This window comes from Hibiscus syriacus, unplaced genomic scaffold (assembly GCF_006381635.1).
Source record: "Hibiscus syriacus cultivar Baekdansim isolate YM2019G1 unplaced genomic scaffold, ASM638163v2 tig00110160_pilon, whole genome shotgun sequence".
Classification (NCBI taxonomy): domain Eukaryota; kingdom Viridiplantae; phylum Streptophyta; class Magnoliopsida; order Malvales; family Malvaceae; genus Hibiscus; species Hibiscus syriacus.
In genome coordinates this window covers 5,170,791-5,314,969 of record NW_024062608.1, presented here as the reverse complement: position 1 = coordinate 5,314,969, position 144,179 = coordinate 5,170,791, and the positions used below count along the sequence as shown (strand labels likewise).

General features: G+C 33.9%; 2 protein-coding genes and 3 pseudogenes across 3 annotated transcripts; 2 read left to right on the top strand and 3 right to left on the bottom strand.

Moving 5' to 3' along the window:
- The window catches only part of LOC120216302, a 4,064-nt pseudogene extending 3,792 nt beyond the window's left edge, over window positions 1–272 (bottom strand).
- Window positions 273–58,052: 57,780 nt separating this feature from the next.
- LOC120216434 (ubiquitin carboxyl-terminal hydrolase 17-like) lies at window positions 58,053–79,373 on the bottom strand. Of its 2 annotated transcripts, XM_039213868.1 has the most exons (12): window positions 79,360–79,373; window positions 63,018–63,405; window positions 60,935–61,874; window positions 60,753–60,841; window positions 60,366–60,451; window positions 60,119–60,281; window positions 59,913–60,027; window positions 59,641–59,798; window positions 59,217–59,301; window positions 58,915–59,127; window positions 58,749–58,810; window positions 58,053–58,651 (listed from the first exon to the last, which is right to left on the bottom strand). In XM_039213868.1, exons 2-12 carry the CDS (start codon window positions 63,278–63,280, stop codon window positions 58,090–58,092), a joined length of 2,736 nt encoding a protein of 911 aa, XP_039069799.1. In that variant the 5' UTR covers window positions 63,281–63,405; window positions 79,360–79,373; the 3' UTR covers window positions 58,053–58,089. The 2 variants fall into 2 exon arrangements, with proteins under 2 accessions (XP_039069799.1, XP_039069798.1); XM_039213867.1 differs by lacking the exon at window positions 79,360–79,373 and having other exon boundaries at window positions 58,054–58,651; window positions 63,018–63,484.
- On the top strand, window positions 78,528–79,486 carry LOC120216300 (annotated as a pseudogene).
- A 19,910-nt stretch (window positions 79,487–99,396) lies between these two features.
- LOC120216299 (ATP-dependent 6-phosphofructokinase 5, chloroplastic-like) lies at window positions 99,397–107,169 on the bottom strand. Its single transcript, XM_039213771.1, has 7 exons — window positions 107,163–107,169; window positions 103,503–103,624; window positions 103,045–103,118; window positions 100,957–101,068; window positions 100,336–100,435; window positions 100,149–100,248; window positions 99,397–100,012 (listed from the first exon to the last, which is right to left on the bottom strand). The coding sequence occupies exons 1-6, from the start codon at window positions 107,167–107,169 to the stop codon at window positions 100,208–100,210; spliced, it is 456 nt and encodes a 151-aa protein (XP_039069702.1). The 3' UTR covers window positions 99,397–100,012; window positions 100,149–100,207.
- A 2,231-nt stretch (window positions 107,170–109,400) lies between these two features.
- LOC120216541 lies at window positions 109,401–109,518 on the top strand (annotated as a pseudogene).
- The last annotated feature ends 34,661 nt before the right edge of the window (window positions 109,519–144,179 follow it).

The following is a 144,179-nucleotide window of genomic DNA, read 5'->3' as shown; positions in this document are numbered from 1 at the left end:
CCGATTCGCCTTGTTCGAGAACTATGGGCAAGAGTTCCTCGAGGGCAGGCAGAGCATTCTTGTCGAACTTAACCTTCTCTTTCCACCACTTGCGAAGGCTATCGGATGAGCCGATAACAAGCTTCCCTTTCTCCGGAACTATCCCGTAAACGAAGCCTTGTGTTGCAAACTTCCATGATTTTCACCATGTACTTGATGATGGAATCTTGAGCTCAAGACATCTTGCGGCGAGACGCTTCTTGCTTGGCGTTAGACTGATGATGAAGCTCCATGGCTATGAGGTTCAACCTCACCAAGAAAATCAACCATATCTAATCAAATTCCCCTAAATTTTAAAGTCAAAACACCCTTTTCTTCTTTTCTTTTTTTTTCTCTAAGAGAACTGTAAGTCAATACTGTATTTGTGAATCAATGATCAAATGCAGAGTTACACACACACAAACACACACATATGTCAATGGCGGTGTAAAAGAAAAGGCAAACCATGTGCGATTTAAAGTATGGCATGCTTGAAGACAAGTAAAATATAGAAGGTGTGTATACACTCGTCTTTGTTCGGGTTATCATTTATTATTAATTTATTATTATTATCATCATCATCATCATCATCATCATTATTATTACTAATACTATTTATTTTTATATTACAGTTGGCCTAAACCTAAATTACAAGAGCCCAAATGCACCAACTCAACTCATACCCTTTTACAATTAACTGACCTGAAGCCCATTAACAAACCCGATTCAAGCCCAACACAAAGCCCAACATGAGACCCAACCCAATTACATCAAAACCCGAAACCCATTAAGGTTTCCAGCGTCGCCTTCAACAACATCCCTTGGATATGAAGATATCCAATGGTTCGGATGTGTCCTCAAATTGGGGTTTACCCTAACTGCTCCCCATGGTCGCCGCTCCAGTGAGCCATACCCAGCTCCCGTCGCCGCCACCGACCGCCTCAGACACTACCCTTTCAATGAACAGTGACGGAAAATACATCACATCCACTCAATCACCAAGCAAATCAGCCAGAGAAGAGAAAATAAATAAAAAAACATATTTGTACCAAATGAAATCCCGAAAATCTAGGACTATCAATCACCAAAAATAGAGTAATTATACTCTATCCTGTTGGCAGCACAAGGAGAGTGTCAAATCATCCACATGCAAGATAAATGGGTAGAGTTTCAATGGGAGACAAAAGAAGAAAAGTTTTTTTTTCGATGGAGAACAAAAAAGAAAAAGAGAGAGAAAGAACCACTATTCTAAAAAAAACAGAGAGCAAGAAAAAACACAAAGAGAAAAGCAAATCAACAAAGAAAAATAACAAAGAGAGAAACATACTTCGGTTCGAAGTGCTGAAAGCCCAAAAGTTGTCGGTTTTCGAAGTGTTCGAAAGGTAAAGCCTAGATCTAGGTTTCTAGGGTCGGTTTTAGGCTAGAAGGTGCTAAGAATTGGGTTGAGGAAGATGAGAGGGGCATTTTGGGATTTTTTGCTTCCTTCGGCCACCGTGAGCAATCGTGAGTGCCACAGTGAGTGTCGCAGGTGAAAGGCGACTCCCTCTCTCCCGACGAGGGGAAGTTGAGAGAGTTTGGGAACTCTCTCTCTCCATTTTCCGAAGCAAAGAGAAAATGAGGGGAAGATGAGAAAAAGAGCCTAAAACCATGCTTAAATACTCAGAGTAAAATGACGTAGTTTCACTTTTGGTCATTGTTTGCTTACTGCTAGCTTTCGGTTAAATATCCGTTCAGAGTGGTTGATTTATGAATTATTTCATTTTAGTCCCTATGTGTAAATTAACTGTAAATGATCATATTTAGACTCTAGGTTCTTAGTTTTAGTCTTGTTTCCATTATGGTCACTATTTCAGTTTGATTTTTTACAAAATTTTATGGAGTAATATCCTACACGCCCCTGTGATTTGCTGTTCGATTTAATGTAACCCCGATTTAATTATTAGGTTATTCTTTAATTGTTGCTTATTTTTTTAAGTGTTGCCCTGGCTTACGTGATTTTTAATTTATTTGTTTATAGAATAATTCTATTGTTTCATCATTTATTATTTATGTAATCTGTTCAATACTGTTTAACTACATATATTTATATGCTAATTTTCTTGTATCTTATTCTAGCATACTTACTTGGTTTTGACTCATGAATTTTTTTTATTAATCTTTTGTGTATCTCATTAGGTATTAAATTTTTTAGTTTATAATAAATATTTTCAAGAACTTTATTTGTAGAATGAGTGTGGAAAGCACTGCTTGGTCGAAGTAATGCGATCTGATACATCATTCGAACAAAGTGGAAACTTGAAATAAAACTAATTTATTTTACTAATTAAATCATTTTTTATTCAAGTGATTCAATGCTTTTTTTTATATAGTAATTTATTTTATGCAAATGTCGATGTTCAACTTATATTCGATTTGCGTTTTTTAAATGATGAGGGAATATTCTTTTTAGGCAAGAAATAGAAGAGATAGCATTCCGTTGGAGGATGGGCAAATCTCGATATTTCTTTTCGAATAAAAGGATTGTCCTTAATAATTAATTCGAAGCAAATTAATTAAACTTTAATAAATGGAGCATATTCTAACTATATATTCGATTCACAATTTCTACCACTAATGACAATGTATAAGCGACTAAGTACCAATTTTGGGCGATGTGGTGTGCTTATCCTTCCCCACGCGTAACCGACTCATGGACTCGTTACGTCGAGTTTTTTGGTAAACGCATACCAACTTTATCTTAAAATACGATTTTTCCTTAAAATTATTTTAAATTATTTTTTTAGGTGTTCGACCTACCTAACTCAAAGGTCGATGACGACTCCTATTCAATTTAATCAAATTAATTCAAAATCGCTAATTTTTCAAATAAAGTCATAATTATTTTTTTAAACTTAATTATTTAAAAAAACGGTTATGACAAAGTTACTATGGAGATAATAGGAAATTGAGGAAACATATACAGGTGTTACAAAGTTGATGCAAAGTTATGATATCAGTACCATGCAAGTGCATGCGTCGCTGCTTCTATTATTGAATGCAAGCCAGACAACCTACATAATACTTTCTACTTCCGTGTTGTATATTTTAGGGAATATTTGTATTTTAGATTATCTTTAAAAAATATTATAAACACCAATAAAATCATACTCACATTATCTATTTTTTAAGATATAAAAAATACTATTATACATTCATCTATTTTCTATTCTCTTTGGCTTGATTCAACTTTAATTAAATTATTTAAAAATAAAAGTTATTCATTGAAGTTATAAATTAATTATTTTAATTAAATAATTAAAGTGATATAACATAACAACTAATAACATTAACATATGGAATGGCCTCTCATGTGACTTGAAACTAAGGAGTGGATCGCAGTTAACTTGCAAGGTGATACTCGCCTTGCTAAGAATCATATCGAATAGCCTCTCATGTTCGCTGCAATACAAAAATCTTTGAGCTGCTAATTTTTGAAGATGGTTCAATTATTGAACGCAGTGTGAGAAGCGTAGAAATAACCCTTCAGGCTCGCAGGTAGACGAAACAGTCGGTGTCCAAACCTGCTGCTATTCCTCGCGGGCCTTCAACATGGGTGCTGCCTTCGTCGCCATGGATTAAAGTTAATACTGATACTACTTAGAGAGAAGCTGACAGTCATGCTCGGTGTGGTGGTGTTGCGAGAGATAATTCTGGCGCCTAGTTGTTTGCGTTTTCTAAATTTATTGGAGTATGCTCGGTGATTGATGTCAAATTGTAGGGTGCCTTATTGGTCTCAATTTTGCTTGGAATGCGGGCTTCCGTCAGATTATCCTTGAGGAAGCATTACATATTCATAAATCGGATTATAATGGAGTTCACTCGCTAAGTTGTTATCTTAATGATTTGAGGAGACGTAACTGGTGTGTTCAAATTCAACATGTTCTTCGTCAAGGTAATAAAGTTGCTGATGATCCGGCAAAAGGTGCTTTTTTTTGAAAGTTTGGATCCTATTTTTATTGCTTCTCCGCCGACCTCTATCGTTCGACTATTGGAGGAAGATATGACCGTGTCCGATGGTAATAGTGGTTAATTTCTGGTTTTGCTTGTTACTGCAGTTTGTTTTATGCTGCTTTTTGTTGATTAGTGCATGTACTCTTGATAATTGTCGTTTTGCTATCAAAATAATTTCTGACTTTTTAATAAATAAAAAGGAAAATGTAGTATAGAGAAACATGGTCGATCCATAGGGACTATGGTTTTTGTGATTTAATAAACATATTTCTTGATTTTTAAGAAAAGATAGAATTCCAAGTAAAGTTGAAAAGGTATATTAAAATAAAATAAATAATAAAAAATGAAAAACAATAAAACAATAAATATTAATAGTAATAAATATAAAATGGGAATTTTTAAAAGTTGTTTTTAAAATAAAAAAAAAGAATTACATAAAAGAAAAATAATTAAATAAACAAATTAAAGAGATTGAGATAAAAAGAAACTTATTGTGAAAGCAGTTTCAGATTTCAGCTTCGCCTCAAATTCCTCGGATCATCGAAACAGATTTTTACTTCAAGTTTCACGTCACGTTACAAGGACAATTCTTAGCTACCAACTCGGATTGTGTCGTTTCAACAATAACTGATTTCGATCTCAGTTTCCTCTTAGCAAACAATTTTGCTAAGTGTGTTATCTGGAAGTTGAATATGCTTCAATAAGAAAATCCTTCTTCAAACGTTAATCATAACAATATCTGAACCAATGTCGAAATCGTTTTGCTTTGAAAAGTAAGCTCAGAAAACAAAGAGAGAAATCTGAAGCGATTTAAGTACCTTACAATTCTCACGTTTAGAATTGAGTCTCCGCTTTAGCCTTCGGCTTGAAAGAAAATTAGCTAGGCATGACCAAAGTCATACTTAGCATAATTGAAAAGCAAAAAGTAAGCTCAGAAAACAAAGAGAGAAAATCTGAAGCGATTTAAGTACCTTACAATTCTCACGTTTAGAATTGAGTCTCCGCTTTAGCCTTCGGCTTGAAAGAAAATTAGCTAGGCATGACCAAAGTCATACTTAGCATAATTGAAAAGCATGAGAAAAATAGAGAGAAAGCTAGAGGGAAAAAAGAAGATTTTATTCTCAGATGAGATATATATGTTTCTAGGCTCACCCTTAGAGGGTATTTATAGCCTTCAAATTCCTAAAAACAAGCTAAAACATCTTAAATCCTAATTAAAACACTTAAAACTATCTAAACTAAAATACCTAAAAAAATAATATAATATTCCAAATCCTAATTAAAACACTAAAACCTATTTCAACTAAAAATACCTAAAAAAATAGAAAATATAAAAATAATATCCTAAAGCTTAATTAAAATACAAAACCCTATTTGAACTAAAATTCAAAGATAAACTATAATGTTTAAAAAATTGTCCTAAACTTGAGTTTAATCCAAATCCAAATTCCAACCAGCTTTGATTCCGAAAATAAAAAATCTGTAGAATTGTGTCCTTTTTGTGCAATTTACAGAATCTTACGTCCTGTACAGAAAATTAATTAAAATGAACAAATAAGCCACAAAAATCAATGATTAAAGAGTAATTTAAAAGTAAAATATTAACTAAAATTAGGCCTATAAATGAACTGAACGTTCAACGAACCGTTCATGAACCGTACGGCGGGACGTTCGTTTATGTGCGTTTATTTATTAAATGAACGAACATGAACAAGATTTTGTGTTCGTTTAATTAAATGAACGAACATGAACATAGGTCTCGTTCGTTCATTTACGTTCGTGAACGTTCGGTTATGTTCGTTTATGTTCGTTCGGTTATGTTCGTTTATGTTCATTCATTTATGTTTAACCCAATCTTCTTAAATCAATTTTGGTGACCAATTTGTAAGTATCTTAAAAATATTAATTAATCTGATATTCTGATGATCAACTCCATAATTAACCCAATTTTATTTGGAGATTAAATCCAATATGTTAACCCGTGAGGCACCTCGCACCTATAATCATTTCCCCCTTTTTCCCAAACCCTAGTGTTCACTGGAGAGTGAAGACGATCGCTGAAAGCTTCAAAACAAGTTATATTATAGTGCAATATGAAGTTTGACAGGTCTGTTTTCATCTCTTTCTCTATTTTATTTGACTTAATAGTTTATATGTAAAGTTATTGCGGTATCTTCACATCTAAAACTCAAGAAAACATTATACTTCTTTCTAGAAATAGATGGGAAGATAAAGGTAACAATCAGAAATATATGAGCATCAGTAAAGAGAAAAATATATAGAATTTGCCAGAAAACAAAACAAAGGTTTCTATGCAATTTCTGAAAAAGAGTGTAATAGCGGAAGTAATGGGTTTTCCAGGAAGAACCCATTAATAAGTAGAAAATACACTTTGACAATGAACTTTTGTTTTCATAGTTCTTGACCTTTAGTTGTGGAATAGACTTTAGGTACGTTAAAATTTTGAATGGTGGTTTAGCAATAATATCAGTTACAATATGTAGCATCAAAGGGATTTCAGATCTATGTTATTGCCTTGTATTCCAATTTGTACCGTTCGAAATCTTCATGCTGTTAAATTTTCTACTATGCCAATGGAAAGGACCATTATTAACAAACTTCACTAAAGTCTGACATTGATGTCACAAAACTTTTAGTCGGCGAATTTATTAGAATAATGTAGTGAAAAATGATTGTTCATATGTAATCATGTACCATTAAGATAAATGTTATAGCGTTAAATTAAAAGTCGTGTGAATCATTTAATATCTTTAAAAGATCGATCGAAATATTTGATATCTTCAAACATTTCATCACTGTTAATCAACTCTTTCGCTATTTATCACTGTAGATTTGGTTGATTTGCATTGTCGACTATTTTTCATGAAAGAACAATGGAAGGTAGGGTCTTCAATATTTATGTTCGTTTATTTTCGTGTTCATTTATGTTCGTGTTCGTTTATGTTCGTTTATTTATTAAATGAACGAACATGAACAAGTTATATTCCTTAATAAACGAACATGAACAAATATAATTTTGTTCGTTTATGATCGTGTTCGTTTAAGTTCGTTTATTTATTAAATGAACAAACATGAACATACCTCCATTCGTGTTTGTTCGGTTCGTTTACAGGCCTAACTAAAATAAACGCTTATCAAATTCCCGCTCACTTATTCAATGCTTGTCCTCAAGCATTCCTAAATTAACATATCAAAACCATAAGTTGTCATCTTTAATTTCAATTTATTCTTCAAACTTCAAATCGAATTAGGTACATGATATTTGTCGAATTCAAGTTACAATCAAGTAAAGACATAACCAAGAAAATTTAAAGTAATCAAGGTATCCCAATTAATTGTCAATTTCAATGAAACATGACTCAATACCTCACAAAGATTCACACGTATCCGCTCAAAGCGTTTGGGGTAAATGAAATAGCTCAAACCGAAACTAACCAAAATATTACCATAGGCTTGGAATCCAATCAAGTCTCCACTACGAAAAATGAACATAATGCAATAATCAAGTGGTCTTTAAACAAGGTGTAACGAGGCTTAGGTTAGGGCAGGGAAAAAGCCAAAAAGAAAGGTTTAAAATACCGAAAAAAAGATCAAAATAATTAAGAACAATCCACGAATTAACATGAAGCACAATGAAGAAAAAAACAAGGAAAAAGAATAGATGAAAGACAATTGAAGCGATCGATTTTTCCTTTATTTTTTGTTTTTTTCGAACAAAGGGTCTTATTTTTTCTTATTTTTTTTGCTGTTCGAAATAATGAACAACTTGTTTTTTTCGTGGAACAACATTGATACAAGATCTGAAGTCTCGGCAAGGGTGTGAAAAGAGAGGAAAAATAAAAAGAAAGGCTTCGGGTTTAATTATGAGGTGTAAAACAAAGAAAGGGATATATGCTCAAATGTGGTTCACTAATGGATATATAAATGGGTAGGCTTTTTGGGAAGAGGAAGAGTGGGTTTATCCTAGATGCCCCCATCACATTAAAACATTGCGTTCAACATGTAGTCTCGATATGCATTGTGATTACAAGTTCTAGAATATCCTAATTAGTTCAGCACACACAAGTCAAACAACGAGCAAAAAAGAAAATGTATGCTCGTTAGGCTCAAATCTCACAAGAAAAGTTTATATGTATTGACTCAAGTTCATCTCTATCGACAAAAGCATGAAATATCAATACTCAACAAAAATTCACTAGCTATATCAATCACCAATCATGAAAATTAAATTCGATAAAAAAACATGGTCATAATCCAAAAAGAAGCAAGAGTATAAAGCGAAATTCAAGACTAGAAACCAATGACCCCAACATATCAACATCAGAATAACTCAATTTGAAACAATTAAACAAGTCAAGAAAAATTTGACACACGCTTATCCTTCCCCCCTCACTTATTTCGTTTTGTCCCAAAACGTATATCAAATTTAAAATCAAAAAGAGGGAAAAGGAATACTCCCCAATCTAGTGGCGACCGCGGCCATGGTCATGTTGAAATGAGCCCGAGCGAGGGTAAGAAATATTCGATTGGAATTCGAATCTGTTCAGAGAAAAATAAAATAAAATTAAGTATATGATAAAATAAAATAAAATAAATGGAATGAAATAAATAAAATGAAAATAAAATGAAATGGGTTGCCTCCCATCAAGTACTTTTGTTTAACATTGTTAGCTCAACGACCTGATTCAGACTATAGGTTTCAAGAGAAATACTTCCTCCACTTCATATGCTTTTTCCAACTAAATACTTCCTTATGAGAAATTCTACGATTGTATAATTCTTTTATTTTCACTTTGTGGAATTTGACATTCTCATAGGTTATTTTTCGAATCTTTTTTAGCTTTGACACCTTATCCGAAATAATTGGTGAAGTTGCATTTTCTCATAAAAAAGCATTCTTTAAGTTTTTCGACATTTGTTTCAGTTTTATCTCAGGTGCCTGCAAAACAGAAGGTAAAATTTTAGTTTTAGAGGAAGGTGAAAATAAATCAAAATTGATTGCATGAATATTTTCAAACTCTCTTTCTTCCTCTTCGTGGCAAAGTTCATGATCCATGGAAAGATTAGATTCAATATATTCATCAACTGAAGGATCTATAACATCAACAGAATTAATTCTTTCAACATGATCAGGGCATTTCATTGTTTTGTGAACATCAAATTCAATGATCTTACCATCAAATTCCATTGTCAATATGCCACTTCTAACATCGATCTTTGTATGTGTGGTTCTTAGGAAAGGTCGGCCTAAGAGTACTTCAGAATAAGTATCCGACCTATCATGTTCCATGTTAATGACATAGAAATCTCCAGGAAAAAATCTTCACCAAGACATTTTCCATCATTCCCACTGGATAGATCACAGACCGATCAACCAACTGTATGGTTACTCCCGTTTACTTCAAAGGCTCGTTAGTAATCATTTTATAAATTGATAATGGCATAACGTTGATTGAAGCTCCTAAGTCACACATTGCACGTTTAATTTTAAAATCACCTATTTTGCAAGGTATAACGAACATACCTTGGTCTTTCAGTTTCGGTGGGAGCTTTTGTTGAAAAATTACAGAGACATGTTCTCCCAAATTTACCTTTTTGTGCCCCATTAATTTCTTTTTTGTAGTGCAAAGTTATTTTAAGAATCAAGCATACCTTGGTACTTGTCGAATTACTTTAAGAAGAGGTATATTAACTTGAACTTTTTGGAACACCTCTAAGATCTCATTTTCTTCATCTCTTTTATCATGCTTCATGAACCTTGATGGGAAGAGTGGTGGTGTGATTTTATAAGAAGAAAGAGAATAATGTGAGTCAGATGTACCTTGTATTTCTGGAGGTGGTGTTTCCTCTTGTTCTTCCTGATGTGCGTCTTTTTCTGCTGGAACTTCGAGTGAGATAACTCTTTCACTTCTGAGTATGATGGCACTAACATTCTCTCTCGGATATAACTCCGTTTGAGAAGGTAGTATTCCTTGTGATTCCAATTTTCCCATAATTTGAGTTAGTCAGCTTACTTGGTTATTTAACTCTTGAAGATGTGTTTCGGTTCGGCTGTGGAATTTTTCTTGGGATGCAATCAGCTTTTCTTGTGAAATTGCTAACTTTCCTATGAGTTCCTCAAATGATGATTTTTGCATTTTCTGTTGAGGAGGAGGCATTGGTTGATAAGTTGGTCTTTGATTTGCCGCATAGCTGAAGTTTGGGTGGTCTCGCCATCCTGGATTGTAAGCATTACTGTATGGGTTGTATTGTCTTTGTGGTGGACCTGGAAAGTTTCCTATGGCATGATTTATGTATTTTCTCCTTCTTGTATTAGTGGGCAGCAATCCTTCAGATGGTCTAGCTTTGTGCATATCCCACATGCTCTTGTTGCTCCAGATTTTCCTGCAACAAGTGAAATAACTTTTTCAGTTAATTTGTCTAACTTATTCTCAAGGGAAAAAGTACTTATCTCGTGAACCCGTCGGTTGGGTTCACTTGAAAACTGTTGAGAGTTGGCTGCCATGGTTGAAATCAATTCCCTTACTGTTGTTGGGGTGCTCCTCCACTGGCGGCATCCACCATTTTCATCTCCATTGGTAAAAGGACTTTATAAAATTATTGAAGTAACGTTTTCTCACTTAATATGTTTTGTGGATAACATGCGCAAAGCTTTTTAAATCGCTCCCAATAGTCATAAAGACTTTCTTCTCTCTTTTGTTGAATGGAAAGAATGCTCATTCGTAACTCGCTTGCTTTAGCCGCTAGAAAAAACCTGTCAAGAAAAATTCGATTCATGTCAGCCCATGAATTAATTGAATTTGGAAGTAAATAAAATAACCAATCTTTAGCCAAGTCTGCTAAAGAGAAAGGGAAAATTCTCAATTTAATTTGATATTCGATAACTCCCTGTGGTTTCATGCTGGTGCAAATCATGTGGAATTCTAACAAGTGTTTGTATGGATCTTCAACGGGAAAGCCGTGAAAAGTGGGAAGAAGATGAATCAGTCCCGTATTTAATTGAAACGGAGTCCCGCAACTAGGAAAATTGATGCATAATAGCGTCTGAGTGACAGGAGCTGTGCCTAGCTCTCGGACCGTTTGTTCTGCCATCAGAATGTTATATGTGTCTTCTTCAGAGTCCGGATTTGATTTTATTTCTGATTTATACTCTTGTTCTTCTTGTTTTTTCTCTTCTCGAAGCGTTTGTGTGTGGATTCTTCGTGCTTGTGCTTCGATATCCGGATCTAGATCTACTAATTCACCTGGGTTTCTTCTGGTCATAAATCAAAAACTAGAAAAATAAATCAGTACTTGTTAGTCACCGGCAACGACGCCAATTTGAAAACCGTCGTTTTTCTATCAAAATAATTCCTGGCTTCTTAATAAATATAAAGGTAGTATAGAGAAGCAGGGTTGATCCACATGGACTATAGTTTTTGTGATTTAATAAAACTATTTCTTGATTTTTAGGAAAAGATAAAATTCCAGGTAAAGTTGAAAAGGTATATTAAAATAAAATGAAAAATGAAAAACAATAAAATAATAAATATTAATAGTAATAAATATAAAAGGGGAATTTTTAAAAGTTGTTTTTAAAATAAAAAATAAGAATTAAATAAAAGAAAATTAATTAAATAAACAAATTAAAGAGATTGAGATAAAGAGAAGCTTATTGTGAAAGCATCTTCAGACTTTAGCTTTGCCTCAAATTCCTCGGATCATCGAAACAGATTTTTACTTCAAGATTCACGTTAGCTTACAAGGACAATTCTTCGCTGCCAACTCAGATTGTGTCGTTTCAACAATAACTGATTTCGATCTCAATTTCCTCTTAGTAAACAATTTTGCTAAGTGTGTTCTCGAGAAGTTGAATATGCTTCAATAAGAAAATCCTTCTTCAAAAGTTAATCATAACAATATCCGAACCAATGTCGAAATCGTTTTGATTTGAAAAATAAGCTCAGAAAACAGAGAGAGAAATCCGAAGCGATTTAAGTACCTTACAATTCTCACGTTTGGAATTGAGTCTCCGCTTTAGCCTTCGGCTTGAAAGAAAATTAGCTAGGCATGACCAAAGTCATACTTAGCATAATTGAAAAGCATGCAAAAAATAGAGAGAAAGCTAGAGGGAAAAAAAGATTTTATTCTCAGATGAGAGAGATATATTTCTAGGCTCACCCTTAGAGGGTATTTATAGCCTTCAAATTCCTAAAAAAAAGCTAAAACATCTTAAATCCTAATTAAAACACTTAAAACTATCTAAACTAAAATACCTAAAAAATAATATAATATTCTAAATCCTAATTAAAGCACTAAAACTTATTTCAACTAAAATACCTAAAACAAAGATAAAATATAAAAATAATATCCTAAAACTTAATTAAAATACAAAAACCTATTTGAACTAAAATTCAAAGATAAAATATAATGTTTAAAATATTGTCCTAAACTTGAGTTTAATCCAAATCTGAATTCCAACCAACTTTGATTCCGAAAATAAAAAATTTGTAAAATTGTGTCCTTTTTGTGCAATTTCTAGAATCTTATGTCATGTACAGAAAATGAATTAAAAGGAATAAATAAGCCACAAAAATCAATGATTAAAGAGTAATTTAAAAGTAAAATATTAACTAAAATAAGCACTTATGAACTCTTTTACTTCATCTAGGTTAGGGAAGTTTTTAATGAGGTATGCCTTAATCCTTCCTTGTATAGTTTCCATGTTAATGAAATCATAATTTTCAATGGAAAAAAACAATATTAACATAATAATAAATTTTCAATGTCAAAGATCTCCTGAAGTATACTCTTTCTCCTAGGGCTACTCAAGATTTATGTAGGGGAGTGTCTGATATGGAGATAAAGGAGGCCATTTGGGGACAAGGGAATGAAAAGGCTCCTGGTCCTGATGGGTATAACCCTTTCTTTTTTAAATCAGCTTGGCCTGTAATTGCTGAAGATTTCAAAGCTGACATTAGGTACTGTTTTGAAAACTCGTTCATCCTCCCTGCTTTCAATACTACTGCTGATGTTCTTGTGCCTAAGATCCCTAATCCCAATATGGTCAAAGACTATAGGCCTATTTCTTGCTACTCTGTGATTTATAAGACATTTACTAGGATTCTAGTTAAGCGTCTCTTTGTTGTGTTCCCTAGTATGATTTCAAAAAACCAAACTGCTTTTGTTAAAGGAAGAAGCATTGTAGACAACACTTTGCTTGCTCAAGAGCTTGTTAGGGGCTATAATAGAAAGAACATTTCCCCTAGGTGTGCCATGAAAATAGATTTGCAAAATGCATTTGACTCCTTGAATTGGGATTTTATTATTGTTGTATTGTATGCTTTAGGTTTGCCTGAGAAGTTTGTTGGTTGGATTTGGGCTTGCTTCACTAAACCTAGTTGCTCTATTGTACTTAATGGCAACTTAGTTGGGTACTTTAGAGGTGCTAGAGGGGTAAGGTAAGGAGACCCCCTATCTCCTTACCTTTTTGTCCTTGTCATTAATGTCTTGTCTAGCTTATTAAATATGGCTGTCCAACAAGGGATTTTCAGATTTCACCCTAAGTGTAGCAAAATTGGCCTCACTCACCTCTGTTTTGTTGTTGACTTACTCATCTTCTGTAAAGGATCTATTGAATCCATCATGGGTGTTCAATCTGTTTTAGACATGTTTTACTCTTTCTCGGGTTTGAAACTTAATGCCAGTAAATACGAGTTGTATGTTGCTGGAATGTCTAACGCATTATGTGATGATATACGAGAGGTCACTGGATTCAAGATTGGGAAGCTGCTTGTGAGATATTTGGGTATTCTCTTGGTGACTAAGAAACTGACAGAAAATGATTGTTACTCTCTCATTGAGAATATAAAGGACAAGCTGAATTTGTGGGTTAACAGGCATCTGAGCTTTGCTGGTAGGTTGTAGTTGATTCGCGCTGTATTATTCAGCATTGCAAATTATTGGTGTAGGTAGGTCATGCTGCCTCAAATGGTGATAAAGAAAATAGAGCAACTTTGTTCTCGATTCTTCTGGAAAGGAGCTGATGTGTCTCCAAAGGGAGCTCGAGTCAGTTGGAGGCAGATCTTTTTATTAAAATATGAAGGTGGCCTGGGTGTTTTTGATCTAGGTGGCTGGAACAAGGCTTGCTTTGTGAAGTTGATCAGAAATTTACTGGCTGAGGATGGATCCTTACGGGTGGCTTGGACCCATTCCTAAGTGATCAAGGGGCTGACTTCTGGCAGATGAGCACCCCTACGAATGCTAGTTGGAGTCTTAAATGCTTATTAAAAATGAGACCAACCATTTCTCACTTGTTTGTTAATCCATGCAGAGAGCTTAGCACGAGGCAAGTTTGGGAAGATATGCGCATTATGGTTTCGAGAGTCTTATGGCACCGTCTGGTGTGGTTCCCTGGTCGCATTCCATAACACAACCTTATCCTATGGATGGCTGTCTTGAATAGGCTCCCTACTCGAGCTAAACTCATGCGAATGGGATTAGCTATTGAAAGCGATAAGTGTTTGCTCTGTGACATAGAGCCTAAAACTAGAAATCATATTTTCTTCGAGTGTGGCCAGGCTAAAGCTTTATGGGAGGCTATTCTCTCCTTATGTGGTATCAACCGTGGTGCGAGCAGCTGGAATGGGGAGCTGGATTGGGCTATTCACTGCTTAAAAGGTAAGTCGCTCATCGTGCGAGTGTTGAAGCTAGTGTTGGATAGGCATGTGTACAACGTTTGGAAGGAAAGGAATAATAGGTTGTTTAGAGGCACGACTAGATTAAAGGACGATATGTTGGAGGACGTTCGAGATACCATCTGAATTCGTTTGGCTGGCTGGTCCTTCAGCATATTGGACTCGAGGAATGCATCCCTTTGTGTAAGTTGGGGCATATAGTGAGCATTGGTGTATCTTGCTTTCTATTTTCTATGGACTGAGTATAGCTAGAGGTTACTTTGTAGTTAATGTATTAACTGATTTTTTGTAGCAGGCTTCCTGCTTTCTTGGGAAATGAAATGGATTATCCAAAAAAAATTAATCTTTAATCTAGATATATTATTATATTTTAATCATAATTTTAAAAATATTAATCTTCAATATTTTAATATTTTACCAAATTTATTCTCTAATAACCCAACCATTATCACTTCTATTTCTTTCATTCTAATTCAAACTTCCAACTTGTATTACCATTTTAAATTTTCAAAATACAAGTAAAACAAAAACTCCTTCAAAACAACAATATATATGATATAATCTAATTACACTATATAAAATTAATATGTTATACATTGATTTATAGCTATTAAATTTAAATAAATAAATGCTTAGATTTAATTAAAATTTATAACCCATAAATAAATATATTTTAACTCACAGTAAAATAATCTCTCCTTTTACCACAATCTCAAATCTCAAACTCTAAACCTCAAAATCTAAAACCCTAAACCCTCTCTCTCAAACTCAAACTCAAACCTTAAATTTTAAACCCTAAACCTCAAACTCCAAATAATAAATTCTAAACCTTAAGTCATAAACCCTAAATCCTTGAACTTAAATATTAAACCCTAAACCCTAACCTTAACCCTAAAAAGAAAAATATTATTATATTATGAGTTAAATAAATATTTATTTATGAGTTATATATATATATATATATATATATATGGCATAATTCAATTACATTATGAAAACTTTTTTAGTTTTAACAACTTCTTAAGATCATTAGATGAGAGAAATTAAAGGCTAAGATTAACAATAGAAAATGAGAATATATTTACTGAAAAAATAAGGAGTTAATTTCAGCTTTTGATTTCACTTAATCTAATGGTTCTAAAAATGTGTAAAACTAAAAGAGTTTTAGTTAAAGTATATCCTAACCCTATATATATATACTTTTCAGAAGACATTTTTAGTAGGAAGTATCTTCTACTAACGTAACAGTGGTCGATATGAACTTTTAAAGGACGAGTTAAAGTAAAATAAAAGAAAAATATGAAAAAGTATACAACTTTTTTTTCAAAAAAAAACGTGTAGTGTGCATCGATGACACATATTGCATTAGTTCGAGTCGTATCAGATGACGACGTCGACATGCATGTATAAATATTATCTTCAATCACTCAATTAGTACATATTTAAAAGACTGTATTTAAACACTTGAAAATCATTAATATCAAATGTTATTTTTTAGAATTAGAACTAAATCATAGAAGGTCCCAGGCGGGGCGGGTGGGGGCATCACTCTCATGAAATTTCAAAATTATCATATATTTTAGATTTTTCTATATATTTTTATTGAAAATTTATTTTCATCCCCTAGAATTTTATAAGTTCATGTTCGCCACCTCTAATAAAAAATCTTGCGTCCGTCCCTGAACTAAATTCTAATAATATAAAATTAAAGACTAAATTTATTATAATACTAATCATCATATCATCTCTTATTATCTAACGAAAATGATTGTTTTATAACTTTTGATAAACTAAAAAACTCACGAATATAGACGAAGGATTATCTTAGTAGTTAACCCTTAGAAGAATAACTAAAAATTATTCTAGTAATTAATTATGCACAAATTATCATTAGAGTTATAATTGACACCAAGATGAGGTCTGCAACCTGAAATCTAGGAGGGGTGACACATTTTTCATTCCAGTGTTTATGGGAAGGGGAAATGAAATTAATAAACAATTATTTTAGCATAAATAAATTCAAATACCATGGATGGTTCAGCACCACCGCACACTGCATTTTAAATGTAGACTTGCTGACGGTTTACGAGTTTGTATTTATAACATTATCTCTACTAATATTGTTGATTGAAGAAACTTAATTAATAAGATAAATAAATAAAGAATTAATTTGATATAAGTTAGTTAATAAGAGATATTATAATGAATGTTACCGACACTAATAAGATATTGAAATCGATTTTTAATTAAAAAACTAGTCATAAATTGATTATCCATTCAAGAAAATTTTTACTTCTTTCACATATATTTTAGCATTTTATTAATTTTAAAAATATAAATTTCAAAAATATAAAAAATACTTATATTTCAAAGTATTTGAAAGTTATTTGAAATTTAGGTCTCTTTTATAATGTTAATCCAATTCTTAATATCTTAGAAGAATGTCGATTTGTTAATAAATTTTGACAAGTTGTGTCAATAAGGAAATTATATAAAAATCTACAGGGTTCACAATGTCATAACTAACAAGTTCTAAAAGAAACGAAAATAAAAATAATAACAATAACAATTTTTTAAAAGAAAAATAGATGGGGATCCATCATATGCGTAAGATGAAGTGATGAGTGGATTGGGATTTGAGTGACAAAGGTTGACCCGAAAAGGCATACTTCATTCTGCCAATGTATTTATATACTAAAAATATATACTTGATTCATTCGTTTTGATCTCAAAATACATACAAACAAAATATAAAATAAGAAAATTGGCGAAAGAAACATATCTATGAAAACTTTTGTACATGATCATCTCTCTATCTTACTTTTCCATAAATTATTATCTCCTTTTAATGCTCATGATCCATGCTTTTCTACACATATAGCACTTTCCCTAAATAATGTATTTGACACCCTTCATGATTATTTATGAAAATTATACTTTTTCCTTAATCTAGAAATATATTAAAGAGTCACATGTTCAACTTAAACATGAAAACTTAAGAGCCAAGAAATAAAGACTTGAGTATCAAGTAAGAGTGATACTGATACCTAACTTGGGTTATCGATACTAATTTAGAACAAGAAGTTTATAAAAAAAAAAGTGAAAATCATAGGATTGATGTCACCCTTGAGGTGTCGATACCAACTTTTTTAACATTAAATCAAATCAATAATTTTAATTCTTTTAAATCGAGTCGAATTTTATTCATCCCTAAATGTGATCAGGATGGTCGTGCCGATTAACTCTGGAAGGAGAAGCTTTTTAGTAAAAGAAAAAAAACCATGGAGGCAGGTGGTGGAGCGGGGCAGTTTTGATTAATTCTCGCTTTGCACCGCCTTGCCACACCTTTCAAAATTAATATTTTAGCCCTTAAACTATTTTATAAATCTTTTGTAATTTTTTAATGTATATGCTACGTATACATACTTAGTCTAGAGGCCTACCTTTAACATAAGACCATTAGAAACCCAACACTTAACAGATTTGGGGTGTAACTTACTTCTGTCCTTCACTAGTAACATAACTAGTGCATATGGTTGGGTATATTTAGATATATTTATTGTTGCCTTTGTGAATTATATTGAATCATCTGATATTTTTTACTGGTGTATCTTCATTTTATTTCACATGTAGATTATAGTCATGGTATGATAGAAAATAGTAATCATGGGGGTTCTACATATCCTTAGCTCTTTTCATTGGTCTGAGGAATCATGTACTCTTTGACTATGCATCAGCCATTAACCAAATGGAACTTCACAACATTATGTTGTTGCTATTAATGGTTTCTAGTTGTGGAGCTGTATAGGTGCTTTAATAGCGTGCAGCTAAAAAGAACTAAAAGTGTAACTATGTTTGTATTTGGGGACCAAATTGTTATCCCCTAGTCTTAAGTGATATGTGGGGAGGAATTAAAGGATGTTTCAATGTAGAAAATAAATCTCTTCCATTTTAGGCCTATGTCTGTGCTTATCTTATTCCATTCCTTCATCAGAGGAACAACATCTGGATTTGAATTCTTGGCCGTTACTCAGATTGGTACATCAACATGCTCAGCTTAGCTATCAGGATTACCATGCATCTGTGGTGCATTTTATGATTCTCGGTTTCTCCTTTTTCCTCACACACTTGGGGATTTTGTCTGCTACTGATTAAACCACGTCATCTTTATTTAACGATAACGACAATGAAATAAAATAATAAATCGAATAATTATATGAGAGGCAAACTGGAAATTTTGGATAATGTACAAGTGAGACATATATTAAAGCTAAAAAGAAGTTCAAGAAAATTTGTCTTTGGCGGGTGGAATTGTCATGGCCAAGACAGTGTTGACTGCTTTACCTTCCTATGTCATGGGCAGGCTTATGAATCTATGATCTGGGAAGAAGTGGCTAGGAGTATTGTGTGGACTTTGGGTAATGGTCAAAAGATAGAGTTTTGGAAGGACTCGTGGCTCGGTAATCTCGGATTGTTGGACAAGATTCGAGTTGGTGTGCCACACAGTCCTCCACCTACGGTGATGATTTCTGATATGGTCTCTCAATATGGTGATTGGAAGTGGGAGGAGTTACGTGATTGCCTCCCCTTGCTGCTGTGAAGCCGCCTTTGCCACAAGGAGGAGATGACCGACCTGGGTGGATATGGGAAAGGAATAGAAAGTTTACTGTTTCAAATGCTTACAGGTGCCGAGTAGAAATGCTTGAAACTACCTACAACCATCTTTGGAAATTCCAGGGGCTTCTGAGAGTGCGTCTCCTCAAAGGTCGTCTTATGACCAATGAGCAGCGGATGAGACGGTATATGACGGATGATACCAGATGTTCCTATTGTGGCACGGCGCATGTTTTTCGAGAGTGTACGATGACTCGGACTACTTGGAATGATCTTATTGAACCAGAACTGCTTGATGCTTTTTTGGGACTGAATATAGTCCATTGGGTTCAGCTTGTAACCCCTAGACCCGGCCTAGTCATTACGATCAAATCTAGGCGATCATAAATCAAATACAAATTTTCTTTTTCCAATTTAAAATTCACTTCGATAAATAAAATCCATAATTTAGTATGGCACGGAGTAACCATCAGAAATATCTATACGATAAACATAATAAGTTACCATCATCGGAAAATAAAATATGATAATATAGTATACCAAGACATTAGTAAAACATGTGTCACCAAAATATATCAAAAGAGACATGTAGAAATATACAAAAATGAAAGGGGAGAATGGTCGATCCTCCAGATACCTAGCCTGCTAACCTACTGTCAGATAGTATCTAAAAATTTTAAAAGAGTGAGCTAAAAAGCTCAGTGTGTTCCTTATAATGTATAAAAGCATTCAGATAAATATTTTGACAAAAGTTTATTTATAAAACATGTTTTATAAATCATGATTCACTACCCCCATCCGAACACCGAAATGTGTAGGTTCCCTTGAACCATACACCCACATGTACGCCCAAAAGGACCTTATATTGATAGCATAAGGACCTGCGGTAAGGTCTTAGCCTGTGCACAAAGTAGAGGTGCCTGCAGTAAGGTCTTAGTAGTCATAGACTATGCTTGAAACACTTCCTCCAATCATACCCACCCAATGATAGTGAAAAACAATAGTTTAGTTTACAAAACATTAAATCATGCCAAAATCCAAAATCAAATACATAAATCCTGTAACCAAAGATCTGTCAAAAATATACAAAAACCAGATATCATAAGTCAAAACATGTAGTAAACAGATGTCATGTAGTCTGAATATTAAATATCATCAAAATTTTAAAACAGTTCAGGTAAATAGTTTAAAACGATAGTTTAAAACCAATAGGAACACACCTGAACCGGTCTGAGAAGTCTGGTATGGTAGTCTACTAATGTGTCTGCCTATCATGGTCAGTGGCAACGCTAGATCCTACGAATCAAAAAACTAGGTCACAAGTCTAGAAATAAATAACAAACCCTAAATAGGTTATTTACAAAAATCTACGGGTTGCCCTCGAAGAACGTGTATCATGATTATTAGTCAGACGGAAGCACCTGATCTAGTCGACCCTCTGTCAGGGGAAACATGAGTACCTTCACGAAAATATAATCCCAAGTCAAATTCATAATCAAATTCTAAATAAAACGTAAAAATTCTAAAAAATACTAAGCATTTTCAAATTAACGGGCTCGATTTAGGGCTTTCAGATCATAATTTGACAAAATATACCGCAAAATCAGACTCATGACGTCGAAAAATATCAAGAGAGAGGTTTTTAAAAAAGTCAACGTCAGTCAAAGTCAACAGCAGCAGTCAAACGCTACGCGATCAACCCTGTCAGCTAGGCACGACTCAACTCGGCTTGGGCCGGTTTAGGAATTGGGCCAGTTCAGGAGTTGGGTTTGGCCAGACGGGTCCGATACGGGTACGATCAGATAGGTCAACAGGTCAGGTTGACCCGCTCCTAGAAGACTTCCGAAGCATGAACAAGCCCCACGCCCAATGACTGCACGTGGGGGCATATACGAGGCTTGTGACGGTAGAAAAATTTGTAAAATTAATTAAAAAACAATTTGAAGTTAATGAGGTCACTTACCAAGCTCGGTTCACAACGATGTACGGTGGAGAGCTCGATTATGCTTCGTCAAAATCTTAAACACTCTCACCCCCTCACACACAGATGACGTAGGCCACGAAATAGATATCGACGGACTCAATATGACAAGGAGAACACAGTGGCATGGGCAATGTCAAAAACAAAGCAACGAACGACTATAAAATAGAGCTTGAATGTGGCTTGGAGAAGAATGATAAAAGAGGAAAGAGAGAGAAAAGAAAAAGGGGTGAGATTTCCGAAAATGGTTTGGTCCAGATTCTATGGGACTTAATTTTGGAAAAATCATACCATAGGTCCTTGAGCTTTCAATATTTTTGGATTCGGGTCCGAAACTAACAAAACTTTTGCTTTGGCCCTGATTGAACCGAAATTCGAGCTTAATCTGAAAAGTAACTTTAAAAAATTCTAGCCCTTACTTTGGGGTTGTGACAACTCTCCCCCTTAAAAAGAAATTTCGTCCTCGAAATTTACCTGATCTGAACATATGTGAAAACTGATCTTTCATCGACTCTAATGTCTCCCAAGTAGCCTCTGCAGGACTACGGTTGCTCCACTTAACTTTGACCATCGAAATCTTCCTATTTCGAATGAATCTCTTATCTCGATCTAAAATTTGAAAAGGTTCTTCCTCATAAGATAGATCTGGTCTTAATTCTACATCCTCAATCTGAATGACATGACTCAGATCTGGATAGTATCACCTCAACATAGATACATGGAAAACATCATGAATCCAACTAAGCTGGGGAGGTAACTCGAGCTGATAAGAAACAAGTCCAACTTTCTTCAGAATACGGTATAATCCAATAAATCTCGGACTTAACTTACCCTTGAGTCCAATTCTCAGCACCTTCTTCCACGAAGACACCCTCAGAAAAACTTGATCTCTGACCTCAAATTTGATATCATTCCTTCTCTGACCAGCATATGACTTCTGTCTATCAAAGGCCTCTCTCAGGCAATCACGGGTCAATCTTACAGTATCCTCAGTCTCTTAGACTAACTCTAGACCCAAAATCATCCTATCATGCAACTCAGTCCAATATATAGGTGTATGACATTTGCATCCATACAGAGCCTTGTACAGTGTCATGCGGATACTAGCCTGGTAGTTGTTATTGTAAGCGAACTCAGCAAACGGTAGGAAATCTTCCCAAATACCATGGAAGTCGATCGCACAGCCTCATAACATATCCTCCAGAACCTGAATCACTCTCTCAGACTGATCGTCAATCTGTGGATGAAAAGTTGTATTGAAGTTCAGGCGAGTACGTAGAGCCTCGTGCAGAGACTCCAAAAATCTAGAAGTGAACCTGAGATCTCTATAAGAAAGAATAGCCAACGGAACACCATTAAGTTATATAATCTCAAAGATATACAACCTAGCCAGCTTGTTCAGGGAATAATTAATTTGTATGGGAACAAAATGAGCTGACTTAGTGAGTCTATCAACAATCACCCATACAAAATCATTTTTAGAAGTGGTCGAAGGCAATCCAATCATAAAGTCCATCATAATCCAGTCCGAATTCTACTATGGAATCTTAATAGGCTGTAACAACATAGAAAGGTGTTGATGCTCTGCCTTGACCTGCTGACAAGTCAGACACCTCGCCACATAATAACCCAATATTAACGCTCTTTGAGGTTCTTGTACATCTTGTCTACACCAGAGTGTATAGCGTAAGGGCTACTATAGGCCTCATGAAGAATAATATGTCTTAATTCACCATTCTTAGGAATACAGTAATGACCATGAAAGCACAAAATACCATCCTGATTGAATGAATAATCCAAACTCGAACCTTGCTCAACTTGCTCAATAATGGAAAACAATGAGCTATCCTGAAGTTGCTTAGCCCTAATCTCATCGACTAAGGTCAGCTTAAACTGTAATTCTGCCAACAAACTGACATCATCATACAAGCTCAATTTTGAAAACAAGGCTCCCAAATCAGATATTATTTTACGACTCAAAGCATCGGCCACCACATTAACCTTCCCCGGATGATACTCTATCTCGCAATCATAATCCTTCAGAATCTCTAACCAGCAATGTTGCCTCAGGTTCAACTCCTTCTAAGTAAGGAGATACTTTGTTGAAAACATTTTGATGTTTTGATATAACAAATTAAGTGTTATTAAATTTTAAGTTTTTATTTGATTAAATTATTTGAATATAAAAAATATTACTCCAAGTTTTTCAAAGGTCAATTTCAATCCTTACTAAAGTGTAAAATTGTGTTTGAAACTTAAAATATTTTTGAAACAATTTTTACAAAGTATTTCGAACCATAATCGAGCCAAAAATCAATTTTACAAAGTGTTGAGTTAATCGATCGACGGAATCGGCTAAGAGAGGGTGAATTGGCAATTAAAAAGTTGGTGGAAGCTTTTGCAGAAAATTGAAAGTAATTGCACATCGATTTAGAATGGTTCAACTTTCTCAACCAAAGTCTACGTCCACTACCTTAGCTATCCACACTAAGGATTTTCCAACAAATTCACTAATTTATTCTTTATTTTAAGGACGAAGAGTAACCTTATAACTCCCACAAGAATTATACCCCAATTCTTGAGCACACTTTTTTTCAAAGAGAAATACACAAATTTGCAAACTTACAAGGAAAACCTCACAAGGCAATATGTTTGCACAATTCTAGAACAAGATAAGAACACTCAAAGATAATTACAAATGAGCACAAATTGTGTTCTTGAAAGGAAAATGAATATTGAAAGGAAATTTGGCTTAAATTGCATAAACATGATGTTTGATGCTTTCTCTCTTGTTTCTCTATGATTTCTTCTTTATTGTTATTGATCAATGGCTTCAGAACTTGTTTAAATACTCCTTCAAATGATTATGAACGTTGGGGATGGTTAGTGGAGTTAATATAGTCGTTTAAGTGTGAAAACAATTAATAAAATCAGTTGGGAGCGTCAGTGCATCGATGCATACACTAGGTGCATCGATGCATCAAGTGTGAAATTCATATATTTTGACCGTTGGACCCTTAGTGCATCGGTGCGCTAAGAGTGCATCGATGCATGAAATACATTCGATGTTTCAAAATAGCTTAAGTGCATCGATGCATGGCTGGTGCATCGATGCATCATATGCATTTGATGTTTTCATAAAACTCTGAGTGCATCGATGCATAGTATGTGCATCGGTGCATGAAATGCATTCGATGTTCAATTTATTCCATGGTGCAACGATGCATGGATTGATGCATCGGTGCATCACTCTGAAAAATTGATTTTAGGCTTGATTTTGGTTCAAAATACTTTGTGAAAATTGTTTCAAAAATATATTAAGTATAAAACACAATTTTACACATTTAGTAAGGTTTGAAATTGATCTTGAAGACTTGGAGTAATAATTTGATATTCGAGTAATTAAATCGAATATACTTAGAAAATAATTTTTAAAATCTTAAAATTCATTTAACTTAATTTGTTATATCGAAACATCAAAATGTTTTCAACAATCTCCCCCTTTTTGATATAACAAAACATGTGTGTAATTTTAAGATTTTCTTTGAAAATAAATTTTGAAAAATTAAGTTTGAAATTACTCCCCCTTACTTTAACACTTCTCCCCTTTAAAACATTTTAACACTTAACATTTCTCCCCCTTTTTGTTAAATCAAAAAGACTTAAAAATCGATTTAAACAAGGTTTTGAAAAAACATAGCCAATTGATTAAATATATATATATATATAGCTTCAGCTGCTAATATCAAAGATCAAAAGAGAGATTAGCCATTAGTTTCATAATTAATATTCATAATCAAATGTGAAATGGCATAATTGGTCATATATGTCTAATGATGCAAAAATAAGAAAATTTAACCAAACCAAATATATATATTAAGTTCAAAAATCCATAAAACAACAAATAAGTTCAAACATCCAACAACCATCAAATTTAAACATCCAGAAACATCAAAATCAATCCAAGTTTGAAAATCCGAGAAAACATAACAAGAAAACAAATTCACTCCATCGGAGGATCGGGAAGAGGAGGATAATGAGCTCGAACTTCAAGAGTGAGAGCGTCCATACGTTCACGCATCTCCCGCTGAAACTCAGTAATCTGAGACTTCATGGAGGCAAACCTCGGATCAAACAACTCTAAGAAATATCGAAAATAGGGTGGCGTTTGATCTTCTTGTCGTACTGGTTCCGGTTCAGGCTCATCGTCTGGTACATGATCGTCGATATCTTGCATAAGTTATTGAAACTCGGGATCATCATCAGCAGCCGGTGCCAGAGTAGGAGAAGCACGGAAAGAGCTAGGAGCAGCTCGTGAAGAACTAGCTCTCGGAGTTTTCTTACCGGGTGGAAATACCCAAAGACCGGTTTCCTCGTATTGTTTCTAATCTGATTTCTTCAATGAGGTGAGATTGATTTGATTTTAGAGAGTGATATGATTGTCGAGAGAGACGTTTAGACCGAGTTTGATAAAAAGGTTACTAAGAAGACATCCATAAATCAATGTTTCGGCATGTTTTGAAGGAACAATGTTTATGATGTCCACTAGTTGACTAAATATAATGTAGGGCAGATTTATTTTGATCTTATTCTTAATACAGTGCATCCACTAAAAATCCGTAGTACGGAGAGTGGAGTACCTACCTCCGGATGGTCTAAACCACCAAGAGATCATCAAATGAAGAAAATGATCGTGATGAGATCATAGAGTACTAACACTAGAGTTTGGAACATAGAGATATTCCACATTTTCATTCTCATTATATAACCCATCATCATCTAACCCAAAACGGAAAGTTATAGTCTCGGGGTCAATATTAATATATTGGCCTAAAAGATAGGATCTAATAGCTATAGTCCCACATTGAGTTTGGTTTTGAATGCATACCGCATTGGAGTAGAAGATGCGGACTAACCGTTGATAGACGATAGGTTTGAGGTGAAACAATTTATCAAACTTCCAAGTTTTAAGAATCGAAAGGTATTCGAAGTCAATATCAATCATGGCTTGAAGAGAAGGAATACGCTCTTCCCGGATTCTATAGGACTAGAAAGAATTTCTGTACCTAGAGTACAATTTATCTCTACGACGTTCAGGCATATTAAAACAAGATCCTATAAGAGATGTAGGTGGAGGAGGAACGGGATTAGGAGGTTGGTTTGAACGAGAACGACTCGATGACGTTCTAGGGCGTTTGGGATTAGACATGGTTTAGGAATCAGAAAAAGGAATATAACCTGCAAATTGAAACACATGTATGCAATTTAATCAATCCCAAAACTCAATTGAGTCCTCAATAATTCAAGGTTCTCTAAATCAAATCCTAAATGGCATAGTTTTGAAAAAATATTTAGAAAACAATGTTTGAAAATTTATAATATGCATAGTTTTTCATGAAAACAACATAATTAAATAAAAAAACATCATATTTTAAAATTAAATTTAGATTTCTGATTTTTTTTAATTTCGAAAATACAAAAATTTATTGAAAATTTTTGAGTTTTTGATTAAATTAGTTGTGAAATCTAGTTTCTAATCATCAAACAATCAATGCCCGATATAATGTTCATCCTATAACTAATCTAAACTAGTTCTAAAATCAAAATATGATAAAATAGAGGTTTATAGAAAATTACCTTGAAAATTTCGGATTGATGAGAATGAGAAGTTGTTTTGCACGATTTAATGATAGTAGTAGGATGAAGAGATGAAAAGCTTGAAGATTCCGATAGAATTTCGTTGATTTTGAGCAAGAGGAGAATTTTAGAGAGTGAGAGAGGCGTGCGACTGAAGAGGGTGTATTTTTAGGGTTTGAGACAAATGAGAAAATAAGCCTTTTAAACCCCAAAACCCAACGGATGCATCGATGCATGACCTTGTGCATCGATGCACATTCAAGGAGTGCATCGATGCACATTCAAGGAGTGAATCGGTGCACCTTCATGGAGTATCAATGCACATTCAAGGATACATCGATGCACTGTTAGGTGTATCGATGCATTAAGCACAAAAATGTCAAAAATCCATTTTAAACACTTAAAATGCTAAATTAATTAGCTCTAGTGGTACTGGCAACTCATTTATTGAAAAGTAATCATGTTCAATCAATCAATTTTAATCCTTAAACTACATTTGAACATAAAATTAATTTTTACCAAATAACATAAACTCCCCCTAACTAATAGCAAAGAATGCAATCAAATATTACTATTATGAGCATTTTTCATTTATTCTTAAAATTTCTAAAATTATTTTAAACACTAAGTGAAAATAGGTCAGTTAAACCTAATTCTCTCCTAAGTGTCCAAAATCTTTCTTTGTCTAAAGGTTTTGTAAAAATGTCCGCTAATTGGTGCAAAGTATCAACAAATTCTAGAACTACATCTTCCTTAGTGACATGGTCTCTAATAAATTCTAGAACAAGATAAGAACACTCAAAGATAATTACAAATGAGCACAAATTGTGTTCTTGAAAGCAAAATCAATATTGAAAGGAAATTTGGCTTGAATTGCACAAACTTGATGTTTGATGCTTTCTCTCTTGTTTCTCTATGATTTCTTCTTTATTGTTATTGATCAATGGCTTCAGAACTCGTTTAAATACTCCTTCAAATGATTATGAACGTTGGGGATGGTTAGTGGAGTCAATATAGTCGTTTAAGTGTGAAAAAAATTAATAAAATCAGTTGGGAGCGTCAGTGCATCTATGCATACACTAGGTGCATCGGTGCATCAAGTGTAAAATTCATATATTTTTACCGTTGGACCCTTAGTGCATCGGTGCGCTAAGAGTGCATCGATGCATGAAATGCATTTGATGTTTCAAAATAGACTGAGTGCATCGATGCATGGCTGGTGCATCGATGCATCAAATGCATTCGATGTTTTCATAAAACTTTGAGTGCATCGATGCGTAGTATGTGCATCGGTGCATGAAATGCATTTGATGTTCAATTTATTCCATGGTGCATCGATGCATGGATTGGCGCATCGGTGCATCACTCTGAAAAATTGATTTTAGGCTTGATTTTGGTTCAAAATACTTTGTGAAAATTGTTTCAAAAATATATTAAGTATAAAACACAATTTTACACATTTAGTAAGGTTTGAAATTGATCTTGAAGACTTGGAGTAATAATTTGATATTCGAGTAATTAAATCGAATATACTTAGAAAATAATTTTTAAAATCTTAAAATTCATTTAACTTAATTTGTTATATCGAAACATCAAAATGTTTTCAACAATCTCCCCCTTTTTGATATAACAAAACATGTGTGTAATTTTAAGATTTTCTTTGAAAATAAATTTTGAAAAATTAAGTTTGAAATTACTCCCCCTTACTTTAACACTTCTCCCCTTTAAAACATTTTAACACTTAACATTTCTCCCCCTTTTTGTTAAATCAAAAAGACTTAAAAATCGATTTAAACAAGGTTTTGAAAAAACATAGTCAATTGATTAAATATATATATATAGCTTCAGCTGCTAAGATCAAAGATCAAAAGAGAGTTTAGCCATTAGTTTCATAATTAATATTCATAATCAAATGTGAAATGGCATAATTGGTCATATATGTCTAATGATACAAAAATAAGAAAATTTAACCAAACCAAATATATATATATTAAGTTCAAAAATCCATAAAACAACAAATAAGTTCAATCATCCAACAACCATCAAATTTAAACATCCAGAAACATCAAAATCAATCCAAGTTTGAAAATCCAAGAAAACATAACAAGAAAACAAATTCACTCCATCGGAGGATCGGGAAGACGAGGATAATGAGCTCGAACTTCAAGAGTGAGAGCTTCCATACATTCATGCATCTCCCGCTGAAACTCAGTAATCTGAGACTTCATGGAGGCAAACCTCGGATCAAACAACTCTAAGAAAGATCGAAAATAGGGTGGCGTTTGATCTTCTTGTCGTACTGGTTCCGGTGTGGGCTCATCTTCTGGTACATGATCGTCGATATCTTGCATAAGTTGTTGAAACTCGGGATCATCGTCAGAAGCCGGTGCCGGAGGAGGAGAATCACGAAAAGAGCTAGGAGCAGCTCGTGAAGAACTAGCTCCCGGAGTTTTCTTACCGGGTCAAAATACCCAAAGACTAGTTTCCTCGTCTTGTTTCCAATCTGCTTTCTTCAATGAGGTGAGATTGATTTGATTTTGGAGAGGGATAGGATTGTCGAGAGAGACGTTTAGACCGAGTTTGATAAAAAGGTTACTAAGAAGACATCCATAAATCAATGTTTCGACATGTTTTGAAGGAACAATGTTTATGATGTCCACTAGTTGACTAAATATAATGTGGGGCAGATTTATTTTGATCTTATTATTAATACAGTGCATCCACCATAAATCCCTAGTACGGAGAGTGGAGTACCTACCTCCAGATGGTCTAAACCACCAAGAAATCATCAAATGAAGAAAACGGTCGTGATGAGATCGTAGAGTACTAACACTAGAGTTTGGAACATAGGGATATTCCACATTTTCATCTCATTATATAACCCATCATTATCTAACCCAAAACGGAAAGCTATAGTCTCAGGGTCAATATTAATATATTGGCCTAAAAGATAGGATCTATTGACTATAGTCCCACATTGAGTTTGGTTTTGAATGCATACCGTATTGGAGTAAAAGATGCGGACTAACTGTTGATAGACGATAGGTTTGAGGTGAAACAATTTATCAAACTTCCAAGTTTTAAGAATCAGAAGGTATTCGAAGTCAATATCAATCATAGCTTGAAGAGAAAGAATACGCTCTTCCCGGATTCTATAGGATTGGAAAGAATTTCTGTACCTAGAGTACAATTCGTCTCTACGACGTTCAGGCATATTAAAACAAGATCCTATAAGAGATGTAGGTGGAGGAGGAATGGGATTAGGAGGTTGGTTTGAACGAGAACGACTTGATGACGTTCTAGAGCGTTTGGGATTAGACATGGTTTAGGAATCAGAAAAATGAATATAACCTGCAAATTGAAACACATGTATGCAATTTAATCAATCCCAAAACTCAATTGAGTCCTCAATAATTCAAGGTTCTCTAAATCAAATCCTAATGGGCATAGTTTTGAAAAACTATTTAGAAAACAATGTTTGAAAATTTATAATATATATAGTTTTTCATGAAAACAACATAATTAAATAAAAAACAACATATTTTAAAATTAAATTCAGATTTCTAATTTTTTTTAATTTCGAAAATTCAAAAAATTATTGAAAATTTTTGAGTTTTTGATGAAATTAGTTGTGAAATCTAGTTTCTAATCATCAAACAATCAATTCTCGATATAATGTTCATCCTAGAACTAATATAAACTAGTTCTAAAATCAAAATATGATAAAATAGAGGTTTTTAGAAAATTACCTTGAAAATTTCGGATTGACGAGAATGAGAAGTTTTGCACAATTTAATGATAGTAGCAGGATATAGAGATGAAAAACTTGAAGATTCCGACAGAATTTTGTTGATTTTGAGCAAGAGGAGAATTTTAGAGAGTGAGAGAGGCGTGTGGCTGAAGAGGGTGTAGTTTTAGGGTTTGAGACAAATGAGAAAATTAGTCTTTTAAACCCTTAAACCCAACAGATGCATCGATGCATGACCTTGTGCATCGATGCACATTCAAGGAGTGCATCGGTGTACCTTCATGGTGTATCGATGCATATTCAAGGATACATCGATGCACTGTTAGGTGTATCGATGAATTAAGCACAAAAATGACAAAAATCCATTTTAAACACTTAAAATGCTAAATTAATTAGCTCTAGTGGTACTGGTAACTCATATATTGAAAATTAATCATGTTCAATCAATCAATTTTAATCCTTAAACTACATTTGAACATAAAATTAATTTTCACCAAAGAACATAAACTCCCCCTAACTAATAGCAAAGAATGCAATCAAACATTACTATTATAAGCATTTTTCATTTATTCTTAAAAGTGCTAAAATTATTTTAAACACTAAGTGAAGATAGGCCAGTTAAACCTAATTCTCTCCTAAGTGTCCAAAATCTTTCTTTGTCTAAAGGTTTTGTAAAAATGTCCGCTAATTGGTGCAAAGTATCAACAAATTCTAGAACTACATCTTCTTTAGTGACATGGTCTCTAATGAAGTGATGTATAATTTCAATATGCTTAGTTCTAGAGTGTTGGATGGGATTTTTAGTGAGACAAATAGCACTAGTATTGTCACACTTGATAGGAATGGTACCTACTTCAATTCCATAGTAAAAAAGTTGTTGTTTCATCCATAAAACTTGTGCACAACAACTACCGGCTGAATTATATTTCACTTCAGTGGTAGATAATGCAACACAATTTTGTTTCTTTGAAAACCAAGAAATCAACATATTTCGAAGGAATTGGCAAGTACCGGAGGTTCTTTTCCTATCTAATTTGCATCCTCCATAATCCACATCAGAGAAGGCATGCATGCTAAAGCTAGAGTCTCCAGGATACCAAAGTCCTAAACTAGGAGTGTCCTTAAGGTATCTAAAGATTCTCTTAACAGCTAGTAAATGTGATTCCTTAGGGCATGATTAAAATCTATCACATAAGCAAACACTTAAAATAATATCCGGTCTACTTGCAGTTAGATAAAGTAAAGAGCCAATCATTGACCTATATAATTTAACATCCACACATTTACCTCCTTCATCAATGTCAAGATTTGTTGATGAGCTTATTAGAGTGTCATGAGGTTTCCCATTTTCCAGTCCAAACTTCTTGAGCATATATTTGACGGACTTAGCCTGATTGATGAAGATGCCATCTTTTTTTTGCTTGATTTGGAGTCCCAATAAAAATGAGAGCTCCCCCATCATGCTCATCTCAAATTCACTTTGCATTAGCTTTGAAAATTCTTGGCAAAGAACATCATTAGTAGAACCAAATATTATATCATCAACATAAATTTGAACTACTAATAAATCTTTACCTTTATGCTTTAAAAACAATGTAGTGTCAACATTCCCTTTTGAAAACCCTTTTTCAATTAAAAAATTTGACAATCTTTCATACCAAGCTCTAGGAGCTTGTTTTAAGCCATAAAACTATTTTGTCAATTTAAGAACATGATTTCGAAATTTTAAATCTTCAAAACCAGGAGGTTGTTCCACATACACTTCTTCCTTTATAAAACCATTTAAAAATGCACTTTTAACATCCATTTGATATAATTTAAATTCATGAAAACATGCAAATGCTAATAACATTCTAATTGCTTTCATCCTAGCTACAGGAGCGTATGTTTCATCATAGTCTATACCTTCTTCTTGAGTATACCCTTGAGAAACTAGTCTAGCCTTGTTTCTCACTATATTACCACTTTCATCAAGTTTATTTCTAAATACCCATCTAGTACCTACAATAGATTTATTACTAGGCCTTTCAACTAATGTCCATACTTTACTTCTCTCAAATTGATTTAACTCTTCTTGCATAACCATAATCCAATGTTCATCATTTAATGCTTCTTTGATATTCTTAGGCTCTATGCATGAGATAAATGCAACATAATTACAAATATTTCTAAGAGAAGATCGAGTTGTTACCCCTTTGGATGGTTCACCTATAATCTCACCATCCTTAACATATTTATACTCTCTTGGGTAAGATACTTCCCTTTCTTCAATGGTTGGATTCTCGAGAGGATCTTGAGTTTTCTCATCTTTCGTTTCTTCCTTTGATGATGGTTTTCCAACGTCATGTTCAATGTCATTTATATTTATAATACCTATATCATCATTCAAACAAGAATCCTTCCTCGAAAGGGGATTATCATCGAAAACAACATGTATAGACTCTTTTACAACTAAAGTTCTTTTATTAAATACTCGATAAGCTTTAGAATTTAAGGAATAACCCAGAAAAATTCCTTCATCACTTTTTGCATCAAATTTGCCAAGGTTTTCTTTAATGTTGTTTAAAACAAAACATCTACATCCAAAAGGATGAAAATAGCTACTGTTAGGCTTTTTAGTTTTAAAAAGTTCATATGGAGTTTTCTTTAAAATAGGCTTAATCATTACTCGATTAATAATATAACAATTGGTATTTGTGGTTTTCACCCAAAAATATATTGGCAAATTATTTTCACAAAGCATGGTTCTAGCCATTTCTTCTAAAGTTAGATTTTTCCTCTCAACAACTCCATTTTGTTGAGGGGTTCTAGGTGCTGAAAAATTATGACTAATACCATTTGAATTACAAAATTCAGTAAATCCAAGATTTTCAAATTCAGTTCCATGATCACTCCTAACACTAGTTATAGAGTAACATTTTTTCGTTTTGGATTACTTTTGAAAATGTGATTGTAATACCCCCAACCCGTATTCGACCCGGATCCGAGTCTGAGGTGTCACATCAACTTTTAAACCTTTACTTGTTCAAAATAATGAAAACTCCCCATTAAATAAAACTTCATATTATTTCAAAATAAAAGGTTTCACAGTTATCAGAGCATATACAATTCAAATCGTTTATATTACATACCAACTACATCTAAAAGAATAAAATACATATCAAACATTTCTTTTCTGATCTGAACTTTGTAAGGAAGATGTTGACCTGTCTTGCTCCTCTTAACTTCTCTTCGCGCTTTTCGAAACCTACGTGTGAGACACTCACACGCTAAGTCGAAGACTTAGTGAGGCATATAAAACTCATAATTGAAACTCTAATTCCTAAACATGCATGAACATATCATACAACAATATCATATAAGTCAATATAACATTCCATATAATCACATGCATACAAATAGATAAATCTTATCTTAATTATCAATAGCCTCATTTCATAATCAATATTCCATCCATTTATATCTTTTAGTTATCTATTCTTATACTTAAACTTCTTAACAATCATATCATTCATTTAACAATTAATATATTCGACATTACATATAACATTTATTACATTTCAAATAGCAAAACAGGTGCATTACATATCATGTATTTGTTTGTATTTCTTTATTATCCCATGTACACCTATGAAAACTATAGATATGTGAGTCTATAGAGGTTGTTCACTAATGCTGTCACAACAGCTCGTATAAATGCACCAAAATGCCACGTAGAATTTCAATGTAGTGCCACGTAGAAATGCACCGAAGTGCCATATAATATGTCCCTAAGGACCACATAGAAATTCCTTAAGAATCATATACATATGGCAAGGATCAAGTATGTGTCTCAAAAGACCTCACACATGTTCCAAAGAATATATATATGTCCCGAAGGATCGCGTAGACCCTCGACTCTTGGCATGCCAACTATTCCTCTAGCTCTCAATTTACATAACATGGGCATTATCTTTTATCTTATTTCACATAATCACATCACTTAACGACATATTCTCATAGTTTCTTATCACATAATGTGATCATATCACTTATAAGCGCATAGCTCATATTCACATATATTATCTACATGTATACACATGAATCAAATGGCATATACCAAATCATATGAATATATATATATATATATATATATCTTATGCAATCATATTACTTATACTCACATGGATCAATATCATAGAACTTAGTTCACTTTTTCATGTTATCACACCGATATATAATCTTATATAAATCCTATAGGTAAAAGCTATTTATCTTTATCTCATTTTCCCTTTGTACTGGCTTACATGATTTATTATACTAATCTATACAATAACATATAACCCTTATCACTTATCTCACCTTACTTAATTAGAGTTACTCTATCCATTTAATTTAGTTCTACATAACTCCTATAACCTCGTCATAGAGTTTTATAGTTCTTCATGTTATAACTCCTATAACATAGTTTACTTTTAAAATATATTAATCTTTCTTATAATGCTTAGCATATAGGTTCGTATCATCGTTATGTTCGTGTCCCTTAATTTATATACCATTTTCAAAGAGTCTCTTAACTTATTATCTTCTGATTTATATTTTATTCTCTTAAATATTCTCATAGTCGCATATAGCTTCATGACTTATCACTTATGTAATTTACATTGCATTCTTATATATATATGTTTCACAATAAACCTTAGCTTAATTTTTCTATCAATAACCTATACTTACATGGCTTGTCTCTTACAATAATATCTTTACACATCTTATTTTATTATCTCCCGTTATCTTATAATAATGTTTTACTTACATCCTGTATCATATACAAAACATATCAATATACAACACATATACTCCTATCAAAAGATGCTTATATTCATTAATTTATGCATTCTAATATTGAAAATAAAATCGTCGCAAGTCACATTTCCATTACACATCATATAACTAGCATGCACTCACCTGGCCTCACTAGTCAAAACCGATCTCTAAACTTTCCCCTTGATCGATCTTACTTGTCAATGATTCCGGAACTTGTTTAGGCTCTGTATCTACATAATTATACATTTTAAGGCAATTATCAGATACCTACACCTTGTAATCTGATACTAACAACTTAAATGAACTTAATAAACCAATATTCACTTTTTCCTTTCGGGGTGTACTGATGCACTATAGGTGCATCGGTACCCAAAATAGCTTCGAAATATTCATGCATCGATGCACCCCTTAATGCATCGATGCACCTTCAAAATTTGTCTTGGTGCATCGGTGCATACTCATAGTGCATCAATGCATTCCTGGCATTCGATGTTTCTTCTTTTAAGAATGTATCGGTGCATATTGAATGTGTACCGATGCATCTTGCCCAGAAATTGCTCTTTTAGGCACGAAAATCCATTTAATTCAACTCAAAAGCTTCATATTTCATCCCCTTTCAAATTCCTAACTTATATATACATGTTTAAACTCATTTATATTCATTTACCTCTTCTTGAACCTTAATATCCTCTCATCTTTATTAACTTCAAGAATCATACCAGATTTTCAACATGTTTTAAAACTCATTTTATCACTTCATATCTCTTAATTTAACCATTGACAAGTCAAATTCAACTTCAAAATCTATTAGCTCCTTCTATTTCACTAATTCACTTAAAAACTCTTTATATTTAATCCTTCATAACTCATCCATTTTGAAGTTTCAACATACTTTAATCTCTAAATAATCTTTCTTAGCACCCCAAGAATTAAAACTAAGCTTAAAACTTAAGAATTAACCAACTGAAATTAAGCTTACCTTTGCCATGGAGCTTACGGGAAGAGAAGAGGAAGGAGACAACCCAAGCTCTAGACTTTTCTTTTCATTTCTCACTCTTTCCACGTGTTTTATAAGCTCAAAAGAAAGATAAAAAAATCTTTCTAGTCAAATGACCATTCTACCCTTTATTTCCTTTAATAATTACCAATAAATATCCACTAAGTATTCCAATTTAGTCACTAAACTTTTAAATCTTTCAAAATCGGACTTCAAATTTTCAAATTTTCTATTTTAGTCACTAACCCTGATTTTGGGATATTACAGTGATGAATTTTTCTAATGCTTCATCTTTAGTACTTAAAAATAGAACTCAAGTATATCTAGAATAGTCATCTACCAAGACAAATGCATATTGTTTTCCACCCAAGCTAGTAGTTCTAGATGGCCCAAAAAGATCTAAGTGGATCAATTGTAATACTCTACTAGTTGATACATCGTTAATGGATTTAAAAGAAACTCACTTCTGTTTTCCTTTAGCACAAGCATCACAGATTTTATCATTATCAAATTTTAGTTTAGGCAACCCTCGAACTAAATCACCTTGAATTAGCAATTGCAAAACGCTCATACTAGCACGTCCTAGTCTCCTATGCCATAACCAACTATCATGCTCATCCTTAGCAACTAGGCATAAATTAGTCATATCAATAGAATCTAAATGCATCAGGTAAATGTTTCCTATTCTATGACCAACAAGCATAATCCGATTAGATGCAATGTCAATGACTTTACAACCATTAGTTTCAAACATGACATTGAATCCCTTATCACATAATTGACTAATACTCAAAAGATTATGCTTTAACCCATTCACATATAAAACATTTTTAATTTGTATGGAAGAGGTATTACCTATTGTACCTATACCTTCAATGTGACCTTTTGAATTATCACCAAAAGTCACTTCTCTTCCATTTTTGGAGTTAAGCTCTATGAACCAGATTTTGTCCCCGGTCATGTGTCTTGATCATCTACTATCAAGGTATCATGAGTTTGAATTTGTTTCTCGTGCCTTGTAGCAATGCCCCTTTTCCTACAAACATAGATTAATTTCTAATTTTTGGTACCCAAATTCTTTTGGGTCAATATTCATTAGTTTCCAAAATCCTATTCCCCTTAGGTATCCATTTGTGTAGGATATCCTTATCTTTAGTAGTAATGAATCCTTTAGGAACCCATATACTTCTAAGGATTTTTCCATTAGAGGTTCTTCAGGGACCTCTATGATTGTAGTTTTTAAAACTTTTTCTAACAAAGTTGGATTTTGAATTTTCTCCATTTTCAAAACGTTTTGTTCCAACTTTATCAAAAGAAGCTTTAAGATCGTCAATTTTCTTTTGATGATCATCATTGACCTTTGAAAGTAAATTTTAAAAATCCGAATTTTTCTTTTCAAACTCTTCTAGTTTGATTTGCAAATCTTTGATTTTACTTTCAAAATCATTGTTGGTCTTGGATATGAGCTTATTTTTATTTTTAAATTTTGAGACATCATTTTTATATTTTAAAAACAATTTCTCATAATCCGAAGCCAACCCATTATATTCCTCTAATAACCAATTATAAATCATCTAATTCAGATGAGTTAGAGGTAACCTTAGAATCTTCCCCGAATGCCATCAAGCACAAGTTTGCTACTTCTTGTTCCTCTTCATCGGAACCTTCTTCATCGCTCTATGTAGCCACATGAGAGCCTTGTGCTTATTCTTTGATTGACCCTTTCTCTTCAATTATGGGCAATCATATTTGACATGCCCCGGCTTTTTGCATTCATAGTAAATGATAGGGTCCTTCTCTTTTGGTTCATTTTTGAGGCCTTTATTTCTTTTGAATTTTCTTCCTCGGTAAGGTCTCATCATTTTTCTGAACCGTTTGGCAAACAATGTTATTTCCTTCTCATCTTCATCTTCATACGAATCATTCTCATCTTTTATGGATTTGAGAGCAACTCCAATGTTTTTCTTCTTCTCCTTCTCCTTTGGTGTCTCGTCAATCTTATCGAGGTACACCTCATCTTCAAGCATCATTTCATGAGTGAGGAGGGAACCAATTAGCTCTTCAATAATTAAGGACTTTAGGTTCTTAGCCTCGATGATTGTCGTCTTCTTGGATTACCACGATTTTGGAAGTGAGTAAACTAACTTCCTCATAAGCTTTTTGATTGGAATGATCTCTCCATATGATTTGATACCATTCACAATCGTTGAGAATCTATCCGTCATAGCTTTGATATCTTCATTTGGTTTCATCCTGAAATTTTCATAGCTATGTGTTAGAAGACTAATTTTAGATTCATTTACCTCGTCGGTGCCTTCATGAGTGACTTGTAGTTTATCCCATATTTCTTTGGTGGTTGTACAAGATGAAACTCTTCCATATTCATCTGGTCCAAGAGCACAAAATATGATATGGATGGCTTTGGAGTTGAGATGGAACATTTTTGTCTCTCCTTCACTCCACAATCTTGGATGAGTAAGAGGCTTGATATATCCATCTTCTACAACATTTCATCCTCCCATGTCAGTTGCTTGAATGAAATACATCATCCTATTCTTCCAATAGGCATAGTTAGCTCCATTAAAGAAAAGATGCTTGTTGACAGACATCGAATCGAGACTGGAGTCGACATTTGAAGTAGAGGCCATTGATGACTTGATAATCAATGTAACTCTTTCCTGAATCGACTCAAGAGGCGATTAAACCTTAAAATGAGTGAAGATCTTATACCAATTGTTGAGTTAATCGATCGACAGAATCGACTAAGAGGGGGTGAATTGGCAATTAAAAAGTTGGTGGAAGCTTTTGCAAAAAATTGAAAGTAATTGCACATCGATTTAGAGTGGTTCGACTTTCTCAACCAAAGTCTACGTCCACTACCTTAGCTATCCACAATAAGGATTTTCCAACAAATTCACTAATTTGTTCTTTCTTTTGAGGACAAAGAGTAACCTTACAACTCCCTCAAGAATTATACCCCAATTCTTGAGCACACTCTTTTTCAAAGAGAAATACACAAATTTGCAAACTGACAAGGAAAACCTCACAAGACAATATGTTTGTACAATTCTAGAACAAGATAAGAACACTCAAAGATAACTACAAATGAGCACAAATTGTGTTCTTGAAAGCAAAATGAATATTGAAAGGAAATTTGGCTTGAATTGCACAAACTTGATGTTTGATGATTTCTCTCTTGTTTCTCTATGATTTATTCTTTATTTTTATTGATCAATGGATTTAGAACTTGTTTAAATACTCCTTCAAATGATTCTGAACGTTGGGGATGGTTAGTGGAGTCAATATAGCCGTTTAAGTGTGAACACAATTAATAAAATCAGTTGGGAGCGTCAGTGTATCGATGCATACACTAGGTGCATCGGTGTATCAAGTGTAAAATTCAAATATTTTGACCGTTGGACCCTTAGTACATCGGTGCACTAAGAGTGCATCGATGCATGAAATTCATTCGATGTTACAAAATAGCCTGAATGCATCGATGCATGGCTGGTGCATCGATGCATCAAATGCATTCGATGTTTTCATAAAACTCTGAGTGCATCGATGCATAGTATGTGCATCGGTGCATGAAATGCATTCGATGTTCAATTTATTCCATGGTGCATCGATGCATGGATTGGTGCATCGGTGCATCACTCTGAAAAATTGATTTTAGGCTTGATTTTGGTTCAAAATACTTTGTGAAAATTGTTTCAAAAATAATTAAGTATAAAACACAATTTTACACATTTAGTAAGGTTTGAAATTGATCTTGAAGACTTGGAGTAATAATTTTATATTCGAGTAATTAAATTGAATATACTTAGAAAATCATTTGTAAAATCTTAAAATTTATTTAACTTAATTTGTTATATCGAAACATCAAAATGTTTTCAACACAAAGGGATGTACCGATACACTCTTGGATGTATCGATGCACACCCAACATCGAAGCCATTTTATGTACCGATGCACAGCCATGCATCGATACACTCCTATTTTTTATTGAAACATCGAATGCATTTTGTGTACCGATACACATCCTATGCATCGATGCACTCTGACTTTATTAAAACATCGAATGCAATTAGTGTACCGAAACACCCCAATTGTACTGATACACTAGGTCATATAACGGTCGAAATATTTGAATTTTACACACAGTGTACCGATACACCTTAAGAGTGTATCGATACACACACGCTCCCAACTATTTTATTTAATTGTTTTCACACCATAACGGCTCTATTGACTTCACCAATGATCCCTAATGTTCAGAAGTGATCCAAGGTGTATTTAAACAAGCTCAGGAGCCATTGATCAATATATGAAACAAGAATTGAGAGAGAATCAAAGAAAAAGAATCAAACCTTATTGTTTGAGCATTTCAAGCCTATTTTCATTCAATATTCATTTTTCTTTCAAGAACACTATTTGTGCTCAATTGTATTATTCATGAGTGTTCTTTCTTTGTTCTAGAATTGTGCAAACATCTTGCCTAGTGAGGTTTTTCTGTAAGTTTGCAAGATTTGTATTTTTCTCTTTGGGAGAGAGTGTTCTCAAGAATTTCGGGTATAATTCTTGAGGGATTTGTAAGGTTACTCTTTGTCCTAAAAAGAAAGACAAATTAGTGAATTTATGGAAAATCCTTAGTGTGCATAGCTAAGGTAGTGGACGTAGACTTTGGTTGAGAAATTTGAACCACTCTAAATTGCTGTGCAATTATTTTCTATTTTCTGCAAAAGGTTCCACCAAAATTTTTATTGCCAATTCACCCCTCTTGGCTATTTCGTCGATCAATTAACTCAAAAATCGGTATCAAAACTACACTCATTTGAAGGTTTAACCACCTCTTAAGTCGATTCGGGAAGAGTTATATCGATATTCAATTCATCAATGATCTCTACTTAAAACATCAACTTCGGTCTTAATTCAATGCCCATCAACAAGCCTCATTTCATCAATGGAGCAAATTATGCTTATTGGAAGAATAGAATAAGGTACTTCATTTAAGCAAGTGACATTTGAGCATGGAATATCATAGAAAACGGATACATCATACTTCCCACTCATTCAAGATTGTGGAGTGAATGAGAGACAAGAATGTTCCAGCTCAACTCAAAGGCTATCCATATTATTTTTTGTGCTCTTGGACCAGATGAATACGGGAGAGTTTCATCTTGTATAACCGCCAAGGAGATATGGGATAAACTACAAGTCACACATGAAGGCAAAAACGAGGTAAAAGAATCTAAAATTAGTCTTCTAACTCATAGCTATGAAAATTTCACGATGAAACCGGATGAAGACATCAAAGCCATGACGGATAGATTTTTCGTGATTGTCAATGGTCTCAAATCATATGGAGAGATCATTCCAAACGATAAGCTTGTGAGGAAGTTAGTTTACTCTCTTCCAAAAACTTGCCAATCAAAGAAGACGACTATTATCGAGGCTAAAAATTTAAAATCTTTAACCCTTGATGAGCTTATTGGTTCTCTCCCCACGCATGAAATGATGTTTCAAGATGAGGAAGACCTCGAGAAAAGGGATGAGACAAAGAAGGAGATGGAAAAGAATAAGAACGTTGGAATTGCTCTCAAATCCACAAAAGACGAGAGTGATTCTGATGAAGATGATGACGACGATGACGAGGAAATGAAATTATTTGCCAAAAGGTTCAGAAAACTAATGAAGCCCAATAGAGGAAGAAAAATCAAACGTAATGAAGGCTTCAAGAATGAACCAAAAGAGAAGGACCCGATCATTTGCTACGAATGCAAAAAGCCCGGGCATGTCAAATACGATTACCCACAATTAAAGAAAAATGGTCAATCCAAGAAGAAGCATAAGGCACACGTGGCTACATGGAGCGATGATGAAGCTTCCGATGAAGAGGAACAAGAAGTAGCAAACTTGTGCTTGATGGCTTTAGGGGAGGATTCTCAGGTAACCTCTAGCTCATTTAATTTTGAAGATTATTCTTTTGATGAGTTGTTAGAGGAATATATTGGGTTGACTTCGGATTATGAGAAATTATTTTTAAAATACAAAAATGATATTGCAAAATTGAAAATTGAAAAATAATATCATATCAAGACCAACTTTGATCTTGAAGGTAAGATTAAAAATTTGCAAATCAAACTAGATGAGTTTGAAAAGTAAAAACACTGATTTGCATAAATTACTTTCAAGAGTTAATGATGATCATCAAAAAGAAATTAATGATCTTAAAGCTTCTTTTGATAAAGTTGGAACAAAACGTTTTGAAAATGGAGAAAGTTCAAAATCTAACTTTGTTAGAAAAAGTTTTAAAAACTACAATCATAGAGGTCCCCAAAGAACCTCTAATGGAAAGATCGTCAGAAGTGTATGGTTTCCTAAAAAACTCATTACTACTAAAGATAAGGATATCCTACACAAATGGATACCCAAGGGGACTATAATTTTAGAAACTAATGAATATGGACCCAAAAGAAATTGGTTACCAAAAATAAAAAAATTAATCTATGTTTGTAGGGAAAGGAGAATTGCTACAAGGCACGAGAAACAAGTTCAAACTCATGGTACCTTGATAGTGGATGCTCATGACATATGATCGGAGACAAGAGCCAGTTCATAGAGCTTAACGACAAAAATGGAGGAGAGGTGACTTTTGGTGATAATTCAAAAGGTCACATTGAAGGTATAGGTACTATAGGTAATAAATCTTCCATACAAATTAAAAATGTTTTATATGTGAATGGGTTGAAGCATAATCTATTGAGTATTAGTCAATTATACGATAAAGGATACAATATTTTATTTGAAATATATGGTGAAAATCATTGATATTGCATCTAATCGAATTATGTTTGTTGGTCATATAATAGGAAACATTTACATGGTGCATTTAGATACAATAAATATGACTAATTTATGCCTAGTTGCTAAGGATGAACATGATAGTTGGTTATGGAATAGGAGACTAGAACACACTAGCATGAGTGTTTTATAAAAACTAATTCAAGGAGATTTAGTAAGAGGATTGCCAAAGCTAAAATTTGACAAAGATAAAATCTGTGATGCATGTGCTAAAGGAAAACATCAAAGAGCTTCCTTTAAATCCATTAATAATGTATCAACTAGTAGAGTATTACAATTGATCTATAAAAATCTTTTTGGGCCAATTAGGACGATTAGTTTGGGTGGAAAACAATATTTCTTTGTATTGGTAGATGATTATTCTAGATATACTTGAGTTCTATTTTTAAGTACTAAAGATGAAGCATTAGAAAAATTCATCACGTTTTCAAATGTAATCCAAAACGAAAAAGGTTACTCCATAACTAGTGTTAGGAGTGATCATGGTACTGAATATGAAAATCTTGGATTTACTGATTTTTGTAATTCTAATGGTATTAACCATAATTTTTCAGCACCAAGAACCCCTCAACAAAATAGATTTATTGAGAGAAAAATTAAGCTTTAGAATAAATGGTTAGAACCATGCTTTGTGAAAACAATTTGCCAAAATATTTTTGGGTTGAAACCACAAATACCGCTTGTTATGTTATAAACCGAGTAATGATTAGGCAAATTTTAAAGAAAACTCCATATGAACTTTTCAAAGATAAAAATCTTAACATTAGTTATTTCCATTCTTTTGGATGTAAATGTTTTGTATTAAACAACAGCTAAGAAAATATTGGCAAATTTTATGCTAAAAGTGATGAAGGAATTTTTCTGGGTTATTCCTTAAATTCTAAAGCTTATTGTGTATTTAATAAAAGAACTTTAGTGGTAGAAGAGTCTATACATGTTGTTTTCGATGATAATCCCTTCCGAGGAAGGATTCTTGTGTTGATGATGACGTAGGTTTTGTAAAAGCAAATGACGTTGGACATGTCGTTGGAGAACCATCATCAAAGGAAGAAACGAAAAATGAGGAAACTCACTATGCTCTCGAGAATCTAACCATTGAAGAAAGGGAAGTCTCTTACCCTAGAGAATACAACTATGTCAAGGATGGTGAGATAATAGGTGATCCATCCAAAGGAGTAACAACTCGATCTTCTCTTAGAAATGTAATTATGTTGCATTTATTTCATGCATAGAGACTAAGAATATCAAAGAAACATTAGATGATGCAAATTGGATTATGGCTATGCAAGAAGAATTAAATCAATTTGAGAGAAGTAAAGTATAAACATTAGTTGAAAGGCCTAGTAATAAATATGTTGTAGGCACTAGATGGGTATTTAAGAATAAGCTTGATGAAAGTGCTAATATAGTAAGGAACAAGGCTAGACTTGTTGCTCAAGGCTATACTCAAGAAGAGGGCATAGACTATGGTGAAACATACGCTCCCGTAGCTAGGATGGAAACAATTAGAATGTTATTAGCATTTGCATGTTTCAATGAATTTAAATTATATCAAATGGATGTTAAAAGTGTATTTTTTTTAAATGGTTTTATAAAAGAATAAGTGTATGTGGAACAACCTCTTGGTTTTGAAGACTCAAAATTTCCAGATCATGTTTTTAAATTGACAAAAGCGTTATATGGTTTAAAACAAGATCCTAGAGCTTGGTATGAAAGATTGTCAAATTTTTTAATTGAAAAAGGTTTTTCGAAAAGGAAGGTTGACACTACATTGTTTTTAAAATGAAAAGGTAAAGATATATTAGTAGTTCAAATTTATGTTGATGATATAATATTTGGTTCGAAAAATGATGCTCTTTGCCAAGAATTTTCTAAGCTATTGCAGAGTGAATTTGAGATGAGCATGATGGGGGAGCTTTCATTTTTCTTGGGACTCCAAATCAAGCAAAGAAAAGATGGCATCTTCATCAATCAAGCAAAGTACGTCAAAGATATGCTCAAAAAGTTTGGATTGGAAAATGGAAAACCCCAAGCTACTCCAATGAGCTCATCTACAAATCTTGACAAAGATGGAGGTAAATGTATGGATGTTAAATTGTATAGGTCAATGATTGGCTATTTGCTTTATCTAATCGCAAGTAGACCGGACATTATGTTTAGTGTTTGCTTATGTGCTAGATTTCAATCTTGTCCTAAAGAACAACATCTAAAAGCCATTAAGAGAATCTTTAGATAACTTAAGGACACTCTTAGTTTAGGACTTTGGTATCCTAGAGACTCTAGCTTTAGCTTGCATGCATTCTCTGATGCAGATTATGGAGGATGTAAAATAGATAGGAAAAGCACCTCTGATACTTGCCAATTCCTAGGAAATATGCTAATTTCATGGTTTTCAAAGAAACAAAATTATGTTGCATTATCTACCACTGAAGCGGAATATATTTCAGCTGGTAGTTGTTGTGCACAAGTTTTATAGATTAAACAATAACTTTTAGATTATGGAATTAAAGTTAGTACCATACCTATCAAGTGTGACAATACTAGTGCTATTTGTCTCACTAAAAATCCCATCCAACACTCTAGAACTAAGCATAATGAAATTAGACATCATTTCATTAGAGATCATTTCACAAAAGGAGATATAGTTCTAGAATATGTTGATACTTTGCATCAATTAGCAAATATTTTTACAAAACCCTTAGATAAAGAGAGATTTTGGACACTTATGAGAGAATTAGGTTTAACTAACCTACTTTGTCTTTGTGTTTAAAATAATTTTTAGCACTTTTAATTAGTTTTGAAAAATGATTATAAAAATAATATTTTTTGATTGCATTTTTTGTTATTAGTTAGGGGGAATTTATGATCTGTAGAGAAAATTAATATTATGTTCAAATAAAATTTAATGATAGATTTGATTGATTGAACATTGTTAATTTTCGATATATGAGTTGCTAATACCACTAGAGCTAATTAATTTAGCATTCTAATTGTTTAAAATAGATTTTTGACATTTTTGTGCAAAGTGCATCGATACACTGTGAAAGTGTACCGATGCATTCCTTGAACGTGCTTCGATACACTATGAAAGTGCACTGAGTCATTCCTTGAATGTGTATCGATACACTCAAGAGTGTATCTATACACTCGTCAGGTTTTTGGCTTTAAATCCTTAAATATCACATATTTACCAAAACCACAAAAACCTAAACACTCCCACCGTATTATCCTCTCTCAACCCCTAATCTCTACTTTGCTCAAAACCTTCAATACAAGTTGGAATCCAACTGTTTTTCAACATAAAATCCTGCAACGATCATTAAAATCGTGCAAACGACATCACATTCTCACACAATCCGAATTTTCAAGGTAATATTTCAAAAACCCATGTTTTATTGATTTTTGAACTTAGGACTAGTTTTGATTAGTTCTAGGTTGAACTATATATCAGGAATTGATTATATGATGTTTCTAAACTAGATTCTACAACTAATTTTATAAAAAATACACAATTTTTCAAAAAGTTTCAAAAATTTTGAAATAATAAAAAAATGTTTTTTGATTTAATTGTTGTTTTTGATTTAATTATATTGTTTTCATGAAAACTATGCATATTATAATTTTTCAAACATTGTTTTTCAAAAATAGTTTTCAAAAATTGCCCATTAGGATTTATTTAGAGAACCTTGAATATTGCGGACTCATATTGAGTTTTGGGATTGATTATATTGCATACATGTGTTTCAAATTTGCATGTAACGTTACCCATTCTGATTTTTAATCATGTCTAATCCAAAACGCCCTAGGTCGTCATCTAGTCGTTCAAACCAAAACCGACCTCCTATTCCACCTCCACCTCAAATCCAAACTCAAACGCTCCTGAAATGATCATTTTTAATTCTTGCTTTAACCGACCTGGTCATCGTCGAGAAGATCTCTAACATAGGTTCGTTAATTCTTTCGAGTCATATAAAATCTAGGAAAAACGTATCCCCTCTATCCAAGCAATGGTCGATATGAATTTCAAATATCTTCCTACCCTCTGTTCTTGGAAATTTGATAAACTATTTGAGCTCTAGCCCATTGTTTATCACCAATTGGTCCACATTTTCTATTCTAATGAGGTTTGTGTTCAAAACGAGCGTCGAACTGAAACCATAGGAATTCGATCATATCTCTTAGGTGAATTCGTTTATATCGACTCCGACACAATCGCTAATACTTTTGAGTTAGATAACAGGGATCTAGATAATGAAAGAGAAATGATGGTTACTCCTTATAAATTCAAAGCTAGTGCTAGTACCTTATGGACTTTCCACGAGCGGTTCCTTTACTTGATCATCTCTTGGTGATTTAGACCATCCAGAGGTGGATTTTCTACGCTTAGAGTACTAGACATTTGGTGGATACATTGTATCCAAAAGAAAAAGAAAATAAATCTGCCACAAATTATCTTTGGTGAGCTTGTAGAAATCGTGAACAATGTCCCATCCAAACATGTCAAAACCTTAGTTTACGGTTATCTCCTTAGTAATCCGTTTATCAAAACCGGGCTTCGGGTCTCGCTTGACGTAGGCATCTCGCTTAAGAATCAAATTAATTTCACATCTTTAAAGAAATCGGGATGGACAGGGGACAAGGATCAATGGGTTCAATCCATCGAGAAAACACTAGGAGCTAGCTCTTCACGAGCTCCTCCAGCAACGGCTGGGGATGATGATCCAAAGCTTGAAGCACTTATGCGCGATATTGATGATCACGTACCCGACGACGAGCCGGTACAGCAAGATAGTCAGATGCCTCCATACTTTCGATTATGGAGAATCTTGACATGAGGTTTTCCTCCATCGAGCTACATTTAACTGCTAACAACAAAGAGATGAATCATCGTTTTAATGCTATGGACGAGAGGTTCGACGCACTTACACGTGATGTAGCCAATATATGGGCACATTTATCACCTCTTGCTCCACCGATGGACGATTAGACCTACTCTTGCTTTGTTAAAACATTTTGATGTTTTTGGATTGATTTATGTTTTGGATGTTATGGATGTTTAAACTTGAATATTTATTTATATTTTTTTTGGTTGTTTGAATTTGGTTTGATTAATTTGAGCTTAATGTCTATATTGTTTATTGATTTTTGCATCTTAGTTATATTATGATCAATTTATCATTTCACATTATTTATGAATATTGATTTATGAAACTAATGGTTAACCTTTCTCTTGATCTAATGGGAGAATAAATCTTGTTTAAAAACGTTTTATAGAGTCTTTTTTATTTAAGAAAAAGGGGGAGAATAAAGTAAGGGGGAGTAATTTCAAAAATGATTTTCAAAGAAAATCTTAAAATTACTTTAATGTTTTGTTATATCAAAAAGAGGGAGATTGTTGAAAAGATTTTGATGTTTCGATATAACAAATTAAGTGTTATTGAATTTTAAGATTTTATTCGATTAAATTATTCGAATATCAAAAATATTACTCCAAACTTTTCAAAGGTCAATTTCAATTTTTACTAAAGTGTACATTTGTGTTTGAAACTTAAAATATTTTTGAAACAAATTTTACAAAGTATTTCGAACCATAATCGAGCCAAAAATAAATTTTACAAAGGGATGTACCGATACCCTCTTGGATGTATCGATACACACCCAACATCGAAGACATTTTATATACCGATGCACAACCATGCATCGATACACTACTATTTTTTATTGAAACATCGAATGCATTTTGTGTACCGATACACATCCTATGCACAGATGCAGTCTGGCTTTATTAAAACATCAAATGCAATTAGTGTACCGATACACCCCAAGTGTACCGATACACTAGGTCATATAACGGTCGAAATATTTGAATTTTGCACACAGTGTACCGATACACCTTAAGAGTGTATCGATACACACACACTCCCAACTGTTTTATTTAATTGTTTTCACACCATAACGGCTCTATTGACTTCACTAATGATCCCCAAAATTCAAAAGTGATCCAAGGTGTATTTAAACAAGCTCAGGAGCCATTGATCAATATAAGAAACAAGAATTAAGAGACAATCAAAGAGAAATCATCAAGCCTTATTGTTTGAGCATTTCAAGCCTATTTTCATTCAGTATTCATGTTGCTTTCAAGAACACTATTTGTGCTCAATTGTATTATTCCTAAGTGTTCTTTCTTTATTATAGAATTGTTCAAATATCTTGCCTAGTGAGGTTTTTCTGTAAGTTTGCAAGATTTGTATTTTCTCTTTGGGAGAGAGTGTTATCAAGAATTTGGGGTATAATTCTTGAGGGATTTGTAAGGTTACTATTTGTCCTAAAAAGAAAGAAAAATTAGTGAATTTGTGGAAAATTCTGAGTGTGGATAGCTAAGGTAGTAGATGTACACTTTGGTTGAGAAAGTCGAATCACTCTAAATCGTTATGCAATTATTTTCTATTTTTTGCAAAAGCTTCCACCAAAATTTTTATTACCAATTCACCCCTTCTTGGCTATTTCGTCGATCGATTAACTCAACATACTTCAAACTCTTATTGTCGGTATAGATGTAACTTCTCTCCATAGAGATAGTGTCTTCAGATCTTCATAACAAAGACTACTGAAACTAATTCCAGATCATGGGTAGGATATTTGCGCTCATGCAACTTTAACTGACGAAAAACATAAACTACAACCTTCTCATCCTATATCAGAACACATCCCAATCTAGAATGAGATACATCACTGTAAACTGAAAAATCCTTCCCAAACTCAGGCTGAATCAACACTGGGTGTTGATCAAAATAATCTTCAGTTTCTCAAATCTAGACTACTAAGCTTCAAACTAAACAAAAGGAATGTAATTCCTCAACAAATTCGTCAGAGAAGCTGCAATAATAGAGAATCCCTCCACAAAGTGACAGTAATACACAACTAAGCCCAAGAAGCTACAGATCTATGAGACATTCTTGGGTTGCTTCAAATTCAGAATCGCCTCCTCTTTACTTGGGTCCACTTGAATACTCTCAGCCGAAATAATGTCCCAAAAAAGTTACCTCGTTGAGCCATAACTTATACTTTCTTAACTTAGCATATAACTTATGCTCCCTCAAAGTATGCAGAACGATTCTCAAATTCTCATTGTGTTCTGCTTCAGTCCGAGAATACATCAATATGACATCAATAAACACGATAATAAATTGGTCCAGATAGGGTCGGAACACCCTATTCATCATATCCATAAATGTAGAAGGGGCATTAGTTAACTCAAATGGCATCACTAGAAACTCGTAATGTCCATATCGAGTACAGAAGGTGATCTTTTGGAAGTCAGATTCATTCACCTTGAGTTGGTAATAACCAAGCTCAAGTCTATCTTTGAAAAAATGGCAGTCACTCGAAATCGGTCAAACATATCATCGATACTAGGTAGGGGATATTTATTTTTGACCATGAGCTTGTTCAGCTTCCGATAATCAATATAGAGTCTCAATGTCCCATCTTTCTTCTTGACAAAGAAAACTGGAGCTCCCCAAAGTGAAACTCTTGGATGAATAAATCCCCTATCCAACAACTCCTAGAGTTGTACTTTCAGTTCCTTATGCTCCTTAGGGGCCATACGATAAGGAGTCATAGAAACTGGTATCAAACTAGAATAAACTTCAATCTTAAACTTGACATATCTATCCGGTGGCAAACCAGACAACTTGTCGGGGAAAATATCATGAAATTTATTAATGGTTTGGATTCCCTTTAAGGTAGATCGATAACCCTTGGTATCTATAATATAACCGAAGAATACTTCAGAACCCTTTCTAATCATCCTTTCAACTACCAAAGCAGATACAACATTCTTTAGGAATCCATGACATTCCCCAAGTATCACTGTCTTATGACCATCAGGAGTCTTCACGCGAACTCTCTTGGTCTCACAATCGAGATTACCTCGATGCTTGTCCAGTCAATCCATTCTAAGAATCAAGTCAAACTTATCTAAAGGCAACTCCATCAAGTCAACTAAGAAAATCTCCCCACAAATCTTTATAGGAAACCCTTGAAAACTTTGATCTAAGTCATAGATAGGCCTACAGGACTCTAAACTGACATAAGACTCTCGGTATTCTTAATCGGGATATTCAAAGTCCCATAAACAGAACGCGATATATAGGAATAAGTAGAACCATAATCAAATAAAGAAAAGTATGAAACTGAATAAATAGTAACAGTATCTGCAATCACATCAGGCTCATCTCAATCCAGTTGACGTCTAGCAGCATAAACTAACCCAGGATGTCTGGCCTCAGTACGACCTGTAACGCTACTATAAAAATATCGGTCACTACTAGCACACCCTGATGCTCTCTGCTGACTATGACCCCAGTTGGAGTCTAAACTGTACTATGAGTACGATCAGGTGTCTAAACTGATGTCTGAGAAGTAAGAGTTATTTTGTGCAATCCCTTAAGAAATGGTTGCCAGACCCACACCTGAAAAAACTACCCATCTTCCTTCTGCATTCTCCAAATTGATATTTTCCATAGTGCTCAGAAGCGACCGTCGATGGTGCTCTGGAAGAACCATCCAGACTAGAAACTGGAATTGTCAGTGTAGTAGACACTGCAGGCCTAGTACTCAAATTGCCTCTCTGAGAAGACTCATCTCTACCTTTCTTGCTGGGATACGTAGAAGTGTCAACTAAACAAGAAGGGATCTAGAATTGGTCTCGGTCTTTATCCCTAATACGCTCCAAACCCAGACGCTCCAACTCCTTAGCAATCTTTCCTAACTAAACCATGTTATCAAAGTTCTTCTCTCACTGAGTAGCAATCCAATCACTTATCTCATATCTCAATCCATTTTCAAACCTCAAGCACCGATCCAACTCGGTGTCTACTAACCCATGAGCATAACGACTCAGTTTGATGAACTCAATCTCATAATCCATAATAGACATGTCACCTTACACCAGATTCTGAAGCTTCTGGCATCACTCATGTAAGTAGCTTTCTCTGATGTAGCGACTCTTAAAACGTTCCTTGAAAATATCCCAAGTTAACTGATCCGCCAGAATACTCCTAGAAATTGAGTGCTATTATCTCATCCCTTTCTTCTTAAGCAAGGCTAATGTTCCCTTCAACTTCTACTTAGGCCTCCAACTCTATCTCATACATGGTCCTCTCGGTATCCTCCAACCATTACTCGGCATCAGTCGAAATTCCCCCAGTAATGTCGTAAAACAGAGCAACTCCAGCAGCCACTATCGACTTAGATATATCCATAACGGATATATTAACAGGGGCTCTAGATGCTCTTTGAAATATGCGAAAAATAGCTCTATTAAAGGCACTTTGTTCCATCTCAAAAAAATCATGCTCGGAGATTATAATATCTCTTGCAGGCATAGTCGGATCCTCACGAGGAGCAGACGAATGAACGTGCGAAGCAGAAGGATCTCAGGCTAATGACAGGTCCTCTATAGAAATAGAAGGTTGAGTCGATCAACCACGGCCTTCCCTACGGCTTTGAGCACTCATCAGAATGATCCGCTAGGCTCCATAGAAAGAATTTAATCCTAGGTTACACAGGCATTGGAGATCTCATATATATTTGAAAGTTTTTACAAAAATATGGTGACATATTGTTTGAAAACGTCAGAAAATGTTGCTTAAAAATAAGGTAAGGCTTATCCACAGTCTGAGTTTTTAAAACCGAAAGCTTTGATACCACTAAATGTAACTCTTAGACCCGACCTTGTCGTTACGACCAAAACTAGGCGATCATAAATTAAATACATATTTTCTTTTCAAATTTAAAATTTACTTCAACAAATAAAATCCATGATTCAATATAGCGCGGAGTAACCATAAAAAATATTCATACGATAAACACAATAAGTTACCATCATAAAAAAACAAAATACTGGTAATACAATATACCAAGACAGTAGTAAAACACGTGTCACCAAAATATATCAAAAGAGGCATGTAGAAATATAAAGAAATCAAAAGGGAGAACTGTCGATCCTCCAAATACCCAGTCTGCTAACCTACTGTCATATAGTATATGAAAATTAAAATTTAAAAGAGTGAGCTAAAAAGCTTAGTGTGTTCCTAACAGTGTATACAAATATTCAGATAAATATTTTGGCAAAATTTTATTTATGAACCATGCTTTATAAATCATGATTCACTACCCCCATCCGAACACCGAAATATGTAGGTTCACCTAAACCATACACTCACATGTACGCCCATAAGGACCTTATATTGATAGCATAAGGACCTACGGTAAGGTCTTAGTCTGTGCACAAAGTAGAGGTGTCTACGGTAAGGTCTTAGTAGTCATAGACTATGCCTGAAACACTTCCTCCAATCATACCCACCCAAAGATAGTGAAAAACAATAGTTTAGTTTACAAAACATTAAATCATGTCAAAATCCATAATCATATACCAAAATACTGTAACCAGAGATCATGTCAGAAATATACAAAAACCAGATATCAAAAGTCAAAGCATGTAGTAAACATATGTCATGTTGTCCGCTCTTGTGAGTACTACAAAATGAGTGTGGATATGTGTGCAAGTATACACAATCGAACAAGTAATACAGTGATAAGTGAGTATCATCTCCACAGGGATTGGAGGAAGTCGAATAAGTTCTATCAAAGCGATTTACTTTGTCACCTAAGTAAAGTTAGTGATGATATGTACAAATGATAATGTTGTGGCAAATTGAGATGGATGTTGTGGAAATGGAATGGTGGTACGGTGGTAGCAAATGGATATGTCGTGGCAAAATAGATTATGTTTAATGCAAACAAATGAAAATGTCAAGGCAAAATAAAATGTAAATATATGATTTGATTAATAGGACTTTGGCTTTCTCACACGACAAGCAACTATGGAAGTGAGTGATTGGAGTCACTAAGGAAAATCTAAGTCTACTTCTCCGAATGGTCTTTCTTCTATACCTAGTCTGCCCGACAGAGTCTACTAATGTTCCCTATGCTATCTCTAGTAAGGGACTCGACAGATTAAAGATGCCCTGACAAAACCAATTCGCGTAAACCCCTGCAGTGATCCTATTGGTCCAGATAACAGGATATGTCTCGGCAATACCTTTTTTGCGGCAGCATTAACATCTAACCTATCTTTCATGCGTAACTCCTTTTAGTCGAATGAAATCCTAGCCTTATCTCTAAGGTGGATTAGGCCTAGTTACTACCTAGAACCCCTTGTTTATGTAGTTCCTCCCTAGTTTCTCTCGAGCACTAAGGATATGTTACCTAGGTATTCTCTCGAACCCTAAGAATCTCCTAAGGAATGGCTACTCTCGTAGCTCCTACAACCTTAAGGCATTAAACTCCATAATCAAAACAGATTATAGCATAGAAAAATCAACTATTCATTGAAATAAAACTTAAACATCCAAAATGAACTCCCACCAAATAGGATTAGTTCATGGTGGGGTTCGGAATAAGCAAGCACAAAGCAAGATTATCCGTTCCTTACAACCCAAATAACAAAATATGAAAGCAAAGAACTAAGGGAAGGAGAAAAATCCTTCGACGTACACTGTCGGAGCTTCCCTCGGCCACCACGAACTACCCCCAACAAACTAGCTCCTCTCGGATGCCTAGAACGCCACTCCCGCAGGCTTGTCACGGAGAAAGATGAGACCTTCTCTCTCTAACTTTTAAGCTCAAATCTGGGTGGAACCAAAGTATTCAACAATGTGGCTTTATCATCTATTTATAGGGGAAAACTAATCATAGGATTTGGTGTTAACTTTACTAGAAAACCCCAAAACCATGGTTAAGTTGCTTGGGAGTCGGGCAGGACAGGCTATGTTACAGCCTAGGTAGCTGGTTGAGTACCCAGCATAATCCCACTGCAGACGCCCAAGGACAGACATGATCTACAGAACAGGCGGCGTGGTCAGCAGGATCAGCTGTAGCAGCGCCGAACCCTCCAGGCGGATCTTCGAGGTAGATTTCTTGGGCAGAGATCACGGAAAGTCGGATACAGCTGGCTTCAAAAATATCTTCTCGCAATATAAGCACTTTCGAAATGCCGGTTGAACTTGGCAAATTCATTTTGCTCAGCAATCTCCTTATGTCACGGCATTTTCTTTCCTCTTTACCTTGCTCTCAATACCTACACATCGTCAGACAAATACCTTTCCCATAAAGCAGCACCGCTGTAAAAGTAAAATGCCACGGCAAACCGAAATCCAGCACATGCAACTAAATGCTTCTAAATGCATCTATATGGTCCTAAATGAGCCTTTAGACATTCAATAACTTAAGTTAAAAGGTCCCAAAATGTGGCCTTTTACGGAGTTATCACATGCAGTCTGAATATTAAATATCATTAGAATTTTAAAACAATTCAGACAGATATTTTAAAACGGTACTATAAAACCAATAGGAACACACCTGAACCAGTTTGAGAAGTCTGGTACATTAGTTGACTAACGGATCTTCCTATTACAATCAGCGATAACGCTACATCCTATGAATCAAAAAACTAGGTCATAAGTATAGAAATAAATAACAACCCCTAAATAGGTAATTTAGAAAAACCTACAGGTAGCCCTCGAAGAATGTGCGTCAGGCTAGTCAGTCGGACGGGAAGCACCTGATCTAGTCGGCCCTCTGTTAGGGAAACACGAGTACCTTCACGATAATATAATCCTAGATCAAATTCTAAATAAAACGCAAAAATGTTAAAAATACTAAGCATTCTTTTTATTAATGGGCTCGATTTGGGGCTTTTGGATCAAAATTTGATGAAACGGACCACGAAATCGAACTCAAGACATCTTACAAAGTCAAAATGGAGGGGTTTTTTTTTTAAAGTCAACACCAGTCAAAGTCAACGACAGCGGTCAAACAACACGATCAAATGACGGTGGTCAAATACGGTGTGATTAACCCTGGCAGCTAGGTACAACGCGACACGACACGACTCAGCTCGGGCCGGTTCAGGAATTGGGTTCGGGCAGACAGGTCAAACACGGGTTTGGGAATTGGGTTCGGGCATACGGGTCAAACACGGGTTTAGATCGGGTGGATCAACGGGTCGGGTTGACCCACTTCTAGAAGACTTTCAGAGAAAGAATAAGCCCCACGCGCGAAAACGGCACGTGGGGGCTCGTGTGGGGCTTACGAATGCCGAGAAAATTTGTAAAATTAATTAAACATATTTTAAAGCTAACGAGGTCACTTATCAAGTTTGGTTCAAAACACTGAATAACAGAGAGGTCGATTACGCTTTGTCGGAATTTAAACACTCTCACCCCCTGACACGTCGAGGACGTAAGCAAAGAAACTAGTACCGACAGACTCAGGACGACGATATGAACACAATGGCAGGGGCGATATTGAAAACAGAGTGACGGACGTGACAAAACGGAGCTTGAACGTGGCTTGGAGAAGAAAGATAAAAGAGGAAAGAGAGAAAAATGAAAAATGAAAAAGAGAGTGGGGTTTCCAAAAAGGGTTTGGTATAGATTTTGTGGGACCTAATTTTAGAAAATGGAAAAATCATGCAATAGGTCATTGAGCTTTTAAGATTTCTAGATACGGGTCTGGAACTAACATAAATTTTGCTTTGGTCCCAGACTTAACTGAAATTCAAGCTTGGGATTTATTTATTTTTTTAAATCTAGCCCCCTATTTTGGGGTGTGACAACTAAATCTTTATTTTTAATTTTCTAACTGTCGGAGGTCTCCCACGGAAGCTGCTCTCAACCTGGCATTGGGGGCAGCCTACTACCCTACCTCCCCCTTACCCCATTGCATATGGGAATAGGGTTTTGTTGTTGTTGCTATACTCTATTCTAAGGAGCATTTGGATTAGAAGGAACCAAAGGATTTTTGCACCTGAAACTTCGGATACAAAAAGCATTATTCAACATAGTCGTTGATTACTAATGGAGGCTGGCAAAGCTCGGAAATTAGCTCTTTCGGTAAAAAAAATGGACTTGGGAGAATATGTCGTGAGATCCATTGGAAGCTCTCGGGTCGGGATAGTGCACATAGAACTACTTCATGTCTTACAGCCTGTTGTAAGGTTATTCGTGATGCAGCGGGCATGTGGATTGGTGGCTTCACAAAAGTCATAGGGGTGTGTTTGGTACTTGATGCACAGCTCTGGGGTGTGCTAGAAAGTCTTTCTTTGGCATGGCATTTGAATAAGAGATTTATTGTTCTCGAAATGGATGGCAAGGATGCTTGGACGTTACTAAAGCAAGGAACGAACATGGAGTTGGCTTCCCCTTTCGTTCCACACATTGTAGATCTTATTCGACGAGATCGAATGCTGTAATTTGTGCATATGGCTCGTGAAGGAATCATGGCTGCAAATAGCATGGCAAAACTTGCATGGACTTCACCTTATGGTCTTCAATTTTACAATTTTTCACCAATGAAAGTTTTGACGTTGTTACACGCTGAAGATGGAATACTGAATTAGCGTTCTTTTGTTACTCTCTTGTTCATTCAAAAAAAATGCTCAAGAAATTTAATACGCCAATTGTTATTATTTTAACGTTCAACGTTCAGGCAACTGGGCACCGGGTGGCTCCATACTGATGTTTACTTCATCTTTATTCGATAGTTCAATGCAACACGGCAAGCTTCAGAGTTTAGAAGGTAAATTTATGGGGCAATGCCAAAGAATGATGATTACTGGTTTTGTGAATCATAAATGATAAGAATTAAAAGTTACATCTTATTATACCTCAACTCAAATCTCAATAAAACGTTTGAGTCCTCCGTCTATGCTTGCTCTCCTATATGCAACACCCGATGATCTTACATCAAATGGGTTAGAACAGCTTCCTTGCTCGAAGTCGGAGGCTCTACCGTTGCTATTCCAATGCTGTCTAATTGAGTCGGTGTACAAAAATGTTGATGAGTTCCCATCCCCCTTCAGCCACCAATCATGGTTTTTCATCTCCGTCCCCAAATCTGTGTCAAAACCATGATAGGAGGACGAGGCAGCTGTATCCGATGAAATCCCATATCGGCTATACCATTCAGGTCCCGTTTCACCGAATAAATAATCTGAGAAGTCTTCGCTCCTGGAAGAGTCCTTGGTGCTTCTTGTGCTGCATGAGCTTGCATCAGAACTGCTGAAAATGGAAGAACTCTCGCTCGAGGAATCAGCGGAAGGAATTCTTTGCATGTAAGGATGCTTGTGTTTCCGTTGAGCTATAGATGGATCCGACTTTGAAAATTTAGAGCTAGTCTTGGAACCATGAGACTCAAGAAATTTTCTTACCAAAGCCGGGGCCATTGGAGAGTGCCTAAAGTTTTGAAGAACTAAAGTTTAATTGTGCTGAACAAATATAAAACATAAAAACCTAAGTTTCATCTAACCAAGCTTTTAAAGTCGAATTTTACCTCGCATAGAGGAGCATGTATGCCCCTTCAAGTAAGACCCTCTCCAATGAAACTGGTATTACCTACAAAACACATTGCACGTCATCAGGTGTATGTATAGTAAGTAGTGCATATCATGATTAGAGATAGATTGATCTCCATATATATTAATCGGAAAAGAGTTTACCATGCTGTCATCAATCCTGAACCACTCCCCTCGGAAGCTCTTCACGTAACAAACATAATGACCAGAGAAGGCAGCATTATTTACATCCAAGTGAACAACCACGCCATAGAGATTGTAAATGACAACCTTATCACTTTCTCCACTCATATATGGGGCCAAATCAAGGATCTCAGGAAATTGAACCGACTTATTTAACTTCCCAAAATTTCCAGACTGCAAAGGTACAGATGGTAAAGCTAGAGTTTACATTCAAATACGCACATGGAAGCACAAACAATAGAAACTCGCCATCATGGAATTACCTGGAACCGCTTTAAAACAATGGTAAGAATATTAGGTGCCTCCAATACCATCAGCTTCTTTCTCGCTTTTACATAAGATATGCACCTGATTGGAATAGGGAGAATTTAACATGAGAAGGTCAAACTTCTATAACTCCTGGATGTTGCTTTTAACATACAACAGTAATTACAGCCAACCCAAGTAACAATGCTACAGTTAGAACAAATATGCCACAAAAGTATGAATTGAGCAGTCACTGTAATAATATCAGAGTAAAACATCCAAAGTCAGAGTTCATTCATCATTGAGCAATAATACTCATTAAGATCAACTGAGATTTCAAAATTACACGGCTAGAACAAAAGATAAGACACAACAGCCAAGCAGGCATGGTAATAAGAGGGACCTTAACATCAATGACATGGCAGGTATAAAGCAACAAACCTAGTGCAATGATATTTGTTCTCTCCATCCAAAATTTCTGTAGCTGTAAACTGTGCAAGTGCCTCCTTCAAACTTCCAATGTCTCCATCAATCTCAACAGTTAGATCCATCATCCTCTCATACTTCTCAGATTTACCAAGGCACTTCATGCACTTTATCTGACAACCCAATCATGGTAATTCCATAACAAAATACAAAAAATCACACTTACTTTGTGTCTGTTGAATAAGAATAAAACATGGACATTATGGATAATCAAAATTGTGAAAAACCTTAGAATGAAGATAACCTCCAAAAGTCAGGCCAATTAAACTTGTCTCTTCAGCCAGTGGACCTGCAGCCCTTGCTTCTTTGAGACAGACAGACTGCATTGCATCAACTGCATACCTGTCGTCTGACTGATGTGAAGTCTAATTCACATTTGAGAAGGTTATACCATAGTAGTATACAAAAAGAAAAGTTTTAATGGCTGATTCACCTCAAAAATTCATGGGCATCTTCTTCCTTCCCGGGACCAAGATTACTTCCAATTTTTTGTATTTTGGATAATATCCGGATTGGGGACAAAGGGGACTCCCCTTCCTTTGCCTCTAAAATCAAACATTCAAACTCACAGATGAAGCACCACTCCTTTTTTCGACCTACACATCAACAATAAACATCATATTAAAGGAGTGGCATGAATAAAGGGTGAGATAATGAAAAAGTAATGTCCAGAAACTTGCATGCTTTAGAGTGCAGTCCTTTGACAAGGTATGAGGTAAGTGGCCGAGTAAAAGCCAAACACTGAAGGACAGCATTAGCATAACAACTGCAGTAATTGTCAAAGGAAAAGTTCAATTAGTAACTCAAAAACACACCTTGTTACATCTTAGTAGATGAGAAAACAATAATTCATAGTTAACTATTTTGACGGAAAACAAAGAAATCCATGATATACCAAGTGTATGATTGTAACCATCTAGTAATCTAAAGGTGAAGATATATGCACAAGTTCCAGCATACCATATTAGCACGAGGAAGAAGTTCCAAAAATTCAAACTACTTGAAATCATTCTGAAGACAACGAATGAGTTTTTGCGAACTGAAATAAGTGCAAGAACAAAGGTCACCTGTTCCCAATATTATTAAGGCCAAATGGGCATAGTTCCACTGCGTCATATGAGTATAGTTCCATGAATAGTTCATATGGAAAGATTATCTGCCAAATCATAAAAAATTGCGGTAATGTTGGAATATGACGTGACAACACTATAAGAACATCAACAAAATAACATTGTAATTCAAAAACTACCTTGTAATTTTGTTTTCTATCAGCCTCATTACCAAAACCAAAAAGATGAGATTTAGACTGTTTGGAGGCTTTGAACTGCTGTACAACCTTCCTCAAGGATGTTTTCAAGCCATTACTTGAAGTCGGTGGCAAGGTGGGGGCAGCATTAATTTTTGCAGGCAAGCCAGAGTGGGAACTCTGAAGAGAGTGCCATCCAGGAGCAGAAGATGAAAGATGACCAGAAGTACTACATGAGTAAGTTGTGAAGTGTTTACTTTCACAAAGTTGTAAGACAGCTTCTCTATCACCAGTTACAGTTCTAGTCCTTGAAATGCCCAGGGATCTTAAGTTACTAATCTTGGATGCATCAGTAACTAATGATTCAGAAGAAACAGCTCTGGTTGACTTGTTATAGACAGCTTTTGTAGGATGGCCACCATCAGGCATGAGATTGTTATTCTTAGCAAACTGCCTTCCCAATTCAACTTCTTCATGAGTGGATTTCTTCTTGTTTAATTTGCTCAGATTATTAGATTCTGATGAAGGTGAGATAGCTTCTTTCATGTTCTTAGCAGAAGTCTTGCTTTTAGGTATACCAATGGCAATATCATCACAATGATGTCTGCCTAACTTGTCATTATGGCCAGACAGAAGAGTACTGCTGGAAGAAACATCAAGAGGTGATTCACTACTGGCACCAGCTGGGCTCAAACTGGCTAATGACGAGGAACTGGATGGTACAAAAGCACTAACTGTTGCTATGGCATCTGCATGAGGCTTAACATTACCATCACCATCACAATCTTCTACCACTGATGAGGAGTCAGAAGATATATTAAATTTACTTTCCATCTCAGAATCATTTTGAAGTCCAGACTGCTTTTTTGCTGCAAAATCAGTAGGAGGGTGACATTCATCTCTGTGGCCTTGTCTCCAGTGCATTATTTGACAGTGGCCAGAACTATATGAGGGAAAGAAAGATGTCAATACTAAATGATGAAAATAGTACAGCAAACATACCTGACTTCCAGTGCAATTACTAAAGACATTTACAAGAAAAAGGCATGCATCTATTTTATTTTACAAGTAACCGAAGGAAGAAAAATGGCAGACAATGTAATCTTCTTTTCAAGCCACCATGATATATGCTCCCACTCGTAAAAGAGAAGGGTGTGTCACCATGATACATGACACCCACACAAAGAAAACAGAATGGCACACTAAACAAGAGCTATATGTTATAAACAAAATATTATCACATAACAATACAATAAAAAAAAACAAGGCTGAGACCTTTATTCAACGGAAGAAGAAAATTTTATTTCAAAGAGAACAGTGTACATATTTAAATTGTATGGCACTCTTTATCATGGAACTATGTTGTAAAGCTCTACTATGCAAAGTTGAAATAAATAAATTTGTACATAAGGGCAATGAAGGATATTATTTATCGGCAAGAATGATGCTAAAATACCAAATCTAATCAGCATTTCAATAAATGGTCCAGAAGTGGCTGCCGATAACATCATTCAATGCACATTTCTAAGACGAATCTACACAATATACATATTCCCACTTTATCCGTAACACAAACCCAATAAACAATATCAAAAACGGGTCATATATCAAATAAAACATAAAACCATCCTTTGGGAAAATGTAAATGATTCAGCTTGATCTTTTCACTGAATTTTAGTTACTGTAAGAATCAATTTTATAAGTAAACAAGCATAAAACCCTAAACCGATTAGGACTTCTTGAGATGCCTAAGTTCTAAACTTCAGTAAAATCAAGTACGATTCTCAACTACAATGCTCATTAAAACACAACTAAAATGGGTAAGTCCCAATCAGTTTCTGTCAAAATTCAACGCTATAATCTCTTTCCCTCAAAAAATTAACCACATCTTTCCCCCCTTCAAAGCCAAAATAAGTTTTCATCTTCGTCATTAAATTCACTTTAAACAGCTGCAATTACTGTCAACAACAAATTCTCAAAAACAAGGTAGCTCCTACTCTCTACCAACACCCCAAAATTACTTTTCTATTTGCGGAAATTAGGTCAACATTAAATCTAACAATAAAAGGGGGGAAATGGAACGAACCAGTAACGAACAGATTTGCACCGAGAACAGCGGGTAGTTGTTGGTGCAAAGCAAACAGCACACTGGTACTTGGGATAGTAACCGTACTCAGCGGTGGCTTGAGCTTCCACCACGGCGGATTCATGCGAGACCATTTCGAGCAACCTCGTAAGTTCCTCTTTCCTGGCCGCCGCATTCCTCAACTTATGGCGGATTACCAAAAAGACACCGAGCAAAGATACCAAAACAACAATGTCAAACCCTAGAGATCCAGGAACCAGCATTTCCTATCCTATCCGAGTTCAATTTTAGCCGGCGCCAAGAATCAGTCCTGAGCAGAGACAAGCTAAGATAAAAGGGGCTTTGTTAAACATAGAAATCTGCGACGGCGGCGACGGTGGCGGCGGCGCTGGTGGTGGTTAGAGGGGTAAAAAGGGTAGTTGAAGGGAAAAGAGGATTTGGGCATCTGTGGATGATCTGAAGTAGAGGAAGGAAATGTGAGCCTTTTTAATTAATTTTTAGGATGTTTTCCTCTTTGTCCTGAAAAAAGACAAAACTGTTTCTATCGCGTCACCATGGATTTTCTTGTCTATTGCTTTTAATCTCTTTCACGCTTCACTAAATCCTCCCTCTTTCTTTTCTAATCAAATTCCAATTTAAGTCTAAATCGTTTCAATAATCTCAGTTAACGATTTAATTCATATAAATAATTATAATTCAATCCTTTTTTATATTAGTGTTATTTTGAATAAATTAATCATTAAATAGCTATACTAAATGAATTTTCACTTAAAAAATATGCATATTGTTATTTTTTACTTTTAAAGGGATTTTCACCTTGTAGAAAAATTTATAGGACTTACTTTAACTTGCTTAGGTATATTAAATTGTTATTTTAATTTAATAAGTTTTTATTTTATTTAATTCAAATTTTCCACTGACTGAATAGAGTTTAAGATCTAATTTAATTGATAAGTAAGATACATCAACTCAATAAACTTCATCAAACACTCACCCACCGCTTAGTACTATAAATAGCAACACCTAATTACATGATTCATGGCTTCGTTATAGAGTTAATTCTTATTAAACCTAACATGTAAATTAAATTAAATTAAATTTTAAATTATTAATACTTTTAACTATCGGTCTTCAATTAATTTAAATTTAATATTATAAGGGATAATGAGGGCGGGTTTCTGAATTTAAATTTTTTTATTCATAATACAAATTTAAATTTTTAATATTACTTAAGAAATCTAATAATTTATTACATTAAAATAATATGGAAATATTTGATCAAAAATAATAATATGGAAATATAAAACTCCAGTACTCTTTCAAACTTCTTTCATGGTCATCCATCGGAATGAACGAGTCGTCAATGATTATGTAGTTTCTATTAGGCATAATATCAAAATAAGTATCTAAACTATATCGTTTTTTTTAAATAGTTGCATAAATTATTTTTTGACTCATCCAGATGCCTAACATTATAAATGTTACTCATGTAGGTGTATGGGTCGTCAACGGTTTTAATTTCCCCCGTTAAGTGACACGTGTCGCAACTGGTGATTTTAAAATTTATTTTTTTAAAAAATTTTTAAAAATATTATGACATTTATAAGAAAATACTAACTTTTCTTATATTATAAAACCGCCCCAAAATCTCAAATCATAACTTTAATCCGCCCCTGTCACCTTTTCCGACCATGACCACCACCACTAACATAGTTCCTACCATCCTCCTACTCATACGTCATCTTAGTTTCCGTCGATTGGTTGTTAGTATCGTGATTTTCATCCTAGGGTTTACGTGATATAAAACTTTGATTCGTCGTCGATTGACCGTCGATCGATCACAATTTTATGGGGGGTTTGTCACCGGTGGGATGGGAGGTCGAGTAGAGCTTCGTCGATGGCAAAAGGCGGCGGTCGACGTGAGTTTAGGGATTAAAATAAAGGTTTTTAAAGTTTTGGTTTATTTCAAAATTTATGTTTTCTTTTTAAAATATAAATATAACTTTATTTTTTTTAATTTTAAATGAAATTTTTAAAATTATCAGGTTGTGACATGTGTCACTTAATGGATGAATTAACATCGTTGACAGTCCGAACACCTAAATGAGTAGCATTTGTAACACACCAAAATGATTCAAAAAATAGTTTAAATACACCTATTTAAGAAAAAGAGGTATAGTTTAGATACTTATTTTGGTATTAAGCCTTTCTACTCATGGAACAAATGAAAATTTGAAGAGATACAGTGACATAGATTACCAAGAATGAGGGATGAGTTGTGCTTTAGTTTCAACTAAAAGCACAAGGTAGTTGAAGTGAAGGAATGAAGTTGAAATATAGTTAAGAGTAGTGCAAAATTCAAAAAGTTGAAAAAGCAAGGTATTGGGACAATCGTTCCAAATGTCCAATCTCCCCATCTTTCTTCTGTAAAAAAGGAGAGCTATTCAGCGGTACAGGCGTTTTACACAAAAATCATCCAAATAATTAATAATTAATTTTTAGACCCTTTTTTCTAATATTATCGATCTAGCAATCATTCGGACAGAGTGATAATTAAAAAAGGATATGCGCCTTGTAGATGTCAACGGAAGGCACAAATCATGAAGCGCATCTTCATGGGGTTCTATCCGAATTGGCACCATAATGGAAAAACGTGAATTGTAATCCACGTCTTCGCAGGATTTTATGACACGTCAGGGAGGCGCGGATTATAAAGAGCGCCTTAGCTTATTCCTCCTCAATTATTACTCGTTCTATTATTACTGCAGTTGTCTTAAATCTTGGACGACCCATCCCCCTCCCCTATAAATACCCCTAAATCCAAATATCAAACCACACCAAAATTACATTCACATTATTCCTTCTATTAATAGATTTTGTTACAGTTTTAAGAAGGTAAAATTATTTTTTATTATATTATATTTATTTGATCAAATTTTATTGTATTAATTATTTTTTATTACTTTTTTGCTGTTGTAAAATGGAAGGTGAGATCATATCTCGATACATTTTGCTGATACAGTAACAATATTAAATTGGATTATTTAAATTATTGTGAATATTTTTTAAATTTTTTTAGTATTAGTTTATATTTTAATCCGTATACTATTTATTTAATTAGGAGAATGATAGTATTGTTTGCTATGATAGAAAAATTCGAGAAGATGAAACCGGTGTTATCTTCGCATCAAATTATTTTGTCATCTTATCCTTCAAGAGAAACATCACTCTTGAGGAGTTTATCACTAAAATTTCAAGGAATATTCATGTTGGAAGTACTAGAATATTGTCCTTACTTCAGTACAAATTTCTAGCTGCACTATTTTTGTTAACTTATATAGAGTTCAAACACTCCAACAATGACGATGTTGCTATGATGGTTGATGCTCAGAATCAAAATTCAGATGATATTACACAAATGTATGTCACATTTGTTGAAGTGTTTACGGTTCGTGGTATATCATTATGCTCCCACTATGGGTTAGCTCAACAAGCTGATCAAGTTGATAACACATCTCAAAAAATGTGTAATGATTTTAACTCGTTAATGGGAAATCCACATCCTGTACCATCCAATCAAGTTCAATGGAGAGATATTCATCAGCAACTTGTTATGATCACTACCGTGGTGGCTCCACGAACAATCCGTATGACAACATCACTTCCAATTTAAGGGGAACACATTCATCTACTAATTTCTTTGGCCTTAAAATACCGAGTTGGATTACAATCCGCGCTTTTCCACCTTGGCGCCAGCTCGGATAGAACCCCAGGAATGCACACTTCATGATCCGCGCATTCTGTCTACATCTGCAAGGCGCGTAACCTGAAACATGATTTATTTTCACTGTGTCAGAAAGAGTGCTAGATCGGTAATATTTGAAGAAAGGGTACCTAACAGTTAATTATTGATTAATTATTGATTGTTTGGGTAAAAACGTAAAAAATATAATATTTTAAAGGTGAATTATGAATTTAGTATTTAAAGTTTTATTTTTAGTACGTTACATGTTATAAAAAAAATAATATTTTTAGGGTAAATTATGCATTAATTATCTAAATTTTCATTTTTAGTACATTTTAGTGCATCAACTTTTAAATTTTACAAAATCATACTTAACATTTAGTTTTTGTTTCATTTTAGTATCTCGCCGTTACAAACTTAACGATAGAACTGTGATAATTTTTTAATATTTTTTAAACCTTTACATCAACAATCAAATGTTATTTGAGAAAATAACTTCAGTGACAGAAAATGTCTTATAATATACGATTTTAACCAACTTTTTTTAGATTTGCAAAAATAACCAACGAATTCGCAACGCGATTCCAAATTCGCAACACGAACTCCAAATTCGTAACTCAGTTTTCAAATTTACAATTCGAATTCGGATTTCGCAACTCAATTACCGATATAGGTAAACGCGGATTTTTTCTATCGTGTTTACCTATATCGGTAATTGAGTTGCGAATTTGGAAACTATGTTGCGAAATTGAAGTTCGTGTTGCGAATTTGAAATCACATTGCGAATCAGTTGGTTATTTTTGTAAATCCAAAAAAAATTGATTAAAATCATATATTATAAGACATTTTCGGTCACTGAAATTATTTTTTTATGTTATTTTTATTCAATCCATAAGGTGATGAAATAAAATTAACACAATTGTGCTTAGCGTGGGAATTGAACACACACCGTCAAAGGCTTGGTCATTGGACTAAGAAAGGTAATTATTACATATACACCACAAAACATATTTGATTTATATTTCATTATCGCCGCAAAATAAGATATTATAATTAAAACTCAAACTCAAACTTATCACTTCTCCCCAAGAGAAATTAGTGTACAAACCATTAAGCTAGTCTATAAAATTAGTTATATAAGATCAATTTTATATTTAATTTATATAATTGTTTAATTAAAGATTAAATTATTTAAACATACAAAACAATTTTCATTATAAACCAAATTACTTAATTAAAAATTAAACAATTTTAACTTTATTTTGTAATAAAAATAATTAAATATATGTTTTTAAAAAATAAATATTAAACTATTTTAAAAATTAAATTTAAAATGTTTATTTATGATCCTATAATATAAATTTAAAACTAAATAAACAGTAAAAGTTATTTTTATCATAAATAATTTAAATTTTATATTTATTTAAATAATATTAAGTTAATAGAGGATTTATGATGTTAAAAAATAGTTCTTATTTTAATAATTTAATATTTTATATAGTTTATACTAAAAATGTTTTATATTTTTAATAATTAGTTGTAACACCCTAAATTTTGGGTCAATAGTTTGGGTTAACCCTAAATCTATAATTTGAGCCCATTAAATCTCTTATATCAGTTCTTAAGGGTATTGGGCTTCAGTTGGCCCAAAAGTTTGGGGAAAAATGATGATTTTAGTATGTGTTATAAAGGTGAGGGACCAAAAGTGTAGTTTACCCATTGCTTGTTTTAAATGATAAAACCCCTTTATATTTATTGTTTTTCACGTGAACCATTCCCCAAAAATTGCTTCTTTTCTCTTTTCTTCTTCGTTTCCAAGAGCAAGCAAAAAGGTAGAAGCTTTTGAAATCCAAGCTTAGTTTGAATCAACCAAGATAAAAATCTTAACCTTCATCCCTTAAGCTTTATTTCAAGCCCTTAATCTCAAGTTTTGGTGTTGGTTTTAGAAAATGGATTTTTAGGAGTTTAAAAGGAAATAAGTGTTTTAATCTCATTTTTAGTAAATTCGAGTTATACATACCGGTTTTATGTTAAATCCAAATACATAGTTTAGCTGGTAATTCATTTCTTGCCTCAATTAGAGAAGGAGGTGGGAGAGAGATCAAAAGCTAAAGATAAAGGAAATATGATTTCCTAGTTGAGTTGAGAGAGATTTTAGTAGCCAAAGAAGCCAGGTAACACACTCACAACTTCCTCATATAAACTGTAGGTCATTAGAAATGAGTTTTAGCTTAAGAGTTGTGGTTGAAACTTGTTGAGTATAGTTTCATGGTAGATTTCGTGTTTGATGTTATTAGCATGTTCAAGAGCCTTATTTATGACCCCTCTAATCACAAAAGAATTAATAATTAACGGGGAAACCTCAAGGTAGGATATTTAGGGAGTTTGGGTGGTAAATTTGTGCCCAAATAGGGTATTTTTAAGGGACAGTATCGATAATGTTCTTAAGGTAAGCTTAAATTGAGAGTTTAGTTGGTAATTCATTTCTTACCTTAATTAGAGAAGGAGGTAGGAGAGAGATCAAAAGCTAAAGATAAAGGAAAGATGATTTCCTAGTTGAGTTGAGAGGGATTTTAGCAGCCAAAGAAGCTAGGTAACACACTCACAACTACCTCATATAAATTATGGGTCATTAGAAATGAGTTTTAGCTTGAGAGTTGTGCTTGAAAATTGTTGAGTATAGTTTCATGGTAGATTTCGTGTTTGATGTTATTAGCATGTTCAAGAGCCTTATTTATGACCCCTCTAATCATAAAAGAATTAATAATTAATGGGGAAACCTCAAGGTAAGAGATTTAGGGAGTTTGGGTGGCAAATTCGTGCCCAAATAGGGTATTTTTAAGGGTCAATATCGATATTGTTCTTAAGGTAAACTTAAATTGAGAGTTTAGTTGGTAATTCATTTCTTGCCTTAATTAGAGAAGGAGGTGGGGAGAGATCAAAAGCTAAAGATAAAGGAAAGATTTCCTAGTTGAGTTGAGAGAGATTTTAGCAGCCAAAGAAGCCAGGTAACACACTCACAACTTCCTCATATAAATTGTGGGTCATTAGAAATGAGTTTTAGCTTGAAAGTTGTGGTTGAAACTTGTTGAGTATAGTTTCATGGTAGATTTCGTGTTTGATGTTATTAGCATGTTCAATAGCCTTATTTATGACCCCTCGAATCACAAAAGACTTAATAATTAATGGGGAAACCTTAAGGTAGGAGATTTAGGGAGTTTGGGTGGCAAATTTGTGCCCAAATAGGGCATTTTTAAGGGTTAGTATCGATAATGTTCTTAAGGTAAACTTAAATTGAGAGTTTTTAAAGAGCAGTATCGATACCTCTTAAAGGAGTATCGATACTGAGGGATTAGTATCGAGATTGAGGGGCTTGGTATCGAGACCAGGATTCCAGAATGCCATTTTAGTATCGGTACTCTAGGGAGTATCGATACCCATGGTCCAAGTATCGATACTCCCACATGAGTATCGATACTTCCCCTTTTCTTGCAAGGCAAATCAATGTTAAGGTATCGATACCTTGGGTAGGGTATCGATATTGTAAGGCTAATATCGATACCAAGTTTGGTTTTGAACTGTAAAGAAGAGATATTTTAGAAACAAGTAAGGTTTCCCAAAAACTTAATAATTACTCCCAGGTAAGACTACAAGTGAGAACAATAATGATGTTTAATTCAGACGTAGAAATGAGATAAAGTAGGGTGAAATAAGGCTAGCCTTGTTTATATGCTCGGGAAATGATCAGGACACCCGAGTTCCTTTAGAAAAGCTAGAAGTGTCAAAAGTATAGAATTAGTCTGAATATATCCTTAGGGAGTGCGCAAGTCACTTTAAGCTAACTAACTAAGGCTAAGGCCTGACACTCGCAAGGGGTGGGCCAGTCGAGGGTGTATTTTTCGATGCAGAAATTCCTGGGGGACCCATCCTCGATAGACTAAAGGGGTGTGTGTGAGCTCCGAGATGTAGAACCCTCAGCCGCACCATGATGTCTACCATAGAGTAGAGAGTGAGTATACAAGTATACTCTCTAAAGCAAAGCAGTAGACTTGATAGTTTGAGCATTTCAATGATATACAGCTAGTATGATCTAGTTGTTAGTGTGGCGCTAAGCTAGTTAGCTCAGCGTTTGGAATTTGTTTCCTTACGCAAATTAGGTGGAGCTGTTAAGAAGCTTAGAGTGACTGAGGTCCAGACCCAGAGCATATCAGAATACGTCTCAAGTTTTTGAAGGGCATGCATATTTTTAAACCCTGTTGTAAAGTTGAGTCGTAAATGTATTTTAAAGTCGGTCTGTATTATTATTTTTGAATGTAAATATTTATTTTGGGAGCTCCCTAGTGTACAGTTTTAATTATATTTTTACAGTTGAATTTATAAAGACAATAGTCGTTTTAAAGCAATAGAAATAAGAAAAAGGTTGGTCAGCTACTCTGGCGGTTCCGTATAGCACTCTCATTGGCCGACTGTGTGTCGTACTGGTTTAGGGTGTTACATTAGTCTTTAATTAAACAATTTTATAAATTAAATATAAAATATAAAATTGATCTTATATAAAAAAAATTATAGACTAGTTTAATGGTTTGTACACTAATTTCTCTTGGGAAGAAGTTTAAGTTTGAGTCCTAGTTTGAATTAAAATATCTTGTTTTGTGGAGATAATGGAGTTTAAATTAAATATGTTATGTGTCATCACCCTATTGGTTGAATAAAATATTAAAAAAATAATATTTGATTGTTGATGTGAAAGTTTAAACAATATTAAAAAATTATCACAACATTTCACATTTAGTTATGTCGTTATTGCAGGGTACTAAAATGAAACAAAAACTAAACGTTAGATGTGATTTTATAAAAATTAAAAGTTTAGGTACTAAAACATATCAAAAGTAAAAATTGTTATATTAAATAAATCATAAAACCCCCTTATACAAAATTTGTATGAACAGTCATAAAAATTAAGTTAAAACAGCTAGTCCCCATCATATACAAAGGGCGCTAGTAATTGGTCTCCTAAAATTAACCTTCAAACCGCTAAATCACAGTCGAATCGCTTCCTTAATATGATCAATTAAGCTGTCCTCGGAGGAAGCAACTTCCTTAAAGTATCTACTATTTTGTTCTCTCCAAACCAACACAATATAACAATTTCATGCCGGTCGCAGCAAAGCAGATAGCAAAGACCTCCCTTTTAACTTATGATATACCCAGAGCAGCTTATCGCCCTAGTCAAGAACGGGTATGAACTGATGACAAAAACTCAGAACACCAGCCCAAACAACCTTAATGGAGCAACAAGTGGAAAATAAGTGATCTCTTGACTCTAAAGCATTCAAACAAAATTCATACGAACAATTAATAGACAAGCCAAAAGAAATAAGTCATGCTTTGGTTTGCAATTTATCCAGAATTGCAATCCAAGCTATAAAAGAATATTTGGGAACATGACTCGAATGTCAAACGAGTCTATCCCAATGAACTTTAACTCTAGGCTCTCTCAGATCATTCCATATCAAGCGCATGAAAAAAAAAACGAGTCACCAACAAACCATGGATCATACCTGCTTTAGTTCAAAGCTGCAAAAGAAACCTTCATGTGCAACTACAAATCTAGGAACACGTAATCTGTTAAAAGCAGTTCTGCTTCACAAAATACGCATGCACCCAACCACCCAAATAGATCTATCATTCAACAACAATTTTCTAATTAGGTCAATAAAGCACTCATAATTCTAAACCTTTAGATCTTTGAGCCCAAGGCCTTCCTCAGATTTGGGATTGCAAACGAAAGCCCAGTTCACTCTTATCTCTTTCATTGGTTTATCTTCGTCCTTCCAAAAGAACATGGAATAAAGTTGACTAGTCCTTTTGATCACAACATCAGGTAACAACCGCTAATTGCTCTAGTAATTTTGCATTCTATAAATGACCATCTAAATTAGCTGAAGACAACCAGTATAAGAAAGCACTCTAGCTTGCCATCCTTGAAATCTGATGACAATCTTCTCAACAAACGACACACTCAAGTACTGAACAGGAAGCTCTCCACACTTATTCTCGTGATTTTACAAACCTCACTCATTATAGATCCATCTAATCCAGAAAAAAAAAGTTATAACTTCTCAACGTTCAATTTCAGTCCAAAAAAAAAACTACAGAAACCTTTAGAACCTCTCAAATTCCCAATATAGAACCTTTTAGCCACGTTTTGCAATAAATTAAAGTTAAAATTTTCGGAAAATTCATTTTCATAATAGTCTTTCCTACTACATAAAATCTCCAACGTCACTTCCTTCTTCACATCGTAAAATAATAAAAGAAAAATTATAAAGTCTTAAAAGAAAAAAAATAAGAAATGTATTTTTTACCGGTATCTAATCTATTGATTAACTAGATTGGTATTCCAGAAGCAATGACGATCCTTCCAATTTAGTTTATTCCATTCGCAATCACTAAGGGTGCGTTTGGTTCACGGAATGTAAGATTACTAGTGGGAATAAAAGATTACCAGGGAATATGATTACTGGGAATAAAAGATTACCAGAGAATATGATTACTGGGAATGTTGTAATTTGTGTTTGGTTGGTTTAGCAGAAATGTAAGATTACCGTGTTTAGTTAAAGAAATAAAAGATTATTGGAATGAACATTTGACCAAATTGTCCTTATTATATATTTGTATAATATTACAAGTCGGAAAAATATTTATATATTTTCTTTAAAAAATTTAAATTCATAAAATTTATATTATTTTTTTACAAAATTAAAAATATAAAAAATGTTTAATGAAAAGGTAAAATTTTATTTTAACTCCTGAACTTCATATAAAATTTTAATTATAGATTTTTTTTGTAAATCTAAAATAGTTTAAGGATAAATTTGTAATTTAACCTTCGTAGAATTTTTATTATTCAATTATAGAAGAAGAATATTTTTTGAAAAAAAATAAAAATTTAAGGGCATTTTAGTCCAAAACACCGATAATGTTACAATACCTAAGGGAATGGAGGTAATGACATTCCTGGTAATATACCCCAAAAAATTCACTATTGGTAATAAAACATTCCCAGGAATTACATTCCCGTCCAACCAAACGGGGGAATGTGGATTCCATTCCCGGAGGAATCCCACATTCCCCCATCCAAACGCACCCTAAGATTCAAACCCCTAACATTGTTTAAGAAATTAAGTGTCTCATCCCAATAAATCAATTTATGTTGGTTAAGAAATGTGTCCTTACTCTTTAGAATGTATACTTTTAGAATTTAAGAGTTTTTTTTGGTGAACAAGTTTTTTCATTATTTTAATTATATAGTATTAATATTTTTATCTTAATAGTAAATATTTTACTCCGATTAATATTCTGGCATATACCCTGCATTTTTCATTTAATATGAATTCAGATGCTTAAATAGTCATAAACATTTTAAGTATGTTGTTAATAGTTTTTATTTACTTTTTTGTAATTATTTAATCTTTTTATAGATATTTTATATTTTTTAGCTCAGTTGTTAAAGATTGTAAATTATTAGACTATTTATTTTAATTATTATTTAATAATAAAAATTAAAGTATAACGATTAAACGCGACACACATTTCAATCTATTTATGACATGATAAGAAATTTAATTTTCTTGACAATGTTTTTAATTATTATATTTTCAATAATTAATTTATATGATTATTTAATATTATTAGAAAAGTGATTGTATCCTCGATCTATTAATTCACCATGTGAAGAGATCTCCCTCGATGTCATTCTTGATTATTTAAATTACGCTGATTTTCTTTTTGTATCCCGATTGGTTGAGAGTTTTAATTTAAAATATCAATGGTTTTGGTACTCGTAGAAAGATGAAGATCAGATACATACATCTTCCATCTTCTAAGTGGAGAGTGTACAATTACTCTTGAAGATTGCATTATAACTAACTTTCTCAACTGATGGTCGTGTTCTAACTGATAGAAATGTTGAAAGATGACACAATATGTGCTAAAACTTGCTTCGAAAAGCTCTTTAAGTGTAAAATTATGGTCAAATGCATTTCACATGGTTGAATCAAAATTTTGATACATTAGAGGATGATCATTTAGAAGAAGAGACAAAGATATTCATTCGAGCACACATTTTGAAGATCATAATGTTTGATAAGTAAAAAAACATTAGATTACCCTTATTCTCATATGTAATGGGGTAAGGGGGAGGTAAGATAGTAGACTGCCCCCAACGCCATGTTGAGAGCAGCTTTCGTGGAAGACCTCCAAATTATGAATTGTCCATCGCGGGACTCGATCCTACGACCTCAAGGTTAAGAACCTTATTCTCTACCAACTGAGAATTTTAAAGAAGTTAACACCCACAATTAAGAATCAATCGTGTTAGCATTTTTTTAGATAAATATATAGATCGGTCAATTCGAGAGAAAAAAACGTTATTAATGCTTGGTGTTTTTATAGTCATAGGTGTAATACCAGTTTTTTTTCTTCATTCACGTACTAACGTCTCAATCTCATTCCAACTCATCCTTGGGAAATTTAATTTATTTTTTACGAGTAAATAAATTATTATTTAAATTATAATTTCGTCAGTGTAAACATAAATTTTCCGTATTCAACATACGGTTTACTGACTTAAGACATCAGTGTATTTCGGATGAGCTTAAAATTATCCAACTACTAATCGAGCGAAGATCGAGAAAAGAGGTATGTGTTTGCGAATTTAATACTAATATCGTAATAGCTTCAAGTTTTTTTATTAGTTTGTGGATATTAATAAAAAAAAATTGTAGTTTGAGTTGATCAAATATTAATAGTTTGCGTATGATATGCAATCATGTCCCTAATTAACTATGGATCTGGACAAAATGTACATTGTCGACAAACAGGATAAATCAAAATTTAATTATTCAAAATAATTATGATGAAAATTTTAAAAATTTAACTATAAAAAAATTAAAATGGGATAATCTCAGTACATGGAGAGAGTACTTATTTAATTATTGTATAATTTATTCAAAATTATATAAAATATTATATTAATAAAATTAATATCATAATATTTTTTTAAAATAACATTTATAATTATAAAAATTATAATTATATTCCATGCTTAAATTTTACTAATATATGATCATAATATAAACTCAATACTTATAAAATTTACTATTAGAATTTCATTATTGATGTTTAGCACTTAATTTTTCAAAAAAAGAAAATTAAAAACGAAGCTTGACACAATGGAAAAAAAACTATAGAAATGGAAATATAAAAACCATATATTTGTGGACTTTAAAAGAAAATAAGAATGAATAATGTTGCATATATATTAAAAGTATAAGTATTTATCTTTAAAATTTAAATGTCTCACTTTTTGAACATGAATATATATTATCTTTTTAAATAAAAGTTATTAAAACTTATAATTTAAAAATATTGCATACCTTATTATACCTAAAACGGTTAAATATTTAATTATGCAACCAAAAAAAAGTAAAGTACATGATTGCATAAAAATAGTTATTGCGTTATACATAAATACCAACAATTATATTTAACATAAAAGAACTTGTGGAACTCAAAAAATGGTCTTAGTGACAAAAAATAACATATTCTTCCGATATAATTTGAGTTTAAACAATATTTTTCATAAGATGTATATAGATTTACATAGGATTAAAATATAAAACAAATATTATCAAAAAATATATATTAAAAATACTAAAAAAATAAAAATTTATATGACGTCACAAGGATTTAAATTAACATTCCTTTAATCTCCATTTTCATTTCATTTCTGAATTGGGGTTGTCAAACCAAACTAAAACAAAAAAAAAAGGTGATTTTAACCTTTCCCTTTTATAAAATTATTTATAAAACATAATGTTGCCATTATTGTCAAGTCGTCGATTTGGCCTAGTGGTCAAGGCGTATGCCTGCCAAGTATATGGGATTTTCCCGCGAGAGTTCCAATCTCTCAGGCGAGGTAAAGTTTTACTTTGGTTATTTAATTATTTTTTTAAAATCATTAATATCGTTTAGTTTTTATTACATGTAGTTAAAAAATAATGATAATACTAATGTGTCACCGTAAAATAATGTCATATCAATATTGAAAACGATTAAAAATGTCACACTGATATTTTGACACTCAACATTTTATTTTAAGATAAAAAGGCTCATAAATTTTGATTGAATAGTCATTTTGACCATTAATAAAAGGTCTTTATTTTATTAATTATTTATTAACTAACAATTTTTATCCATAAATAAGTCTTTTTGTTTTAAAATAAAATGTTAGAGATCAATATATTCCAAAAATATAAACCAAAATTATTTCAGTCAAACATTATAAATACGTTTTGATATTATATATATTTTAAAAGGTCAGAGTCAAATCGTTCTATTAATACATTGTGACAGTCATGTCACTTTAATGTCAAGTATATTACAAATGTTAACTTCTTCTAATAAATTTATATTTTGTACACTAAACGTCAACGATAAGTATAATAACATTTTATACGTTTAATAATAAACAGCATATTAAATTATATATATATATATATATATTAAATTATAGTTAATGTAAGATTTAAAAATAAAATGAGTTTAATATTTTTATTTAAATTATTTTTTATAATTATTTTAAAAATAATAATATATGAATTATATTAAAAAATAAAATTATATAAAATATTTTATATAAAAATAAGTTTAATATTTTTATTTAAATAAAAAAATAATTTATATAATTATATTGGTGGAAAATTTTAAAATAATATATATATATATATATATATATTAAAATTTTATATAAATTATTTTGTGATATAAATATTTATTAAAATCACAATATTATTATTTAAATAAAAATATTAAATTTATTTTTATTTTTATAGAAATTATTTTTATAATTTATTTTTTAATATAATTTATATATGCATGTGTGAAATAACTTCAAACACAATATATAAAACATAGTGCAATTTTGAACCAATTAAACGGTTTGGTATGGTGGCAAAAGATGGGGTTCTTGGTTCGAATCCTCCCAACCCTTTATATTTCTCAAATGTTTTCCCTTTATACACAAGTGACACGTGTTACTATCTTATTGGTGGAAAATTTATTTAATTAAAATATTAAAATTAATTAAATTCACCCTTCAATTATATATTGACATGTGACATCTTCGGATTAAAGAGTGAATTTATTTAATTGAATTAAAATAGTGGATAAATTGATACATTGTATAAATATTAAGGATCAAATATATAATTATGCCAACTTAATTTAATTATCACGTCATCACCTCTGTTAAAAATTATTGAACAGTAGCTTAAATAAATTATTTAAATAGTTGAGTGGTCTATTTGATCATTTTCAAACGTTGGTGGTCAAAATGGTTTAGGACCATATTTTGGTGATCACCCGTATAGTTTACCCTAATTGTTATAATCAATTGATTTGAGTGCAACTTTTTTTAATACGACGATCCAATTGTAAATTTACTATGGTTATTTTGGTGTAATTTACTCTAAAATATTTATTGTCTACTTATGGGTTTAGTCCTTACAACTTATTCAAATTAAAACAAACAAGAAGGCATTCAAATTAAACAAAAGGGAAGCTCTGAAAGGCCCAGCGTTGGTCACTCTTGTTCAATGGCTTTCCATCTTCTTCCCCATCTCATCTGCTGGTCTCAATGCATCATTTATTCCAATGGCCGCTTGTTGATTTTGCAATCAAGTTTTTACTAGAGAATAAAAATGGGAGGAGTTAAAGGTTTTATTGAAGGAGGCATTGCACCAATCGTGGCTAGCTGTTCAACCCATCCACTGGATTTAATCAAAGTTCGAATGCAACTCCAGGGTGAAACCCAGGCTCCTAACGCCGCCGGTCAATCCCTCCGCCCCTCTTTAACCTTTCAGTCATCTAAATCCGCCCCCAATGTTGTCCACCTGCGACCATCCGCGTCAGCGCGTGTTGGACCAATTGCAACCGGGATTCGGATCTTCAGGAGTGAAGGCGTCGCAGCTCTTTTCTCAGGGGTCTCAGCCACCATACCCTGTATTCCACCACTCGGATGGGGATCCATGACATCCTGAAACATAAATGGTCAGATAAGGAGACGAATATCATGCCTCTAGCTAGCAAGATTGCTGTTGGGTTGATAGCCGGAGGGATCGGCGCTGCCCTCGGGAACCCAGCCGACGTTGCGATGGTTCGCATGCAGGCCGACTGTCTCTTACCCCCATCTCAACGCCGTAACTACACTAGCGTTATCGACGCCGTCACGCGCATGGCCAAACAAGAAGGCATTAGCTCCCTGTGGCGGGGGTCGTCGCTCACGGTGAACCATGCGATGTTGGTGACGGCTTCGCAGTTGGCTTCCTACGATCAAACCAAAGAATTCATTTTGGCAAATGGGCGGATGAAAGATGGGCTCGAGAGAAACGTGGCGGCGAGTTTTTCGGCTGGATTTGTGGCGGCGGTGGTGTCAAATCCCGTTGATGTGATAAAGACAAGGGTAATGAACATGAAGGTGGTGCTGGGGCAGAAGCCGCCGTACACCGACGCTTTGGATTGTGCTCTGAAGACGGTGAAGGCGGAGGGACCCATGGCTTTATACAAAGGGTTTATACCCACGGTCTCCAGACAGGGACCGCTCACGGTGGTGCTTTTTGTTACCTTGGAACAAGTTCGGAAGTTGCTCAAGAATTTTTGAGTTATTTTGACGACGAATATATATATTGGGATGAAAATGATAAAGTATTGAATGTAGGAAATTCATATTTAAAAGTAATATCATTTTAATAATAAAAAGAGAGTAATATCATCATATAATATTTGCTCTTGTTATCTTCATCTATCGGTTCAACCTGACTTGAGTTTACGTATGATTATCCAATACACAAGTCTAATACTATATATATAATTTTATAACTTTTAGGATGTTATAATATATCTACTCGTACCAATTGGATTGATTCAAGTGATAAGCAATTTAATATCGCTTAAGTAAGATCTTAAGTTTGAGTCATTGTATATGCAGAAAATCCTCGTTGGGAGATTCACCCATCAAAATCATATGTGCGACCCATATCGATCTAGATTAATCAAGACAAAACCTTAAACCAAAAAACAACCATTATATATATATATATATATATATGCTCGTTCTACCTCCTAAAATTAAGCTAAAATTTTCAAAACACAAATAATTTTTATTATCTCAATGCCCAAGTATACTCAGATAAAACATTAATACCTAACTTGGTACATCTTGAAACCAAGAATTTAGATTTCATATCTCACATTTTCAATTAATACCTAATTGTCGGAACCGTCTTTCGGTTGGACCCCGGAATTGGGCTTCGACTTGGATTAAATGAATTGGAGTCGCCACCGATCATTTATTTAAAAAAAAGAGATAGGTTGACCGGATACCTTATTTCTTACCTGATCTGCGTTGTACCAGAAACGTGTCGGGTTCAGGAGTCGATTACGGTCAAGGAATGATTAGCACTCTTGAACCGCCCTTTCGGTACCAATTAATTTATCGGTTGTCTTTAATTGTGAAAATTAAGAATTTAAATTAAAATTTAAAAATCCAATTCGAGTTACTTACCTTTGATATATTAAAATTCCTCTGAAAAAATCAAAAATGTTAGAGAGAAAAAAAAATAAATCAAATAATAAAAAAGAAATCAAAATGAAAACAAAAGAAAAAGAGAAAAAATAATAAGTAAAAAAATGATAAATAGAAATTAGATTAAAAAAATAAATTAAAGAAAAAAGATGATTTAAAAAGAAAATAGCAAATGAATAAAGAAAAAAGTTAAAATTTGAAATCAATAAAAAATAATAATAATGATAAAATAAAACTTAGAGGATCAAATTGAGATCAATTGAAATTAATGGATTAGATTGGTATTAAAATGAACTGTAAAAGAAAAAAGAAAAAAGTTCGGTGCCAATTCAGAAAATATAAAAAATATAAGCAGGGACTAAATTGATTAAATTGGAAATATGGATGCAAATTTACAGATGGTGACCAAATTGAATTGAGGCTCAAACGTTCATGATTTCTCTCAAATGAGAGAAAACTCTCTCAGTCAAGCTAAAGATCGGCCAACCCTCTGGTGGTCAAACTCCATCCATCGCCGCCTCCGGCCGCCACAGCCGGCGGCCGGAGAAATCAAACTCACCCACAAGACTCCGTTTTACCCCGGGAACCCAAATCCTAAACCTAAACACCCAAAAGGTACCCCATCCAGCGTAGATCTACAAAAAAGACTTCGGGTTTTTTACCTTTTTTCGAGAAATACTCGTTCGTCTCCCCGACGATGATGCTTCGTTTTTCTGATTCTATTTTTTTTTGTGTATTTGTTGTTTCGGTTTTTCTCTGGCTTTCTTGTGGTTGTTATGGTTTGATGTAGGTATCATTTGGTTTTCTCTGTTCGTTCTCGGTGGACTGTGTTCACTGGTTTCTCGGTGTGTATTGTGTCTCGTGGGTTTTGTATGTATTTGGTACTGTGATGGCCTTTGTTTACTGTAGGGGGTCTCGTTCTCCGACGATGTTGTGTTTTTTTGTTGGCTGTGGCTATCGGTTTACTGTTATGTACTCTCGTATCCCCCCAGTGTGGTTGTCTCACCGTTTTTATAGCTTGGTTCTGGTCGTTTCTAGCCCCGAGATGTACGGGCTATTCCGAGATCTTCGGGAACGCCGTGGGTTGTTGCTTTATCGAGTTCCCCAGGATGGTTCAGTCCCGGGGATGTCGGCCGGAAATTGTTTTGTGCTTTGACCTTTGGTTGCCCTTGATTTGTGGCGCCATTGAGGGTTGAATGAAACCCTAGACTACTGGGCTGGTTCAGGCCCAATCTAGACTGGATTTGGACCCGTTTGGACCCTGACAAAAATAACAATAAATGAAATTAAATTAGATTAATAAAATGAAATGAAATGAAATAAAATAAATATTAATAATAATATAGATTATATAATATATGTTTCAAAAAAATATTTTTTAAACTATATATTATATTTAAAAACGTTTTTAAAACTATATATCATATAGTTTTCAAAAATGATTTTAAAATATATATAAGTTTTCCAAAATGTTTTTTTAAACTATATATTATATAAATTTCCAAAAAATATTTTTTTTAAAAACTATAAATTATATTTTCAAAATGATTTCAAAACTATATACTATATAATTTTCAAAATGTTTTAAAACTTATATATTGTACATAAGTTTTCAAAAAACGTTTTAAAAAACTATATAATAAATATTTTTTGAAAACTATATATTATATTTTTCAAAAACATTTTTCAAAAATTATACTATATTACTATAATAAAAATAAATAAATAAAAAGCCCAAATTCGGACGAAAATGAGTGTCTACAGTTGCCCCTCTTTGTCCTTTTTCGTGGAACGAAAAATAGTACAAAGACAAAAAGACACAAATTTTCGTTCGGTGGAGTTGAAGATGAATAGAATAACTCCCTGTCGAATGGGGTTGCGGATGGCTCCTTTGTCGCGAAGTCGAGTGCATCCTAAAATGATATAGAATTGAAGTCATGGTCCGGACTTTGAATCGGAATGTGGCTTCTCATCTCGGTCTTTTCTCGGTTTGAAGACCTTGGTTTGAAAATTCGACTGAAAAATATTTATTTGACTCCACCATCTAGTCGACAAGCCCTCGAGCTGAATAAAATCGAACTCGAAAAGTCTTCGTTGACAGATAGCTTTTCTTGACTTAAGCTACGTTGTCGGAAAGTGGTTTTTTGTCACCATGACTCGGTTAACTAGGTCTTCTTCTCGACTTAAAAACCTCGATTTCAGACGGACAGTAAAGGATGTGCCCTTCTTGCCTTGAGCTATGCTGTAAAGGATGTGACCTGGAGCTGAGCGTAGTCGAACTCAAGGGTCTTTGGTTGGTAGATAACTTTTCTAGCTTTGAGTTATGCTGCGAATGATATGCAAGGATGTGCCCTTCTGCCTTGAGCTATGCTGTAAAGGATGTGACCTGGAGCTGAGCGTAGTCGAACTCAAGGGTCTTTGGTTGGTAGATAACTTTTCTAGCTTTGAGTTATGCTGCGAATGATATGCCTCCGAAGCTGAGTGTAATTGAACTCGAGAGTCTTTGGCAGATAACCCTTCTCGACTTAAGCTATACTGCAAATGATGTGTCTTGGAGCTGAGCGTAGTCGAACTCAAAGGTCTTTGGTTGGTAGATAACCCTTCTCGACTTAAGTTAAGCTGCAAATGATGTGCCCTCGAAGCTGAGTGTAATCGAACTCGAGGGTCTTTGGCAGATAGCCCTTCTCGACTTAAGCTATGTCACAAATGATGTGCCTTGGAGCTGAGCGTAGTCGAACTCGAAGGTCTTTGGTTGGTAGATAACCCTTCTCGACTTAAGTTATGCTGCAAATGATATGCCTTGGAGTTGAGCGTAGTCGAACTCGAAGGTCTTTTGGTCACAGATAACCCTTCTAGCCTTTAGTTATGCTGTAAATGATATGCCCTCGAAGCTGAGTGTAATCGAACTCGAAGGTTTTTGGCAGATAGCCTTTCTCGACTTAAGCTATGCTGCAAATGATGTGCCTTGGAGCTGAACGTAGTCGAACTCGAAGGTCTTTGGTCACAGATAACCCTTCTAGCCTTGAGTTATGCTGTAAATGATGTGTCCTCGAAGGTGAGTGTAATCAAACTCAAGGGTCGTTGGCAGATAGCCCTTCTCGACTTAAGCTATGATGCAAATGATGTGCCTTGGAGCTGAGCGTAGTCGAACTCGAAGGTCTTTGTTTGGCAGATAACCCTTCTCGACTTAAGTTATGCTGCAAATGATGTGCCCTCAAAGCTGAGTGTAATAGAACTCGAAAGTCTTTGGCAGATAGCCCTTCTCGACTTAAGCTATGCTACAAATAGTTTGTATAAGAAAAATGGATTCCCTTCACGGGTCGAAACCGGTCATGATTCTTCAGGTGATTTCTTTGAGTGAGTCTGAACCAAATAAGATGATATTTGATGGCTCTCCTTTTACGGAAAAAGCCTACTGATAAATTCTGACAGCCGGATATCTTCCGTTGTGGAATCAAAATCTGGCTTGAAGACATTAACTGATGCTGCTCATTGAGTTGAGCTGAACTGGATTTGATCTGAATTGGTTCTCGAACCTATCTGAAATTGGTTATGAGATCTATAGATATGTCAAGTCAATTGAGGTGTAGCTTCTTGCTGTTGAGTCAAGCAACCACCATCAATATCGATCGTGCCCCATTTTCTTTTCAAGCTTGGGTTTCACAAACCTTTCATATCCAAGACTGTTTTATTTGAAAATGTTTTTCTCTTTTTTCTTGTTTTAGGAGGGAAAATGATAAAAATGTTGTAAAATATTGTTTGCAATTGAATCAAATTGTAAACATGAGTTCAAAGAATATCAAAGGAATCAAGAGCTCTTTTAATGCTTTCAGAGTTACAACTCTTTGACAAATGTTCAAATGGATGAATTGGCTTTAGGTTGGCCTCCTTTCAAGGTTTCGGTAACCCAAAATGTCATTTTTTTGAAATATCGCAACATGCTTTGGCATTTCAATTGGTTACGGACAAAATAACGCAACTAGCATGATCAATTACTAGTCCTTTTATTTCGGTCCTCTGAAATCTTCCATTTGTTCAAGTTTTGTAAGCTCCTCTAATAAAGGTAGTGCAGAAATATCGGTCTAAAAATGAAATTCTTGAGTGCTCGTGTGAAATTGACTATAACAGGTGTTCCTTATCTCCCTTAGTCCATTTTTACCGAAAATTTCTTGCTTAGATAAATTTGATTTAATTTGTCGTTTTCTGGCTAGCTGAATCCATAAAGCCGGGGCGTTTAACCAATTGCTTTAGAGGGACAACTTAACATTATAATCATTTTTATCAAGTTAACTGAAGGGTTCATCTCATCACAAAGTCTTTGGCCGGACAATAGCAGTGGAGCAAACACCGAATTGCCAAGTGTTCGAGTAATGTCATGGTTTGAACGTAATCTATTCATAAGGCCAGGGCTTTCAAGTTTCCTCTATAACCAATTGCCTTAGTGGAATAGCTCAGCTTTACGGATTTAATTTCTTAAGATTGTCAAGAAGAACCTTTTATAGTCTAGGTGTTTGTTGAGTCAAAAATTTCATCTTTAGAGTTCAATTTTCAAGCAACTGACATAAACTGGATTCACCTACTCAACTCTTTCATTTGTAAAGATCATCATCGTCATTGAACGTCTTAAATAAAAAACATAGTAATTGTCATATGCAAATGATGCCCCATGTTGTCCGCACCTTATGAAAGGAAAAGGTTGTATTGGTTAATTGTAAGAGCAGGGTACGGTGTTTGAGATTATATTCTGGGTAAGGTCAAGGTCCTTGTTTTAAAACATGTTACTTTGTCAAAGATCCGTAACTTTGAACCATTCACAGATTTTCTTAATTCAAATGATATTTAAAGAATTGCAAGTTTGTAAATGTGATTCATTGCTCTTTATCATTAAAGTAACATAAATTTATTCAAATATTCTTACAAAAACTTGAAAAAGTGGAAAAAAAAAACAAGTTCAAAAAAAATGCCTCAAATGATGAAATGATCTTTCTCACTTGGATACCCCCAAGTTGTTGAAGTCGATCCAGTTCTGGTTACGCATCTTCTGTACGACTCTTTTGAATGCGTAACAGTTCTCAATTGTGTGCCCTGGGACACCACCGTGATATTCACAATGCGCATTCTCATCATACCACTTGGGGTATGGGGGCTTCATGGGTTTCACCGGGTATGGTGACAATGCATGGGTGTCAAGAAGTTGATGGTAAAGCTCTTTATAGGTCATGGGAATAGGGTCGAAATGTTCCCTTTCCCTCATTGGTTCTCTAAAATCTTGTTTAGAAGTACCTGACGGTAAAGCTGTAGTTGATTTTGGTTTGGAGATCGTAACACCTTTACTGGAATGGTTGATGTTGTTAATCTCTCCATCCCGCTCTAGCATAGGAGGTTTCCTACTGGCCTCCCTATCCTTAATTTTGCCTTGCTTTATAGCCGACTCAATCATTTCTCCGACCATAACCAAGTCTGAAAAGCTTCCTGATGTGATCGCAACTAGGTGCCCGAAGTATGGAGCCTTCAGGGTCTGTACGAAGAGCTTTCGGGTTTCCTTTTCATCCAACGATGGATGAACTTGCACAGTCAAATCCCTTCATTTTTGTGCGTATTGCCTGAAACTCTCGTTATGCTTCTTTTTCATGCTTTGTAGCATAACTCAATCTGGCTTTATGTCATTGATATGCTTGTATTGTTCCATAAATGACTTGGTCAGGGCCTTCCAAGTCTTGATATTTGATCAACTTAACTGGTTGTACCACCGAATGGCTGAGCCTGATAGACTCTCCTAGAAGTAGTGGATCAGGAGTTGGTTGTTTCCTCCATATCTTGTCATCTTTCGGCAGAACATGGTGATGTGAGCAGATGGACAACTGTTCCCGTCAAACTTATCGAATTCTGGGGACTTAAATTTCGGAAGAAGAACCAAGTTCGGGACTAGACTGAGTTTTGCGACATCGATTTCATGGTAGTTATAGTCTCCTTTGACTAGCTTCATTTGGTCCTCCAATTGTTTGATTTTTTCCTCCATCTTCCTCGCTTTGTCCTCTTCGTCCAAATCCGATACATGGTAATAACCTGGATTGTTCTTAAGGTTAAATACAGAGGATGAGGGCTTCGCTTTTGCAGCAGATGAGTCCCCTCGAAGTTCTGGTAAGATTTCAGGTGAGATAACCACTTGCGGGGTAGGTTGTATAGTTACCCCTTCCGGTGAACCTGCCCCAGGCGCACTGGTCTGTTGTAGGCCAACTAACTTGGAAACGATCTGATCAACCAAGGACTTTTGGTTCTTTGTGATTGTTTCCAAAGTATTTCGACTGCTCTGGTTTATCTTATCTTCTAGCTCTTTCTATAGTTTCAACATATTCTCCTCGATTTGTGTAATTCTGGCTTCCATCCTCTTCTTCTTCAAACGGGTGTTATGCGGATGGGGTGTGTCCAACGCTTGGGGCGGTGTATCCAGTATTTGCTCCTTTTAATGAGACATGTATATGTTAGTTAATGTGAATGCAAAGAAAATAACAAAATTCCAAATGTCTAAATGCATGATGCATGATGCATGAGATGTCCAAGGCATTGATCCGAAAAATGTGCCTGTTTTTCTGAATAACCCTTATTGGTGACAAAAGTGTTACGTCTGAAGAGACAGAAAACGTTTTTTGATGGTATAGATCATGCACAACTTTTGACAAGTTGATTCATCTTCCACCTTTTTCCGTCATCGGTTGAATAACCTGTCGAACCGTTATGGCTTCTCTGGATGAACCGTGCAAATGACGAGTTGTTTGTCCCAAAAAAAAGTCTCGAAGGACTGTGTCACCGGCTTCCACTTTCTGCTGAGTTTGTTCCCTAACAACAACACCATTGGAGCCCTCCATCGACATAAACTATCCGAAGCTTGCTTCTTGAATTCGTCAGCAATGGCATTCTGCTCAGCTAGGGTTTCACCGTCTTGTTCTCGTAGTTTTTGAAAGGAGCGCCCGGGTCAGTAACCTTTTCCTCGTCTTGCCCCTGCAATCTTTTCCAGTCAGTTCTTCAAAGATAGACTTTTATTGTGCTTGATGTAGACCCGATTCATTCTGAGTCCTTTATAATGTAGCAGAGTGATATACTCTTCAATTGTGGACACCACATCTTCTGGATTGAATGTGGCACATAGTCACCTTGTAGACTGTCGTCTGCAGTTTCATCTCTTGTATTACAACCCCTTTGTCCATTAATACAGATTATTCATGTTTAAGAAACACGTTTTTGGTAGATCAACACCTCTTTTTTAAATGATGCGAATGATGAGAACAAAATGAAAGAGAACAAAAAATAAAAAGAGTTAGTGAGGTAAATCAAAATAATAAAAAATGAAAAATCCTACCACACATGATATCTACCCCACATGCTTTAATTCCTACCCGGACATGATCTCTATCCCGCATGCTAATTTCAAACAAATCCTAATCGCATATTTGTCTAGCTCGCATGCTTTGAACATAAAAATAAAGCATGAAATAATTCGGGCATCCTAGGGTTTGAAATGAGGTTTGGGGTGAGCTCTAATTCCCTATAGTCTCCTGGTTTAGGTTCTAAAAACGGTACCCGAGTTCTCCTTGCTGGTGCCCCTTGGGCTTGCCAAACCCTTAGTCCTAAGCCTATTACAAGTTTGTGTGGACTAAGTTAAACTCGAGATGACACATTCCATTATGTCTGTACGGTGAATAAATTCACACGAAGACATAAGGTATATGAATCCCGAAGGCTACTTGCTAGGCTTGTGCGGTGAATAAATTCACACGAATGCGTCGCTTTCACCCCCACTTAAATAGGGTTTAGAGCTCAGGTTTAGAGCCTTAAGTGAAATTTTTAAAAATCTGAAATCATTAAAAAATGTCAGTACAACTATTTATTTTAAAAAAATAATCAAAGGTAAATAATTAGAATCGAATAAATAAATTAAAATTTAAACTTGTAATTTTCGCTAAAAAAGACAACCGGAAATTGGGCCCTGGAATCGTCTTTCGGTTGGACCCTGGAATTGGGCTTCGACTTGGATTAAATGAATTGGAGTCGCCACCGATCATTTATTTAAAAAAAAGAGATAGGTTAACCGGATACCTTATTTCATACCTGATCTGCGTTGTACCAGAAACGTGTCGGGTTCGGGAGTCGATTACGGTCAAGGAAGGATTAGCACCCTTGAACCGCCCTTTCGATACCAATTAATTTATCGGTTATCTTTAATTACGAAAATTAAGAATTTAAATTAAAATTTAAAAATCCGATTCGAGTTACTTACCTTTGATATATTAAAATTCCTCTAAAAAGATCAAAAATGTTAGAGAAAAAAAATCAAATAATAAAAAAAAGAAATCAAAATGGAAACAAAAGAAAAAGAGAAAAAAATAAATAAGAAAAAAAGAATAAGTAAAAAATGATAAATAGAAATTAGATTAAAAAATAAATTAAAGAAAAAATGATGATTTAAAAAGAAAATAGCAAATGAATAAAGAAAAAAGTTAAAATTTGAAATCAATAAAAAATAATAATAATGATAAAATAAAACTTAGAGGATCAAATTGAGATCAATTGAAATTAATGGATTAGATTGGTATTAAAATAAACTGTAAAAGAAAAAATAAAAAAGTTAGGTGCCAATTCAGAAAATATAAAAAATATAAGCAGGGACTAAATTGATTAAATTGGAAATATGGATGCAAATTTACAGATGGTAACCAAATTGAATTGCGGCTCAAACGTTCAGGGACGGCGGAAAGGATTTAAAAATCCTTTATTTGCACTATGGCCCCTCGTATATAAATGGGTCAAAACAGCTATTCCCCTCTCATTAAGCTCATTTTCACGCTAAACTCTCAAAATGATTTCTCTCAAATGAGAGAAAACTCTCTCAGTCAGGCTAAAGACCGGCCAACCCTTTGGTGGTCAAACTCCGTCCACCGCCGACTCCGACCGCCACAGCCGGCGGCCGGAGAAATCAAACTCACCCACAAGACTCCACTTTACCCCGGGAACCCAAATCCTAAACCCAAACACCCAAAAGGTACCCGCTCCAGCGTAGATCTACAAAAAAGACTTCAGGTTTTTTACCTTTTTTCGAGAAATACTCGTTCGTCTCCCCGACGATGATGCTTCGTTTTTCTGATTATGTTTTTTGTTGTGTATTTGTTGTTTTAGTTTTTCTCTGGCTTTCTTGTGGTTGTTGTGGTTTGATGTAGGTACCGTTTGGTTTTCTCTATTCGTTCTCGGTGGACTGTGTTCACTGGTTTCTCGGTGTGTATTGTGTCTCATGGGTTTTGTATGTATTTGGTACTGTGATGGCCTTTTTTTTACTGTGGGGGGTCTCGTTCTCTGACGATGATCGTTGTGTTTTTTTGTTGGCTGTGGCTCTCGGTTTACTGTTATGTACTCTCGTATCCCCCCGGTGTGGTTGTCTCACCATTTTTATAGCTTGGTTCTGGCCGTTTCTAGCCCCGAGATGTACGGGTTGTTCCGAGATCTTCAGGAACGCCGTGGGTTGTTGCATGACCGAGTTCCCCGGGCAATTCTGCTTAAAAAAATTTAATAGTACCTGGAGCATTTCTCCTTAAAAAAATCAAATAGTAGAATTAGCAGGGCAATTCTGCAACAAGTTGCTAATATTTTTTTAAGAGGTTCTAAGGAAGCAAGATCACATAAAACATCGAGCTATTTCAAACATGGATGCAATACAAAACAATAGTAAATGAATTGCAAAACGGAGCAGAATTAGAAAATGCAATCATTTGTCCAAATTTAAAGTATAAATTACACCTGCTTTTTGTTTGTTACATATGAAAACAATTGCTGTTTGACTGACTTCATGAACAGCCAAAAATGGTACCCTCGACAATATGGTAAAATCCCGTTTTATTATCCATGTTCTCTCAGGGTTTTTATTTCTTTTAAACCCTAAAATTGCAATAAACAATTTCAAAACTTTTAGATGAAGTCGGGCTGCCCTGTTGAAGTCAAGCATCGATGCCACATACGGCTGTTCGGATCTACTTCTCGAGGATGAGAAATGACCTCGGGGATTGGAAAGTAAACATAATGAGTGTTGCATATACCGACTGTATTGCACGGATTGCACGAATCATGTATGTTGGATCAATATACTTCACATCAGCAGGGACGCCAATTTCCTTAAAATATTTGTCTGGTAGGAAGATAGTGAAATAACATTTAGTCCCCTTATAAATATTAATTCTTGAATAATGCAGAAAGAATAAAAGAAATACAAGAAAGAATGAAGGTACCGTATGCTTTACTTAACTCCAAAACTTGCTTCAAGTACAATCTGTAACACTTTTTATAGGAATCAATTACAACTCAACTACTAAAAACTGCCTAACCGCCTAGCTTTTAAGGAGTTGCTGATAATTCAAAACTAACTACTAGACTAACAGACTAGCTTGTAGAACACCCTTATGCATGAAGCTTCACGTGAGTCATCTTTCAACATTCTCCCCGCTTTTCTTCTTCAACAAACAAACAGACATTAATTTTCTCGCGAAAATCAGCAAAGGCAGTTTTAGACAACGTTTTGGTCAAGCCATCTGCAACTTGATGAGCTGCTGGAGCATAACTCACACAGCTAATTTGCAGCAACTTTTTCTCGGACGAAATGCACATCTAAGTCCACATGTTTGGACTGAGAATGATACACCGGATTGGCGCTCAACGCAATCACACTCATGTTATCACACCAGATCGTTGGCTGTTTATGTTGTGGCACCTTCAAATCAGCAAGTAAAGCATCAACCCAGGCCACCTCTGCTGCTACATCAGCAAGGCTTTGATACTCAGCTTCCATGATCGACCGTGAAACCACCTTTTGCTTTTTCGCACTCCACGACACCAGATTTCCTCCCACAAACACACATTGACCAGACATTGATCGCCTAGCATCAACACAACCACCCCAATCATCATCAGAGAAAGCTGATATATGTGATTTTCCTAGCATAAAACTGAGACCATAGTTCAATGTCCCAGCTAGATAACATAGAATACGTTTAGCAGCAAGCAAATGTTGTTCTCTTGGAGCATGCATATATTGAGCCACCTTGTTCACTCTAAAGGCAATATCAGGCCTAGTGTGACACACATAAAGTAGTCCGCCCACTAAACTACGAAACTCTCGAGCATCAATAAGCAATTGTCCTTCATCCTTGCTCAATTTTGAGGAAGCCACCATTGGAGTAGAAGTAAACGAAGCCTTGGTTATTTTTGACTTCTCAAGAAGTTCCAAAATATACTTCTTCTGACTAAGAAGTAAAAACTGATCACACCGTTTGACTTCAATACCTAAGAAATAATGCAATTCACTCTGGTCCTTTAAAGAAAATTATTATTCAATAGCGTGACTACCTTCTCAATCCCATTTGTTGATTGCCCAGTAACTATTATATCATCGACATATACCAGAACATATGTTTATACACCATTTTCTGTCAGGAGAAAGAGAGAAGCCTTAGCTTTAGACTCTTTAAAACAAAGTTGAACAAGACTACCTTTCAGCTTAGCATGCCAATTTCGTGGCGCCTGACGGAAGCCATAGAGTGACTTCTGCAATTTACAAACTAGCTTGGTGCCTTCAGGAGTATATTGCTCAAAACTGGGTGGTTGTTGCATGAACACATCTTCACTCAAATCACCATGAAGAAAGGCGTTGTTCACGTTGATTTGTCTCAAAGACCAACCTCCAGACATAACAAGAGCAAGTATAACGTTCAACGTGGAAAACCTCACAACCGGGCTGAAAGTTTCCTTGAAATCTTGCCCAAGAACCTGAGAGTATCCCTTAGTCACCAAACGAGCCTTGTACCGTTGAATCGTCCCATCAGAATTACGTTTTATTTTGAATAGCCATTTGCAGTCGACAGTGGACCGTCCCTCGGGCAACTTTACAAGAGACCATGTATCATTATTCTAAAGAGCAGGGAGCTCAGCACGAACAACTTCTTCCCATTCCTTTGATTTCATAGCTTCATCAATACAAGCAAGAAGAGACTCATCCAAGGATGGGTTTAAATATCCCACATTTGCTTCTTGTAAGCATAGGATGATTTACAGAAGGTACATTCCGCTCAGAGAAAGGTTACACACCAGTGGTACTTGTATTTCTAGGCACTTCAGTAGACAGCTGTGGGGATAGATACTCAGAAACATTAGAATCGTTAGCAGAACCAATACCACCTTGCATAATAGAATCATCATGTTCTTCATGAGCATGAGACGAGGTGCTAGGGTGAGTCGATGAACCAGACACAACACCTGTTCTTACACGCTCAGGAACGACCTGCAAAGGGGTTGACCACCATATACGACTATTATGTGCACTCTTAGGTTGTTGCTTATCTGCAAAAGGAAACACATCCTCATCAAACTTAACATGTCTCGAGATAAAAAAACGACCATCCGTCCCAAGACACTGAAAACCTCAATGTTCTGAGCTATAACCCAAGAAAACACAGGGTGCAAACCGAAACATCAACTTATTTTGCTGAAAGGGCCGTCAATGAGGAAAGCAACGACACCCAAAAACCCGTAGCGTCTTGTAGTTGGGTTTTGTACCAAACAGCTTTTCAAACAGTTAAAGATTACCTAACACCCTGGTTGGAAGCCGATTTATTAAATGTGTAGTTGTAGCAACAACATATGACCAGAACCAAAACAGAAGAGCAACCTGAGCTAGCAACACAAGAGCTAACTCAACCAAATGACAATGTTTACGTTCTACAACTTCATTTTGCTCAGAGGTATAAGGACATGTAACCCGATGAGAGATGTCAGTACAAGTCAGCTCACGAGACAACCTCCTATATTCGCCTCCCCAATCACTCTTAACAGATTTGATAGGCAAAGAAAATTGGGTGGCAACCATGCTTTGGAACAGATGAAAAGCATCAAGAGAATGGGACGTATCCTTTGGCATATATACCCAAGTATGACGTATACATCAACAAACGATACATAATAACGATAACCACAAGACGAGACATGAGCAACACCCCAGATATCGGTAAAAACAAGTTGAAAAGGAACATCATACATAGTGGAAGAATTATCAAAGGATCTTGTGGCTTTTTCCCATATGACAATCAACACACGTTTTATTCATACTATTGGAAATATTAACATTGATTGAATTACAAACAACTTTCAAAGTATGAAAAGCAGGATGTCCTAATCTCCTATGCCAAAGATCAAACGTACTAGAACCAATATCACTATTGACCTCAGCTTTATTACAAGAGGAAAACTTAGAATCCATAGCAAACGTATAAAGGCCATCACGTTACTGCCCTCGAAGAATCACCGTACCGATCACCTCGTCAAGAACACAGCATTCATCAGCATGAAACTCGAATAATACATTGTTGTCCCTAGCAAGCTTTCAAACCGAAAGCAAATGTTTTGTTTTTTTTGGCACATGCAAGAGATCACTTAGTAATAAGGCTTGAGAAGAAGCGTGTAAAACGGATTTACCAATCAAATTCACCCCTAGTGACACATCATTACCTACTAGGAGGTTACCTGGACCAGTAAAGTCAGTGGGATGAAGCACGTTGGAGGTATCTGTCGTTACATGATGGGTTTCCCCCGAATCAACAACCCAATGCTCACTTGAAGTCACATTTGCTTGTGGTTGACTAGAAGAAGATGCACCAGACTTGACACTGGAACAAGAACACCTTGAAGAGTCAAAGGTGGCACAATTAGCAGTACCAGATTCATCCCGAGATCGTGTCGAACCAGAAGACGCATTAACGCCAGGAAAATCACGATCAAACAGAAATCAACATCGATCAAAAGAATGACCATTCTTACCACACAACTGACACTGAAGTCGAGAAGGACCACGACCACGTCCTCCAGATCGACCACCACAAATTGAACCAGTCGAGCCATCCATCGATCTTCCTTAAGCAATATGATCACTCATTGGAAGATTCTCAAGTTGAGAGTCAAACCCGTCAATCTGTGTTTCAACATCAACAAGCGTAGAATAAACTTGATCCAGCGAAAGAGTTTCACGCGTAGTAGTGATCACTGCCCATCGATCTTCCTTAAGCAATATGATCACTCATTGGAAGATTCTCAAGTTGAGAGTCAAACCCGTCAATCTGTGTTTCAACATCAACAAGCGTAGAATAAACTTGATCCAGCGAAAGAGTTTCACGCGTAGTAGTGATCACTGCCATGAACGGCTAATACTCCCGAGGTAAACCGGACTTCCATAAGAAGCAAGAGTGTTGCAGATTTCTTTAACACGAGTGAGATAAACCCGTACATAATCATCACCTTTCTTCATTGATTGAAGTTTGTAATGTAAATTCATAACCGTGGTTGTTGATCGATTTGCAAAAAACTACAAAACCGTATTCCAAATAGCAGCGGTTGACTCGGCACCAACAAACTGTGGTAACAACAGAGCATTGTTCGTGGATAGAAGCCAGGACGTTAGAGCATTGTCTAGTGCGACAAAATCATCATAAGCCTCATTAATAACCGTTTCACCATGCTCATCAGCCATCGTCTCTTGCAGAACTGGCATGGAACCATTTAGCAACCGTTCAAGATGGTGACTGTGAACAGTAAGAACTTAATGCTTCAATAAGAGGAAGTTCATCTCATCAAGCACCACATTTACACATTTATTAGTAAACATCCGGGCTTGCGAGGAGGAAGAATCACCGAATAGCATCATCGCAACTAGCAAAATACTCTAGGACCAAAAGCTCTGATACCATATTAAATAATGCAGAAAGAATAAAGGTAACATATGCTTTACTTAACTTCAAAACTTGCTTTAAGTACAATCTATAACACTCTTTTTATAGGAATCAATTACACCGACTCAACTACTAAAAAATGCCTAACCACCTAGCTGTTAAGGAGTTGTTGAGAATTCAAAACTAACTACGAGACTAACAGACTAGCTTCTAGAACACCCTTATGCATGAAGCTTCACGTGAGTCATCTTTCAACATTCATCAAATGCAAAGAAAAACGAATATATCATTCAATGGAATAACAAAGAATGTGATTTGCTTCGCGGTCTCCTGTAAATACAATTTAGAAAGTTTTCAAATGTCTTAGTAGATCTTTACTTCTTCTACCAGGAGTTTACAAACAAACAAATGTAAGAAATAGTTGAAACTACAATGAGAATGAAATACCTCTTGTTGGATATGTATGACAATATCTCCAAGTACAATGTTCCCAGAAGCATCAGTAGCATTAGTTTTTTCAACGAGATTCTGCACCAAAAAGCAACACCTAAAAAATGCTCAGCTAACATATTTTCATGTGTATCATATTGTCTAATTTGAAAATCTCTAAGAAATGACGCTTTTTCTTCAGATAAGGACACAACACAGTAAAAAAATTCTCAAACAAATATAAAGAGATATCACCTTAACCCTATTTTCAAAAATACCTATTTTACAGAGGAAAATAAAGTTTAACCTATTGGTTCTTTTACCTTCAACTAATTACTTATGAATTTCATCATACTCAAAACATTTACACAAACAAAGCATGATAAACTTGAGAGAACAAACGAAAAATTATTTTAGAAGGAACGTCTTCGCAAAGGTACCAACTGATTATAGACCAATCTTCTCTGCAGTAAAGCAAGTGAATTTCACATAATATATAATTCCCATAAGAGAAGCTACTGATGTTGAGAAAGATACAAAACTTGATAACAAATTTGTGACGATATATGAGCATTGTTTATCACAATTTGTTGCTAATAATCAGCAAAATACCTCTGGAATCAAACATATGTAAACTTGTCCACTAGCTAAGGATGATTGCATGGCTATGAAACCACTGCTACGACCCATCAATTTCACAATACTGATTCCATGGTAAGCACTATGTGCTTAATAATGCTGAGAAGGACCGACGATCTGAATTCTGTAACCATGATAAAACTGTAATACCCCAAATTTTGACCAGTGACTAAAATATAAGTTTTGAAAGTTAAGTACCTAAAGTATAAACTTTTAAAAGTGTAGGGACCAAATTTGTAATTTTAAAAGTTATATATTTTAACCTGTAAATGAACAGTCTGGGAAAAAATATTTTAGTAAGAATCATATTTTCAGTACGAGATTTATGTTAAAAGCTATAAAACGGTAAAGTTCGATATTGAAATCGGATAATCAAATCAACTCAAAATTTCACAAAAATGTGAAAGATGCTAGATAAAGGTTGAAAATATTATTTATATATTTTGGAAAAGTGAAATTTAACATGGATCGTTGGAATTAAGGTCGATTTTTCACGTTAAGCCAAAATTTTGAAATTAGGTGACTAAATTTTAACTTTCAAAAATTTCAAGGATAGAAGTATAAAATCATAATTAAGATTTTTTTTATGGATATGATGTCATAGCAAAATTGTAGTTATTGAGTTTCATTAATGAAAAAAAATAGAATTTCCTATTAAATTGAATAAAAAATTCAATTTTATGTCATGTGTTAAGATAATTATCATTAGAATAATCAAGAAAGATTGGACATTTTCAGCTTCTTCTCCAGTGGCTGAAAGTTTAGATTCTAAAAGGTAAGAATTTTTAGTTTCATTTTTAAAGTTATTTACTTGATTTTTGAGTTTAGCTATTAGATAAAGAATTAATCTACATGAAATTATCTATCATTTGATACCAAAATTTCATGGTGAAGATAAATATGTGATGAGAATTTATGATTTGGGGTTATGAAGAATTAAGTTATTTTAAAGAATTGTTTGTAAGAATTTATGAAAAATCTAAAGATGCAAATTAATTAAAACAATTTAGATTTTAAATCTGGCAGTGAGTTTGAAAATTCACCAGAAATTCTATAAAAATGATTTGGAGGTTATTTTTATATTTTTGTGTTCGTATATCAATTTAGTTTTGTTTAAAACAGACGGAGATCAATATAAAGGTATATACAAAAAGATATAAATTTTTAACCGAAGAAAGGTTAGAAAACTGGGCAGCAGATTCTGCACAAAACAGATGATGTCGATCAACTTTGAAAAATTATCATAAATTGTACAAAATAAACTAGAATGAGTTATTTATATGGATAGATTCGTATTCGAGTCTAGTTTTCAACGGAAAAAAAGAATTAAATTCTAGTATGTATATCAATAAAGAATACTGATTATTTACAGGTAATGCGAGTTGTCTGAATATGAAAATTTTAGAATTTAAGTGGAAATAATTAGAAGTTAAAAAGTAATGTTTAAATGTTTGAGTATATTTTTGGATTCTTCAAAATGGTCTCTTTCTATTTAAATCCAATTCCAAGAATCCAAAAATATACTCAAACATTTAAACATTACTCTTCAACTTCTAATCTATTTCCACTTAAATTCTAAAATTTTCATATTCAAAAAACTCGCACTACCTTTAAAGAATCAGTATTCTGTATTGATATACACACTGTAATTTAATTTTATTTCTTCCTTGAAAACTAGACTCGAATATGTTTCTAGTTCATTTTGTACAATTTATGATAATTTTTCAAAGTTGATCGACAGCATCTGTTTTGTGCAGAATCTGCTGCCCAATTTTCTAACCTTTCTTCGGTTAAAAAATTATATATTTTTGTATATACCTTGAAATTGATCTACGTTTGTTTTAGACAAAACTATATTGTTATACGAACACAAATATATAAAAATAACTTCAATTTTTTTTTATAAAATTTCTAGTGAATTTTCAAATTCACTGTCAGATTCAAAATCTAAACTGTTTTCATTAATTTGCATCCTTAGGTTTTTCATAAATTCTTATAAACAATTCTTTAAAATCACTTAGCTCTTCATAACCCAAAATCATAAATTTTCATCACATTTATTTTCACAATGAAATTTTGGTATCAAATGATGGAGAATTTCATGTAGATTAATTATCTATATAATAGCTAAACTCAAAAATCAAGTAAATAACTTTAAAAATCAAACTAAAAATTCTTAACTTTTAGAATCTGAACTTTCGGCCCCTGGAAAAGAAGCTGAGAATGTCCAATCTTTCTTGATTATTCTAATGATAATTATCTTATTACATGTCATAAACATAATAAAAATTAATTTTTATTCAATTTAATAGAAAATTTTATTTTTGCCATTAATGAAATTCTGTGACTACAACTTTACCACTCTATGACATCATCCCTTACCTCATCATATCCATAAAAATATCTTAATTCTGATTTTATCCTTCTATCCTTGAATTTTTTTAAAGTTGCAATATAGTCACCTAATTCCAAAATTTTGGCTTAATATGAAAAATCGACCTTAATTCCATTGATCCATGTTAAATTTCACTTTTCCAAAATATATAGAAAAAAAAAATTCAACCTTTATCTAGCATATTTCACGTTTTCGTGAAATTTTAAGTCGATCTGATTATTCGATTTCAATACCGAACTTTACTACTTTATAACCTTTAACACAAATCTCGTACCGAAAATATGATTTCCACTAAAATATTTTTTTCAGACTACTTATTTACAGGCTAAAATATATAACTTTTAAAAATTTCAATTTTGATCCCTACACTTTTCAAAGTTTATACTTTAGACACTAAACTTTCAAAAATTACATTTTAGTCATTGATCAAAATTTGGGATATTACAATTCCTCCCCTTTTAAAGAAAATTTTCTTGCATTAAATAAATAAGGAAACTTTTTCTTCATATATTATTCTCGTTCCCAAGTTGCTTCCTCAATTTTATGGTTCCACCAAAGGATTTTTACTAGTGAAATCGTCTTATTTCTTATTTATTTGACTACATATGCTAGAATCTTTACCGGTTCCTCTTTGTATGATAAATCCAGTTGGATCTCAAAGGATTTTTTTTGCAAATATACTTAAGTAGATAAGTATCATATAATGCATGAACTCAAAAGTCGAATACTTATTTTATATCAACATTAACAATCAAAGCTGATATACCTCAATGTACGCAGAGTTGATTGCCCGTAGTGCTTCTTCAACAACAGTATCAAAACCAAAGATTTTATCCATCAGCAGAATGTCATTGTCAATAGTTTTTGGCACGCCAACTACAACCACTTTTAATTTTCTTTTACGGCACTGAAAACGATTACATATATATTTAGCAAAACATAGCCAGCCCCTATATGAGACAAAAGATTTTTTGCAACTCTTAGAGATTCTTAATCACAGAACTCCTCTAATATCCCCCCTGATCGATATATAGATATAACTTTGAAATGAAAAACATAGCTTAGAAAAACCAAAAATGGAAAATAAATCCGAATCTTTCAGTTACCCAAGACCAGTGCCTTGATGAAGTTAAATCAAATGACTCAACAAAATTAATAAACACAGCTTAGACTCAAGGGATTAAAAAGAAACTGTCTTAGTTTTTGATAGTTCTATTTTCAAATTTAAGATAATAATAAAGGAAATACCATGTTCAATATTAATGAATAGTGCTAAAGATGAAGACTATATAATAGGTATCTGATATGAACCTAATTATGAATAGCATTGGCCCCAGCATGGGTGTCGTTTCCACCCAGCACAAAAAACATGTTGATTCTACTTTCCTGACATCAATTTTGAAAGCATATCAGAACTTCACTACATACTTGGGCTCATGAGTCTGATTATTTTGAATCAAAATTTACAATTCCTTAAAGAAGATTTGAGTTAATCAGACAGTAGATGAAGAGTTTTGAGTACCTCCATACTAATGACATATCACTGACAGAGGGCCCTCCACGTGAAACTCCCAACAAGTTTCACCTGAAAGGTGTATATTTTGGACTACTATCCGCGATAGCTGAAAATCGATCCAAATTAACAATAGAAAATCTTAGATGGAGCATAGATATTTTCTAACAAATCATTGTTAGGAAAGAAACACAACTTATTGCCATTTCAGCCAAATCTTTGTCAGAGAATCCACAATAACCAAAAGGAATCCCTACAATGTTTTTAACACCATATATTTCCAATGTGAGGGCAATCTGCACAAATTCATTAATTTAAGCATGTATTGATTAATAAACACCAAAGCATTCAAATTTCAGACTAAACAAAAAACTTCAATTTAAAGAATATATATTTATGGTGCTAAGATCCAGTCATAAGTATTTCATCCTACTTCACAGTCTACACTATGACAAAAGTGAGGATTTAACTACCAAACTTCAATTAGTTCATTGTAAATACCCTTCTTTCATAAAGCAAAACCATAAATTCATGAAGTTTGTGCAAATGCATCTAACGTAGAAGAAAAACTTTGGTACATGATCTGAAATTTATTTACCAAGTGAAAAATAAGAGATATAATCCATGTCCTCAATCTGAGTCAGTAGGTACTAAAAATGAACTTACGATTTTAGCATGAAGTTCAAATTAAAAACCAGTTAACAATTACATAACTACAACAATGAAAGCACTAAGCCAAATCAAACAACATAGCATAGTTGTTGTAGGGAATTATAACCAGCCAACAGCATATTGAAATTTAAATACTTGTGCTGACCTGTGTAATGACATCATTAAGACCAGGGCAAAGCCCACCACAAGTAACAATTGCAGCCTTCACTTCTTCTGGTTTGAAATAAATTTTCTCTCGTGGCCCAGCACGATGAACCCTAACATGATATGTCATGATGTTATATATAATATCAATAGCATCCAAATAAACTTGAAAGTTTCATAAATCAGACAAAAGCGGTGGTAAAGAAATATACAAGAACGCAACAAATCCTACATCAACACAACCATACCTGCTACGTGCCCATCCTGCTGCAACACCACCAACTCACCTGTAGCCACCACAGCCAGATCCTGTTGCCACCACATCCCACTGCAGCACTCCACCTCCACGCCTACTACACCTGCACCAAGCCCTGCTGCAGCAGCAAGGTCACAATCTCCCGCAAATCACGACACCTTCAGCTGCCATTCATAATTTTTTATTTTATTTCAGTCTGTAATGGATATATAACCCACCCAAAAACAATGTAACAAGGGAGTCTCCCGAAAAAAATCAATTAGCAGAGGAGATTGGGGACTGGGAACAAAAACTATGTAAAAAAACAACTTTTTGGAATAAAAAAAAGATCCGAAAATTTCAAAGGTTAGCTACTATTTTTTTCGATCTGAGCATGGATATCCTCTTTTCATTCGAATATAAGAAAATAAAGTAGGAATTCAGAGTTTACCTTGCTACTGTTGGGTTTCGTCGGGACAAGGGAATCGTCTGGGAGAGGCAAAGGATTCGTTTACCTTTAGCCTTAGTCGTCGGAGTCTTGGTTGTCGTTGAGTCGTTTGATTGACCGGTTTGCAGCGTAGGTTTGGGTTTTAGGCTCTCGGGATTCGGTTTAGAACAGAAAAAGGGGAAACTTTCAGTCCAGTCACGGCTATTTAACATCCCTCGGCCGAAAGGAGGTGCCGGATATATTGGGTGGTGGCCACCTAATCGGTGGACGGCTTAGAAAGCTTTGGCTCTTGGAGATGGCTACTGCGTACAAAAGGGGAGAGGAAGAGAGGAGTCAAATTGTTTTGGTTTTAGGGTTAGTTCACGGGTAAACTGAAACAACAGAGGAGATATTATGTCTCCTTGGCTTTTTTGAGTAAATCAAGCTAAGGTCCCCTAGGATGTTTTTGCATTTAGGTCACTGTATTATGAATTAATTACCCATATGTCCCTGTACCTTAGGTGTTGTATTATATCCTGGTCCCTAAATTAAGGTATAATTACGTTTCTGGCACTTTTTGCATCTTAGTCATCTATTGCAGGGGAAAATCACTTTTAGGTCCCCCAAGCTTGGTCGTGTTCTCATGTTTTAGTCACTAGACTTGCCGTTTTGGTATTTCTTTGATTTAAGTATATTGTTTTTATTTTATTTTAATTTAGTCACATTCTGATATGCCATTTATTCGAATATAGCTAATGATCTTTAATTTATTTTATTGTAGTCACTAATGAAGTTTATTATCTTGTGAGTAGGGTATGTAATTTTTATTTTATTTATTTTGGTCCTTGCTGCTGCCGTGTATGTGATAATATTCTTGATCTTTAGTATATGTTTCCTATTTTAAGTAGTTTTAATTTCCTGTAAAATATGTTTTTCTATTTTAATGCCTATATTTTAGAATAGATATTTATGTACGTATAGAATTATATACCTTTTTACGATTCTTTTCCCATGTTTGCATTAATGCTATGTAATTTATCTTTTGTTATTTAATCACTTTACAAGGCATGTTTTAAATCTATGAGAACTTTGGTTTGTCCTGTTTGTAAATATATTCTATTTACTACACGTATGTTCCCTTTTGCATTGGTATTCATTTTTATTCTTTTATAATTAATTATTTATTGATTCATAAAATACTTAGTTTTCTTCAATAATATTTTAAATACTACACGTAAATTTTTTAAACTTAATTGTTTTTCAAAAAAAAAAAATGGTTATAACACCTACTAAATCAAAAATAGAGTTGGAAAACAATATTAAAATACTATAACAATAATCACTACATATTATTTAAAATAAAATAGCTTGTAAAGAAAAATGTGAAGCACGAGTTCACAAAACCCTATTAATAAGTTTATACTTACCATTGTTCAACCCAAGTACAGTTAGGATCAATGCATTCTGCACCAGCAGATGTTGGAGAAGAGTAATGTATGAGCTGAAATATTTAAAAGATCAGATTTTTTTTACCAATATAGTCTAAACGAGGATGATTAACTAAAATCATTGCAAGATTATTTCTGTCGAGCATTTTCTTGATTTAAGACATAAATATAACGACAGAGATGGGCAAACCATAGTTTACTTCTGAAGGTGCAAAGCCTGGATATCTTTCCTAAAATTGCTTATTCCATTTCAGGTAATTTGGAATTCTCATTTTAAATACATACTCTATAGATGGAATTTTTCAATTTTGAAGATGATCTTAAATCTCTATAAGCATGTAAAAATTTCAATTCTCCATATCACAATTCGGCAACCTGTATACAATGAGGAAACAGATTCAAAATAGTGAAATTCAAATATATATGCATATATTTACCTTAAGAAGCAGTCTGTCATTATTATTAATGTAACCATGCCACTCCTCATCAGGCGTGAGAAAGAGTTCCCATGAAAGGACAAGGGAGGTTGAAGTTTGTTTCCCCCCTTTTGTGTTGGTGGCTGCAGAGAATGATCAAAGAATCAAAGCCTTTTTCTTTTTCTTTTTCTTCTGTTTTTGGGAAGGCGATGTATTGGAGGGAGGAGAATAAATGCAAACAAATGGAGCTCGGCTGCCGGTTTTGGCCATACAAAATTTTGGCTTATAAAACCGAGGACTCTTAAAACTGGTTCAACTTCAACGGCGTTGGCACTCTTTCGCCAATTAAACTACAAAAGGTTTTTTTAATGATATTTTTTACCTTTTCAATACTTTTATGAACTATAATTTTTAAATAAATTAAACATAAATTAAACTTTTAAGAAAAAAAATATAAGTTCAAAACTGAAAATTGTATATATATATATATATTACAGTTTTTCATTTAATAGTTTTTTTTTAATTTTATAAACTCTTTAAAAAGAAAAAATTAATAAAAATGCAAAAATATTTTAATTTTTTTCAAAAAAAATAAATTATTTATAGTTATTATTTTAGAAAACTATAAATTCAATTATAAAAGTTGAAAATTTGGAGAAACATATATATATATATATATATATATATTTAAGATTTTGTTTGCTTTTTATGAGAATTTTTTCTAAGCTGACTTTTTAAAAAAAAATATGAAATGTGGTGCATTATGATTGGTTCAAATGGTTTGTTTATTAATAGAAAATGTTATTGTGATAAAATAATAGTACACAAAATAATTGTGAATAGGATGATAATAGAAAGCTTGTAACATTCTTACCCGTACATGTATCTAAATAAAAGTTAAAGATATCACACTGATTTTTTATACTTGAAAACCGTAAAATTTTGTTTTATTTAAAATTTTAATTTATCAATATGAACCAATTTAATTAATTGCGTAAAAACATAAAATAATATTTTATCGTCCAATTTCAATCCAATTTTAGACAACGACTAAGCGGTTCAATATTGTTTCTCAACATATATAAAACTGCTTAAACACGCGTAATTTTAAAATCAATCAATTAACCTTTAAATTATATCTACTACCAACCATTTTAGGCTAGTCTAGCAGAGCAACTAAAACATTTATAATATACATGTCACTAATAAGTCAAAGATGTCTTACTGATACTGTAGGTCGGTATGATCTCCCAAGAAGAGATGCTCTCAGTGCTCCTTACTTCACGTCCTTATTCTTTTCTTTCCCTACGCGTGAAAATTATCACAGACTAAGTAAAACTTAGTGAGGCATTATAAACAAACTAAGGTATAAAAATAATTTAATAAAATCAAAAAATATAATTCAATGTATAAAACTTTTGAAATTCACAAATCGACTTTAATAAGTCCTTTTCCTATCTTTAAAACCTGTCAAGATCAACATCTCAAATATTCAAAAAAAAATTATGATAATCGAATGTCATATCACAATAATCAATAAAATATTCATTTCCATTAAATCACATTTTTTTTATTTTTAGATTCGTAACTTATTTCAGATTCATAACTCATTTTCAAACTCATATTCATCTTTCAAATTCATAGTTCATCTTTCAAATTCGTAGTTTATCTTTCATATTCATAGCACATCTTTCATATTCATAGCCCAATGCATAACTAAGAGAATGCAAGGTACGTGACTCAGATAAGTGTGCGCACTAAGCACTCCATGTGCTATCATCAGAAATATAAATATAGGTACAATCATCATATATAGAGTTATGCACTCCAGGTGCAATCATATAATGCACACGGATTTACCATATCATAATTAGAATTAGAATTACTCAACTTCAGAGCATGCCAATTGTACTTACAACTCTTAATACAACATACAATGGGTTTTTCTTTTGATTCATATTATTTATAAATTCAATATTTCCAATCAGTATCACTTTCAAAAATCATTTATCAAAACCAGTGCATTGGGCTACCCAAAATCACCCATAATTAAAATATGGATATCATATAAAATACTTTGGCAGTTCATGCCCTAAAATCATTTTAGAGAATTCATTAAAATATATTTTCAGAAAATATCATATATAAACATATTGAGTAATTCATACCAAAAAACAAATCATAAATCATTTCGGTAAACATTATGGAAATATTCCATTATTTAATTTAAAACTTTTCTTTTAAAATCATTCGAGGTTGACTTATCGCAAGTCTTCCTCAATTAAACATAATTTAAATAAATAAATGCACTAACTTTGCCTCACTATTGAACCTTTTACGACGATATTCTTTTTAAATCACTTATTTGATCCTTCGCTTTCGACTCGATTTCAATTACAAAATTTGTAGTCTAGATAAAATCATACACAACACAATCATTCAAAACATGTTAGTATTTTACTAACATAATCCAATCAAAAAAATCCATAATTAATATTCAATACTTATTCGATGAAATTTCACTTCACTATTCAATAAAAACTTCAACATTCCCAACATGACACTTAAAACCTTTACATTTTCATATTCATTGCCAACTACTCAACTTTCATAAACTTTACAATTTAATCACCTTTTATGAATTCTTTTAGAATTAATACTAAATTTTCCAAGTAATTCAAAATGGTCATTCACCATTTAATTCAATCCAAACTTAATACCAAAATTTCCACTATTAAAATAATATATTAAATCTAATACAATAAAATTTGCAAACTTGTCATTTAAACCCCAAAATTTCCAAATCTTTTTGAATAAACCACTAAACTTAACCAAATTTGCAATTTGGTCTCAAATCATCATTCCAACTTCAAATTCAACATCCAAACATTAATTTCCAGCATTGTAACACTTCACTCAATCTAATACTTTAACATTTGAAAACTTGTAATTACATTCCCAACTTTCTAGCATAAGTCGAATTAGCCATCAACTTTTCTAAATTCTTGCAATTTGATCCAAAACAAAAATCTAATTTAAAAATCAGCATTCAATTAATAATTTCCAGCATAGTACATCCATAATTGAGCATTTATACTTCAATGTCCCATAATTTCTAAAACTTGTAAAAAAGTCATTTTTTTCTATCTTAATGTTCCAAATTTATCTGAATCAACTTCCAAAGCATGTAGAATTCATCTATTATCAATTACAGACCATAGGAAATTTTTTAATATTTCCCCCCTTTAATTTCCCATGGCCGAATATCATAAAGTAGCCAGGGTAGATTTTTCATTCAATTTCAAGTATGAATTCAAGCTCCTATGATTAAATTTATGCTATTCTCATCATTATAACATCAAATTAAATCAAAATTCAACCAATCTCCATAAAACCTAGCCATGGTTGAATCCTATATATGCATTTCTAATCAATTTTGTTAATCACATAAGTTTGGAAATTAATCTACAACATCAATAACATAAAAATCAAGCTTTAAATCACCAAAATCCAACTTGTTCTTCACCCACACAAATCATGAAATTCATTATCCAAACATGTTTCCATGAACTTTTTATACCAAATGATAGAGAATTTCAAGGATATTAATTTTCTATCTAATAGCTTAACCAAAAAATCAATCGAATAAGCTTAAAAAAGGGGAAAAAAAACCTTGCTTACTCTTCATGGTGTCCACGGTTTGGAGAAGAACATGGCTAAAAGTTTCTTGATTTTTCTTCAAAATTATCAAATAAAACACATGGCTTTATCCTATTATAAATGAATTTAAAATTTATTTAAATCTAGTTTACCATTTTGCCATTAATGAAACTTCATTATTTCAACCATGCCATTACAGTATATTCCAATTTAATATTCCAAAGTCAAATATGAACCAACAAAAATTGAATTTCCTCCTTTGCCCATGCAATTTTTTAAAATTGCAATTTAGTCATTAAAAGTCACAATTTTGGCTTAATATGAAAAATCAACCTTAATTTCACTGATTCATGTTAAATTTCACTGTTCTAAATTATGAAAATAATATTTTCAACCTTTTTCTATCATTCTTCAAATTTTTGTGAAATTCTGATTCAATTCAATTATCCGAATTCTTATAGAAATTTACTATTTTATAGTTTTTAATACAAATCCCGAATCAAAATTCTGATTCCCACAAAAACTTCAATTTTGTAATAAACTATTCATTTATGGGCCAAAATATATAACTTTTAAAAATTATATATTTGATCCCTAAACTTTTTCAAATGTATACTTTGACCACTAAACTTTAATGTTCATATTTTGATCACTAACCAAAATTTTAGATATCACAAAGCTATTTAAGAAATAAAGTTATATTAAATTTATTTTATATAATAAATTTTATATTTTATCTTTTATCATAAGAGTTTATATATATATATATATATATATATATATATATATATATATGATTTGAAGTTAGATTCAACGTATTAGCGCCTTTCTGGCCTTTGAACGGCCAGGTTCAACATCTATCATTGAGGAACAAAATATTCTAAAGAAAGGTATATGTGGAGATGTACATGTTGTTTATGACAACCCTTTAGGCGCATCGGACACGGAATCTGATTGTCCTGTAGCCTCATCGAATAAGAAAGAATCTAATGAAGTTATGATAATTGGTGATCATGCGCAACACCACACTGAAAGAGTTGTATTAGGCTGGAAAAAAATAGTAACACCCTGAATTTCGGGTCAACTCGAGACCTAAAGTTTGAGCTCGAAGGACCTTATTTAAATAGTTGGACCAAGTTTAGAGTTTGTGGGCTTGAGTTTGGGCCCAAGAATTGTATGTTGGGGATGAGTGTTTTATGAAATAGAATTTAGAGGGGTTAAAAGTGCAAATTTCCTCTTGTTGTTTTGAAAGCTGAAAAACCCACCTCTATATTATGATTTTACGAGAACCACCCCTTATTTAACTCACTAAATACTCTTCCCATCTTCCCATCTTCCTCTCTTCTTCTTTCTTTGTGAGAAACTCAAAGGAATTCAAGCCTAGTTGGATCAATCTAAGGTAAGGTTATTAATCCTTACTTTTCTAGCTCCATTTTGAGTTCCATTTCACTAGTTTTTAACCATAGAGCCAAAAATAAGTATTGAGAGGTTTAGGAGAAATTAATGGATTCTAGCTCATTTTGGGTGAAATTGAGTTATAGGGATTGTGTTTAGATTGTAATCAATACTTAGTTGAGTCAATAATCCCTTTTCTTACCTTTGCTTAGTGAAAGAGGTGGGAGAAAACTCTAAAGCTAGAGGAAAGGAAAAGTTAACCTTCGGTTGATTATGGAGAGTTCTAGCCATCAAAGAAACAAGGTAACCACACTTGTAACTCTTTTATACTCTTTATGGGTCATTAGAGATGTAGCATTTGCTTAAGACTTTAGTTGAATCATGATGAGTTAATTCTATGGTAGATTATATGTTTTAAAATTATAGCATGTTTAAAAGCCTTCTTTATGACCCTTATATCACACATAAAACATTAATAATGATTGGGACCTCATTAAGGTCTATGGGTTAGAAGAATGGGATTTTTCATGCTTATTTTATGCACTCTGCAACTTGGGTCTCGATACTGAAGGGTTAATATAGAGATTGTTCTCCATTTTCTGGGTAAATTCATGAATTTCTAGGCAATGTTATCGATATCGGGGTCACGGTCTCGAGACTCCCAAGCGTGATATCGAGACCTATTTTCCAGTAACCTTTTGAGTATCGATACTTACATAAAGTATCGAAACTATGTCATGAGTATCGACACTGAATGGTTAGTATTGATACCAACAGTCTATTTTGGGTAGGAAAGTCCAATTTTAAGGGATTTGACTCGAGGTACCCCAACGCTTCAGTATATCACTAAATAAGACTACAAGTGGGTGCGATCATACCAGCACTAATGTACCAGATCCCATCAGAACTTCGCAGTTATGCGTGCTTGGGCTAGAGTAGTACTAAGATGGGTGACCTTATAGGAAGTCATTGTATGCACCCATTATTTTTAAACAACGTGGGATTCACTCCATCAATTTAGGAAAAGTTCTCTCCAAGATGAATATCGATAGCGTCTAAGAAGAACAAAGAGCCACAAAAAAAGTAAAGAATCGAGAAATAGCAATTGAAGAAAATGAAGCAGTACAAAAAACAAAAAACATGCAAACAGAAGATGAATCTCAAGATGATGTTGCTACAATCAAAGAACGCCCCAAAAGTCCTGAGAAAATTTCATATACTGCTATGGTTGCCAGTGGATTGATTCTGAATAAGAATCCCCCCATCAAGATGCCTGAAGAAGAAATAGTTTTCCAAGAAGGAGATGTCACCATGGACAATTCTGGAGATTATCCTAAAATAAGTTTCTCTAAGAGAATTCATGATTTGATTGATCGCAACATGAAGCAAGTTATTATCACTAGACTGTTGGGAAAGAAGATAGGATATAAAGCTTTAATAAATAGGATTCATGCGTTATGAAGACCGATAGGCAATTTCAATTTGATAGATCTGGATAATGACTACTTCTTAGTGAAATTTGAAAATCTTGAGGATTATACGAGAGTTCTCACTGATGGTTCATGGATGATTTATGGAAGTTACCTGACTATTCAACCATGGTCGAGGAACTTTACCACATCTAAAAAGCATCCTTCACAAGTCATCGCTTGGTTGTGCCTACCTGGTCTACCTTAGTATTGCTAATTAGGACAATTACGAATACGATTAGAAGAGTCATCAAAATTGATTACGATACCAAAGTTGGAGAGAGAGGAAAATTTGCTAGAATTGCAGTAGTAATTTATCTGAATAAATCTCTTACTCCATGCGTGGGAATTGACGATTTTATCCAAAAGATTGAATATGAAGGTCTGCAACAAATCTGCTTCAAATGTGGTACCTATGGGCATGCAAAGGAAGCGTACCAAACCAATTAAGAAGAAAACAGATGGAAATTACTAGCACTAGCCAAGTTATTGAAGAACAATCGAATGTTGATAATAGAAAAGAAAGCCCTTTTTGCCCTTGGATGATTGTTCAACCAAGAGGAAGAAATAGTAGATATCAAAGATCTCAAATTAAAAACAAAGAAGTTGAATGCTCTAATCCATGAAGAAACGTTGGAGAAAGAACCCAGGGATAGAAATAAAGAAAACCTACATATAAATAGGGAAGCTGATATACAAAAACCTGCTACAAAAATGAACACATCATTGAACCAGATGAAAAACAGAATGAAAGATATAGAAAAAACGAGAAACAAAGACATTAACCCAGGCAGAAGAAAATGCTGACCAAACCCAGAAGAGATATGCTCCCATCAGCCTTGAAGTAGACACTAACAGCTTAATTGATGTTCCTCTTACTGACAGAGAAATGATAGTGGGTAAAGATCATACCATGGAACTAAATATTGGAGGAATTCAAGTCATGGCAAGGGAAGACGCCCAAATCAGTGAACACAATTTAGCTTTGGGAAATGGAACACATACATCTATAACCATTCAAGAAGATGATAACAACTAGAATCCAACTTCTAGATGGAATTTCAGCAGGAAGCCAAACCCAATTTCTCACATTACAAAAAAAAGACTTAAAGTCAGGAAATCTAAAACTCCTATAATTCCTAACATTCCTTTACTTTCGGAATGTATCCAAGAAAACACCATGAATTCATAAAATTTAGCCTCTCCTGATAACACTACTCCTACAACTAACCAGGTCCAAATTGTAGAGCAAATTGATCAGAGCCAGATTCAAGATGTTGAACAGAAGGATAAAGAGATGTCACAAAGTATATATCCTCTATCTCAATAATAATGAAGATTCTGTTTTGGAACACCCAGGGGGCAGTCAAACCCTCCTTTAGAAGACATTTCAAAGACTGTGTGACTATTCACAAGCCTAAGATCATTGTTGTGATGGAATCATTAATAATATGGGTTACAATAACTCCTACAATATCGAAGCTTAGGGTAACAGTGGAGGTATCTAGGTGCTTTGGGATAATTCGGTAGAGGTTAAGATGTTGAATATTTCCAATCAATATGCCCATGCTCGTTTTAAATGTATTAACAGTAACTGTTGGAACTACTTTATAGTAGTTTATGCCAGCCCCAACCCAAACATTCGGTGTAAGCTATGGGATCTCCTTGATAAACTTAAGACTTGCAACAATGAACTTTGGATTCTAGGAGGTGATTTTAATTGCATTCTGATACCCAAAGAGAGAATTAGTGGAAGCAATCATTACAGAAGAGGGAGTAAACACTTCCAAGATTTCATATTCAAGATTACAGAAAAGGGGATGAATTTACTTGGCGTCGAGGTAACATATGGCAACGACTTGATAGGTGCATTATGAATATGAAGTGGATAGATTTATACCAGATACTAGAGTGCATCATCTTGACCGAATTGGATCTGATCATTGTCTTATTCTTCTACATACTATTAACAACCCCAATGGTAATAAAAATAAACCTTTTAGATTTCTGGAAGCCTGGATGGATAATCCTGACTTTGATCATTTTCTTAAAGAAGAATGGGTTAAATATGATATCCTAATGGAGAGCCTCAATCATATCAAGCAAAACATCAAGGTTTGGAATAGTGAAACTTTTGGTAACATCAATCAAAAGAAGAAAAGAATAGTTGCTAGATTGAAAAGGAATTGATAAAGCTTTATGCAACTACAGCTCTACCAGATTGGCAACTCTTGAATCTGAATTCAAAATCGAACTTGATACTATATTGAGACACGATACTACTTTGGGCTCAAAGGGCTAGGTAAAAATGGATTAAACACGGAGACAAAATACCAAATACTTTCATTCTTGTGCGATAGCTAAAGGTAGAAGAAAGCTTATAATAACTCTTAAAACAGACTCTGATATTTGGTGTGATGATCAGGATATGCTTAAAAATCATGTCAAGGAGTTCTATGAGAAACTGTTCACTAGTGATTCTTTGATCAAGTAATCTCTAGATAATTGTAGGTCTTTTCCTAACTTGAATCTTGATTAATGGGATTGGCTTGACAAACCTTTTGATAACAACGAGATTAAAGAAGCTCTGTTTAGTATGGGACCTCTCAAAGCTCCCGGAGTTGATGGCTTTCATGCTAATTTTTTCCAAAATAATTGGGATACGGTTGGGGGAAAGGTTTGCTCTTTAGTCAAACATTGTCTTAATGGTGGACAGATTGAGGAAGCTTTAAACAGAACCAGTATGGTCTTAATTCCCAAGGTAGATAATCCTGAGAGAATTGTTCAGTTTAGACCTATAAGCCTTTGTCAGGTTACCTACAAAATTATTACTAAAGTAATTGTAAACCGCCTTAAGCCTATTTTTCCTATAATCATCTCCAATAGCTAAACGAGCTTCATACTGGGAAGGGTTATTACTAACAACATTATTCTAGCACAAGAAGTTATTCATTCTATGAAGAAGAAGACATGTAAATAAGGGTGGTTAGCCATCAAAATTGACCTTGAAAAAGCATATAACATATTGGAATGGACATTTGTTAATGATACTGTTGAAAACATTTTGATATTTAGATATAACAAATTAAGTTAAATGAATTTTAAGATTGTGCAATAAGGTTTTCTAAGTATATTCGATATAATTATTCGAATATCAAAACATTACTCTAAATCTTTCAAAAATCATTTTTAATCCTTACTCAAGTGTAAAATTAAGTTTTAATCTTAAAACAATTTCAAAATAATTTTACAAAGTATTTCGAACCATTTCAAAGCCAAAAATTCCAGATTGCTCAGAGGGAACCGATTCCCCCTGAACGGTTTTGGCTCCGAGAATTCCAGTATGCTCGGAGTGAACCGATTCCCCTCCAGGGGGTACCGATTCCCCCCTGTGTAACGGTCGAAATATTTGAATTTTACACTTAGGGAACCGATTCCCCATAGGGGGTACCGATTCTCCCCACGCTCCAAGCTGTTTTATTAATTGTTTTTACACTAAAACAGCTATATTATCTTCTCTAATCATCCCCAACGTTTAAAAGTGATTCAAAGTGTATTTAAGCAAGCTTAGAAGCCATTGATCAACAACAAGAAAACATCAAGCAACTAGAATCAAGAGAGAATCAAAGAGAAAGCATCAAACCTCAAGTTTAAGCATTTCAAGCCTATTTTTCATTCAATATTCATTTTGCTTTCAAGAACACTTATTGTGCTCAATTGCATTCATTTTTGAGTGTTCTTTTCTTTGTTCTAGAATTGTGCAAACAATCTACCTTGTGAGGATTTCCTTGTAAGTTTGCAAATTTGTATTGTTCTCTTTGGGAGAGAGTGTTCTCAAGAATTTGGGGTATAATTCTTGAGGGTTTGTAAGGTTACTCTTTGTCCTCAAAAGAAAGACAAATTAGTGAATTTGTGGAAAATCCTTAGTGTGGATAGCTAAGGTAGTGGACGTAGACTTTGGTTGAGAAAGTCGAACCATTCTAAATCACTATACAATTTCTTTCAATTTTCTGCAAAAGCTTCCACCAAAATTTTTATTGCCAATTCACCCCCTCTTGGCCAATTCTGTCAATCGATTAACTCAATAATTGGCATCAGAGCCTAACTCATTTGAAGGTTTAATCGCCTCTTGAGTTGATTCGGGAAGAGTTATATCGATAATCAAAGTCATCAATGGCCTCCGCTTCAAACTTCGACTCCGGTCTCGATTCGATGCCCGTCAACAAGCCTCCTTTCTTCAATGGGGCTAACTATGCCTATTGGAAGAATAAAATGATGTACTTCATTCAAGCAAGTGACATGGGAGCATGATATTTCGTAGAAGAATGATACTTCATTCAAGCCTCTCACTCATCCAAGATTATGGAGTGAAGGAGAGACAAAAATGTTCCAGCTCAACTCCAAAGCCATCCATATAATATTTTGTGCTGTTGGACCATATGAATACGGAAGAGTTTCATCTTGTACAACCGCCAAAGAAATATGGGACAAACTTCAAGTCACTCATGAAGGTACCGATGAGGTAAAGAAATCTAAAATTAGTATTCTAACGCATAGCTATGAAAATTTCAGGATGAAACCAAATGAAGATATCAAAGCTATGACGGATAGATTTTCAACGATTGTCAATGGTCTCAAATCATATGGAGAGATCATTTCAAATGAAAAGCTTGTGAGGAAGTTAGTCTACTCCCTCCCAAAATCGTGGCAATCAAAGAAGACGGCAATCATCGAGTCTAAGGATCTAACATCCTTAACTCTTGAAGAGCTAATCGGTTCACTCCTCACTCATGAAATGATGCTTGAAGATGAGGTGTACCTTGATAAGATTGAAGAGACACCAAAGGAGAAGGATAAGAAGAAAAACATTGGAGTTGCTCTCAAAACCATAAAAATGAGAGTGATTCGGATGAAGATGATGAGGAAATGGCATTGTTTGCCAAACGGTTCAGAAAAATGATGAGACCTTACCAAGGAAGAAAATCCAAACAAAATGAAGGCCTAAAAAATGAACCAAAAGAAAAGGACCCGATTATTTGCTATGAATGCAAAAAGCCAGGGCATGTCAAATATGATTGCCCACAATTAAAGAGGAAGGGTCAATCAAAGAATAAACACAAGGCTCATGTGGCTACATGGAGCGATGAAGAAGGTTCCGATGAAGAGGAACAAGAAGTAGCAAACTTGTGCTTGATGGCATTCGGGGAAGATTCTAAGGTAACCTCTAACTCATCTGATTTTGATGATTTATCCTATGATGAGCTATTAGAGGAATATAATGAGTTGGCTTCGGATTATGAGAAATTGTTTTTAAAATATAGAAATGATGTTTCAAAATTGAAAAATAAAAATAAACTCATATCCAAAACCAACAACGATCTTGAAAGTAAAATCAAAGATTTGCAAATCAAACTAGAAAAGTTTGAAAAGAAAAATTTAGATTTGCAAAATTTACTTTCAAAGGTCAATGATGATCATCAAAAGAAAATTGATGATCTTAAAGCTTCTTTTGATAAAGTTGGAACAAAACATTTTGAAAGTGGAGAAAATTCAAAATCCAACTTTGTTAGAAAAAGTTTTAAAAAACTACAATCATAGAGGTCCCCAAAGAATCTCTAATAGAAAAATCGTTAGAAGTATATGGGTTCCTAAGGAGCTCATTACTACTAAAGATAAGGATATCCTACACAAATGGATACCTAAGGGGACTAAGATTTTGGAAACTAATGAATATGGACCCAAAAGAATTTGGGTACCAAAAATTAGAAATTAATCTATGTTTGTAGGAAAAAGAGCATTGCTACAAGGCACAGGAAACAAATTCAAACTCATGGTACCTTGATAGTGGATGCTCAAGACACATTACCGGAGACAAAAGCCGGTTCATTAAGCTTAACGCCAAAAATGGAGGAGAAGTGACTTTTGGTGATGATTCAAAATGTCACATTGAAGGTATTGGTACTATCGGTAATACCTCTTCCATACAAATTAAGAATGTTTTATATGTGAATGGATTAAAGCATAATCTATTGAGTATTAGTCAATTTTGTGATAAAGGATTCAATTTCATGTTTGATATTAATGGTTGTAAAGTCATTGACATTGCATCTAATCAGATTATGCTTGTTGGTCATAGAATAGGAAACATATACATGGTGCATTTAGATTCTATTAATATGACTAATTTTTGCCTAGTGGCTAAGGATGAACATGATAGTTGGTTATGGCATAGGAGGCTAGGACATGCTAGTATGAGTGTTTTGCAACGGCTAATTCAAGGTGATTTAGTTCGAGGGTTACCTAAGCTTAAATTTGATAATGATAAAATCTGTGATGCTTGTGCTAAAGGAAAACAAAAGTGAGTTTCTTTTAAATCCATTAATGACGTATCAACTAGTAGAGTATTACAATTGATCCATATAGATCTTTTTGGGCCAACTAGGACTACTAGCTTGGGTGGAAAACAATATGCATTTGTCTTGGTAGATGACTATTCTAGATATACTTGGGTTCTATTTTTAAGTACTAAAGATGAAGCATTAGAACATTTCATCACATTTTCAAAAATAATCCAAAATGAAAAAGGTTACTCTATAACTAGTGTTAGGAGTGATCATGGCACTGAATTTGAAAATCTTGGATTTATTGAGTTTTGTAATTCTAATGGTATTAGCCATAATTTTTCAGCACCTAGAACCCCTCAAGAAAATGGAGTTGTTGAGAGGAAAAATTGAACTTTAGAAGAAATGGCTGGAACCATGCTTTGTGAAAATAATTTGCCAAAATATTTTTGGGCGGAAGCCACAAATACCGCTTGTTATGTTATAAATCGAGTAATGATTAGGCCAATTTTAAAGAAAACTCCATATGAAATTTTCAAAAATAAAAAGCCTAACATTAGCTATTTTCATCCTTTTAGATGTAAATGTTTTGTTTTAAACAACGGTAAAGACAATCTTGGCAAATTTGATGCTAAAAGTGATGAATGAATTTTTCTGGGTTATTCCTTAAGTTCTAAAGCTTATCGAGTATTTAATAAAAGAACTTTAGTTGTAGAAGAGTCTATACCTGTTGTTTTCGATGATAATCTCCTTCCTAGGAAGGATTCTTGTTTGAATGATGATGTAGGTATTATAAATACAAATGATGTTAGGCATGACGTTGGAGAACCATCATCAAAGGAAGAAATGAAAGATGAGGAAACTCATGATCCTCTCGAGAATCCAACCATTGAAGAAAGGGAAGTATCTTATCCAAGAAAGTACAACTATGTTAAGGATGGTGAAATTATAGGTGATCCATCCAAAGGGGTAACAACTCGATCTTCTCTTAGAAATATTTGTAATTATGTTGCATTTATTTCATGCATAGAGCCTAAGAATATTAAAGAAGCATTAAAAGATGAACATTGGATTATGGCTATGCAAGAAGAATTAAATCAATTTGAGAGAAGTAAAGTATAGACATTAGTTGAAAGGCCTAGTAATAAATCTACTGTAGGTACTAGATGAGTATTTAGGAATAAGCTTGATGAGAGTGGTAATATAGTGAGAAACAAGGCTAGACTTGTTGCTCAAGGGTATACTCAAGAAGAGGGCATAGACTATGATGAAACATACGCTCCCGTAGCTAGGATGGAAGCAATTAGAATGTTACTAGCATTTGCATGTTTTCATGAATTTAAATTATATCAAATGGATGTTAAAAGTGCATTCTTAAATGTTTTTATAAAAGAAGAAGTGTATGTGGAACAACCTCCAGGTTTTGAAGATTCAAAATTTCCGGATCATGTTTTTAAATTGACAAAAGCACTTTATGGTTTAAAACAAGCTCCAAGAGCTTGGTATGAAAGATTATCAAATTTTTTAATTGAAAAAGGTTTTTCAAAAGGGAAGGTTGACACTACATTGTTTTTAAAGCATAAAGGTAAAGATTTATTAGTAGTTCAAATTTATGTTGATGATATAATATTTGGTTCTACTAATGATGTTCTTTGCCAAGAATTTTCCAAGCTAATGCAAAGTGAATTCGAAATGAGCATGATGGGGGAGCTCTCATTTTTCTTGGGACTCCAAATCAAGCAAAGAAAAGATGGCATCTTCATCAATCAAGCTAAGTACGTCAAAGATATGCTCAAGAAGTTTGGACTGGAAAATGGCAAACCTCATGACACTCCAATGAGCTCTTCAACAAAGCTTGACTTAGATGAAGGAGGTAAATGTGTAGATGTTAAATTATATAGGTCAATGATTGGATCTCTACTTTATCTAACTGCAAGTAGATCGGACATTATGTTTAGTGTTTGCTTATGTGCTAGATTTCAATCATGCCCTAAGGAATCACATTTACTAGCTGTTAAGAGAATCTTTAGATACCTTAAGGACACTCCTAGTTTAGGACTTTGGTATCCTAGAGACTCTAGCATTAGCTTGCATGCTTTTTCTGATGCGGATTATAGAGGATGCAAATTAGATAGGAAAAACACCTCTGGTACTTGTCAATTCCTTGGAAATATGCTGATTTCTTGGTTTTCAAAGAAACAAAATTGTGTTGCATTATCTACCACTGAAGCCGAATACATTTCAGCTGGTAGTTGTTATGCACAAGTTTTATGGATGAAACAACAACTTTTTGATTATGGAATTAAAGTTGGTACCATTCCTATCAAGTGCGACAATACTAGTGCTATTTTTCTCACTAAAAATCCCATCCAACACTCTAGAACTAAGCACATTGAAATAAGACATCACTTCATTAGAGACCATGTCACTAAGGAAGATGTAGTTCTAGAATTTGTTGATACTTTGCACCAATTAGCAGATATCTTTACAAAACCTTTATAACCTCTCAAATCTCCATTTTTGCCTCAAATCATCGGTTTTAATCAGAATTCACTTCAAATATCATCTTCTAAACTTGCTATCATCATTAAAATCGTGCAAACAACATCAAAATCCACTCAATCTCATCCTTCAAGTTAAATTTTCTAAACTCTCTATTTCATCAATTTATGAACATATAACTAGTTTTAATTAGTTCTAGGTTGAACTTTAGATCGGGCATTGATTGTTTAGTGATTAGAAACTATATATTACAACTAATTTCATCAAAAACACAAGAATTTTCCAAAATATTTAAAATTTTCGAAATAAAAAAAATTCAAATTATTGTGTTTTGATTGAATTATGTTGTTGTTATGAAAACTATACATATATTGTTTCTCAAAATCGTATTTTTCAAAAGCTTTCAAAAACATTGCCCATTAGGATTGATTTAGAGAACCTTGAAATATTGAGGACTCAATTGAGTTTAGGGATTGATTGAATTACATACATGTGTTTTCTAAATTGCAGGTTATCCATTCTATTCCGATTTCCTAAAACCATGTCCAATCCTAAACGTGCTAGGTTATCATCTAGTCACTCACACCGTCAACCAATTCCACCTCCAAATCCTCATCCTATTCCTGAAAATCCAATTACTAATCCTAATCCCATTGATCCTAATTTGACTATCCAAAATTCGTGCTTCAATCATCCTGGTCCTAGAAATCATCGTTTTTGGTATTATCAATATTTCGACTCTTACAAAATTAGAGAAGAACGTATTCCTTCTCGTCAAGCTATGTTAGATATTAATTTTAAAAATCTTCCTCTTTTACAAGAGTGGAAATTTGACAAACTTTTTGATCTTGAACCCATTGTCTACCATCAACTTGTTCGTATTTTCTATTCTAATGCCGTTTGTGTTAAAAACTGAACTGAAACCAAAACCATAGGAATTCGTTCCTACCTCCTAGGACAATTCTTATATATTGACTCGGCTTACATAGCCAATGCATTCGGATTAGATAATGATGGTATTTCAAATGAGAAACAAATCTTAGGATCTCGTTATAAAAAAAGGGATAGTGCAAGTGTCTTAGACCTTTATGAACGTTTTCTTCATCTAATGATTTCTTGGTGGAACCATCCGGAGGTCGTTATTATACTCTTAGAGCCTTGGATCTTTGGTGGTTACATTGTTTTGAAAACAGTATTAAAATAAACCTACCTCATATCATTTTTGCTGAAATTGTTAAAACCGTAAACCTTGTTCCTAACAAGAAACTCTGTTCATCTCTAGTTTACGGTTGCATTTTGAGTAACCTATTTTCTAAAGACGGGCTTAGAGTTGGTCTAGATGCCTCATTTCCTCTAAAGAAACAAATTAATCTTCTTTCCTTAACGAGAGCGGGATGGATTAAGGATAAGGAAACTGGTGAATGGATTCGATCGTCTGAAAGTACTCCGGGAGCAAGTTCTTCACGAGCACAACCAGAAGCTGACGACGATCCCGAGCTTCAACAATTAATGCGAGACATCGATGAAGCCGAAGATGAGCCTGAGCAGCCCGAGGAGCAAGCACAACAAACGCATCAAATGCCTCCATATATTTCAATCTTTTATGGAGACATTCGATTTCCGATATGCTACCATGGATTCATGCTTTACTTCTATAGAGTCCCATTTATCAACAATGGGAGCTCAACAATTAGAAATCCTCCGAGAGATGCGCATAAACAACGCTTTGATGAATGAACGTATTGATGCACTCTCACACGAGATGGCCGCTATGCGAGCTCGTTTTCCTCCTCCCGATCCGGATGTTTAATTCTGTGTTTAACTTTAAAACTTTGAACTAAAAGATTATTGTTTCAACATTTTGAATATTTTGGATTGTTTGATTTTGTGGATTGTTAGACTTTGGATTTGTTTGGATGTTTGAATTTATATATTTTTATTTAATTAAATTTATTGCATCATTTACAACATGTTAGATATATGACCAATTTTGCCATATCACATTGTTTATGAATATTGATTATGAAACTAATGGCTAGCATTTCTCTTAATTGTGATCTTAGCAGCTTAAACTATATTCAATTGGCTAAATGATTTCAAAACCTTGTTTAAATTCTTTACAAATGTCTTTTTGATTTAACAAAAAGGGGGAGAAGTGTTAAATGTTTTAAAAGAGGAGTAAGTGTTAAAGTAAGGGGGAGTAATTTTCAAAAACGACGATTTTTGATTTCAAAATCTTAAAATTACTAAAATGTTTTGTTATATCAAAAAGGGGGAGATTGTTGAAAACATTTTGATATTTCGATATAACAAATTAAGTTAAATGAATTTTAAGATTGTGCAATAAGGTTTTCTAAGTATATTCGATATAATTATTCGAATATCAAAAAATTACTCTAAATCTTTAAAAAAATCATTTTTAATCCTTACTCAAGTGTAAAATTAAGTTTTAATCTTAAAACAATTTAAAAATAATTTTACAAAGTATTTCGAACCATTTCAAAGCCAAAAATTCCAGATTGCTCAGAGGGAACCGATTTCCCCCCAAGGGGGTATCGATTCCCCTTGAACGGTTTTGGCTCCGAGAATTCCAGTATGCTCGGAGGGAACCGATTCCCCCCCCCAGGGGGTACCGATTCCCCCCCTGTGTAACGGTCAAAATATTTGAATTTTACACTTAGGGAACCGATTCCCCATAGGGGGTACCGATTCCCCCCACGCTCCAAGCTGTTTTATTAATTGTTTTCACACTAAAACAGCTATATTATCTTCTCTAATAATCCCTAACGTTTAGAAGTGGTTCAAGGTGTATTTAAGCAAGCTTAGAAGCCATTGATCAATAACAAGAAAACATCAAGAAACTAGAATCAAGAGAGAATCAAAGAGAAAGCATCAAACCTCAAGTTTGAGCATTTCAAGCCTATTTTTCATTCAATATTCATTTTTCTTTCAAGAACACTTATTGTGCTCAATTGTATTCATTTTTAGTGTTCTTTTCTTTGTTCTAGAATTGTGCAAACAATCTACCTTGTGAGGATTTCCTTGTAAGTTTGCAAATTTGTATTGTTCTCTTTGGGAGAGAGTGTGTAACACCCCCCAACCCGTATCCGACCCGGATACGAGTCCGAAGTGTCACATTGACTGTTCAAACATTTATTCGTATAAAATAGTGAGTAATTTAAAACTTTGATAACATTTAAATTACTTCAAAACGTTTACAATAGATATCAGAGTTCATACCATTTATATCTTTAGACTACATGCCAACTACACTCTGTAAACAGTACATACATTTTCTGATCTGACATTTGGTAAGGAGAACTGACCTGTCTTGCTCCGCATTACTCTTTATTCTTCTCGAAACCTACGTGTGAAACAATCACACGCTAAGTCGTTGACTTAGTGAGGCAATAATTAAACATATAACAATAAATTCATGAACGTGCATTCATACCATTGAATCATGACATATCACCCTAAGTATATACATCACATATATCTTATACATTACATTCCATGTTATCTCTTATTAGCCCATGTGCACCTGTGAGAACTGTAGATATGTGAGTCTATTGAGGTTGTGCACCACTATGCTGTCACCACAGCTCATATAAATGTCCCGAAGGACCTATCCAGAGGTCACACAGACCCCGGTAACTATCCAGAGGTCATAAAGATCCTCGGTAACTGTCCAGAGGTCATAAAGATCCTCGGTAAACTGTCCATATGTTCCTTAGAACATAGGTATACTGTCCATATGTCTCGAAAGACATAGGTAAAACTGTCCATATGTTCCGTAGAACATAGGTAAACCCTCGACTCTTGGCATGCCAACTATACCCCTAGCTCTCATATCACATAACATGGGCATTATCATTTAACAGTTCACATTACTTGTCATTTCTCTTCTGTCACATACCACATGTATCACGTATTGTCTATTCATATGTCATTTCATATAACATATATCATATGTGCATGTAATCGCATAGATCATATCATATAGCTTCATTCATATCACATATTCATATAAGCTCATAGCTTCTTTCACATATACATGTAATCACTTAGTCTATTTTCATGTAATCCTTTTCACTTCTCATATGATTTTATATTCATATCTCACATAGCTTATATCACCTTGCATTGTTCCATATAAACATAGATGTCATATCTTGTTCGCATATATTTTCCATATAACTCATATATCTCATAGTGCTTTCACATAGCTCACTATCATGTTTTCATATCATATATTTTATAATAGATTCTTATATCATCATTTGTTTCCTTTCCACCTATTCATAATCACATATTCACATCAACCATATAATACATATATACAATAACATGTCAACACATATAAATCATACACATAAATACTTCTATTTATGAATTCATGCATTTTACTATGGAAATAGACTTGTCGCAAGTCTTATTTCCATTTAACATCATATAATACTAATATGCACTCACCTTAGCCTTGTTTGAATTGAATCAATTCTAACCCGTCGATTACTTTGAAGCAAAGTCACGTTTAATATCTACATAAACATAATTTTCAAGATGATTATCAGATGCCCAAGTCTTGAAATTAACCTCTAATATCCTACCAATTTAAGGGATTAATAGTTTAGTCTCTCTTCTTTCTTCTTTTTTTTTCATTATGGGGGAATCGGTTCCCCCCCTGGGGGTATCGATTCCCCTCTAGCATTCTGGAATTCATATTCGTTTGAGGGGGAATCGATTCCCCTTGAATGGGTACCGATTCCCCTAGCCTAGAAATCCCATTTTGAGCTCGAAAATCACCTTATTTTAGCTTAAACCTTCCTATTTCACTTCTTTTAATACTCCTAACTTTAATACACATACTTAAACTTATTTCTATTCACTAATCACTTCTTTAACTTCAAATCTAGTCATTCTTATGCAATTGCAAAAATTATACTAGTTTTGCAACATGTTCAAATTCCTATTCTAACACTTCCTATCCCTTAATTGACTTGATGACAAGTCAAATTCAACTTCTAATTCTCAATATAAACTTTATTTCGATATTTCATTCAAAAACTTCCAATCTTTAAATCCTCATAAACTCTTCATTTTGTTGTTTTAAAGCAAATAAATCTTTCCTTAATCTTGCTTAGCATCTAATAATCAAAACTAAACTTAAATTTCAGCACATAATCAGCTCAAGAGAAAACTCACCTTTGCTTAGTCTTCCATGGTTGGAGAAGAAGAAGAAATGAAGAAGAAGATAAAATGCATTCATCTCCCACGTTTTTATCTCCTATTAAAGGGGATAAAAATATCTTTAATGTCAATTGACCATTTTGCCCTTTAATTAATTGGATAATTACTAAAACTTTCAGGAAATATCCTCAAATAAATCATTGAACTATTCAAGTATTCTACTTTTATCATCAAATTCTGAAATTTTACAATTTGGTCACTAACCCGTAGTTTGGGATGTTACAAATCTCCCCTCCTTATAAGAAAATTCGTCCTCGAATTTTCACTGCACATCTTAATAGGAACATATCTTCTAATGTTCTTATGTTGCTTCCCTGACTTATTCTTTCTTGTCATCATCAGAAACTTACTTTTCAATCCTTTAGTTTTCCATTTATCTTTTTCGTTTATACATTCATCTTCTGTTGCTTATCATATAAACAATAACCAGTAATACCAATCCATTGTTGTCTTTTCTCTCATTCGATTATGCATTTTTCCTTTGACCTTTCTAAAATTCCATATAATGTCACTCATCACGTTGACAGTAACATCCATCTCATCACTCTATATCATAAATCCATCTATTTCTTCATAACTCTCTAATTACCTTATAACCATACCAAACTTGTATTTCGTCATCATTTGACCAAAACACAACTTTAAATCTTCTTCAATTGTGATTAAACATATACTTTAAGGAGTCAAACAATATTTTTCACATCACCTTGCACACTTTTCGTGTTTCTATATCGAACTTATCATTTACACTTCCATACGAATCCTCACTTCATTCACTATATCACATTTACGAAATCAAAATATACAACTATATCCAATACAATTTCATCACAAAATCTTGTTAGTCAACGCTAACTCTTTCATTCTAAAGTACAAATCCTTATCATCTCTACACTTTTTCTTATACACAATAATATCCCTTTGTTTCAAATTCATAACTCTGATTTCATTCATATAATGTTACTTATCCTGTAGACAGTAACATCAATTCTTATCACTCAACATCAAAAATTCATCAATTGATTTCTTTCCTCATTTCCTAATTAATTCACCGCAATCCAAACTTTTACTCATTCTTTCATCCTTGTCTGTATTACGATACACATAATCTCTTTATATAACATTACTTACTTTTCTTACTTCTAATCAAACTTATAATCTTCACTTCCTTATAATCCTTTATCATTTTTAAGCCTTTCATTATCAAAATCTTCTTATAACATAACTAAACTATATCTTTTCATAACTTTGATAATCAACTTTACTTGCATAAAACCTTATTCTTTATCATTCTTATACTTATGTTTTCCCCACTTGTTTCAACAATCACCAGATTTCAATACTCATCTAATCCATTTCAAATACTTTTTCTGCTTCGATTTACATAACTCCTAACAGGGCTTTTAACCCAATTCACAAAGGTTGTCTTTAACCCTGACTTATTATCAATTAACTCATTGATTAATCTTCCAATATCATACCCTACTGCTTTAGTTTGACTGACTCTCATCTAATTCGATTCTCTGACGGAGAAAACAACTAATTCATATCTTGTTTACAGTTGAAAACCAGAATCTCTACCATTCTTTGATGGTTCTTAACTCTATAAAGCATTAATTCTCTTAATCATCTGAGAGATTTATTCTCCAATCCTTTCATTCTGAGCTCTCTCTAAAGCTTTAACGCAATTAACCATTTCGTGAAATTAGAATAAATTCGAAACCAATAACACTCTTTTAATTTAATGCGCAAGCCCTAAATAACCAATTACATGTATCATTCCTATCCTTTTTAATCAGAATCATCTAAGTAATAAATCTGCTTAACTTATTAAACTTATACTCATACACATGCACGTATAATTCTCTTGCTTCAAGCTCATATATTCGAGCTTATTTGTTTTATGAACTGATCATTCATGTACTTATTCTTGAACTCTTCTACAAATGATAACCACATCACTTGATCTTTTAACATTCTTATGGTGACATTTGTTCACTATACTTTAGCTTTCCCACATATTAACGAAACTACTCAATTTAACTTCTCCACTTTGGAGAAATGAAAATCTTCTAACATTATCTTCCTACCATTTAATCAATTTTCCACAACAATGGAACATTTCTCAAATTCACCCTTGAACTCGGGTGTTCTCAACTCTTTTCAATACATTCATTCTATGAATTATCGAAGTATAAAATTAGAATATATCATAATATCATTCCACATCATGAAACATTCTCTAATCTTGTATAGGCACGCCCTGAGGTTTTTCGCTCTTCTCCCTGCCTGGCCAGGGCAGGTGAATGCTATTACCTGCAGTCTATTGCCTTGTGCTTCACTTTAGAAGCTCTCATATATTCACGTACTAATATCATTTCTTCTATCACATATAACATGTGCATATGATCATTCAATTCATATAATTTAACATATGTCATTTGCATATGTTCACAGATCATCTATCATATAAACATATATATCTCATAAATCATCATCATGTATTCACTTATCTTATATAACATAACAATTTAACTCTATTTACAAGACAGTATACTCCTTACACTATCAGATCAGAATTTTTTTTTTTCACTTTATGTTGGCATGTATACTTTTTAAAGCACTTTTGACTTCGGTTTATGCCGAGAATCGGCTAAACCATAGCTCTGATACCATTAAATGTAACACCCCCAACCCGTATCTGACCCGGATACGAGTTCGAAGTGTCACATTGACTGTTCAAACATTTATTCGTATAAAATAGTGAGTAATTTAAAACTTTGATAACATTTAAATTACTTCAAAACGTTTACAATAGATATCAGAGTTCATACCATTTATATCTTTAGACTACATGCCAACTACACTCTGTAAACAGTACATACATTTTCTGATCTGACATTTGGTAAGGAGAACTGACCTGTCTTGCTCCGCATTACTCTTTATTCTTCTCGAAACCTACGTGTGAAACAATCACACGCTAAGTCGTTGACTTAGTGAGGCAATAATTAAACATATAACAATAAATTCATGAACGTGCATTCATACCATTGAATCATGACATATCACCCTAAGTATATACATCACATATATCTTATACATTACATTCCATGTTATCTCTTATTAGCCTATGTGCACCTGTGAGAACTGTAGATATGTGAGTCTATTGAGGTTGTGCACCACTATGCTGTCACCACAGCTCATATAAATGTCCCGAAGGACCTATCCAGAGGTCACACAGACCCTGGTAACTATCCAGAGGTCATAAAGATCCTCGGTAACTGTCCAGAGGTCATAAAGATCCTCGGTAAACTGTCCATATGTTCCTTAGAACATAAGTATACTGTCCATATGTCTCGAAAGACATAGGTAAAACTGTCCATATGTTCCGTAGAACATAGGTAAACCCTCGACTCTTGGCATGCCAACTATACCCCTAGCTCTCATATCACATAACATGGGCATTATAATTTAACAGTTCACATTACTTGTCATTTCTCTTCTGTCACATACCACATGTATCACGTATTGTCTATTCATATGTCATTTCATATAACATATATCATATGTGCATGTAATCGCATAGATCATATCATATAGCTTCATTCATATCACATATTCATATAAGCTCATAGCTTCTTTCACATATACATGTAATCACTTAGTCTATTTTCATGTAATCCTTTTCACTTCTCATATGATTTTATATTCATATCTCACATAGCTTATATCACCTTGCATTGTTCCATATAAACATAGATGTCATATCTTGTTCACATATATTTTCCATATAACTCATATATCTCATAGTGCTTTCACATAGCTCACTATCATGTTTTCATATCATATATTTTTATAATAGATTCTTATATCATCATTTGTTTCCTTTCCACCTATTCATAATCACATATTCACATCAACCATATAATACATATATACAATAACATGTCAACACATATAAATCATACACATAAATACTTCTATTTATGAATTCATGCATTTTACTATGGAAATAGACTTGTCGCAAGTCTTATTTCCATTTAACATCATATAATACTAATATGCACTCACCTTAGCCTTGTTTGAATTGAATCAATTCTAACCCGTCGATTACTTTGAAGCAAAGTCACGTTTAATATCTACATAAACATAATTTTCAAGATGATTATCAGATGCCCAAGTCTTGAAATTAACCTCTAATATCCTACCAATTTAAGGGATTAATAGTTTAGTCTCTCTTCTTTCTTCTTTTTTTTTTCATTATGGGGGAATCGGTTCCCCCCCTGGGGGTATCGATTCCCCTCTAGCATTCTGGAATTCATATTCGTTTGAGGGGGAATCGATTCCCCTTGAATGGGTACCGATTCCCCTAGCCTAGAAATCCCATTTTGAGCTCGAAAATCACCTTATTTTAGCTTAAACCTTCCTATTTCACTTCTTTTAATACTCCTAACTTTAATACACATACTTAAACTTATTTCTATTCACTAATCACTTCTTTAACTTCAAATCTAGTCATTCCTATGCAATTGCAAAAATTATACTAGTTTTGCAACATGTTCAAATTCCTATTCTAACACTTCCTATCTCTTAATTGACTTGATGACAAGTCAAATCAACTTCTAATTCTCAATATAAACTTTATTTCGATATTTCATTCAAAAACTTCCAATCTTTAAATCCTCATAAACTCTTCATTTTGTTGTTTTAAAGCAAATAAATCTTTCCTTAATCTTACTTAGCATCTAATAATCAAAACTAAACTTAAATTTCAGCACATAATCAGCTCAAGAGAAAACTCACCTTTGCTTAGTCTTCCATGGTTGGAGAAGAAGAAGAAATGAAGAAGAAGATAAAATGCATTCATCTCCCACGTTTTTATCTCCTATTAAAGGGGATAAAAATATCTTTAATGTCAATTGACCATTTTGCCCTTTAATTCATTGGATAATTACTAAAACTTTCAGGAAATATCCTCAAATAAATCATTGAACTATTCAAGTATTCTACTTTTATCATCAAATTCTGAAATTTTACAATTTGGTCACTAACCCGTAGTTTGGGATGTTATAGAGTGTTCTCAAGAATTTGGGGTATAATTCTTGAGGGTTTGTAAGGTTACTCTTTGTCCTCAAAAGAAAGACAAATTAGTGAATTTGTGGAAAATCCTTAGTGTGGATAGCTAAGGTAGTGGACGTAGACTTTGGTTGAGAAAGTCGAACCACTATAAATCGCTGTGCAATTTCTTTCAATTTTTTGTAAAAGCTTCCACCAAAATTTTTATTTCCAATTCACCCCCCCTCTTGGCCAATTCTGTCAATCAATTAACTCAACAGATACCATCGAGAAGTTGGGGCTGCCTAATAAGATTATTTTGGACATAATGAACTGCATTAGCTCCAGACAATTCAAATTAACTGGAATGGAGAACTTACAGAGCCTTTTAAACCTTCTAGGGGAATTAGGTAGGGTGATCCACTTTCGCCTTACCTCTTTGTCATCTGCATGGAAAGATTAGCACAAGAAATTGCTTTTGCTGTGGAACAAGGAAGTTGGAAACCTATTAAACTGTTTAAAAATGGTCCTGACATTTCTCACATTTTCTTTTACAGATGATCTCATTCTCTCTACGAAAGCCGACAGCTCTCAAATTGAAATTATTCATAGCAACCTCAAATAATTCTATAGAAGTTCGGGTCAGAAAGTAAATCTACAAAAGTCCAATATCTACTATTCCAACAATGTTAAAGCCCATACCAGAAACTCTATAACAAACATGTTGGGCCTCAAAGAGGTCGAGAATCTTGGGAATTACTTGGGAGTTCCCCTGCTACATAATAGGATCAACAAACAAACTTATAATAGCATCATCCAAAGAGTTAAAGACAGACTCGCAGGTTGGAAAGCTAAATCATTATCTATGGCGGGAAGAATTATACTTGCCAAATTGGGCATCTCTTCAATTCTAACATACACCATGCAATCAATTCTGATTCCTAAAGGAACGTACAATGAGCTTGAAAAACTAACCATGAATTTTATTTGGGGAAATACAAATGATCAGAAGGGAATTCATCTTGTGACCTGGGATACTCTCTGTAAACCTATCAAAGGAGGAGGACAAGGCATAAAGAGCCTAAGAACCCAAAATGAGGCTTTTATTTTTAAACTAGCTTACAAACTTATTAATAGAACTTATCTTTTATGGGTGCAGGTGATGAGAAGAAAATACAAGATGAAAGAGATACTACCTGAAAAGTTAGAAAAATGGAGGTTTGCATTTATTAAATCACATATGCTCCTCGTGGCCAAAGAATAAACATAACATATGTTGGAATATTAGAAATGAGAACCAGGTTGAATTCTGGCATGACATATGGTTAGACAATAAAAGCCCCTTATCCAGATTGTGTAATCAACCAACGGAAGTGGAAAATGACAAGTCTAAAGTCAAGGAGATGATAAACCAGAACGATGCCTGGGATTGGAGCAAACTAACAATGCTTCTTCTGGCTCAAGTAATTAATATATTGAAAGCTACACCACCTCCAGTGGATGAGAACCTTACAGACTCTTCGGGCTGGATCCCATCGGAGAAAAGGGTGTTCACAGTCAAATCTGCATACAAGTGGATTACAAACATCATCAATTCTATGGAAGAGAAGATTTGGTGTATCATTGCCAAACACAATAACATTCCTAGGATCAAAACTTTTCTATGGCTTATTGTAAGAAATAGAATACTGACCAACTTGGAAAGAGCGCACAGGCATATGACGATGGATGAAAGCTGCCCTATGTGTAATTACTCGACTGAAGACATTAACCATATGATGAGATTTTGTCCTAAAACCTTGTCGATATGGGAAGAACTACTAGATTTCCAGAAAATAGATTAATTTCTATGCAACAATATTGAGGAATGGATCATCGAGAACCTTAAAGCAACCCAATCTCCTTTTCCAAGAGTTTAAAATTAGACTACCTTCTTTAGCTCAGTAATATGGTACATTTGGAAGAGAAGAAATCAGACGATCTTTAACCCATAAATGGTTGAAAGGGAATCAATTACTCAATAAGCTAGAAGACTTACCCAAGAGGTACTGAACTCGGAAATAATAAATTTTGGTAACACCCAAACCAGAAATAATATCCGGTGCAAATGGAAGAAACCAAATATAAATTGTTGTAAGATAAACACAGATGGAACTAAGGATCATAACACTAGAGAAGCAATGTGTGGGGTGGTTGCAAGAGATTATAATGGAAACTGGTGTTGGGGATTTGGTAGGAAAATAGGGATTTGTACTATCTTAGAAGAAGAATTGTGGGGTATCCATGAGGGCTTAAAATTGCTTGGATGAGGGGAGAAAGAAACGTGATTTTGGAATCAGATAATAAATAAGTTATCCACCTTATCAAAAACATATCGTTTGAACAAAAAAAGCTAACTATTCTTCAACACATTGAGAAACTATTAAAGAGAAATTGGGTGGTTGATCTGAAGCACATACCAAGAGAGGTAAATTGTGTTGCTGACTTCATCGCCAAACAGAGGTGGAAGCATCATGAAAGCACAATATTTCTGCAAAATTACCCTAAGAAAGCTTAAGAGTTGTTATTAGCTTATATAACGGGCAGCTAGGCAGACCCTTTCACTTGTTTCAACCAAAAAAATAAGACTACAAGTGAGAACATTAATGATGCTTAATTACATTTAGAAACAATATCAATTATGGGACATAAAATTAACCTTGATTGATGCTCGAAAAACAAGCAGGACGCCTGATTTTCTTTAGTAAGATTATGATATCGAAGTATAGAATCAATCTGGATATCCTTAGGTAGTGTGCAGGCACGTTAAACTGACTAACTAGGGTTGAGGCTTGACACCCGCGAGGGGTAGGTTAGTCGAGGGTGATGTTCTTGATGTAAAGGTTCTGGGCCTCATCCTTGGTAGACTAGAGGGGTGCGTGAGCTGCGAGATACATAACCCTCAGCCGTACCATAATGAATACCACAGAGTAGAGAGTGTAGTATACAAGTATACTCATTATTGCAGTTTACTAGTTAGCTTGAGCATGACATGACCACTTTTAATATGACTTTGTTGTTAGTGTGGTACTGAGCTAGTTAGCTTAGCGTTTAGAAATTATTTCCTTACGCAAGTTAGTCGAGTAGCAGTCAGAGGACCTTTTTGGCCAACAGTGATCCAGATCAGACTAATGCAGAGTACATCTCGAGTTCATCTTTAGAGGGCATGTATATTTATAAACCCCATTTTATATATTTAAGTCATAACTTATTTTAAAGGATAGTCTGTATAATTTGAATTATTGTTTTTGGGAGCTCCTGATGTAAAATATTTTATTTAAATTGTTGTTGATTTATTTTAGCATAAATATTTACAAATGATTTTTTTCATTGAGAAATTAAAGAGAAATTTTGGTTAACCACTCCGGTGGTTCCGTGTGGCAAATCCTGATCGGTCGATTATGTGTCGCACTGCTCTAGGGTATTACATAAATCATATGCTAGCATGGTTGTAGAAAAAAAGAATAAGGCTTCGGGAAAGGAACACATTAAATGTTTTGATGAGGATAATATTATGGTTACAGAGGATGTTATCATTGATCATTCTGGCACAATTCCCATGATCCAGTTCTCAGATAAGGTGCATGATTATATAGATTTGAATATGATGGATGTGCTTGTTGTGTGGCTTGTAAGTCGTAACATCAGCTTCAATACTCTGTGGTCACGTATTCAAGAATTATAGAAGCCTATTGGTGAACTTCATCTCATTGACTTAGACAATAATTACTTTATCGTCAAATTCCAAAAAAGAAAGTGGTTATCTTAAAGGTCTTACTGAGAGTCCTTATACCATATTTGGAAGTTACTTAACTGTTCAACCTTGGACTCGACAGTTTTCAACATCTGAAAAGTATCCTTTACATATAATGGTTTGGGTTCGCTTTTCTAGTCTTCTATATTGCTACTTTTCTAAAGCTTTATTAAGGTATATTGCTTCGGTAATTGGGAGAGTTATCAAAGTGGATGACAATGCTCATGCGGGTAATCAAGGAAAATTCGTTAGATTGGCTATACTCGTTGATCTTAACAAATCCCTTTTACCATTTATTAGCATTGATAGGTACTATCAAAAAATTGAATATGAAGGTTTACAACATGTTTTCTTTAAGTGTGGTGTTTACGGACAAGTTAAGGAGTGTTACCCAATTATAGTTAATGCGATTGATGGTGGGGCACAAGAGAGAACAACTGTTGCCGCATAAAGAGCTAATGAGAATGAGTTTAGACCTTTAGATTTGTACGAACATTGGATGATGGTGTAAAATAGGTGAAGATGCAATTCATTGACGTATTTTGCAAGCAAATCTAAGGATTCAGGGAAGAATAATATTAGGTAGAGGCTCTCGATTTAGGTCCTTAGCTACTGATGGGACGAACAAGGAAAATTCTGGAATTGAGGATGAACGTGAGGACTATGAGAGCGTTGAATGCATTCTGGCGAACATCACCATTCTGATTGTGAATGAAGCTACTTCAGAACACATAAAGCTCTTTACTCTTGCAAAAACTATTATTAGAAATAATGCCTATATGGCATCAAACCTAAAAAAAATCGAAGCCTTCATAAATTGAAGTGGGGGGAGTAACTATTTTGTTGAGTTTGTAATTAGTTTTTCTGTTACTAATTAGTTAAAAACAATTTTGAGTTGGTTTGGTAGTTAGATTGAATGGTTGTATATATATGTGAACAGATTGTAAGTTTATATGAAGTGTAGATATAAAAAATAATTTTCCATTTTCACATATTATAGTTTATCATGGTATCAGGCTAGTCCGATTCTGTTGGGTTTTTTTTTCCTACTTGGGCTTCTTTTTTCATTCCCTTTCATTTCAAGTTCCTACAGTATCACCGTTTGCACCATCAGCGACACTGTCACGATGCCTCCAACAACGGTTCCAATAACCGAATCAACGCTCATTGATTTCAATCACCTACTGTATCTCCATCCTTCTGATACTCCAGACACAATCTTGATCTCGCTTCAGCTGTTTGGGCTAGACAACTACATCATATGGAGTTGATCGATGCGAATCGCGTTTCTCACCAAGAATAAATTAGGGTTTGTCGATGGGATTTATTACCACGATGATTTTCAACCCCCTTTTCAAGCTCAATGGGATAGATGCAACGCTCTTTTTCTTTTGTGGGTCATCAATTCCGTGAGCAAGGAATTTTCTGCTGGAATCGTTTTTACCTCAAGTGCCACATTAGTTTGGACAGATCTCAAGGAACGTTTTGATAAGGTCGATGGTTCATGAGTATTTTTCCTTCATCGTGAGATTGAGATGATGGTCTAAGGTGAGCTTTTCATTTCTGCGTATTTCTCACGGTTAAAGCTTCTGTGGGATGAGTATGATGCATTGGTACCTCCTTTGAACTGTACCTGTGCAAATGCTCAGTCCAATTTAAGGCAAGTTTCTCAACAGAGGTTATTTCGATTCTTGATGGATTGAATGATTCGTATACTTCCATTCGAAGCCAACTGTTGTTGATGCAACCCTTACCTTCAGTCAACAATGCCTACTCCATGATAAGTAAAGAAGAATTCCATCGTCTTCAGCTGTCTGGCGTTGTCCCTCTCATGGAATCTACAGTATTGTACTCCAATGCTTCTGGTAATCGTTGAAGGTTCACTGGAACCTGTGATCACTGTAAGGTGAAGGGCCATAAAAAGGAGAATTACTATTGCCTTATTGGTTTTCCACATGACTTTAAGTTCAACAAGAAGAAGGGTTCCTAAGCTGCCACGTTGGCTCACTCTGATTGTGAGGTGATTTCTCCAGCTCCACCAGTCTTTACAACTGAACAATATTAGCAGCTTTTGGGTCTTCTGAATCAGGCTTCAGTTCAGAGTTCTAGTCCAGATTCCTCTGTGAATTTGGCATCTACCTTATTCTCTCTTACTTATGATTCAATTGAATGGATTCTGGATTCTGGAGCAACTGACCATATTCTATCAGACCTTAAATGCATGATTAATCCTATGCCCTATACATCCACACCTAGATATGTTCAGCTGACTAATGGAAAATCCGTTGCTGTCACACATATAGGTTCTGTTAGGTTTCCAAATGGTCTTCAATTGTCTATTGTACTTCATATGCCTCATTTTACTCACAATATTATTTCTGTTTCAAAACTGGCTCATGAGTTAAAATGTGTTGTTTTGTTCTATCCTGATCTTTTCATATTGAAGGATCTTTACAATGACATGATGAGAGTGATTGGTAAAGAGTTTATAGGTCTTTACATGCTCAGGTTCCCCTTAAATTCTGTTTTTTTTTATTTTTGCCTTAATAAATTTTGTTGATACATGTAAACCTTTTGTTAGTACTGAAACTTTTCTCAATACGTGTAAATATGTTGATGCAAATAAAACAAATCTTTGGCATGCTCGTTTAGGACATGTTCCAGATTCTCAATTGAAAAAATTACTTATGTTTCATAATGTGAATTTACATCATGAATCTGTTCAATATTGTTCTATATGTCCTTTAGCTAGACAATCTAGGCTTCCATTTCCAGTCAACAATTCTAGGACCACTATCCCATTCACATTGATTTGTGGGGGCCTTATCGAATTTCCACTCATCATGGTCAACGTTTTTTCTTGACTATTGTAGATGACTACACTAGGATGTCTTGGGTGTACTTATTGAAGCTTAAGAATAATATTGTTTCCTGTCTTCAAACCTTTATCTTAATGGTTCAGAATCATTTTTCTGTCTCCGTTAAAATTGTTCATAGTGATAATGGTCGTGAATTATTTAACTCTAAGTGTTCTCCCTTGTTTGAATCCTTAGGAATTATTCATCAAAGTTCTTGTGTATGTACTCCTCAACAGAATGGGGTTGTATAGCGTAAACATATGAATCTTTTAGAAGTTGCTTGGGCTCTTCGGTTTCAGTCTCGAGTTCCTTTTAATTTTTGGGGAGAATGTGTGTTAGCTGATTGTTATATTATCAATAGGTTGCCTTCTTCAATCTTGTCTTAGAAAACCCCTTTTGAACTACTATACCATAAACATCCCTCTTATGACCATTTTAGAGTGTTTGGGTGCCTCTGATTTGTAACAAATCTTACTCCTCATGATAAATTTGATGCTCGAGCCTTTGCTTCTATTTTTTTTGGATACTCTCCAACCCAAAAGGGTTACTTGTTATTTAATCTTGATTCTAAAAAATTATTCATTAGTAGGGATGTTAAGTTTCATGAAAATCAGTTTCATTTTCATCAATCTTCTTCTTTTTCTAATTATAATTATTTTTTACCATCTACTACCTTTGTTCCTGAAGATGATTTCTTGGTTTTAAACACTCCAAGTCCTCAACATTCTCGTTCCCTTCATAATAATCCTACTGAGTTGGGTACTGTTGATGATGAACATACTTCTCAAATTCCAGTTCAGTCTTCTGCTTCAATAAGTGCACCTGCCCATTATAGGAACTCCTCTAGAGTATCTAAGCCTCCTACTTGGTTAAATAATTTTGTATGCTCTTGTCAATCATCTTCTTAAAATTTTAGTTCTTTTTCTTATTCTCACTTACTAATTCATACTCAAGTGTTCTTGTCTTCAATCTCTTAAATTTCTGAGCCTCAATCTTATTCCATGGCTATTCAAAATCCACTTTGGGTTCAAGCAATGAAAGAGGAAATCCATGCATTGGAGTCTAATAGAACTTGGTCCCTTGTTCCATTACCACCAGGAAAAGTTCCTATTGGATGTAAGTGGGTTTATAGAGTTAAGTACAAAGCATCAGGTGAGGTTGAGAGATATAAAGCTCGCTTGGTTGTTAAAGGTTATAATCAACATGAGGGAATTGATTTTATTGATACATTTTCTCTTGTGGTCAAAATGGTTACCATTAGAACCATCTTAGCCCTTGCTTCTATCTTCCATTGGCCATTATTGCAAATGGATGTATTCAATGCTTTTTTGCAAGGGGATCTTTTTGAGGAAGTCTATATGCAGCTACCGAAGGTTTTTACAGTTAGGAGGAGAGAGTTGTGTGTAGACTGCAAAAATCATTGTATGGTCTTAAGCAAGCCTCCAGGCAGTGGAATCTGAAATTAACAGAAGCACTGGTTTCAACTGGTTATGTTCAAAGCAAATATGATTATTCCTTGTTTATCAAGGGGAAGGAAGGTAAAATGGCCTTGTTGTTAGCCTATGTTGATGATTTGGAAATCACAGGTGATAGTAATGAGTTGATTGCTGAATTAAAGTAAATGTTGAATAGCCATTTTAAGATGAAGGATTTGGGGAAGCTAAAGTATTTCTTGAGAATTGAGGTATTGAGGTCAAAGGAAGGTATACTTTTGAATCAAAGTAAGTATGCACTTCAGTTAATCAAAGATACTGGGTTGGAGGAAGCAAAGCCTGCTGCTACTCCTCTAGAGCAGAATCTGAAGCTAACTACTCTAGATTATGATAAAGTTATGCAGCAGGACAATGAAGATGAACATAAAATGGTTGAAAAGTCAGTTTATCAAAGACTTATTGGGAGACTGATTTACTTGACATATACTAGACCTGATGTAATATCCCAAAAGTCGGGTCAGCGACTAAAATGTAAATTTTGGAAACTTTGTGCTCAATTCTGAAATAAGCTTAAAGATCAGGGACTTAAGTAAAGGATTTTGGATTAAATCGTAAAGATGGTTAAACTAAAGGGGTAAAATGGTCTTTTCATAGGAAATATTTTTATCTTCCCTTTGAGTAATATAAAACGTGGGAAATGTGAGAAAACATCCAAAATTTTCTTCTCTTCTTCTCCACCATGAACCTCTTAAGCAAGGATGAGTTGTTTTTCTTTTGGTTAATTCTTAAGAGTCAATCATGGTTTTGGTTAATAAAGCATTAGGAAAGAGTATGAAATAAAAAAAAAGCATGGAAACTTAAAGAGTGATAAGTTATGGTTGATTTAAGTTAAGAAGTGAATAAGTGAAATTGTGAATAAGGATATATAAATGGATTCAAAAGTTGAATTTGACTTGTCATATGGAAGAGTAAGAAGTTATAAGTGTTAGAATTAAGTTTGGATAACATGGAAAATTTGGTATGATTCTTAGTTTTAAGAATTTGAACGATATATGGTAGATAATAAGGTGTGAGAATGATAGAAGTTAGTTAAAATGGTTGTAGTTAAGTTTGGTGATATGAAAGGAGTTTTGTATGAGGAAATTTAGTGAAGAGTTGATAAATTTTCTGGTGAAAAAGCATGTTTCGAGCAGAGAGTATCAGTACCCTTTGAATGTGTACCGATACCCTCTTGAACGAAAAATTTTAGAATGCAATGAGGGTACCGATACCCTAAGAGGGTATCGATACCCCCTAAAGGAAAAAGTGAATATTGGTTTATTAAGTTCGTTTAAATTGTTAGTATCAAATTACAAAGTGTAGGTATCTAATAATTGTCTTAAAATGTAAAATTATGTAGATACATAACCTAAACGAGTTCCGAAACCATTGACAAGTAAGATCGATCAGGGGAAAAGATAAGAGATCGATATTGACTAGTGAGGCCAGGTGAGTGCATATTCAATAGTATATGATGTGTAATGAGAATAAGACTTGTGATAAGTCTATTTCCTATAGTGTTACGCATGAATTCATGATTAAAGGCATGAGTTGAATATGAGTGTATGTATGCTTGATTATATGAATTGATCTGTTCTTTTATGTACTATGCGATTCATGTAAAAAGAATATTAAGTGATAATAGGAGAATATAAAATAAGTTAAGAAATTAGGTGGAAATAAAATAACCTAGTATAAGCTATGTGATACAGTATAAGTGATTATATAAGAAAGGTTACAAGATTCATATCATATATTTCATATATGCATATAATAACTTATAACATATCATATAATTTATTCTTCATTCTCTTATAGAAGTGAAATAAGCTAGATAATATTGACATATAGGATGATATGAGAATAATATACCAACTAGGAGACTTGAACATAAATGATAATATAAAAATATAAGATAAGCTAGATGAGAAAGATTCATATGTTTAAATAAAATTATGACACATGGGTTGTATGATAGAAATCTATGGAGCCATATGAGAAGATTATAGGAGTAATATGAAATTGAATTAAGTAAATAGATTGATTAGTATATAAAAGAAATAATAGAAGGGACAAGTATGAAATAGGTTACAAGATCTAGGTGATTATAAGAGAATGAAGAATAAATTATATGATATGTTATAAGTTATTATATGCATATATGAAATATGTTATTAAGCAATGAGACTAGTAATATGAAATGACTTGGAAAGTTAATAGAAGTTATGTGAAAATGATCTATGTGCTTATATGTGATATGTGAATTATGTAACAATGAGTTATGTGAAAAATAAGTTAGGTGATTGCATGATCACAAGACATAAGTTATGTGCTAAAGAGATAAATCATATGAGATAGGACATATGTGGTTATATGAGACATGGTATGAAAAAGAATACAAGTATATGTGATGAGATATGTAAAAGTGAATTACATGAAAAGGTGCTATGTGTAGGTGAACTATGTGATTATATGAATATGTGAAATGACATAATTAAATGCCCATGTTATGTGTTATGAGAGATAGGGGTATAGTTGGCATGCTAAGAGTCGAGGGTCTACGCGGTCCTTCGGGACATATATGTATTCTTTGGAACATGTGTGAGGTCTTTTGAGACACATACTTGATCCTTGGCATATGTATATGATTCTTAAGGAATTTATACGTGGTCCTTAGGGGCAATCTTATATGGCACTTCAGTGCATTTCTACGCAGCACTACGGTGCAATTCTACGTGGCACTTCGGTGCATTTATACGAGCTGTGGTGACAACATTAGTGCACAACCTCTACAGACTCACATATCTATAGTTCTCACATGTGTACATGGGCTAATAAAAAGAATAATATAAATAAACTTGGTATGATCATATGTTTATTTCGTTGTAAAGTGATATATGTGCTATGATGTGATAATTAAGGATATTATGGATAAGAGTATAAAGTGTTAAGGACTAATGTATAGATTGGTAATAATAGAAATGATTGTACATAAATAGGTATGATTTGATATGATGTTATGTGTATTCTTTGTTAAATGTTATACCTGTTTTATGATGTGTATATTTTTTAAGTACAAGAATGTGTGACTAAGAGATATAAATAATAATAATAATAATAATAATAATAATATTAATGAGGATAATGTAATGATATGGATATGTATGGATAATGTTCTGAGGTATAATATGTTTTATCGTTTGATATGATTGCATGAAGTATAGGAAATAATAATGAGATGTTATATGTAAAGGTTATTTATGCCTCACTAAGTCATCGACTTAGTGTGTGAATGTTTCACACGTAGGTATGGAAAGCGAGAACAGAAGTAAAGACAAGCAAGACAGGTCAGTAGCTTCCTTACGAAGATCAAATCAAAAAATATATGGATTATATGTATTTTGTGTTATAGAATTTAGTTTGCATGTAGTTACAATATTTGGATTGAATATGCTCTTATTGGTTTGAAAAACAATTTGATTGTATTTATTAATGTAAAGTACTCATTTTTTGTAAATAGTGAATTTAATATTTTGTGGATTTGTAAAGATAGAGTTTTGAAAAGTCAATGTGACACCTCATACTCGTATCCGGGTCAGGTACGGGTTGGGGGTGTTACACCTGATATTACATATGCAGTGAATTTTCTCAGTCAATTTATGCAACAACCTAAGAGATCTCACATGGAGGCAACCTTAAGAGTAGTTAAGTATGTTAAGAAAGAACCAGGACAGAGAGTCTTGTTAAAATCCTCTCCTGGCTATCCAGTTTCAGCCTACTATGATTCAGATTAGGGATCTTGCCCAATGTCAAGGAAGTCTGTGACAGGTTTTTGTATCGAGATTGGTGACTCGCTGGTTTTGTGGAAATCAAAGAAACAAAATGTTGTAGCATGATCTTCAACAGAAACAGAGTATAGAGCTATGGCAGTAGTTACTTCTGAGCTGGTATGGTTGCAAGGCTTACTTGCAGAACTTAGCATAAAAAGCCTAAAACCTGTAAGAATTTATTGTTACAACAAAGTTTCACTTCAAATAGTTGCTAATCCTGTGTATCATGAAAGGACAAAGCATATTGAAATCGATTATCATTTCGTGAGAGAAAAAATACAAGAAGGGACAATTTAAACAAAACATGTTTCCACACATGAACAACTTGTAGACATCATGACAAAGGCTTTGGGAAGTCAGTAGCATAGTTATCTACTATCCAAGTTAGGAGTTGAAAATGTTTTTTAACATCTAACTTAAGGGGGAGTGTTGAGTTTGTAATTAGTTTTTCTGTTACTAATTAGTTAGAAACAATTTTGAGTTGGTTAGATGGTTAGATTTAATGGTTGTATATATATGTGAACAGATTGTAAGTTTATATGAAGTGTGGATATAAAAAATAATTTTCCATTTTCACATAATATAGTTTAACATATTTTTTCTATGGTTGAAGGAAAGGAAGTGATAGCGAAAGAGCGTCGTATTAGCAATCTCGCTATTAATCATGAAGTTGTTGTAATTGAAGAGCCTAATAATGATGGTATATCGTCTAAAAGTTCCAAGCTTATTAATATGAATGAATCTACAAATAAAACTCCACGTGAAAGTAACAAAAGCATAAAAATAAAAAAAGCCTAACGCTTTCAAATCTGCTGTATGACTTGATGTGTTAGATTTGGCTCAATCACTCTCTCAACAATTTACGGGAGAATGTATGCGTTGGGAGCTAGCAATCAAGAAACTTTACAAGTTACCAACTAGGTTACTTCTATCCAGATGAATGCTGATGAAATGTTCAACTCAAGCATGCAAGAAATAGGATCACCGGGGGATCATCTCCCAGACACCAAACAATGAAGTTTGTGTTCTTGATTTTTTTTTCTTTTTTAATGAATAACTTTTTGTTTTAGAACAACCAGAGGGCAGGGTGTTAGTCTTTTCATCATTATCTTCGTACCTTTGTTTGGGATTACAATCTAAGATTTGTTGCATTGTTTGAACCTGGATTGAGTGGTAGGAGGGTTGATATTGTTATTGTAACAGTAGTTTTGGGTATTAGACGTTGGGCTTGGAGTGTTGAATAAGTTTAATTTAATTTATTTGGGTCAAAGATGAAGAAATTGGGTTTGTAGAAAGCTCACTTAGTGTTAAAAATGGAATTTTTGAATTGGGCTTAAAAGAGAAGGACCAAGGGAGTAATTAACCCCTTGTTTGAAAATAAGGTTGAATAGTAATAAAGGAGGCTGATGTAAACATGGTGAAAATCAACAGAAAATCTCTTTTTTTTCTCCACCTTTGTCACTTTCTTCCTCCTTTCTCTCCTCTCTTCTTTATCCACAATTTAGTTAAAGGTGAGAACTTTCTTTGGTTGCAAGGGTTATTAGAAATTCTAAAGGTAAGAAAAGTGATATATACCCTTAGAGCTTCATTTTAAACCCAAAATCAAAAGATTTAGCTTTGGTAGTAAAATTTGGGTTTTAGAGAGGTTTTGATTTCTAGACGTTAGAGTGTTATTCAGTTGTTCCTAAATGTTTAGAAAGGTGTTTCTAAACATTTAGAGGCTTAAAAACGAGATTATGATCCCTTGTTTGCTTTGGTTAATGCAAGAACGTGGTGAATGCTCAAAGGCTAAGAATAAGGAGAAGTTGGTGCTTGGGTGACTCTTGGAGCCCTCTTCCATCAACTAGAGCTAAGGTAACACATGAGTAACTCCTATTTGTCCTATGTAAGCCGCGAGTCTATGTTTGCTTGCTTGTTGTGTTTATTAGGTGCAAAATGGGTGTTAATGGTAGCATGCTTAATTGATGTTTTTATGTTAAAATGACTCATTTTGATGTTAAACAACCCCATAAAACTTAATAAACCTTTGGTAGCCTTAAGGGGACTTATGAAAGGCTTTAAGAGGCTATTTTCGTGCTTAAATATAGCACTCTGGACCGTCGGTATTGGTACTGTAAGAACAATACCGTTATTGTTATTCGTATAAGGCAAAATGAGGCAATTTTTTTAGGGTGAGTATCGATACTCGGGGTTCGTTCTCGATACCTAAGGGTGTGGTCTTGATACCGAGATTCAAAAATGCCAATTTGGTATTGATACCATTGGGAAAGTATCGATACTCCACATCAGGGTATCGATACTGAGGTTAAAATTTGTAACATTGAAGATCAAACTGGTATCGATACTAAGGATGGTATAGATACCCTAAGGATGGTATTGATACTAACAGGCTCAGTGTCGATACTGACGTCCTATATAGGGCAGAGAACTTAGCAAATTTTGTAAGTTTGTTGAAGGGATTAAGAGGGCATCGAGGGTTCTTAAATAAGACTACAAGTGGTAATAACATTCGAAACCTTTGCGAATAATAACACTAAATTATGTGGCATAAAACTAGCCTTTGTTTGACACTCAGAAAACAACGATGACACCTAGGTTACTTGAGCGTCTGTATGTACTATTCAAATATGTGAGTAGAGATATTTGGATTCTTTTTCCCAGTGCGATGGCACTTTAGTATCAGTGCGAATGAACTTTTGATTCAGTGTTGCAACACTGTAGTATTAGTGATAAGGCACTTTCGTTATATAATGACAATTATGTTATGTTTCTTATGATTTTATGACACATATCCTTATATTATTATAATCTATGCCTATTGCATTATGTTGCATCATGACTTAACTTGCTAAGTATTCATAGTTAATGGATGCATATAGTATAGTGGAGTCGTTTATGTGGCGATTATGTGGCATTGAACTCGTAGCTCAACGTTCGAAATTGTTTCCATTCACATGTTAGTAGGTGTCAGACTAAGGAGCGTATCGTCATACTTCAGATTCTAGATATCAGCAGCAGCAAAGTAAGTCTTGATTATTGTAGTGGGCATGTATTATCATAGACCCTTTTG

Excerpts from the sequence above, each read along its gene's own strand:
- LOC120216434 (XM_039213868.1), bottom strand. The coding sequence starts at position 63,280 with ATGCTGGTTCCTGGATCTCTAGGGTTTGACATTGTTGTTTTGGTATCT. Across the intron at positions 61,875-63,017 it reads TGCAAATCTGTTCGTTACTG|TTCTGGCCACTGTCAAATAA; the intron begins GTTCGTTCCATT and ends TCCCTCATATAG. Across the intron at positions 58,652-58,748 it reads TACATGCTCCTCTATGCGAG|GCACTCTCCAATGGCCCCGG; the intron begins GTAAAATTCGAC and ends TCAAAACTTTAG.
- LOC120216299 (XM_039213771.1), bottom strand. Across the intron at positions 103,119-103,502 it reads ATGACAGACTGCTTCTTAAG|CTCATACATTACTCTTCTCC; the intron begins GTAAATATATGC and ends TAAATATTTCAG. Across the intron at positions 100,249-100,335 it reads TTTGGCTGAAATGGCAATAA|CTATCGCGGATAGTAGTCCA; the intron begins GTTGTGTTTCTT and ends ATCGATTTTCAG.